This window comes from Anoplopoma fimbria, chromosome 14, assembly GCF_027596085.1.
Source record: "Anoplopoma fimbria isolate UVic2021 breed Golden Eagle Sablefish chromosome 14, Afim_UVic_2022, whole genome shotgun sequence".
Classification (NCBI taxonomy): domain Eukaryota; kingdom Metazoa; phylum Chordata; class Actinopteri; order Perciformes; family Anoplopomatidae; genus Anoplopoma; species Anoplopoma fimbria.
The window spans coordinates 16,821,690-16,965,868 of record NC_072462.1 but is presented as its reverse complement, the minus strand read 5'-3'; the positions used below and the strand labels follow the sequence as shown (position 1 = coordinate 16,965,868).

The window sequence follows — 144,179 nt, the reverse complement described above, 5'->3', positions numbered from 1 at the left end:
TTTCGTCACTTGTTTTCTGTGAGAATTCTATACAAATTAGACTATGGTCAAACCTAAACACAATCATAACCCTTTGTATCTCTTGCGTGTATTGATCTGCCGATGCAATGAAACAATGATTTCATTTGATTACCACCGGATAAAGAAGTCACTGTGTAAACCCATCAAGTGTAATCGAACGCCAGCTCTTCACCGCCGTGCTACTATGGCTTGGGTTGCACGGAGCAGAAGACGTCATGGGAATTCAGTTTCAGGCCATGCAACAGAATGCCTCTCTGTCTCTTTCTACCGTGTGTCATTTCATCTGTGGTGTGGCTCCCAGAGAGACACGCTGAAAGTTGGGTCTTTCAAAGTCAGCGAAAGAGAAGAAACGAGGGAGAGAATGAGATGAAGAAAAGGAGGGAGAGGGAGAAAACAGATGAAACAAGGGCTGCTCTCCCCACAGGGACTGAAGCAGAATAGAGAAACTGAAGGATTGTGTTTCCTGTTTCTGAATGGAGTGGAGAGGAGAGGTAGGTAGCAGGGAGGAGAGCTCTCATTGACTAACTGTGGTTCCTATTTCTAGAACAGAGTCTTGTCCATTGTTTTAAAAGGCTTTCAAGAAAAGTCAAAGCTGCAGGGTCACCAGTTTGAGGAGAAAAGTCTCTTTCACACATGTTTTACATTGATCAGCTGCAAAAATGAACATTCACGAGATTGCACACCTTGAACTAATGGATATCGTGGAGATCATAGTATAACAGTACCAAAACAGCTACTCACCGCTCCATATAGCTCTCCCTTTTTGCTGATTGCCAGGTAGTAGTTACTGCTGAGGCCCCTGATGGCCACGACTCCCACATCCACTGACTTGATCTCCAACATACCTGGTGCAGCGGGGATAGAGGGACAAACATTTTAAAACTTTGTTCCTAAGATATTGGTGCATTCGTGCACACTGCGGTTGTGTTTTTGTTCTGCTGATTGTATATTTAGCTTATACCAGATACAGAGCTACAAATGCCTATTTTATTATTAAAAGCACAATGCAAGAAAATCGAAATAAACAGTGGAGAAATTAGGGATCTGAAACACCACAAAAATAGGTATTTGACATCAGTTTAAAATGTTAAAAGGTGCATTTTGGAATACAAGGTTTCAGGTCAACATGCATCACTCTTAATTAGGTTTTAAAATTCTGCAAAATATCTTAAAAGTACTGCAGGAGAAACCTGAATCATCTCAATTTCTTTCGCACAAGTGAACCCCAGTCTCGTCTCCCCCTCTCTTTTTTCTTCACTATGTGACAGTCAGACCTCAGACCAGCCCCTCTTGCCCGCTGTTCATTTGCTGGTTAGCTTGTGGGCTGCATGCCCTGGGACCGAGGTGTAAGCCAGGAAAAAACATTTCTCCGTCCTATGTTTGTTTTTCTGACCAGGGGAGCTGAGGCAGGCGGGCACACGGACAGGACGGAGAGAGGCTTCTGGCTGCCAGACTGGCAAGAGGTCAAGGCGTCCATATCAGTTTTCAAGCCTGAACCAATTAGGGGTTTAAGCTGTGGTCGCCGGGCCTTTCTTCTCTCATCCTCAAGCCAGTTACACCAAGCCGTAAAACTATCAGGGGTTTGAGAGGATTAGCTAAAGGGGCCAGTAGGAAGTGGAGCCTAGTTGCAGGAATAGATGCAAGGATGACGTGAGAAACAGCGACAGTCTATCTATTATCTCTGTAGAGGTCTATTATCCTCAGTCTTGAGATTTTAGAATGATCGTATTAGACAGTTTCTTGTTTGAGGGATTGTGTTATGGACAAGCTTATGCCATGCTGGATTGCCAAAAATCAATTGAATCTGTCTATTGGTCTTATAAAGTGTGAATTGTCTGGAGATACAGTTCATGTATGATTTCTTTGCACATATTTGCACATTTTCTCCAGCTTTGCAGAGAGGCAGTTGAATGAATCCTTGAAGAATCAGTGACCAGAAGAAGCAAATAACAATAAATACAGTATGAGATGAAGGATTGAGATCAAATGAATGTCTCTCAAATATCATATAAACAAGGCTTCTTACAGGATGCCCCCTTCACTGCCCTCATTCCCCCTCTCAACATGCTGCAGCCATAGTGTGATTTAATGATGGACAGAACGATGAAGGGATGAAGGTTTAGGAGAAGTTGTAGTTTAAGATTGAGACATCTGAGAGCATCTTCCCTCAAACTGCTGTGTTTTACAGCTATAAATCCTAACCCACTGTTGCCTCCTATTGTCTTCATACTGCTTTGCAATAGCATTCAAAGACTGTTGGAAGACAGCTTTATATTTGGAAATGTAAAAAAATGGCTTAAAATTCACTTGATGTTCTGCATTACAAGCTATTTTCTCTTGTATGTACGTTGCGGTCTTTGATAATTGTTCTTGGCCTTGTTTCTTTTTGTTAAATGTAATACTTGGCATTAATCCATCCCCACGGTTCCTTTAATTGGTCAATAAAGGCTTGTTAAAACTCCAAACTTCAAGTAGGTTTTCGAAGCTCAAAGTGCATCATGTTGGCTTGTTATTTTAAGTCCAGTACTCACAGACGTGTTCCACAACACAGCACTTATCTATCGGTTTCAAAATGTTCCATCTCGACACACACACACACATTTCTGAGCTGTGAGCCGTCAGAATAAGATCTGTCTGTGCTGCGCTAAAGGCATCTCCACCTGTTCAAAACCTTTTTCCCTCCTCCGGTTTGATGTGGTTTGTCAAACAACCAAAGCACAGGGCTCTTTTATGGCCCCTTTACCAGAAGCAGCCCCGTCTGCCTGTGAGTTAAAAGGCCAGGCTGTAACAAAAGGCTTAGATTGCAACAACAGAGTTTATGGCGAGGAGATGGAGAAAAACAGTACCCGATCTTGTGTGCACAAACGCACGCACACACGCACGCACGCACACACACACACACACACACACACACACACACACACACACACACACACACACACACACACACACACACACACACACACACACACACACACACACACACACACACACAAATGCAGTCATGCAGATACACAAACACTGAATGTTTCGAGCTCTGGTGCTAGACCTCTCCCTTTTTGTAGCCACTGGAGACCAGCCCATCTTTTTATAACCATCATTGAAAGCACAAATATCGCAGGGTTCAGTTAATATAAAAGGCATGGACATTTTCCACTATCAACATTTTTTAAAGAAACTAAACACCTGTGTGTAACAGGGCAACTTGACAACTTTCATGATGCAAGCCAAAAGGGGTCTTTGCTGGCCAAACCTAAACACTTACGGAGCTACGGGTACAAATGAACACAACCTGGCCTTCTGACAGTGAAATCACTGTTCATTAACCATTTCATGTAGATCACAATGTTTAATGGGTGATGTTTAACTCCAGTGTGACCCTGTCAAAACCGTTAACATCAATGGAAATCTTCCTTTTAAAATGCAAATCAGACACACAAAATATGTTTTATGTCTTTTATTGCTCAAAGATAGTTTTAGCAGATTATGACTGTTTGGTATGCTAAATCAAAATTTTATGGAGGGTTGTTCTTAATATTTTCTCTGGTTCTCTCAGACTTTCTAACCTTCACCTTCTTTATTCCACTATTTTTGTCTTCCTTGCGTTACCGCTTCTTTAGTCCTCATCTCTTTACCAGTTAACCTAAAAAGTTTAAATGTACTGCTCCGAACAGCAACTCTTGGCGTACTCATACATAACATGGTCACGCATCCACATACACAAACAGGAACACACACACATACTGCAGAGCTCCTGTCGACCCCCGCCCGTCCCCCTTTTAAGAAACACTGTCAGTAAGACTCCAGCTGAACCTAAAGGTTAAGGGAGGTTATGAAAATGTTTCCACTGTTTATCCAGGGGCTTTTTTGAAGAGTATACTGCCGTTGTTCACAATTTGACCTCGACATGGTGACCAGCTGTGAGTGGGTCTACTGTGTTCCTTTAGTCCTGAGTGGTCTCACTCTGTATTGTGAAGAAGCGGACAAGTTTGTGTCCTGAACTCCCCTCAGCTAGAAGAATGTAAATGGCTTGGTTCTTTCATTTTGGGTCCAATACTCAGATATTTTGGAAGAACCCTTGACTTTCCTGTGTTTTATCCCACTATTTTTTAGATGTGAAATATAAAAGTGTCATCCAAGGTTCGACAATGAAGCAGCAGTCCCAGTGTTAAGATTTAATATCCGATTTGCATAATTTGAGGTCCAAACACTAAGATAATTTTTCTCTTGAAAACTTTTGCAACAGAGTGACTAATGATGTCTTTTATTCATTGTGACAGGATTTGACATATACGCAACCGCTAAACACTGAATAGAACAGAAAATCCATTACAATGCCAGTAAAAAAATGAAAGATACAGTAGAAGAATAAAACAATTTAGAAAGGGTAAATCAAAATGTACCACCAAATCAGATGTCAGTAACAAAGTAAATAGTAACACTATTCTACTGTATTTGGTTTCTAGATATTGAAAAACAAAGAGCAAAGGTATGCAACCGAATCTTCTTGGCCTCTGCTGTATTTCAGCAAACCCATGGTTTTTACAGGATTTCTTCTTCAACACTTCTCGGTTGTGCAGCTTGGTGAGTGCTGGTGATGAGATTGTGTTGGGAGGGGAAACTGCTGTATATTATGTGTTTTGAGGAGCGTTGAGGTATTGGTTTAGACTGGTGTGGTTGACAACAGTATCATCCTGTGCTAAGTGGCCACATCAAAGCCTGTTTGGCCGACGGTTATGGCCAAAGCTTAGAAAACAGAGGCCTGTTTCTGATTTTATCAGAATAAATATGGGCACAATTTTCTTACAAATATAATTTTTCCTAAATTTTACTTGTTTTCAAAATTAGTTTTGCTCATATTAATTTAGTTATAAATTAGATTAAACAGATATTGTGCACCCTTTTGTGCACAACGTTGACTGGGGTTCTAAGTATTTTTTCATTAGCAGGATTGTTTGATATGACCTGCACTCGCTGTGTTATTTAGCTTATTCTTGCCCCCATAATGGTTTTATTTCCTCTCCCGACAGGAACACTAACATCACTGTCTTTCTTGTTGGACAGAAATAGCCAAAACCACACACTGTTCTTCAAGCTGTATGTGATTTCAAAACTGGCCTGGGAACGAAGAGAAAAACAAACCCAGATTATTCAAAAATCAAGTGAACGGAATCACCTGAGCTTAAACCCTCAGTTTCAAATACCAGAGGCCTAGCCAACAGATAGCGTTAAGTTTCTCGTCTGTGCCGCTCATCATTCCAGCGGCGCATAATTTGAGATCACTTTACCAGGCGCACCGCGACCGCAGCAAGTTATGTCACACACGTTTAAGAGCAGCTGGGAGGAAACCAAGCGAAATTGGAAATACATAACCCCCTGAGATATTGTGAATCCTTTAACACAGTTGACTTTGTAACACGATAAAGTGCCAAAGCTGCCAGTTTCTGTCAAAACATTTCACAGGCCTGACACGGCAGGAGTTATGTTTTCAGGCAAAGTGCTGTGACGGTCGTCTGCATTTCACACATTTTACATTAACAGTTCAGCTGCCAGTGAGATGTTGCCAAACTGTTGTGGTTGGAGTTGATGGCGTTGGACTTTCAGCTTTAAAATCTTGGTATTTTACACCACAGATATAATACACGGACATGCACAAAGATGATTCAGTTTGTCACGTGTCTTTCTGTCCCTGTATTGTTTGTACTGTCCTCGTCTCTCCTCTCACATGCATATATGTTCATACGCATAAACAGCTCACGCACACGCACACACACACACACACACACACACACACACACACACACACACACACACACACACACACACACACACACACACACACACTAAATGCAAATAAAGGGTAATTAGCTGGCATTCCTGGCTGCTCTGTTCAAACGGCCAGGCTGTCCAGATGCCTCTCTGGACTCAGCATTACCTTTGATGACTCCATTAAGAGCCTCACTTTCACGCAGTGTGTGAGTGTGTGCGTTTATATGTGTGTAGCAAGGCTAGGGGTGAGTGAGTGAGAATGAAAGGACAGGAACATTAGGGGGTGTGTGTGTGTGTGTGTGTGTGTGTGTGTGTGTGTGTGTGTGTGTGTGTGTGTGTGTGTGTGTGTGTGTGTGTGTGTGTGTGTGTGTGTGTGTGTGTGTGTGTGTGTATTTGTGTATTTGGGGGGCTTTTCTTGAAGCATATGGTGTCTATATGGCAGCAGCCCTGGATGTTATCTGTCACAGGTGCTATTCTTCACCTCCCGCTGCTTTACTGGCCATGAATTGGGCCTGTTCACAGGCAGCAGGAAAACACCAAAATTACACTTTCAGTATTAGGCTTCCTGAGCATTTTTCAGCATAGTTGTTGGTAGAGAAAGTCCGATAAAAATTATTATAATGCAATTAAGGCTCATTGTTTTTGGTTTTCTAAAATGTTTGTAAAGGACTTGCAAATAATGATCATTTACTTGAATATTTGCCCAGTGTATAAAATGTCCATCACATTTTTTTAGAGCTCAGGGTGGCATTTTAAAATGTTGTTGTGTCCCACTGACCAAAACGCAAAGATATTCAATTGACAATTTATATAAAACAGCGAAATCCTAATTTTGGAGAAGGTGGAACCAAAGAAAGTTTGGTTCTAGAGCTTGAAAAATGTTTTAAAGATCACAAAATAGTTTTTGATTAATTTCTGTAGATGGCCCAATCTGCTGATGGTTTCAGATCTAAAAAGGACTAGATTACTTTAGATTCTTCTGGATATTAGATTTACAAGAGTCAGAGAGTTGTTCTGTTTCCTGCTACAAGAGGTCACTGTTCAGCCCAGTTCACAGTATTAAGGGTCATGAACCTAGGATTATGCTGAAGATGAAGTAATTAAACAATATGTTTCCACTGCAAACTGCATGTTTTTTCATTTTAAATTGATGATTACCTTTTTTACTTTTTCTTCACATGGAATCCTTTCAAGAACATAGTAGTACTGGCTTAAACTTTGCTGAGATTACACAAGGTTACAACATTAAGACATGGAGAAAAGAGTTGATGATGTGGCAAATACTGCAAATTCCAAATATTCACTGGAATGAAGCTAATGAAGTTGACATTGTTGTTTACTCCAAAGTGAATATTGCTGTGATTCTGCTTTGCAGTTTGTTGCCAAATGCAAATTACTATGTTTGGATTTGTTATTTGGACAACAATAAACTGTTGGATTGTTATTGGGACAGCAGAGAGAAGAGCCAGAAACTGAGCTGAATGGGCAATATGTTTGCATTTATACAGCAAATGCCTCTCCATACAGATTATATGGACCCAGTGGGCTCTATGTACAACTTAAAGGATATTACTCTGTACTCCCAGATGCATCCAACACTTCCACACAACTTATAGATAAGGGTATTTGTAAAGTACATGTTTGCTCATTTAGCACATTACAGCTACACGGAAGTGATGGTTCACACTAAATTCTGATAGATGTTTAAACGTCTAGTTTATTACTGAGAGAATGTTTTGTATCTCCCCCTGTTCTTCTCTCAAACATATTTATGTATTGTACTCTGCAAGGGTCCTCAACATAACAAACTGAAAAAGGCCGTCCATCAAAACAAAGAAGTCTTATTTAAGATTCTTTGTGGATAGTAATCGACTCTTGATGTGTGGAGCTATTTCCTCTTCAGAGTGCCGAAGTGCTCCAAAGCGGCAGAAGATCTTACAGAAACATGATTTGCTGCTGAAAGACTTTTGTTTAAGGTGGTGCCTGACTGGTGGGGTTTCTGGCCCTCGGCTTGGTCTGCCTACAGAAATCTGGCCCTTTTTCAGTCTCGTTGTAGTTGATACATTAATAGACATGGCAGCGAATTGATGGGAAAATATTTAGCGGCGATGATAGGAAATATGCAAACAGTGATGGAAAAATGAGATGGATTCTGTTATTGTCTTCAGCGACTCCAGAAAAAAACATGTGCTCTCATAGTATACCAAATGATCTTCAACAACCTAAGTATGTTAACCAACAGCTTGATCCGAAACTTTTATTTACTGTGAAGAGTTGTTCTGATCATTTTCTGCATGGTTCTTTCAAACACATCCAAAGCATGAACACACACATGCTCCATAAATTACCTTGTTCGGATGGTTAAGGGGTCAAAAGGCACCAGTAGATCTGGATCTCTGGACCTTCACATTCACCCCCGTGTGGGAGATGAAAAAAATAGTGCTGACTTAGTGGGGAGGGAGAGGTGATAAGTTGCATGATGTTAATTGTTTTTCTTATCTTGCCTTAGCCATTAATGGGAAAATACTTTTTTTTAAATAATTGTAGATTCACAAAAAATACTTATGATGAAAATATATTCATCAAATATACATTTGACCGAAACATTGCATTTTAGTCACTCAAGTCAAAGTGAGAAATGGGCACTGTATTTAGAAATTAAAGCTTTCTCCGACAACTTTCTGTCTGTCTTCCCCAAAGGCCGACAACAATGTTATCAATGCATTGGCTTCATTATAGTAAAAAAACAATGCTTTAATATAATATTTAATCAATATTATGTAATATTTCTGCAGGACTGACAGTGTGTGCTCCGTAGATTCCAGTAAAAGGAGTCAGGAGTCAGGAATCAGAACTGAAATGATTTAATCCAGACGCTCGCTGCATTCTGAATATTAACAAAACATCATCGTGAAGAGTGGCGTGTGAAAATGAATTGATGATTTGTTTTTCGCCCATACTAGCAGATTGCAGCTCATTCGATGTTATGAGGTGATTAAGTAAAAGAGCCTAATTTTTACTAGTTATCTTGAATGGTTTTCCATGATTTTTGTTTACAACCTATCAGTAGCGCTTCCTATTTGTTTCAGACATAAGCGTATGGATGTTGGAGTAGTGGAGGGAGGATCAGAGGGAGTATGCATGCAGTACATGTTTATTGTAAGTTTTCAGAGCACAGCTGAATGTAATTGTTGATGTTAAACACGGAGTACTCGATGATAGGTTCAGTGTTTCCTGAACAAGCTTGTGCAGCGATGTTTGGCACCATTGTTATTTACGGCTGTTGGAAAGAGGAGTCCATGAAGATGTCAAAGTTACTTTAAATGAAAAGCAATGCTGACACTTAACTCTGGTGCATCCAGGACCTCCTCATAACTCTCTTTTATGGGCCACACTGCTACCTTTTCCCATGAGAATCCTAAACATGCTCATCAAGCAGAGAGCAGGAAGAAACCGTGAGAGGCGTACAGAAACTAAATAAGGGGAAAAGGCTGGGACTCATTTCAAGATGGTCAGGAAGGGCAAGCACTTGATACATTTTTGTTTTTGCGTAAATCTTGCTGAGTCACTGGAGGTTTATGGATGCGGAGGAGAATATTAAGAAGTGCTTGTGGTTTAGAAGATAAGAGGACACAAATTTATATTCCACATGTTTTAAAAGAGAAAGAGACACACAGAATCATACAGTCTCTCGTTTTTTTTCTGACTCAGACCGTAACGGCAAAAATCTCAATCTCACGAAGGGATTTTTATTGACTCCCTAATAATCACATTTTAGTGGAAAAATCTGCCAATGTGGTGAAAATATTTTAACATTTCCAATACGAACTGACTTTTCTAGAATCAAGTGTAGTTTCATCCACTATTGTGGAGTGATCTGCACTTCTTAAAATATATTATATGAAGGAGACAAAACTTTTTCTCCTCAATCACAGACAAAATCGAAGAATATATTTCCTCCAGCACAATTTGGCTCTTAAGCTATACTTGGAAATACAAATGTATCATAGTCTTGCACACAGAATGTGGAATTTGCATCCCCCAGCTGAACCACAACTAACCGTGGCAGAGTGACAGAATGGCCAAAAGTGATGCACTATGCATAGCGTTGACCTTAGCATTAACAAAGCTTCCTGACTTGGGTCAATGGCTAGAGGTCAAACCAGTGGCGGCAGACCTGTGTAATTAGCCTGGACATGGCAAACCTTGACTAAATCAAAATAATGTTATGTGCATTAGACTCTCCATGAATCATGGTGCTTTCAATTCCTTTGTGTCAGTGGGTAATGTGTCTTCCATGTTTAATGTTAACAATAAGTACAGTATGTGTGGCAGCTTTTTACAATCCCGGTTGCTGCAGTGAGAATCAAAGCTACAACTTAAGTCCAGTTGGCACCATTCAGTACTAATTGAGCTCTGCACGACCACAAGTCTGTGGTCCAACTGCAAACACATGTCCAGTGGTTTCATTGCTTTATGTGTTGGTTTGTAAACAAGATGTGACAGTCTATGGACGACATAGAGAGAGGAAAACAAGGACAGATTTGTTGTTTATGGTCAGTGGCAGAATCAATGCTAATCACATGACGGCCGGACAGGATTTCCACATGTCGATAAACAGTGACATGAACCAGTAAGCACACATTCCCAATACAGGCCCTAAACCCTGAATGATGTACTGCCCTGAGCTTTGACAAGATGATTAGAAAGGCTCGGCCGTGGAAGAGAGCCTCGACCCCGGAGCTGGAGCTGAAACTTCTTCATCACCTCTGACACCATCTAATGACACTCATTTGCTATCTGACCTCCTGAACATTACCAGACTACTAGACCATGATAGCACCACTAACAACTGCCCCCTCGCCAACGCTCAATTTCGATGCTTTCCTAAGGGAGTAGTCCATTTTTGACGAATAAGATCTTCGGTCAATTTATTTGTGTTTGCTTTGAAACATTGGAGCAATTTTTCTACACTGTGTTACGTAGGTATATTATATGATATAGTATGTTATATATAGATTATTTTTGCATCATCTCAAACGAGCCATGTGGGTTTAATGAGCACATAAAGGCCAGAAAACTGCATCACATCGACTCTAAAACTCACTATAAAGGATAAACTAAACATTTGTAAATAATCTGTAGCATACACAAATGCGAAGGAAAGTGCATTGAAAGTTCTGAGCAGGAATGGTAATGCAAAAAACATCATGTATAGTACATCAATTAACCCATCCATGTTGGCAGTTATTGTAGGAGAATTTAATTATGTTCTGTTTGGTTTAGTTTGAAAGGTATAATTTCCCCTCTGCAGATTCTAGAGAACATGCAAAGTAGCAGGAGGTGGTGCATAATCATACAAACTGCTGTACTTATAAGCTTGTGCTTGGATGGAAATAAAATCCATGCTCAAGCACCTAAACTTAAAACCTACTGTGCAGACACATTTATTATTTAATCATTATTTCATTACAGCCAAATCTCAGTTTATCTCTAAATTTCCTCCCATCTTCTTCTTATCTGAAACTAATTGAACATCTGCACTTGCAACTTGGGGAAATACCCTCTAAATATACTACAAAGACCAAATGTGACCTGAAAGGTTCGGCCTCCATGGTTTAGAAAGTTCTTACCTACTTCCCACCACAATCAAGCGGCAAGAGCTGTTGAAAGTGATGAATGGTACTTCTAATGCCATGACCTGATGCCATTATAGTTAGTGACACGTTGCACCCTAATGGTTGAGCTCTTTATGTGCATGTGTGTGCACATGTGCATGCGTGTGTCAGAGAGGACTGCAGGCAAGGGGAGGGAGGAAGAGACGCTAATTGAAATTCCTTCAGCCATGTCTGGCAGAGCCTTGGTGTCTGAGTGGCACACACACACACACACACATGCACACACATATTCACACTGGCCCTGGCCCTAATAAAAGTGGGCTTTGCCATATGGAGGCCATGTGCAAGACTGGCCTCTCTGTGCTCAAGTGTGTGTGCTCTTAGCAGGAGAGGCTTGTACAGCACCACAGACCCACAGACAGATGCATACAAACCTATGACATGTGTATGAAGCTGTGCGAGTGATAAAGATCCATTTATAAAGATTACAGTCACACACACACACACACACACACACACACACACACACACACTTGACATGCTGTGACAGATCCAAACACATACAGTAGACGTAATGCAGCAAAAGCCTGTTGTATAATCTTAAATAAATTAACTTGTGTTTTGGAGGTCACCCATCTCATTCAGTGAGCTGGCAGGGAGACTTTGGGCAGGTAAATGTGGGAGTAATGTTCTGTTCTCCCTCAACAACTACTGTCAATGTGCCCCGAGGCCATGCAGCTATTCTGAGCTCTACTTAGACCAGAAGACTGTGGCAGTCCTGGAGAACTTCCAGATGTGTTTAACTAGAAGATGAAGTTGTGGACTACAAAATGATAACAGCTGATTTTCTGTTCTGGATCAGTCATAAATGATTTTGATGGCCCTTACAAGTCGTTAAAGGTATTTGTATTTGCTAGTGTACAGATTCAATGCTCTGTGGCTACCATATAGATATCATGGTTTTTACGTAACTGAAAACAAAGCAAAGCTTTTACCATAATTGTATGTTGTAATGCGATTCCTAACAATCATCTTCAGTCCTATTATCTTACAAGAGATTCCACAAAATCTAGCATTTTGCATTCATAATGCAATCATACTCTCAAAAACTAAAGTTAAGGTATCTCAAGGTGCTTTAAAGGTACCAGTGGAGTTTCTCAGTGACCCACAGTGGAGGACTAAGAGCTTGGAGTCTAACCAGTGTGAAAGAGAAAAACTTTAAACTGTGAATGTGAGACTGAGTGTTGCTGACAAAAGAGCATGTGTGCTCAGTGACCCTTCTCAGGATACATAAAGGTTAAAATCATATTTCACAGCCCTCAAAATGTACAACCATAAAAAGGAGCAGGAATTGCATGGTTAATACTTTACATCTGAGTCCATATAACCTCATACTTAGCATGTGCCCACCACTATTATAGTTGCAGCACAATGGCAGTGAGGAGTACTTGTCATTCTCCCCACGGGTTTGGTAATAGCTGTGTTTTAGATATTTCCTCAAAGAAGAAAAACTTTCTCTGGGCAGTTTCTAATTGGTTCCAGTGGATCATCTCTCTTTTTTATCTTCCTGGCTTACTCATTTTGTTTTTTTCCTTTCCCACTCTCATGCTCCCCCTTCCCTTACTTTTCTGGCCTGCCTTTTCATGGTAGGCTAAGAAGCACGCAGCTCTGTTATTTGTTCCTTTGCACAGTCACCTGTCTTAATCTGTGCGGTTGCCGAGGGTGGAAACCAGAAACATCTCCCTTCCCATAAAAAACACGCAAGATGCAGTGGGTGGGTCATTTGTCCTAGTGTTCTCTTTGACAGATAAGGGCCCACACATCCTAACGTGGTCTTCCCTTTGCACTCTTCTGTTGATTTTTAGTGCAACAAAAAAGTCTAAGAGGAAATGATATGGCTTAATATCAAGCTAAAGCTTTTAAAAAAAAATCAGATGGCCTACTAAGACTCACAAATTGCTAGTTCTATGCTTAAATATTGCTTTAAATGATAAGAACCAATAAAACATATTCAGAAATTTAACAAAGTTGACTTACTGTATGGATCATCCTCACTTTTGGTGCCATTAACTTTTCCTTTCTTGTCAATGCGAAGGAAGAATTTCTGGTAGGAGAACAGTTTCCTCCTGCGCACGTCCCCTTGCAGATGGTTGTAGCTGCTCCGCACGTGGCGCCCGACACCCGTCGCAGAGGACGACGACACGTTGGTCGCCCGTGGCAACCTCGCAGAGGATGCATGAAGCGGTGCGGGTGATGAGGGAGGTGGCGGCCGTGAGACGAGAATGTGAGGGGGAGTCCCTCGTGGTGCATTGTGGTTCTTTTCAGAGTCTGGCGACGAAGCGGACAGGGGTGAGGACGAGGAGGGTCCGATCAGGAGAAGCAGGAGGAGGAAGATGAGGGAGAGGATGAGTGAAGGAGGTCTGTAGCAGGGGCAGGTGGAGAACCAGGCGACCGGTGCACCTTGTGTCACTGTCCATCTACACATGGTAGTGGAGCTGGGAGAGCTGTGGAGGTGCTCAGGGGCTGGGGCATGCTGAGCTGGGTGCAGGGAGAGGGAGCGAGAGCGGGAGAAACTCCCCCTGACTGACCGACTGCACCTCCTCCGTCCGGGGGCCCGCAACCTCACTGGGACCGTAGGTGTTAGAATGGCTGGCTGCTGCAGACGTGATGAAGCGTTGTCAGTAATGATGATGGTGATGCAGCTACTTGTGGCGGTGAAGTCTGCAGTGTTGTGGCGGACTCTGCTGTAGTCCCTCTGTGCTGTTTATTCCTCAGCAGCGCCGCAGGAATGCGTCAACATCCGTAACTCAGATCACCTCGCAACAGGAACAACTGGGGGTTCTCCCCGAAGACCTCTCACCACCTCCTCCCTCTCCTCCCAAAGACTGCTGCTTTTTGCCCCTGGTTGCTCTCACACACACACAAACACACACCTACACAAACACACTCAAAATCCCTTTTTAAAGTTTGTATGTACTCACATCCACAGACAAAAAAAACTCTCAGTTCATTCATATACACTGCAACAATCTACGCCACACACATGTCCCAAACCACTTATCTTCTCCAGTCCAGGGAGGTGGATAACAGGAAGGCGGAGGAGGTCTGGATAAAAGATGCCAAACTGCTCAGGACAAATTGAGTAAAAGTACAAATAATTATAATAAAGGTCTAATGCTGCTTCTCATAAAATGTCCCAACTAATCCACGCAAGGCGGGCCACAACAAAAAGAGTCACAGAATCCAGACTTTGTTCTTTTCTTCTCTTCTTCTCTCTCTTTGTTGCTCTGAGTTTGTCGGAGCTGGTCTGAAGTTACTTGAGTGTGTAACTGATCCCGGGAGCTCTCGTCTTTCTCCCCTCTCTTGTTGTTGCGTCTCGTCAGTGAGCTGAGCTCCCTATCTCTGCTCTGTCCTCTGGAGTCTGAGCGTTGGAGCGGTGTGCGTCCTCTCTTCTTTCCCTCCTGTGTGTGTGGCTTTCTCTCCTTTGGCCCCCCCCTCTTTCCTTTGCCTCTCCCTCTCTCCTATCTCTATCAGTGGTGCTCTCTCTGCTTTATCTGGAGTTTCTCTGAGGTGACTGAATCTTGTCTTTCCTTTCACCTTATTCATCTGCTGCAGATCCCCAGATGTCATCTCTTAGTGTAATTGGATGTCTATGAAACCACTTGGCTTTGAAGAGCTGTGTGCATGCATGTTTGCGTGCATGTGTGTCTGCACATGTACATGTGTGTTTTTGTGTGTGTGCGTGGGGTGTGTGTGTGTGTGTCTGTCCCACCCCGTTTTCTCTTACCCTCCCTCTCCCTCTTTTTTCTGTCTCCTCCCCTTCTCAGACGAAACCCTACCAGTTTAGTAGAAAATTATATGAAGAATAATAGAAAATGATTCTTCATATCTCTCTCCTCTTGCAGTGCTCTAGGTTCATGTTTTTTAGTAGTTCTCTCGATTAGTGTTGCTAGTTTTGGTGTTATTTGAAAATGTTCAGTGCTAGTGTTGATAAGATATGAGTTTAGGTAGTTGTAATACCGAAATAGCTCTCACTAATTTGAAAAACACGTTTCTTTACAAAACACTTTTTTTCATTTAACATATGAAGCCACAGTTCTGAAATGTTAACTGTGTTAACTGTGTATCACAAGATTGTTGCCTAATTACAATAGGCATTGTCAAAAATGTCATTTAAAATCTGGAACTATCTGAGAAGATTCTGACTGTGAGGATCCATTCAGTGACACCTTGAGACCGTTGTTTTATTCTCTAGGCCAATTGAACTTCATTCTAAAGATACATATCATAGTCGACAGTACTGTGTGCTGTGTACATGTGTGACAATAAAGTTTATTTACATTTAAAAAAAAAGTTGATTTAATTTGCATGTAGTCTCCACTAGTTTTCAGATCATATTGATTCCTGGCGCATTACCTAAATAAATGAAAGTAGTTCAAAGTTCATCTATAAATAAGAGATGAAGCGTAGCTGTAGTTCAGGAATTAGCTGATGGCGTCAGCTGCTTCATTCATGCTTTTCAATCACTGACTCATTCACAGCTCTGCGGCTACCAGCTGGCTCGCACATTCAATCATATTCATGCAGGTGCACAGCCATTATTAACTTGACACCTCAAACTATTACTCCCCCCACCACTCCAACCTTCATTCAGCAGAATCCTTGTTGCTCCGTCAAAGGGAAAAGCCTTTTCTGCCAAATATGACTTTGTAGCTATTTGCTGAAAATGCTCAGAGTGTGACTGTCCTTATTATTATGTCTTATTCTCCAGTTAAAGGGATACTCATTAGTAAAATTACCTCCTGTGGTGTTTGTGACGATGTTAAAAAGACCTCCACCCTCCATGACACATTGCCTTTGCCTGATAATGGCCAAATATTTCCTCTCTGCGAAGAGGCACGGACCTTTTTTGAGCTGAGTCAAATCCCCCTCAGCTATTTTGACAGATACTGTCAAGTGATTTCTTTACTTGGATATCAATCTGAAGATAAACATCGCTCTGTGTTTGCATGAAAGAAGTTGAACCTTACGTGTGTTGCTGTGTTTTGCCTTTCAAGAATCTGGGTCTGCTGTCTGGTTTCAGCATTGTTAATTTCCTTTTCACATTGTCAGACAACAGCCATATTTCCACCTCCTGCTTTCTCTTTTCTTTTCTTCTCTTCTCATAAGTTTCTCAGTTATTACTGGAACATCTGACTCCTGTCAGAGGAATGCAGCAGATTGGGTTATTACGTTCTGCTGTATTTTTTCCTTCATTTAGACCTGCAGTCTCAATTTATTATGTATTAGTACTTTAGGATTTCAAGGAATTCCTTCTGGGTATGGGCCAAGCAATAAAAAAGAAAGAGTCATTCACATCAACCGATAACAAGCATTTACCAGCTTCTCAGCTGTAAGGATTTGTTTATTTTTTGTGTTAATAAACTAAATTGCTTTGAGTTTTAGACTGTTGAAAACAAAACAAGCTATGGTCACTTATAGGCTTTACTATTTTCTTACATTTTATAAAGCAATTATTAAAGGAGAAAATATGTGCTACACTTATTCAGGTACCAAAAAAACATGTTATATGTCAACACCTGCAGACAAAATTCAGCACCACGGATAGCACTTTATGATGTAGTTCTTCACCATGCCGAATGTAATTAAAGATCCTCGTTAATTTTTAAAAACATCTCCCAGCGATTTATCTTTCACATCAGATTAATCAATAATGGAAATACTCATTAGTTGCAGACCTTGAAATGGTAATTCTTTAGATTTCAGTCCTGGTTGATTTAGAATTTCTATTTGAGTAAAAACAATGGATATGTGCTAATAGTTTAGCAGTAAAAAAAGGTGCTTTCGTTGTTTTACAAGTTCAGTCTGGAGTCTTGTTCAAAAACAAGACTCCAGACTGAACTTGTAAAACAACTAAAGCACCTTTTTTTTCAGGAATGTTACAACAGACACCCAGTTCGTAATACTGCAAATGTATGCCTATTGCAATACTTTCATAAATGGGTCATAGGCTCAAACATCATTGTGTTACCTCCTTTGGCAATAGATAGTGCCTAAACAGACATTAATTTAGTCTTGAATATAATTGACCTGAACATGCTTTGGTTAAATTTGACAAGTAATAATGTATTTTTTGGTGGGTCGTGATGATAGTTTTGATCACAGAAGTGCATAACTGTCGTTATAAAGGCAGACATATTTATAAATTATTGGGAATTGTTGAAGCAATAAAAAAGGAAACTCCCAGGGAAAGAACAAAGGAGTGAGAAGAAGAGACAGAAAAATGCCAAGATACAAAGTGAAAGAGAGAAAAAATATTTAATTCGAACCAACCCACATGGACAAACACATAAACAAATACACATAAAAAAAGTACACACAGTATGTCTCTGAGCCTTCTTTTGTTGCGCTAAAATTTTCAAACTGTTTAATCTCCGTCGTGTTGTTATAGTAAGCACGAATCACTATTGAACTAATTATCAGCTGCCGATCAATTGCTGACTGATCTCTTCATTGCCTCGCACCGCAGTCTTGTTGTTCTGTGTAACAGTCCTAACAAGACTCATATGTTTGAAGTCAGTCATCTGTGAGGAAAATAAATGTTTCGTCACACTAGAAAACAATTTGTTGGATGCAGTGAAGCACTGCATATTCGTCTTTTTTCCCCCTGAACTTCTCAAAAATGGCTGTAGGGGCTTCCTTCTCTGGAAAAGATTGTAATTCAAATGTTGCTTGCTTTAAAATAAGTTACATACATCTAAAAAACTATTTATATGATTTTACAACATGATTTTCTTAAAATGTTAACAAATAAAAATAGGACTTACTATAATTTTGATGCTACTAATAGGCCTTAAGTCTTGTACATTTGGGTCACAACGCAAAAGCAGTACCTAAATCTTGATGAATATATAGGTTTGTTTGTTTTTAGATGTGGCCACAGTTCTTAAAATCTTTTTTCCACCATAGTAGGAAAGAAATGAGTCAGTCTCATTGTTTGGCGGTTTTGGCTTAAACTGCCATTGCAATCTGAGGCCAAACTTCAAAGTCAAGCGGAGTGGAAGTGCTGATCCGGGATCAGCAGCCAAAGCAAATGGCTACGATCTTATTTATTACCAAAGAGCTGTACGGATTTTAGATCAGTAAATGTGAGCGGCCTTGTGGATTCCATCCCAGATGAGCTGACACAGGGTCCCCTCTGGCTCCGCTGGTCATGCCTTGGAAAAGTCTTGATTGCTCATGTCTAGGAGGAGAACGCCATTAGGGACCAGCAGTTCGGCTCAGTGATTCTAATTGTTTCATTGCGGTTGAGCTGGTGGCTTTGAGTGCATTATGGTCCTCAAACCAGCTCTGCAGAAATGTCCCTGGCAGTTAACTTTAATTACAGTCACATTAAAGCACTTAAAGACTAAAAGGGGGTCTTGCGATAACGTACAGATACATTATAGTCACGGTCAAGGAGCTGAACAGATAATTCTCAGTGAATGCAAAACGTTAGCGACGATCTTAATAATGCAGAGCATTTCTTGGCTAAACTTTTCGATTCAATGTCAAGATTTTAAATGGATCGACACAGTCCTTTTAAAGCTCTGTGTTGCTGTCCCTACCACTTAGTGCATTATTTTTGTCATTCTATTGTAAGGAATTTCATGCATTGAAATGGAAACAAACACGGATCAGCGTGTTCACTGCAGCAATAAGAGAAACATGAGTAAACACCTCTCTCAGGCAGCCTCAGAAGGTATGCCAGACTCCTGGGCGAAGAGACACGACCTTCACATCGCATAAACAAAGATGTTCTGAGATGGTGTATTAAAACAATAAGACTGGTGCTTTGGTTTAAGGATATTTTATGATTTAGAAACACTGCAGTACTTCTGATAGAATCCTCATGCTGATTTAAAAAAAAAAAGGGCAAGGTAATAATCGCGAACATGTCCCTCCAAAGCTAAAAATGACACATAGAGGCAGCACTGTCTTCTTGTAATAACGTCATAATCCTCACGTATTAGAGACTTGATGATCTGTTTTCTGTCAATCACGGGAATGTTTGTATTGTTGGGAAATTATGCAACATCAAATGAGCCACATGTGAGTTTTTTTCTCTTCTTACAGGGCTGATCCAGATGACTTTTTGATTAAAGATATCACAACCAGATAATTCTTGAAATGGACTCTATCTGATGTACCTGTGTGGGTCAGTGGACTGAAGAGTCATTACCGATGGAAACAAACAACACATGTTGCCAGCTGTTCTTCATCAACAACCATATTTTAAATCAACAGTTAGAAGGAAGAGTTTCTTTCTTAGGGCCATGTTAAAAATTATGATTCAATATGAAGTCATAACGGATCTAATTACATTTGAATGAAAGTGCTGCCATATTTAGTTTTTTAGACACCAAACCTTGTGTCTGTGAAACAGACATAACCCCCTGACATCTGCCTTACAGATATATCCATACACCAACAGTACTGAGGTCATAATGAGCTATACAGTCAAACAATCAGTCAGAAACATGGACTTCACAGAGAACATAGGAAGTGTGTGCAGCAGGTGTTGATTTTATTAATGGCTGCCGACCTCCTCGATTGGAAGTGTTTGTTTCTTCTTTTGTGTGTTGGCTTGGTAAGCTCAGTATAAACTAACATCATCACTTATGCTGCATGTGGTTTGGGATAAAGAATTAGGCTCAGTCGTAACACAGCACCAACGAAGCAGTTATAAAGTTTAAATGGATGAAACTGGTCCTGTTTTTTTATGGCACAAGTGGAGATGCAGTCTGACGTCACAAAACCTCATCGGATCCGTCTGCAGCCAGTTTCATACTTAATTTGTCAACTACTGACTTGAATTACAAACTGAAATTCCCTGTATCAGATTGTGCCGTTTCTACCACTGAGTTTACATTTTGAAATGTAAACCTAAAGTTTTGAAATGTTGCCCGATGCTCGGCTGACACCTTTTTATATAGGTGCTTCTACACGCTGAGATAGCTTCCATATTTTAATAACTACATGGAAGTAATTACTGTGTTGCCAGAGACTTAAAAAGCTGAAATACTAAACACAACTGCCCCTGGAATGCTAATTCCCATGCTACATTTCCCATGATAACAAATTACATGTCACTAAGGCAATGATCATTTCCACCATTTGGCTCGCTGTTAACTTACTGGCAGCCACCTGAGTGTCGAAGAAATGAACTCACTCACCCGAAGAGCTCCTTTCAGATATGAATGATCCAAATATTATCAAGTTGTAGTCTTTCTCACTACATGTTGTTGGAAATGTCTTCTTTGAGACTTGCTTAAGAGATTAATGGGGAAATAAAATTCGTCATTTCAGCCGAAAGCTGCAGGAGATGTGATCTCATATCAACTTTCATTTAAACATTAAAAAAATGTAGTCATAAAGGCACACTATAATTTGTTATAAAGAATGTATTAATGCTTCTATACGGCTACTACTGAATGCTAAATAAGGAGACTCAAAGTGTTGCTGTCTTTAGCCGTAAAGAATAAATAAATACAAAAACCTACTGGTTTACACTGTTCATTTCGGAAAAAATCTCCTGTGGGCTATATTTTGTCCACCATGCACTGCACCAACATCCACATATATCTCACCATGCTGCCCAGTGGAGGTGCATTGTCTTCCCTGAAATATTGATGCAGGGATTGGGAGTGTTGGTTCCGAGTGAATAATGCAGCAGGTGGATTAGTTCTGGTTTCAGAGAAAGCGAGCGGATGGATAAATTAATGATTATAGCTCCTTCCATCTACCTCTCGGAGAGAATTAAAGGCGAAAAGAGGCAATGAGAAGAAAAGAAAATGGTTCACAAAATTTGCGTTCCCTTACTCAATTGAAAATCACAGAAATGACATAAACAGATACCTTTTAAATTCCAAATAACTCAAAATCAAGCTATACTTCAGTGTTGCAGGGTTAAATATGAGATATTCAAGGTCTTTTGATTTTGTTGCAGTTGGGGCCTTGCAATTATTTGAAGGTATATATAACTAACATGACTTGTCCATGGCACTTTTTTCATTGTAAATCTACACCTAAATCTATTGTAGTTCTAGGCCCAGCAATGATTTGCTACATTACATTTAGCAGACTTAAGTGAGCACCTTTTACATGACCTAAATGAAGTTTGACATTCAGCATAAACGGGCACATCCATCACATGCCAGACATCTAAATAGCTAAAGAGAGACTAAATTAAGATAATCAGCATGAGTCAGAAAGGGGTGACTGGGGGAAGGAGGAGAGGGAGAAATAAAGGGAATGAGCGGGAAAGAGAGACAATTGTCTTTGATGACTGATGTTGCTCGTGGCTTTCTTGTTTATTTCACCAGGCAGGAGGTTGAAAGCAGCGTGGGCCTGTGACCAATCAATGGCCGTCATTATAACCTGGGATAAATGCCAAAACCAATCAGATGTTGGTTCATTAGATGGCGGGACAAGTAAGAAGCAGACATGTTGTTGTATCTGAGAGGAGTTTAAGTCTGTACACTTTTTGAAAACGATTTAACTCTTAGCGTGTAGCTGTAAATTGTATTCTTCTTTCGACACACCATCTCTCTGCTAATGTCTGTAGTCAACGTTCATTAAATTCAACCTAAGTAACTGAATTCATTAACTCTCATAGCTAGAATGAATCACTAGACAGAATATGGAAGGTCTTCTTGTGCTAATATCAAGCTCAACTGTGATGAATGTATGTATACACTACATTTGCTCTCTCATTGCTTTCAAAAGGGCTGCGAATTACAATTATTTTTATAACTAATTAATCTGTACATTGTTTTCTTGATTAATCGCCTGGTCTAGAAAATGGTTAAATATAGCTGTTATAGTTCCTCACAGCCTGAGGTATTGTTTTCATGCTTCCTTTATTTGACCAAATGTCCAAACCCCCCAAAAATGTCAGTTTACTATTGAAAAATTACAAAAACAAATGATCGATTATCAAAACAGTTGCAGATTAATCACATAATTGTATTGGCATGATATTTGTCTCTTCAGGGCCACCATGCATCATAGTAACTTCTCTTGAGAAATCCTTTGTAGGGGATACATCTATGGAGCAGCTGCCATGACGTGCAGAATTGCATCAGGCAGGAGGTAAAATGGAGGCCAGGTGTGTGTGTGCGCGTGTAAACGGAGGCTCGAGGGTTTTTTGACCAAAATGCTCCCAGACCTTTTGAGCAGGGAGAGCATCCTGCTTGATTCATCAAAATGCTGCAGTCTGCTTATTTTTAAAGATGGCTCTCAGTGCTCTCTTGACCTTGAAGCTACCACAAATGCAAGCACCTCCAACATTACACACTTACTGACACACGGTCATGTACACACTAACATTTGCATAAAGGTCACATAAGGGTGAGGGGCCAGGGGAAAGATTGAGACACTGGAAGTTCCATCAGCTCTTTCCTCATGTTAACGAGGATTTTGTAACCTGCTACGCCAGGACACACCACACATACACACACAAAGACACACACCACCCCCCACCAACACTCACAGCCATTACTTTGGCCATAGTTGGAACCAGACACCTGTCCTGTTCCATGTCCTGAGGTTGAATTTCAGGTATCAGGTTAAAGTGGGCCAATAACCCCTTCCCTCCCCTTTGCTAACCTCTCTGCACACGCTCAGTTAGCAGGTGACCAGCGTGGCTTTATCCTCTGCATATAAGCACGGCAGGAAGAGAGACGTTCCAGCTCCCCCGCACGGCACATTAGTGCGGAGAAGAGAGGGCGAAGGGAGTTGAAAGGCAATTATGTCTGGTCTCCGATGAGAGAACAACTCAGGCAGACAAAGCCCTGTGATGTGGCGAAGCCATCCAACCATCCCCAGGTACACAGGTAGACAATAGACAGCCAACTCAAAGCCCCACAAAATGCATTCTGTCTAGACACGCGAGCAAACCAAAGCGAAAAAGAGTCCATACAGAGACGATGAAGACATTCGTTAGGAGGTGAGGCGACAACAAAAAAAGCTTTGAAAGTACTTTGAAGCACTTGAAATGCACTTGATTTAACCTGTTAAGCACTTGTCTCTGTAGTGGGTACTCCACTTTAAAGATTCATTTTACAGGGTTCTTTAATTTTTAAGCTGGTATCTGAAGCATGGGTTTTTTTTCCTAGGATACAAAGCAGACTCAAATCACTAAGTGGATTTTCAACATGTGTTCATTTTGAACAAAACTGCAACCCTGAGCCATTGACGTTACTTTAGTAAGCACCTTTTTACGTGACCATAATGAAGTTTGACATTCAGAATAAACTTGCACATCTGTCACAGTCCAGACATGTGATGTGTGTAGTCAAGGAAAGACAAAATAAGAGGTATACAACATGGGTGAGAAGAGGGGAGGTTTTGGGGTGACAGAGGAAGACGGAAAAAGAGAGAGGTAACTGTCTTGATTCTCATGGCTTTCTTTTTTTTTTCACCATGTAGGGAGTTCGAAGTAGAGTAGGCCTGTGACCAATCAGTGGTCGTCATTAAAAGGTGGGATGAGCGTCAGAACCAATCAGAAGCCAGTTCATTAGAAGACATGACAAGAGCGAGGCAACAATGTTGTCTGAAGGCAGGCAAACAGACGAGAGGTTTTCAAGTCTGAAAAACTCTTGTACTGTCCGTCTTTATACGTTACATTACCAGTGCCTTTACGTCACATGTTTTTGTGTACAGCACTATAAGCCTGATGTCATTTGCTAAAGGGATTCAAATTGAGAGTAATGCTCTTTTTTTTAAGAGCGCCCTGATCCACACAGCTACATATTCACAGCTGGAAGCTGTCCAGTACAACCAGTCTGCTGGTCACTGAGCAGCTCTACAGAGCAGTTGTGGTTAAGGTCCTTGCTCAAGGGCACCTGAGTGGTGATAATAAGGAAGTGGTTAGTGCTGCTTTTCATTTTCCGACCAAATTCCTGCCGTTCAGGGGGGTTGAAACCACTGTCACAAACTGCCCCACTGGTAAAGACGAGAATATGTTTGGAACCTATTCACACAGAGTGGGTCATTTTGTATGACCATTTTTTTTTCATGTGATTGGATTTTTAGCTGACTACAGCTGCCTCGCTCCTCAAAGGGGCAAGCTATCTTTTCTTTAAAGCCCCCTTCCAAGGTAACAAGCGACAAGAGTTTGAGATTTAAATGGAATATCTCTTTATTGCATTTGTAAATCATAATCCAAAACCTGTTTGCTCTTTCTCAAGTTCCACTGCACTAAATCCCACTGAGTACATCTAAATTTACCTCTACAGTCAAAATAACATTTCTGTCTTTTGTTGGGAAGCGCTGTGTTTTCATATTGACATTTCGTGTTTTGTGATGGATGATTGCTGATATAAGTCTTCATTTGTCTATATAACTGGGTTGCAAGCTTTTACAAGGCCAGCGATCACATGCTCTAACTCCCTTTGATTCCACGCTGGGGGCTCACAACAACAGCTTTACAGCGTGTACAGTCTTAAAAGAGGCACTGCTAGCAGAGATGGCGCACAGTTGCACAGACACACATAACACACACTCGTGAATCTGTGGTTTCCGAAACCACAACACTTACTCCAGGACTAATCCCATGTCTGTATGTAGTGTTTTCTCATGTTTACACTCTCCAGTAATGATAGGGCCATTAGACATGAGACCTGGTCTCATATAAAAGGAGTCATCACGCTTCATCATCACAGCAGTCTGTTGCCTGTAATGAGGACAGTGAGGCCGGGCTTCCCCTCGTCTAGCTTCTGATGTCTTGACTCATTGGTTCCCACAGGCGGTTGTCCCTCACATATCCTGACTTAATGTAAATCCCGCTATACCTTACCTCAGTGGTTCTCCACCTTGGGGTCAGGACTCCCACAAGGGACAACAGAACCAACCCGATAAAAAAAAACATATTTGTGCTACTCTAAAGTTTATTTTTCAGATATGCATATCATCTTTTCTTTTATATTGTGATCATAAAATCATTCCTCTAAAAAATACTTGGTTTGGTTAAAATATTCTTAGGTCCGTTTGCCCGAATAGTACGGTTCGTTTGGGCTGGTATGACAGTATGTCAATAGACCGAACAAACTAGCTGACTTTGGTGCTTTGCGTTTGTGGTGTGAAAGCAAACAAACCAACCGCAGGATGTAATGAAAGCAGCGATATGTGATTGTCGCATTATTTCAAAACCTTAATTACTATAAAATCCATCTGCGGATAATGAAATCTGTTCAAGAGGCAATATCATTGAGAGAGTTAATGTTTACTCCTCTGGCTTTGTCAGTAAAAAGTCAGCTTGAACCAGAACTAAAATGCAAGAATGTATAATTTTTTTACCCTTTGTATAACAGGTGGGAAAGCACACATAGTTCCTTTGTGGGATTTGTTGACAATAACCAAAATATTAACTAGTGACCATATTACGATGGGATCACACCACGCCTTTCTTTCTTCCTACCCACTACTTGTGGTTAATGCATGACCACTGCCATCCTAGAACATTGCCTCGACCATTCGTTTTGTTTTGTGAGTCGTGATGCTATCTCACTGACAAAATCTGTCCACAGAGAGACAAACATATAAACAACTGTCAAAGTCCTGAAAACCTTCTCTGTAGTTCATGGTAGTTCGTTACAGTAGGTGTCTTCAGGACCACATTTTGCCATGATGACACACACAAAAGGCTCAAATTCGTCACAGCTGGTAAATACCACCGGCCTCATCCTTTAAAGTCAGACTTCACGAATTCACTTGTCAACACTCTCCCCGTGGAGGCTTCAAAGACGGCTGTGAAACACTGTAGCTGGCTCTATCACAGAGCACAGCATCCTTCAGTTTGGGTTCACAACAGTGAACAATGTATTCAAATTCAGATCTGCTCATTCTCTTGCAGATATGACAGTGACATACAGTATTTAGAGCTCTTACGTTCTCTCTGAAATTCTTTGTGAATTTCAAAGGGTCTTTTTCATATGGTGGCCAGTGCAACTAGCATGTCGACTACTATGTCATCGCTATCAGTATGTGTCAACTCCAGCCAAGTTACTCATATGGAGGCAACAAAACAAACGATACTGTCCTCTCCCTGGGGTCGACTGCTTCTTTCACGCTCTCTTTTCTGGATTAAAAAACACACACACACACACACACACACACACACACACACACACACACACACACACACACACACACACACACACACACACAAACACACACACACACGCACACACACAAACTGACACTACGATACCCTTTTGTCAAAAAATAAAGTAAAAGAAGTGTCTGCTTTTGGCCAACTCCCTCATATGGAGGCAACAACACACTAGGATCTTTGATGTTTTGGATGCAGACCCAACTGAGTCCACATGTTTCCCACAGAGACGTTTAAAAGCTAATAGAACAGAAAAGGATTAACAAGCATTGCCGCAATACAGGTCATGAACTTTATTCACAACAAACAAACATGTCATGTCCCACTGGTTTGTACAGTGGTTTTGATTGTTTGTCTTGTCTGAAATGATGATGAGTGATGAAGCAACATGGGAACTACCAGTGAGAAAAAACACTGTTTGTACAGTAGAGCTCGCATATGTGTGTTACATCAGCAAAGTTAGGTTGCTCACATCACCGCTGAGCTATGTCCTACTTACTAAATCCAGTGATACATTACCTTACACCTGTAACTAATTTTAAGACAACAAAAGTACAAACAGTACAAAAAATCCTTGTTAGGCTACAGGGATTTTTAAACTAATCACTAATACCCTCACAATCCTTGTTCATCTTAACACATAATTCAGTTATTTTTCCTGCCCATCTCTTTTATTTTCACGCTAAAACTGCACTGCAGACACCCACTAGTGAAATTACATTAATTTATATGAAAATTTGATATATATTTTAATGCTTTTTTAATAAATTCAATTTCTAAGTACAATATTTGGCACTTGAAGCTAATTTGCTGTCAGACTGCATTAAAACAGACTTGAACTCTTTCATTAATTTCAATGGATCCAGTCCATCGACGTAGCCTGGATGCCAATGAAAAAGTTAAATCGGCCTCAACTGTTGCTGCAAGGCAAAGCTACGTCATTCGACAAAGCTCTACATTGCTCCAATCAAACACATGCAAGCACACAAAAGTAACATATCTTTTACTTCATAATCATCATGATGACAGGTTAAATAGTTGTAGCCCTGATAACTTTCCCGAAATCCTGTAGGAGTGTCATAATGCTTGACATCTGATAAGCCTTTGAATACATGGTATCCTTTAGACCTCACAAAAGCAGCCTCGGACACCTATAATGGAGAAATACCAAACTGTTGCCTCAGTCTTGACTACATCAGCTCAACACATTCTAGTAAGATGTGGCAGGATAATAATAAAACAACACAGATTGGAGCCAGTCAGCACTGTATCTTTGATGTGACATGTCAAGCATCTGGTGCAAGTAAGGCATATCATGGGCAGACTAACAAACTAGCGTTAGCTTAGCATATTTGTTTGCCATGTGGAATGACAGATTGATGCAGCATGGTACAAAATTAAACGTTGTCCTCACGTTAACCACCTGCTGCTGTCACAAGCAGGTCCTTTCTTCAACAACATGCTCTGCAGAAGTGGTTTCCTTCTCTTCGTAACTTTTGGTTCTGTAATTTTCCAGCAGCTCAGCTGAGTCAACAGAAACACTTGTAATCCCTCTGTCTGGAGACTTTGCATTTTCACACCTATAGTAGATCTCTAGTTAACGCAGTATTTCCTGCAATTGTGCAAGCAAGCTTTGTGAGGAATTTAACACTTTCAGAGGGCAGAACATTGTATTTACCTTCCTATCTGCATGAGGCTCTGTCTGCTGAACTTTTAAACTTTATTCTCATATCTTTTGTATTTTCTGTTTTGCCTTAACTATCTCTGAAGGAGAGGTATGTTGCAGAAAAATATATCTACAAATTCCTTTTCTTTCTTCTCTTAATTAATAAGGCCAATGACCTGAGTTCCTCTTACTAATGAATATATGTTTCATTCATCTAAAGAGACCACACAAGGCATACTTATACCTCATGGACACTTATTCTTTCAATTTTGGTTTCTCAAGACACACATCAACATTTTCTTCTAGAAGACAAATATGATAACTATATTCACTATTAACTGCTAGTATTTAAGATTGTCTTTTAGAAGCTGAGATTCATAATGAACCTTGACAGTTAGCCTGTCGAGAGGCAACTAACTAATCTGAGAAATAACATTATTGGAACCCTCAGGCATTTCCCGCTGAGCCTAAAACAAACACGTGATTCGATGACTACTCAACCTTTCATTGGTGGGGATTATGGTACTTTGTCCCAGTGATTTGCTGGTTTGAAACCTCATTATATCCTGTCTGATTATGGATTTAATCCTGAACCTGACTTGAACTGGTCCAGTGGACCCAGTCAAGACATCCGCTCACTCAACAGGAGGGACCTGGATCATGGTCCACTGGAGCTTCATTCTGCATTTCAGCCATCTGTCACCCATCATAGTGATAAACCGTCATGCTACTGACTTAATTTATTACCGAAACACATTATTACCAAGAACACATGAAATAATCACACTGTTTTACCACATTTAGGACAAACATACTCTAACTGTAAATTGAGCCCAAAGACTAATGCATAAAGTTTTTGCAGTGAACCCCAAGGGTAACATTGGTAAATCAGGCATTCATGAAGGGAGGTAAAGCAGAAACCTTGAGGCAGTGGCTGAGAAGAAATCTTTTCTGGACCACTGTTTATTACAGCTTGCCCCTTTTTATAGCCAAAATTACACACAAAATTCAATCATTGCAGAGGATATTGCATAAAATAAATCTTTATGCGTGTACATAATGTCTCACTGAACTCGACCATCATTTCTGTCTTAGTGTTGGCTTCGGGTGCAATGACTGCAGTGACACTCTCACAGCAGGGGGTAAAAGGTTCAATACTAAAACTAAAGTGCCAGTAATGAAAACACGTCTGGGACTTTCAGTTATTGAACATGGTTGAGTCCTTTCCTTTTTGTCACCTCTAGCAACCATTGGAATAAGGTTCTCTGCCTGGAGCCAATGGTGTGACATTACAGTGGTATTGAAAGGTGTTAAGTTTAGATTTTTGAACATCGGCAAATATGTCCTCCCTGATCTTAAAACTAGCACTTTCCAATCTTTGTAAATGCTGATCTGTAGTATATAGCTAGAGTTTCATAATGGAACAGTATTCATGTCCGATTTATCCAGCAGCACTTTTTTTTGTCTATGTTGTTGTTTTTGTGGGTATCATAAATCTAGCTTCCTCTTCTCTGTGAATTCTTTGTTGGCAAAATTCCACAGTGCTCCTTTCTTCTTAGTAGTAGTAGTAGTAAACAACAAACTAATAGTCAACTTTTTTAAGTAGCTGCTAAATTAATGTCTTTATATGTCTAATTGTACAGATTCACATATTTTTTTTAATTTAGATTTAATAATAGCATAACAGTTTATCTGGCCTGTGTGGAGCCTATTAAAGCCATCTAACAGTCGGCATGTTGGGACCTCCAGCAGTGGGTCATCCCAGCTTGTTGGATTTTTTGCCTACAGCATATCTGTGTCAGCCCAGATATATGGTTCTTTTCTCATTCCTGCACTAGCAAACACAAACGCACAAGCATACGCACATCCACATAATTGTTATATCTTTGTTAGGTTCCTGAAAAATTACAACAATCTAAATTTCATAAAATTGTTCTGTCAAATTATGAACTTAAATCCATCCACACCTCCACTTCCCAGCATGCTCCTCTGTTCCACTGATAACCCAGCAGATGCAGTGATCCTTGCACTGGTAAATCTGTCAGAATGTCTGACCTTATATACGTCTGTCCCTTACATCTAGCATATCCAGCCACTAGCGTGAAATCAAGAGGAGTCTTCTTGATGTTGGGAGGTTAAAAAAGGTTGCCAGGGATACAAAATACTCAGCGTGTGATGGAGTCAAACTTTGTGTTTTTTTGTGTGCCAGGGTAGCTTGAAAACCACAGAATGGAATGTATTGCTTTGCTGCACAAATTCTCTCATAAATTTCAAATGTTTCCATTTTTCCTACATCTATGAACTCAGATTAAAACTGCATTTCAAACAAAGGCCTGGGAAGTCAAATTTTTTAAACATTTTCAATGTTTGAATACTCTACTTGATAAAATGGGAAGAATAGTAAGAAAGTTGATGGCTAGTGATAAACCAAGCAAATGAGCTCAAGCTTTTAGGTATGTGTGTTGGGAGGGGGAGTATTGAGAAGAGTGGGTGGGCTGTGAAATATGTAACAAGCAATGATGTCACAAGAACAATTTGTCTAGGAGATAAAGAGTGGTGAAGTTGTTATCTGGGAACGATAGAGAGAGAAAGACAGAGAGAGGGGTCAAATGAAACAAAATATATTGCCAGTAAGATAAATTATAAAATAACTTGGATGCACTATTTGCACTAGTGTGGTTTAAGTTTACACAGAAAAACATAGTGCTTGTAATGCATCATAAAAACTAACAATTCTCTATATCTAACTATAGATAATTAATGAAAGATGCCATCCATTGTTGTTGCAGAGTTTGGGAGCTGACATTAAACAATGTCTTCAGCCTTTGATATATTATGTATCAGCTAATTTGTACTGGCCACGAAGTTTCTCAACTGTTGCAACATTGCGGTGCTCCAGCATTTCTTCCTTTGTCACTCCCTTGCGGAGCAGAGAGATCTTGTAAAAGTCCAGCTGTGTAGACGAATTCCAGAGCTTCCTTGAAAAATGCTATTAGACAGCATTAGCCCAAATAACGTTGTTGATTAATCATTTGCTAACAGACTCTGACGTCGCTTCATAAGAGAGACATCCAAAGGCTAAGGCATTTCACACACCGCCTGGTGTTTCTGGTCATACTCTGACACACACACACACACACACACACACACACACACACACACACACACACACACACACACACACACACACACACACACACACACACACACACACACACACGTACAGAAAGACATGCATACCTTCATGCACAAAAACACCACTTAGAGCTTGTACATGTGTGCATACTGCTCTCAGGCTCCTTTGGCCTGATACCTGACTGAACCTCGCAGGCCAAGTTTGGTTTGTAATTCAACCTCTCTCTCCTCTGAACCTATGACAAGCAAAACTTCAGCAGGTGACAGAGACAGAGAGCATGACATGGACGAAAAGCTGGTGTTTGCTTTGTGTTTTGTCTCAGTGACTTATTAACCTCCCCGAGATAAACGGTGATTAATTGAACTGATCAGAAACACATGGTTTACCTGCTGTAAGGCCCTGATGGGAAGTGACTCTAAGGGCCTGATACTCTAGATCTAATTCATTACTGTAAGTACATGTAGATTCATTGCCTCAGCCACAGCAATGGATCAAAGCAATATCAGGAGATTGGATTACTGACTTTATAGTCGATGATTGCTTTTTACAGTGAGGCCTGGAGAAAGAGGCAGGGGGAGATAAAAAAAAAAGAGAATTTGATATCTCTTTCTCAGTAATCCTTTGTGCAATGACAGCATTATTTTCATGCTGATGTCTCTCTCCCTCATTACAGTAAACCAGAACATATGTACGTGGTGTCGTTTGTTTGTGCTTGTAATTAAAGACCCGTCACTTAGAGACACTTAGGTCTCCCCAGGCCAAGACACACACAAAGAGGGATGTCTGTTCTGTAATAAAACTAAATGAATCATTGTAATTATTGTCAGACGTGTGCTTGGAGGGAATACCTCAGAGGCCAACATTATAGTGTCACGTAAGCACTGGCATCGCCTTAGTTTTAAAGCTATGTGTGTGTGTATGTGTTTAAGCACTTATACAGTATAAAAAAAAAAGCTATTCAATCAGGTAAGCTCCAGATGCAGGTGACAAGAAAATGGCAAATGCAGAATATTATGAACTCATCTGAACAGTAATTATCCTCATAATATACTTTTCTGCGCTCCAAGAAAGTCTCTTGATATTTGATGGCATACCTGCTAACATATTATTACACAAGACAAATGGTTTAAACAGCGCTGAAATACTTTTTCAAAGATGGAAAAGGACACATGAGCGCTGCAGGCCAAGTTGATTCAACTACAAATGATATTTTCATTTTCATTTTTTGGTGCTGTGGTTGAGTAAAATCCCTCAACGCCCCTGCTGCAAAACCATCTGTCCAAGAGGAGGGTAATCAGTGTCAGGTGAAATAACATGGATGGACCATGAATCACTGGAAAATGTTCTTATGTTGATTAAAAATCTTCATTGGAAATTTTAAGCAATGCTTTGCACAGCTTTTGTGGGAGCCTTGAAGTCGGCTCTTAGAAAGCGTTATGTTTTTCAGGATTTTAACAGTGCTGTTCTTACCTGCCACTGTGTGCCGTTTGCTATAGAGCGTAACCGTTTAAAGGCGTCTAACTCTTGGAGATTTTTGAGTCAATGTTTTCTCCCTCCCAGGGAGCACTAGGTGGTTAACATTAGCATAAAAATGTTTCATATTTAAATTCACAGTTTAAATTCTGTTACAAATATGCTGTCTTGAGCAAAGCAAACTTCCTCATTGGTTTACAGAAAGACTACATAAATAGTATACAGAGCTGGTCTTTTGTCCCAATATTCTCTTCAGACTCCAATGTAACTGATTTTCCTGTAATCCCTCTGTACAAAATGACAACAGGTGACTTTACACGGTAGTCCCTCACCTGATGTAGATGAGCTGCTAATTTATCTGGTAAGATTTCACATTTAATTGTTTTTTTATAAATAGCAGTAGTGAAATATGTATATGAAAGAAGCAATACCAAGTGTCCTGTTTCCAAAATACCTTGAATCAGCAGTTTTTCTTAAATGGAAGGAAGCCAAGAACTTCTAAAAAATTTAACAAATGCATATTTGGTAAAAGCAATCTATGTTGTAAAAAAATTGTCCTGTAGTTGTTTCTCACACTGCAGTGAGTCCTTCTGCTGCCGTGACTTGGGAAAAGGCATTATTATCAACTATGCTGTGTATAAAATCTTGTATATCATATTATCTTTAATGGGCTCTGTCCAAAAACCTGTGGGATAAACAGAAAAATACAGCATTCAGTCATCAGGCCAAAAACAAACTAAATTGTCTCGGTATTCGAGATGTGAGGTTTTTGACCCGACAGCAGTAATATCGGATAATGTGAATCCGTCTCCTCTGGCTCTAAAGTGTTTAGTCTGAGAGCTGCACACCAACATCTGCTTTACAGCTGCCTGTTAGAGGGGCTAATTGGAACAATGATAATGTCCAATCACTCTGCAACATTAGGCTTACATCTAACACAACCAATCAGGAGGTCAGGAAGCACATGAGAAGAACTTGCTTTGTCAAAGAATCAAATGAATCGTTGGTTAAGGTTTGCTACATTTTGGTTACTAATGTTGATGATCTTTATAACCAATAGCAACGTTTTGTTTGTAATTAAAGAGAGCAGGATTTGGAAATAATTATCAACGACCAGTAGATAAAGTTTATTTATGTGTGGGATGTGATCACATGACATGTTTGAGGCTGTTTAAATATCCAGCAGGTCAAATTAAGTCTAAACTAGCCCTGAGATAAGATGCTTATTCAGTTAGTTGATCCACACAGTTAAATTACTGACCGCCTGAAAGGTTATCCCTGTAGTTTACCAGGAACTATGTGTGAATGAGCCTTAAGTTATCACTCAATCACTAAAGTCACTAAAGTCATCACTAATCACTAAAGTCATGATGACGCATCATCTGGTAACCATGAATGTCTGTACAGTGACTGAATAAGTGAAAACTATAACCTGTGGGTGGTTTCAGATGAGAAATGAAGAATTGACAAAGGCGATAACACTCAACCTACAGTATGGGCTCCATGGATGTTTGTACCAAATATCATGGCAGTCCATGAAATGTTAGAGATATTTCAGTCTGACCAAACCTTACCTTTGACAAAAACATCTTCTCTCACTGGGTCTTTCTCCTTCTTTCTCTTCAGAGCATCTCAAAGTAATTTGTATAACCCCAACACTACCTTCCCCTGAGCTGATTAATGCTCCTTCCCAACTATTCCCATGAGCCCCCAACATCAGTATCTTTTCTTCCTCCTCCTCCTCCTCTTCCTCTTCATCCTCTCTCGCTCCCATGCCCCTCAGCCCTGACACCAGCCTCCCTTTGAAGTCCTCTTTTAAGAGCACAATTAACCCCCTCCTCCAGACACTGCACTCACTTCTCACCTTTTTAATAAGACACTTGTAGACAAGTGTCAGACCTTTTTTTTTTTCTTTCTTTCTCTCACACACACTCTGTCACACACTCACATGCACACTTAGATCTGCAGTTACTTACGACACGCCTGTAAATTCTTTGTCACTTGGCTGCGAACTCAGAGACCCCTTCCTGTGTAGATGCTGTGGCACTGTACACGTGTTTGTGTGTGTGTGTGTGTGTGTGTGTGTGTGTGTGTGTGAGGGAGAGAGACAGAGAGAGAGAGAGCGAGAAAGAGAAGCAAATGAAAGAGAGAGACAGAGGTGTTTTCTGGTGGTTTGACTCAGTGTTAATGTAGTTTCCGGTACTTTGATACAAAGTGAATCAGTGGTGACTGGGGGTGAAAAAAGCCATTAAAGCTGTAGACCACCTATTGCCACTCAGCGTGTGCTCTTATGTGCACAATACCTGTTCAGTTCAGTTCAGGAGGAATTAGTTGTCTGTTTATTGCACCAACATACCCAAAAATATATGGACTCCCAAGCCTTATTCCAAAACCGTAGTCTTTACCAGTTCGACTTGGCATCTTAAAAGGGAAGAGGTGAGTCCATTCCCCCATTTTCTCCCGCCCCCTTACCTCCACGATGCATGTAAATGCTCAGTGTTTCCTGAACTGGCGGGATACATGGCCTCAGGATCCTGGAGTAATTCGGTGCAGAGAAATTAGGCCTTTGTGACTCAGCCTGTAGTACAAGGATGTTTTCCTTGTAAGCCATGGTCAGGGGGCTCATAAATATTGCCTGGTAGCAGTCAACATAGTGAAATGATAATTAAATCACTTCTCTTCTTCTTCTTGTTTCTTATCTTGGTTTTGTCGATGGTTTGGTGTGCAAAAACAAGGCGGCAACCCTTCGATTCTGCAGAGTGAAGCCGATGCGGAATTGTCTTAAAACATGCATTATCTCTACTGACCAGCAGGATGCAAAAAAAGTCAGATTGTATGGACATCTATGAGAAAATGACCCTACTTCTCACTTGTTTCTCATTTATTACCTCAGTACACATTATAAACATGATTTTTTTCTCAATTGCTAGTTTCAAGTCTTTTTCAATACAGCATGGTGTTCATTTAGCAAATTATGAACCTGTTTAAAGTAAAACAGACCATAAGGGAATTATGCTTTAGGGCGGGCTTACTGTGATTGACATGCCGCTGCCGCAACCAGAGCAGTATCCGGCGTCATTACGTCACTCCTCCGCATTCCAAATATGGTAACTTCCGTTCATCGGTTGTGAAAAAAACAACATGGCCGTATTCCAAGATGGTGATGGCAAAATGCAGAACTCGAGGCTTCATAACTTCAGTCCACAAACCAATGGGTGACGTCATGATGGCCACGTCCAATGACATGATTGCCTTTAAAACTTATACCTATCAGCATTAAAGAAGTCTAAACCTTTTCTCCCATTCAGCCACAAGAGCATTAGTGAGGTTGAGTGCTGATGTTAGGTTAAGAGCTGCTTTCACAAAGATACATTTTGATTATTTAGTTCGATACTAGTTCTCAGGCCTTAGATAGACCTCTAAATTCATCTTTCGCACAAGGTTTATTGTTCTTGACTATCTTAAGTAGAACTGCAGTAACTTGCTATGCATTCTGGATAACTTAGGACTTAAATCAACTAAACATGGCTGACTAAGCAGCCGTATCAAAACACTGAACTCTGTTCACTCCAAGTCAGAAAATGCAGTGGATTACTACTTTCCAGAGACTCTTTTTTTTGGTAACAAATATGCATTTGTTACAAAAAAACAAATGCATACTTCGCCAAGCATCTCTGTGTCTGTTCTCGATATTAGGGCAGTTTGTTATTTTGCTGTTCTGGAAATTCAGAAAAACAAGTCATTTGTTTCTTGTCCATCTTGCAGTTCATCCAGTGGTCAACAGCGATTGACTGAACCCACAAAGGTCAGTGCTCTGCATGGAGAGGGCCTCCTCCAACCTGCAGACAAGCTAGCAGTACAATATTATTTCATAAATATCAATTGTAGCTGTAATTTTAAGATTTTCCTTAATCAGAGCGACGATAAACAGCCCCAGACCAAAAGTACACAAAAGGGATGCCCACATACTTTTGGGAATCTTTTCATGAGAGCGCTTAAGGGTCCAGAGTTCAGCGTCTTTAGGAGGAGTGACATGGGGCTAAGCCTGTTGAGTATTGAATTAGATTGAGAGGATATTCCATATGCAAACACAGACGTGCTGCCTAATAACTTCCTCAGAAGCGACGGAAGCTCAGTGTTGAGCTATTTAAGACCAGCAAGCCTTTGAGGAGGGAGGATTTTCCTTCCCCACTTCACTCTCTCCCTCCCTCCGTCGCTCTCTTTCTGTCATTAATAATATGACATTGTCCCATCTGTCGGGGGAGCCAGCGTGGACCACGTGTTTCCAGTTAGGCTCATCAGAACCTGATGTGGGGAGGCCGGAGTAAACGGGAGGGACTGAGACTGGGAAGCCTGGCCTAGAGTGGGAACAGCGGCACAGGGCAAGGTAATTAAATCTCAGGGTCTCCACTATTTCTACCGCGCAGGTATATACTTCAGTCATATATGAAAACTCACAAAGTCTGTTTGGAATAAGAGGGACTCTTGGGAAAGATAGTGTGTGCTGCAAACCGCTATTGTCCAGTTTGGACAATACATAGTCAAATAAAGATGTTTTTCCTGACTTCTCTCACATGATCTAACATTGTCACACTAAGCAAACCATTTTCCCTCCCAGATGCTTTAGTTTCATGGCTCCATGCCAAATGTTTACATGCACCTTTTCTTTTCACAATATACAAGTGATCATATAATTAGATTTTCTTATATGATTGGTTTACAAAGTGTGTGGGCCCTGGGACACAAGCACATTGACATCACTATTAACATATTTGTAAGATGCCATAATGTAGAACACAAACAAGAAAATAGTCTGATCAAAGACCTTGTCCTGCCCACTGCTATTACCCCAACTCCAGACAGTATTGCTACAATCATTCTGTGCTAAATCAGATGCAGAAATAAACATCTCTGGGGTTTGGATCTGTAGCCAAAACTCTTTCAGATCAGGGATCACATCCAACTATCCCACATCTAGACAGAGGAAAACACTTCTTATCTGGGATGCAGCACATGATAATGTACTATTGAATAGCATGAATACACATGTAACCATTGGAAGTGTGTAGACTCTGAAGAAAGAAGACAGCAGGTCGTAAAACTGTTGTACCAAATCATGTTTAAAAACAAGACGAATGATGTAAACACTTATATGATCATAACCATGGCTCTTACTACTATCCACAATACTCTACTTGCGGTGTTTGAGTGCAGGGCTTTCCTGGTGAAAACCTCTCTGTGGTTTGCTGTGTTGTGGTCTTCCACAGTGGTGAGTGTAACTTTATCGCAGTGACCTAGGTTACTGCTGCCAGCAGATCTGCTCAGTGATGTCAGGGAATGCACCAGCGTGCCCAGAGATGGTGTAGTGGTTTTAGGGGAATACCAACTCAATTTAAGAAATCAGCCTGTATATGCCATCATCACGTTGTAGCACCATCAACTCTCTTTTTTAAGGGAACCCAATAGCGAGAAACCGGAGAGACTAGGTTGTAATACGTGATGTCATCCTGGTGTGCCGCCCGGAGTGACAATCAAGATGAGATTGAATTTTATGATTTTTTTCGTGAACTTTTTCTGATCTTGAATTTCAGTCATAAAATGTAAGTTTTCACAGAGGAAATGTTCCAGTGTAATATTGCAGTCACCTTTTCCAACTTTTCCAATTGATTCACTACGGACATTTACACTGGTCACAGCATCTTTATGGTTTCTGACTGCATTAAATGTTCCCATAGTATATGGATCCAGAAATCTTAGAAATATTAAATTGTAATGGTGTAATTCAGAGAAGCTCCCTTTGTGGCTTCAGCTCCTCAGATATAAGATCATATCAGGTCAGAGCTTCAGTCCTGGCTCTCTACTTTCTGATCCCTCTCATAATTTCTATTCAGTATTGCTTCATGGATTCTAAAGAGCCAAATGTAGATTACTCAGAAAGCATCTTTGCATTAATATCATCTTTTATCCATTAGACTTTGGTTCAAAGATGGTCTTCAAATGCCTTAAGGAAATTTCAATCATTTCGATTTGGTTTGATTCCATTTGGTTTGCTTCAGAGAGAAAAACTTGTTCTCCATCAAAGAATAGCTTCGTAATATAATTAAAATCTTGTTTTTCACCAGCAAAACAAAAATAAAAAGTGTCTATGAAGTTTGGAACTCTGCCGAAGCAATAAATCCAACCATTTTGTAATTTAGTCAAACACTTAAAGCAATTTGTGTTTTCTTGAGTGCATATACTATGTGTACACATGTTTGATGGTGTGCAAGTTTTCATATGTGTATGCGCATGCTTTCATGTGCATGAATGTGTGCGAGTGTGTTTGTGGGCCACAGCAGGCTGCAGGCGAGGTTACATCTTGCAGCAATTAAGCTGCATGCGTCTCTTACGCCCCTCCATTCGTCTACTGCAGGGTCTTGTTTCAAGGCCAGTCCGCATTAGACAAACTGAGAACGTTTGACGGCTTGGTGGCTGGTGGCTTGATGGTTGAACACAGCAACAACATGTTGCACACATGTTAATTACTTGACAATAAAATGTGGTCGTATTAGATGGAACGTAAGCATGTTAACAATGTTGACAAACCATAGAGATGTGCAGCAGAAGGAAGAGATGTAAAGAAAGAGAGTAAGAGGAGGAGAAAGGAAAGCAAAAGAAACAGGGAAGGGGTGGAGAGATAGGAGAAGAGAGAGATAATGTTAAGGCTGTTATGTGATGACATTGAAAAATAGAAACCATGATTGAAAATGTGAATTTGGACATATGTCAAACTTGTTTTATTTCTCGGGTTCGTTCCTCCACTTTCACAGTGTCCTTTACTGTCAGACCTCTGATAAAATACATTATGTAAACACACAATGTTCTGCCAAGGAAAGAACTGCGGATCAGTGAGACTTAAAAGTTCCCTGATGACAACATGACTGCAACAACGCAAGTAGTTATCATGGAGGGGGTTACTGACGTACCAAAACCTCCACATGTTTATAGGAGCCTGAATGCCAAATGCCAATTGTCTCCGGCATTGCTAAGAGGCACTTAGCACAGCTGAATGTCACAATATAATTATTTTGTACTTTTAGTTTAACAGATTGTCAACAAACAAAATATCTCTGTTTTTGGGAACAATTAGTGTACAGAAAAGGCCTGTGCCACCTCTATGTGGCTATTTAGTGGAATTTAGTGTAGATAGATCCATGCTGCCCCATGAAGGTAGTGGAAAGAGATTATATTGTAATATATTCCCATTGTTTGTAAACTGCCAGTTTTTCATGACATTGAATCACATTTCATATTTGACATTCTTTGGTAAATTGACGTGAGTGGTTATTGATTAGCAGATTCTTTTCACTCATTGATGCATCATGAACTTTATTACATGGCCAAAAGTATGAGGACACTTGACGATTACACACTTATGTGATTGTTAAAACAGGTCCCCTGATTGTTTCATAGCCACACCAAAAAGCATCAGCAAGAAATAAATCTCATCAGTGCCTGAGCTCACAATCTTGCTGAAAGCCTTCCCAGAAATGTTGAGTGTGTTTAGCAGCATATTGTTTCACAAGCACCCAAATACCACTACAACACTTAAAAATTATAAAAATATCCAGCATTCGAATCGAACTTGTAGTTAGAACCCAAGTGCTGATGTTGCAAGTCCTGGGTCAAAGAGTAGAATAATGAGTCAATCTTGGAAAATGAATTAACAGTTTACTGTTCAAATACATCTTGCATACCATGTCGTGACCAACATAAACTCTCCTAGGGGATTCAAATGCAGGTTATTATAGCAATTGGGAGGCGCAATTGTACCGAGCAGGATATTCACCTATCTGCTTGGCTAGCAGTTTTAGATTTAATTCACCCTTAAGGTGTTTGATGGTGTCTGGGGGTCTGGGCTCCGTATAGTCCAGTCCAATGTATGTAGGTTTAAATGCCCGAGCATGCTATTTTTTGGGAACACATTATAAGACAGTCTGTTGACATTCTCCATGATGTAGCACATGTGTACAATGATATGCTGTGCACACTTACTCATATTGTTAGATTAATCCACTGTCCAACCACAGGAAAATGTTTTGAGTGCTGTACATTTTAGCAGTGTGGCACATGTTGGTTTGTGCACATGTATTTATGCACAGATGACTTTCCTCGGTGGGTGGAAAATGTAAACCACAGTGGAGTAATGCTCTTTAGCAAATTATTTGATCATGCTTTTTTTTTGTAGGGACAACTAACCACAGTTTAATCAGACATGTTTAGCAGAGGGAGATCAAAGTTCAGCTGCAGCCCACATATGTCGAAGGTTGCCACCAGGCACAGGAACCGCTTTAAAGGCTGCACATGTGGGGTCACAACAGCTGGTTACACATTAACTCTGTCTCACACATTGTAACAGCCTCATTAACAATGTGCGTTAATAACTATTTCTGTATCATAGTTAGCTGAATGATTCATGGTTCAGATGTCTGTAATAGCAGATAATTCATTATGGAAACAGCACATACTGATACAAGTACCAGCACTTCAGCAGATAACACAGGCCTGCTTACTGAGACCGAGCATTGGGCCTATGACGCACATTAGTAGGAAGACATTCAACTATATTTACTAAGCCCATAAACCTTGATTGGTAGGAAATACACTGTATAAACAGATTGTTAGCATAGACACGGATAGAATTTAAAAAAATGCTGTAAAAGTGGCAATTTGGCAGCTGAAACTGCATTACTTTATTGCTACCGTACTTAATCACTTGTGAGTCATGGTCGTCGAATTAGAAAACTCAACTCTTCATCAGCACTTCCTCTTCACCTCCTCAGCCTGTTCTTCTCATGCTTCTGGCATCTTATACAGATTTATACGCCACTTCAGAGGAGTCTCTTAGTGGCAGATTAGTCATCCTTCCCCTGAATCAATATATACACTTGTCCCTCTCTCCTGATCTACTGCTCTTGCTTCTCCATGTTATTTTTCTTGGCCACAACCTCTTCTCATTTCCCCCTGAATGGGCTCCTTCAGACAGAGTCTCCCTCTCCTAGGCTTTGACCTTTTGGGATGACTTCTTAACATTGTCTAAACTCTCCACTCTTCATTTCTGAATGTATTTTCTCCTCACAGAATTACCCTGAATCAATTAATTTACTTTTTTGCATTCATATATCATACGTTTTTTGAATATGTGGAGTGTGGATATGTGTCAGTCTCAAACCACCTTATCCGTGCTCTGGGGTTCATCGGGGTTCATCTTTGGGTACCCTAAGCATTCGCTTTCTTTGGCATTCTCGCTTTCTTTTGGCATTCATTCCCTTGAACTTCACTGCCTCATCATTACAAAGGCTCTTTTTTAAAATGTAGTAAAGAGAGTGTAGTAGAGGAGTAGTGCGTCCCAGATTAATATGGAAGAGCTTTTGTTTCAGTTAATCAATTATATTATCATTTTAATTGTAAAATGTTTTTAAAAGTTTTCTGATATTTTTTCTAGAGCCGACAATTACTTGCTTGTTTGACCAACCATGCAAAACCAAAATATCTTCTGTGTTTTTTTTGCATTTTTGGTTGGAAAATAAAAATGTAATTGATTATTAAAGCTTTTGACTATTCATTTTCTATTCATCATTAATTGGTTGATTGGCTAATTGTTTTAGTTCTACTTCTATTGGAACAAGATAGGTATAAAGAACAAATGTGTGATATATAAAGACAAAGTTTATAACTTCAAATTTAATATTTCAGTTTAGCTGAGCAGAGTTGATCCTGCCACTCACAGTCTGGGATGCTTGACAAATACTGGTCCTAGCTGGATTATGATCACAGCACTAGATCTTTCTCCACTAACCCACAAGGCCTGAGGGTGGAACGTGTGGGTAAGCAGGATTGACAGGAAGTTGTTGTGTAAAAGCAGAGGTGTGTGTGTGTGTGTGTGTGTGTGTGTGTGTGTGTGTGTGTGTGTGTGTGTGTGTGTGTGTGTGTGTGTGTGTGTGTGTGTGTGTGTTTGTGTGTTTGTTTGAATGTGTGTTGTTTCTTGTGTGCATATGCGTATGTGTGTGTTTGCCCAGCGGGGAGAACACAGGGCCAGGGCAGGAAACGAAGTGGTTGTGCCACCGGTTAGAGGAAACAGAACGGCAAATAAATTACCCAGAGTCAGGCTGGCAGGACTTCTGAGAGCAAAAGCTGAGTGGACATTAAGAGAGGATAGAGTGTTGACATGGAGGACGGAGTGCCTAACCCAACAGGAAGATAAAAAAATGCATCTGATTTTTTTTTTTTTAAATTCAACTAGTATTTGAAACTCAAAGTGTATATTTCTAACCCTGATTCTGGAGGAGGTTTGAGTAAATGCATGTGCTCAGAGAGCAAGAACAGAGTCTGCACATTAGATATTATTTGTATATATGTAAAGTATGTAGGCTATATATGGGTATGGAGTAACGTAAACAATTAAAAAAACAACATAACAAATTCAAATGCTTTCTTTGCATAAATCCTACATGTCTCTGTAATTGTACTGGAGGGATAAAACACCATTCTTATAAAAGATATTCCCTCATTTGGTATTCGATGATGGTGGCGGAGAGTCTGCCTAATGTGTCTGTCTCAAATATCTCAGAGGATTTCAATTGTGGTTGAGATTTGGTGAATATGAAGGCCCCTTTCACAGAAAGTCCTACCCATCAAATAATTAGATTTCCTGTCATTAATCAGCTTTTTCTCTACAATTTTTCACCCACCTGTATATTTGTATATAACTAAATATATGTTTATATATGAATACACCTCATTATCCTTCATTCCTGTTTAGATTCAGTGTATTCCTTTTGCAATTACTGTACACCTATCTACCCTAAATTTATTATATTTTATTTGATACTTTATCCTCATATTTCAATTTATTGGAATTGTTCTTAGACTATTAATGTCTTAGATACTCATATTTTTTCACTTGATATTTTTGAGCATGACACTAAATAAGCGATAAGCAATCCAATTTTGGCAAAGGCTGCCATCTAGTGGTCATATAACACCTGTTCAGTCTTAAAGTGTCCTTGCACTTAGCAAAACTACTATCCACATAAATGTTCAGATGAATCTGATTTGACTATATTGAATAAGGAAACACTGCGGCTCATTTCGTGCTAATTGAGTAACAGCTTCTGTCTTTGCTAGCAAAGGTTTAATGAAACCAAACATGAAATGGGCCCAACAACTCCATCTGACGTAAAGCACTGAATCATTTGTTGTATCTCTTTATCTAGAAGCCAAAGGTCTTAATAGTTGCCTAGATGAGAACTAGTATTGGGCCTGTGGTCATTGAATGTGGCATATTAAAAAAATATTCAGGAACAAATAGGTTGTGTGAGCTGTGTGTCCTATTTTCTTTTGTGCTAGACATACATACATTTATAATATAAGAGTCCTTAGTAGTTGCTTAGTTTGGTTGTGTTTCAATTAGTCAACGTTTTCTCGAAAGTTTGGATAAGATAAGTGTGCGTTATTGGAAAATGTATACAAAAGTATTTGTCCCCTTCCTGAATTCTTCTATTTTTGCATACACAACAAACCGTTTCAGAATTTTAAACAGATTTAATATCATACAAAGACAACCTTAATAAACGCAAAATACAGTTTCTAAATGATAACTTCAGTCATTGAGGGAAAAATGTAATCCAACACCTCCTGGAAAAAAGTAATTGCCCTCTTAGTTACTCAATAGAACCTATCCAGCATCGGGAAATAAGCTAAAAGGTCTAAGCGTGCAGTACACTATGACAGGATCAAAAGAAATATATCGGTCTGGAAAGGGTTACAAAGCCCTTTCTATGGCTCTGGAACCACAATGAAAGCCATTATCTGCAAATTGAGAAAAATTAGAACAGTGGTGAATCTTCCCAGGAGTGGCCGGCCACAAAAATCCTCCATTGACGACAGGAAATCTCAAAAGAACCCAGGCAAACATCTAAGGAACTGCAGGCTTTGCTCGGCCCACTTTAATGTCAGCGTTCATGATTCTACCATAAGAAAAAGACTGGGCAAAAATGGTATCAATGGAAGAGTTGCCCTGCAAAAAAAAAAACAACACTTCTAACTTCTAACCCGGGCTTTTTGGGATGTCTTGTCAAACTGATCAGTCAAAAGTGGAACTTTTTAGAGGACATGAGTCCCGTTACATCTTGCTAACAACAAAGCTAACGTTGCATTCCACAATAAGAACATCATACTTACAGTCAGTCAAACATGGTGGTAGAAGTGTGATGGTGTGGGGATGCTTTGCTGCTTCAGGACCTGGTCAACAGAAGCACAAGCGCAAGTCCACCTCTGCATGGCAGATGCATGGCATCAAAGAAAATGAAGGTTGGAGTGGCCTTACCGAAACTTGAAACCAGCTGAGATGCTGTGGCAGGACCTTAAACAGGCACTTCATGCATGAAAACCATCCGATGGGGCTGAATTAAAGCAATTCTGCGTGAAAGTGGAAAAGCATAATAGGGCCACTTTAAAAACAATATCCTGTGTCTACTCAGGTTGTCTGTGTCTTGTATTCAATGTTTGAAAATCAGTTTATGCAAAGATGTGTGGGGCATTCTGAATCTGATTTGTTAATCTGTGGCGGCTTGTTAACGCATTTGGGCTGAGCACACTGTAGTTGTATGCATGACAAAATGACAAAAAGTTTTCATTTCAACCAGGGTATGATGAAATACTAAAGTAAATTAAGTAGTTAGCTTTCTTGTGAGGTACTTTTCACACATTTTGATATTAAAGAGATGTGAAACATAAAACAGACACACACTGTTACAGGTTCTTGAAAATGTATTAATGTGGGCAACAAAGCAGTTGGCAAATTCTTTTCACTGTCACTTCTAAAACAACCATCAAAGAATTGTTAATTTCTTTTCCCTTTCTTGTTAAAAAATATTTCAGTCAAGGCCTTGAGAGAAAGAGCTAAGTTGTTTGTGATATTCTACAGCCGATGAAGTGAAGCAAAAGCTGTACTCAGCGTCTAAGAAGTCTCAGTCAGGTGTAAATCATGTCGAGTAAAAAAAGTTCCTGAGTGAGATACAGGGAGTTTCATATAAAAAAATGAATTTAATCGGACTTAAGTTTAACAGCGTTAGTGTTGGGTGTGTTCTTAATAATCTCAAACACTGTTCAGAGGAAGGATCGATAGTAGTACAGTACTAAGGCAAAGGAGTGTGTTGTGAAAACAGTTCAGAAGCCTCTAGAAGACACGTTCAAAGAAATCCATTTTAAATGTATTCTGTACAGTGTATATCGGTACCTACAAAGAACACTGATAGAGATGGGAGTATCACAACTAGAAAGACAAAAAACATTCTCGGTAAATGCTAATAAATTAATAAGGAAGCCTGGTGAAATTGGCATCTACGACAATTGAAATTACTGATATTTAAGGTAATTTTCAGATGAAATAACTGCAGAGCCAGAAAAATACTGTCTGATTCCAGGCACGTGACAGCAGACTCAACAATTCTTTCGCTTTCAGCCAACACATTTTGCATGCTTTTCAAGTAAGGAGTAGCTAAACAAAAGAACGAAGTGTAAGATTAGACAAGAGCGGAATTCTCCTCTAAGTCAAAAAGACATAAATATTGAGCCCATACTGTTGGGCATTTGTTACAACTGAAATGTTTTCTTATTACAGTAGACAATCATATTCAACTCTTTATAGTAAAATATGAATTATAACAGGAAAATAGACTAATTCAGGTGTCACTAGACAAGAGTGCGTCGTTATACTCGAGGAAAATTAATTTCCTTCACATAAAACAGACACAAAACAAGGCCATCAAAAATACAGCTATCAAACCTCTTCAATAAAGTACAGTACTTTAGAAAACATGGCATGTAATACAATTTAGTAAAGTACATTTTTTATAAATGTTGTGCTAATACGAAAATAGCAATACAAACAGTATCATGCTTTTTTTCTTCAAAGAACAAAAAACATTTCTTTGTGATTTTGATGTTGGCGTTGAGCAAAGTCACATGCATTGTAAAGAGGGCACAAATAATTTAGACTATTAGGAAAATGTTGACAACCATGAAACCTTTAGACAACAAGTAAAATAATACTAACACTGTTGTATCATAAAACGGATACTACTACAGCAGTGCCAAGTGAGTCTTTTATACCTCTAAGCGCACATTGTAACAGAAACCAACCACATGAAACTTACTGTTTTCTGTGGACTGATTAGTACGCACTTACACGGTTCGTGTATGTTTATGTCAAAGTACACTCTTTGTAATATCGCAATGTCCAACTGCATGTGATTTAAGGTTAGTGCACATTGAGATTGTAGTGTTAACATGCACATACTGAGATTATACATTTGGCTTGAACTACTTGGTTCTCTCATTCATTTGAATGGTCAATTGGCTGATGTACAGTATCTTTATGCTGGGCTGGGGTTTCCCAAAAGCATTTTTCATCATAAGATTGATGATCTTAGTCGTTCAAAATTACATTAGCAAAGGCAATGACCATGGTTGTAAACCTATTCCTCAGTAACAAATACTGAAGGTTCCTCCAGAGGCACCATGTGTTGGCCTGGCTTGCAATCAGCACAAGCAACGTGTACATTCGGACTGGAGTAACTGTGGTGACGGCAGCAGTTCACTTCACTTTCGTCCACAACATGCTTTTGGGAAACCAGGCCCAGTGTGTCTTAGAAGGCCTCCTTGGCTTGGCTTGGCATCTTGCACATCATCAGGATTTGCTTCAAGGCTTTCTGGACATCCTCGTCCATCTGACCCTGAAAGCACACAGCACCAGTTCAGTTAAGTCACTAAAACAATACAACATTAGTAAAACCCAAATTACTAAGGGATTTAAAGTTTGCCTAAATACAAAAAAAGTTATATTTTTTCTCACAAAATGTCTCACATCCCACACTGTTGTGTTGATTTGTCCAGCTTTTAAGATGTCTGCTGCACTGCCACCCCAATAGAACGGTGGACCTCACTATGAACAGGTTTCAGTGGAACTTCCTATCACATTTGTAAAATGTTTTAAAACTAATTTCTCTGTCTTGTGAGTGCAGCTATCATATTAGGAAACCTTGGCTAATAAAACCAAAACTATGTCCATGGCTAGATACCAGTGAGAAATAATATATTTCTTCATACTGAGGTGAACCATTTGGTTGTTGCCTATGATGCAATGCAATGTGATACAAGAGGATGGAAAATATGTGTTGAAAACTTCACCTGCATGCTTTCTGTAAAAACTAATGAATGGATTTACCTGGACAGCATAGAGGAGGTGCATCCTGTAGACTGACACTATCTCATGGTGCTGCTTTTTTGACTCCTACAAAGAAAACATCAGGTAAATTACAAAAAAATTCACCTTTACATTTAAGAATTCAAACTACAGTGCATTCTTTCAAAATGGTTGTTATTGTGTGTCCTATCTAAACAATATGTGGACCAAATCTTACAGCTAGCTGGTACTGTAGTTGTTTGATCTGTTGCTGCAACGTCTCAAGCTGCTGGCTTAGCTGCTGGTTTTGCTGCTGTCTTTTGGAGGGAGAACCAGCACTGTAGGAGAGCTGTGATAGGCTGTTTAAGGCATCCTTCAGCTTCCCCACCTCCCGTGACAGGTCATCTATCTGATAGGGAAAAACATAAAACATGCAATTAATGAAACAATGAACTTTGCAGGGTGAGGTCACAGAATAAAAAAAAGGTCCTGATAAGACAAGTTTAGGCTGACTCATGCAAAAAAAAAGAAAAAAAACCACGACCAATAAATCATGTTATTAAGTAGAGTGTTGGACAGACATCACTGAAATGTCAAGTACTGCAATAGTGATGCTACTTCTGCAAAACAGATTATCACTTACCCTCTTGTTTTTTTCTCTCTCTGAGGCAACGTGGTTCTCCACCAGCTGTTTGAGCTGACACACAGCATCCTGGGACTCCGCCAGCTTGGTGGTCAGCGTCTGGTTCTCCTTCTCCCTCGACATCATCAGCTCCTGCAGGGCCTCCCGCTCTGCACCATTCTCCCGTGCCTGATGGATGAATACGTGTGGATAGGTATGTTTAAGAAATACATGGTATGGAAAGATAAACCGTCAACGCTTAAACGTTTTTGTTTTTTTATCCCCTTCTTTTCTTCTCACCTTCTGCCACGCATCAGTGGCCTCCAGAGCCATCTCATCCTGCTTTCTGAGGGCCCCCTGGAGGAGCTGCGTCAGACGGTTCACCTCGCCCTCCAGCTGCTGTTGAGAAGTGTCGTGCTCGGTGCGGGAGACAGAATCATCTGGGGTAACATCTTTCTCTGCAGTCAGCCTATTGTGAAATAGACACAAGAAAGTCATGGCCTGTTCACTACAGTAGGAGAAACATCTTCGCCTTTTAGACCCCACACACTGTATTATAAACTAGTTATGGAGTAAAAAGTACAATATTTTCCTCTGAAATGTAGCAGAGGAATTGACTGTAGCATTAATGCCAAATACTTCAGAAGTATGCTAAAATTGTACAGTGTTAAAGTAAATGTATTTAGTTACATTCCTCCACTGCTTTTCTGATTGATTATATACCATTCAATAAGCCCCACTTCCACCTCAGCATCAGGCTGAAGTCTCCAGTATAAGCAGAAAAAGATGGACTATAGACCAGGTATGACGTTAGTTTTCTAGTTTCCTCACCTGTTCTGAAGAGCCTCCACCTGCAAGATTTTCTGGTGTAGCTGCTCTTTCAACGTCTCTGACTGGCTTTCCAACTCTTTGATAGCATTTCCCAGAGATGACATCACCTGTGTGTGGTCGGCGAGGGTCACAGAGTTTTGTGCCTGAGCCTCTGCTTCCTGCTTCAGCAGTGAAATCTCCTCTAGAGCAGCCGAGTGCTTCTTCTCCGTCTCACCTAGCAACGTCTGCAGCTCCTCCACCTTTATGTTCAGCACCTCGACCTGCTTTTCTTCTGAGGAGGGAGATGAGTCTGCTCTGCTCTCGGCCAGCTGTTTCTGTGCAGCACTTAGCTGACTTTTGGTTTCACTGAAGGAGTGTGAGAGTTCCAGCAAGCGGCGCTGCAGCCCAGCGATTACCTCATTTAGCCCAGCTTTCATTTCTTCAAAGTCTTTGGCTGCTGCTTCAACTGGCACTGTGCCCCTCAGAGCCTCCTAAACAACAAGACAGGAGAAATTAAAAGAGGACATTTTTTATTGATTTCAAGAAGTAACTGATGTACAGCAGGTAGAATACATTAAATATAATAAATAGAGAATTAATGTTGAAGCAATATAGTCGTAGTATAGTCGTACAGAAGTTCAGAGAGAAAAAGCGGCCCATATTTACCTGGAGCATCCTTATCTCCTCTTGTGCCTCCTTGTACAGCCCCTCAATCTGTGCAGTCCTCTGTTCTTTCTCCTTTAAACTCCGTCTTTCCTCCTCCACCCTCCTCAGGGCCTCCTCCAGCTGTCTGATGCGTAGAGCTGCGTTCTCCTGCTCAGATCCCGATTGGACGAGCAGGGCCCTCAGCTGTTTTACTTCATGTTCAAGTGTGGATGATGTTCGTCTCTGAACCTCCTGTTTCTCCATTAGCTCACCTCCTCCCCTTTCCATCTGCAGCCTCAAATCCTCCACCTCCTCCACAGCTTGGTGGTATCTCTCTTGAGTGTCTGTCAGCTTTGACTGAAGCTCTGCGAGACTCTCCATCAACTCTTCCTCTCTTCCTTTCTCCCTCACGCTGTCATCCTCTTCTCTTTCTCTGCCTCGCTCAGGTTCCAGCTGGGCATGAAGCGAGCGGTTCTCCTTCCTGGTTTCTAGCAGTTTTACTTGAACGCTCTCTAGCGCCTGCCTCAACAGTCTGATCTCCTCTTTGCTCCCTCCTCTCCCTCCTTCACTCTCTTCTTCCTCTCGTCTGACAGAAACACCACCTGAACCGTCTTCCCTCTCCACTTGTGGCAGTGACTCAAACTCATCCTTGGTGGAGTGGAAGGAGGAGTTGGAAGCCATGCTGTTTGGACGACTGGTGTCATTCAGGTCTTCGCTTGCTTGGAGGGATGGATGTTTCTGTGAGGTGAGGGATTGAAAAAAAAAAACATCACTAATAAAGCACAGTATGAGGTAAAGGTATGTGCCTGTCTTTACGCAGAGGGGAACAAAGACCAAGAAAAACAGCAAATTCTCCCATTCACTTTGGCATTTTTTGCTCAAGTAAATGATTCAAATTATTAATTCAGACAAATTTTCAACTAATCAAATAATCAACTAATCATTGCAGCCCTAATAAGGGATCATTTCTTGCATAGAAAAAACTGAAATTAGAAAAGGACAGGGAATAATTCTTTGAGAATTATTGGATTGATAATTTCTGATATCTTTATGATTGGTTGGAGCTAATTTGTAAATTACGAAAGTAAATTAATAAAAATAATAGGCTTGAAGTGTAAAAAAACACAGGGGGCTTCATGAGACGTCTATTTCGTGAGGCAGACAGACATCAAAAATGCTTTCTAATTGAGGACATTAAATTTGCCTCTATACACCCAAGTTTCTGATTGTATTTCTATTTTAATATTTAATATTTTTAAATTAATAGATTAATTGTTTTGACAGAAAATTTGTCTGCAACTATTTTCATTTTTCAACAGAATGTATATTTGTTGTATATGGTAGTAAACAGAATAACTTTGGGTTTTTCACTGACAAGCAATCTGAATAGGTAACTTTGGGTTGGGGAAAACTTTCCCTGCTATGTTCAGAGATTTTAAAGAGGATTAATAAAGAGTTAGTTTTGTACGGAGGAGGATACCTTATCATTTTGGCTAACTCAGACTACTGAAGCCTCACTATCTTAAGTTTAACATTTAAACTTTTATTATATATTTTTCTCTTGAAAGAGGACTGTTGATTTCCTCCCCATCACTTTCACTGGAATAGCATTAGAAGAAGATCTCTTCAAGCCAGTGTGGACATGAGGGATGACCGATACATCTTTAAATGTACATATGAACATGTGAGTATTGTTTTAAGTGAAACAGATTTGTAAATATGTGAACCTATTTATCTTGTGCTTGTATTTTTTTCTTAAAAAGTGACTTTTATGGATTCATTTAATTTGCTAATTCTATTATTATTATTATTATTATTATATTACTACATTATTTTTCATTGCCTTGTAATATCCAAATTAAAACAGAACTTAAAAAGGTCTTGTATAAATTGTTTTCTATAGCTTAGGTTCTAACATACAGTGTAATGCCCTCACCTTGAGTATGTTCATTCATTGGTTTATGGATAACTCATGAGCGTGACTGAATGAGTTACATACCTTATGTTTGCTTGCAAGTTGCTGATTCTCCAAAGTTAGAGCAGTAATCTTGGCTTGCAGAGCAGAAACCAGAGCTGCAGATGCTGTAAAACTGTGCTCGACCTATCAACACATACATACACATACATTCACATGCAGAGGCACACAGAGACAGAAAAGCAACGTTGAGGACCACTAGCTGCCTACTGAAAAACAAAAAACGAGTTTTGACACGTCTGAAGCTTAGGCTAGACCTCCTACAAGAATGCCCAAGGTGAAAAGGTTCAGCAGTACACAGCTGTCTGTTGTCAGAGTAAAGTATTACACTCACAAAAGCAATGTTGATTTAAGATTTTAACGACCAGAAAGACTTTTAGTTCTACTTTTAGAAAAAAAAAAAGCTAAGAATGTATCAACATAGCCACCATGTTAAATATCTGTTTATCTAGCTCAAAAGTTTTGTTAATTCTCCCAATCAAAATCAAAACTTTAGTTGGACTGGGTAGAAGAGTCATCTGCAATATGTTTATACACCAATAATTATATTCAACGCATGTGCTCTACTTTTCAAACTGAAAGTCTGACGTAATTTACTTGTAGTCTGTACAAGTCACAACATCTGTTTTCAAATCTGCTCATCTGTCATATTTATATAGTCACCTTTGTTTCCATTTCGGGCCCAGTCAGCCTCTGCTCCACCGACTGCTTCAGGTCTTCGATTGTCTCCAGCAACATGTTTCTCTCTTCATGGAGCTTTTCAACCTCCTCTCTCAGTGTCGTACCTTTAACCTCATCCTCCTTTGAAATGAGGAAAAAGGAGGAGTGGCGGGAAAGAAGAGTGGGAGGAGAGAAGAGAAAGGGATGGTCGAGAGAAGAGAGTAAAGGTGAGAGGAGGACGAGGGGAAAAGGGTTTGAATGTTGAAGGCAAGAATTTAGCTTATTGGCACATGGGATTCAACTGTATCATAAACCACAATACTACTATCTACAAAATGTCTCCCTCTGGAGTTAAGCATATTTGTCATTCCTGAACACATCTTTTCATGTTTTCAATCAACATTCACACCTGAAGACTAATTTGCACAAACCTTTATTGATAAATACAATGAAGTTGCTGGTGCAACGTTTAACAATATTGAGATTTAACAACCTTATAAATGTATTATACCTATTTGTGTATTCAAGCCTTCTTAATTTTTTTTTTTTTTACCTTTTCATATAAATTGAAGTTACTAAATACTATTCTGTATTCATTCTATGGATCCTGTGAGTCTCCTTATTGCTATTATATTACCACTGGTACAGGGTCAGTGCCCTTTTCTTGAAGTTTGGGGCTTATAGAATATTTAAAAGTTATATAAATAAATTTAACATTAATATAACTTTTTATTTTATAAAAGCTCTACAGAAAGAATGTTGTTGTTGAAACATCAGCTTATGGAATTTTTCTTGAGGTTATTATATAAGACTGTATTTTTATATGCTTTATTTTACCTTGTAGTTGAATCTTTTGGGAGTGTCACTATAGTTGGATCCAGGGGTCCCAGTGGAGATCAGGACTGAAGGAGAAGAGGGTCCCGAGCTCTGAAGAAGGGTGAAGTTAATTAGTTTTGGGATTTGGGACTTTTCATGATTTGGTCATGGATTAAAAAGTCAAGATTTGTTCTTGAGCAGCTTTAAGAACAAATGAGTGCAATGTGTTTGTGATCTGTTGGAACAGAAACTTAAGGAATAAGATTCATAATTTAAGTGTCCCGTTAAAACAGTTAAGTGCCCTAGATGTTATGAAGAACAGTTTTAAATCCTAAACTCTCGAAAACAAAAAGCAGATTAGTATATAAATTCATTGAACATACATCCAGATAATACGATAGACGAGTAGGCCTGTCATGATAAATTGTTTTGTTGGATGATATATATTGTCCCAGAAAAAATTGCAGTAAAAGATATTATAGTAATTTTAAGATAAATTTATGCTACTGATATAATAATTATATTAAAGCTAAATAATGCGAGTACAAAATATTAAATATCCTTAATAAGTAAAACATTGAAAACAAGAACACAACCAAAACCATAAAGAAAAACATGCAATGTCTGCGTAATGCCCAAATCTTGTAATTGAAGGGAAATGCTTAATATTCTGGCATCATGTTTGTGAAAACTGTCAGACATTCTTTTGTAAAAAAAAAAAATCACCCATGCAAACACGACCATTAATATCGTACTATAAGCCAATGAAGTTATTATTGTGATGGGTCGACAGACCAAACACATACAGGTCTGACTACTCATTTTATGAATATACTGCAGACGTGCATTAATATAAAGAGTGGCATACTGATACAAGCAGACAGATAAAAAGAAAGACATGCGTTTACCTGCAGTGGGCTAATAGGAGGTGGAGGTGCTTTTCGTTTTTTGGGAGTTGTGATCCGTTCATCACTTAGTTTAGCTACTTGATCATGCTGAGGAGCCAGCAAAGAGACAAGAGAAGAAAGGCAAAGAAAAGAGAGAAAAGGTAGGGATTCAGTGCTGGTTAGTAAGAGGAGGATCAATCGATCAGAGCTACAGTAAAACTTCTGTTTTGTTTTCCCAAAATAGCAAGTAAGAGATTTTCTACAAGCTGAGATATTTGCTATTGACACACAAGAAAAAGCTGATACTAAACTACAGTCCATGAGTTGTAGCTACACAACAGAAATTAGAGGAAATTGGCTTCAGCTCTTCTTCACTATGAATCACAATATTGTACAAAATAAAATTTAGACTACTAATAATCGATGGTTGTTTTATGATCAGAGGTTTTAGTAACTGTGATGGCCTATTTGTGAGGACCTCTAAAGAAAAGTTTTGAAAAGAAGAAGAGTGCTGTGTTACCTGAGGACTTCTAGGAGACTTTATATCTGTTAAAAAAAGACAAGAGGAACATCACAAATTGACGGAATCAAATAGAAGTGATAATTAAAGATTCCTTTTTGGATACTTTACAATTTCTAGTACATGTGACATTGCTTTCATAGAGAGAAGCTTACACCAAACATTTAAAGAAAAAGAAAAACAACACCGAGAGAACACCTCCAGGTGGCAGCACAAATCTCTACCACACAGAGGTGATACATTTGTGTGCATGTGTGTGTAATGGGGGCAAACAGCTGGTCAGCAACCATTAAATAATAAGCTCAGTAAGTCTCCAGGGAAATTATGTAAGTCAATGCAACGTCCTTAAAAGGTTCTCTGAACGATCTTGGGGGCAATAATATAGCATCAAAAAACAATTCGCTATCTAAAATTGTAGTTGAGTAATGTCTACCTGATCAGAGAAGTCCCTCTCCCTCTGTGTGTTGTAATCCAAGCTTCACTGTGCTTTGTTTACATAGCAGGCCAACTGTATGTGCCTTTTATTGAATGTAAGTGCATGTGAGCATGTCCAACTGGCTAGATTACAGCTCATTAGCAGCTGTCCAGACCAACGGCATTGTCCTAGAAGTGTTACGTCCCAACTTCCGGTTCCCCCTCAGGTAAACACTGTTCTGTCAGCACTGTCGCCTTAGTTTGCACTGTTAGCGCTGTAAGTACCTTTAGCTGTGAGCCACAGGCACGCTGTCATGTTGAGAGCCTTGTGGCGGCAATAAATATGCTCTGAATGTCAAATTTAGCACCTTGGTAAGATACAAAACAAGTTTGTGTGTTTGTGTGTGTGTGTGTGTGTGTGTGTGTGTGTGTGTGTGTGTGTGTGTGTGTGTGTGTGTGTGTGTGTGTGTGTGTGTGTGTGTGTGTGTATAAGGCCCAAAAATTGTCACAACAATGTAAATACACATCAACATTTGCCTTCTGCTGCCTCAAAGCTCACACAGTGAGTGTGTGACTCTTACCAGGAGCCTGTTGTCTGTTTAAGGCAGCAGTGAGGGCAGTTTTGACCTCAGAGTTGCCCAGCAGCTTGGTGTAGTGTACGACATCATGGCCTTGTGAGTCTACTGCCGACAGATCTGCTCCTCGCTGAACCAAGACTTCAACAACAGAAACGGCATTTGACTCGCTAGCCAGCATCAAGGCTGTCCTGCAACACAGAATAGAAAAATATATTGATTACCAATGCAACATATATAGCCAACATCCTAAACGTGTCTTTAAAGTGCTTAATTTGAAATTCAGAGCATGTCTATGATTTGGGGAATGGCTTTCACACGGCTCTCAATATTAGGCTGCCATTATCGGCGGTAACCATCGTATGAGCTCAGTTCAGAGCTGCTTCAATTAGCTAGCCAGTGGGGCGCACAAAATGGGACTCAAATAGACTACCATGTACGAGCAGCTGGACCGGCTACTTAAACAAAGCACAGAGCAGCTTGGATTACAACACACACAGAGGAAGAGTGAGTTCATTCTCTGCCCAGGTAGACATCACTCCAGTATATCTTTACATTGCAAGAAGCTTTTCGCCGTTATATTAATGCTCTGATTGTCGAATTTAGCATCTTTAATTAGTCATCACTGCTGTTACACATCATTTCTGAAGTTTCAGTGTGTCTTGACTTTGTTTGTACCTGCCACAGTTGTCAGAAGTGTTGATTTCAGCGCCGCAGTCCAGCAAAGTGCTGCACACCTCAGCATGAGCGTGTTTGGCTGACAACAGCAAAGGGGTGAGCCCATCCTTTGGAACAAACACATTATACACATTAGTATCGCTAAAATCATCCTAGGGAGGGACCACAAACCAACATAACCCACACCTACATAACTTATCTCTTGTGACATCAGGACGTGGGCCTGGACATGAAGTATGACAAGTGTTTGTGGGGTGAGAGAAATCTCAGATCCATGTGAAAAATAAGTGGATGGCTCCTAAATTAATTTCCCAGCAGATAAACAGAAAGCCATAGTTGTTTCACTTTCTGGAGAGGCCTAGACTGTTGGGAAAATCCCGAAAATTATATATTTACAGTTCTAAATGTAGGGGCTGACTCAGTGGAGTTTATTACCCTGTGTTGGGTAACTGAGGCAGTATTTTATGCAACGTAATCCCATAATTTTCACCAGGATTGACAGATCCTAACCCCAAGGATGACATTTAACCTAACCTTACCATCTATGACCTAAATCTAACCGAAACATTTGATTGGCTGGGCTTGTGGAGGGCGGTGTACAGCCTGGAAGGAGCTGCTGCCACATCATCTTCACTTAGATGACATTAGAACTGAAAATGAAACTGTATAAATAGACATTCCCACAGTTCATTTATATTAAACAAAGGGGGGAAAAAAGTCATTTCCAACTGAAAAAAAGCAAAAGACTGTTAAGAAACAGTAAAGTGTGTCAGCATAGCTTTGTGTTTTATATAACAAGGCTGCTGCTTCAACACACCACAGAGAACAAAACTATGTTGTGGGTTCCTCTGAGCTCTGCTAAAGACTTTAACAGCCCCGTGTCTGCTCTGCTCTGCTCTGCTCAGTCTGTGTTTCTACTGAACAGTTTCTTCTCTGGAATCTAAAACACAGAAATATGTTTTTCACCTCATGGTAAACGATTCAATGTCTGTGTGGATGAATGTGAGAACACAGGTGTATACATGTTTGTCTACACTGGAGTTATGTTTACAGCTTGCTGCCATCTTGTCAGTTTAAAGCCAGAATACCAAATATGGGCAACGAGGTAAAGACTTGGTAGAGCTGACGTCGAGCTGCAACCATGGCTAAGTGTGATAATTTGAGAGGCCTGTCAATCAAAGAAAAGGCACACAAACATGCCCCTGTTTAAAACTTAATACACGCCTTCATAATAAAAGCAACTCTCTGTGGTGAATGCTACAAATACTGCACATACACTAGAACATGTCTGTGTGTGTCACAGCCTTGTGACTGAATATTTAATAAGTAGAACATGACAGACTACTTTAAAAAGGGCATTTTTTTCATACCAACTCTGACTCATGAGAATTGACATATGAGTGGAAGAGGTCGTTGTGCTTGCTCTATCACTGTATGTGCTGCTGAATGAGGGGTAGGCTGAGGGGTACTATAAACCCAACTATTTTGGCATGTGAACCTGTAAAAAGAAGCTATGTCTATTTGTGACCGCTCCTCATGTTGCTCATGTCTGTGAGCTGTGAACTGTCGAAACAAAAAGTGATCAGATTAATTTCAATAATTACAGAGGCCTGAAGAGATGATACTATCCATAAAAAAATGAAAAAACAGTCAAATGTTGTGTGACAGAATGTTTTTTTTTTCTTTCCTATCTTGTCTTAGGTTGGGAATCATTGCTAAAAGCTCAATCCGAAAACCATAAACTTCTATTTCAGTATTCGGGAAAGTAATGAATCACTCACCAAAATACTTCCTGGTATGTGGATGTCCACATACAACCTATACTATACATGTATACTGTCATCTTGTCATTGAGAAGTCTTAAGGCTATGATTTACAATCTCCCTGCAGCACATTGCAAACTGTTATTAACATAAACAATGAAATCAACTCCATGAACTGCTGCGCTAACGTGACAGCTAACATTTTGATTAGTGTTTTCAGTGTGTACTACGAATTCGCATGATATACCTGATCACAGTTTAGATGGTTAGACTTCTTCAATTCAGTCATATGTATTCAACATTCTTTAGTAGAGTTAGACAGATATTGTCCAGCCCAATAAATTGGCCAATATTAGCTATTTGCAGATATGAACATGCTTTTGTTGTGTTTATACATTTAACAGAAATTACCATTGGTAGACATATGTTCATGGGATTTTGTAAACTCCCAAATATTGATGTCAGTATCAGCCTCAAACATCAAGTATTGTTAGACTATACTCGGTATATTATCAGCTACATAACTCATGTTCCTTTTGTAGTCTTCCAAGTTCCTTTGACCCACTCAAACCAAACGCATTGATGCCAAACAATTACCAGGCCACGTCTGTGAATTGTGTCAATGCCGACTTTCTTTTAAGTAATAGAGAAATATATTTATTTCCAACTGAAAACATAAGGAAGCATTTACACTACATAGTACAACTGTCTCCGAGCAGAATTTATGTTTACATTTACTTGATTTTCTATAAACATTCCTTGTCCAACATATGTGAGACCTGGCAGATGTTCCTCTGTTTCTTTCTATATCTCGCTGTGTTTTAATTTAAGTCAAATATAGATCAGGTAAAGGCATTCGTTACAGCCATGACTTATGCCTGAAGCTAACAAGCTGGCATGTTCTGCTCAGAACAGAAACAGCAATACGTTCCAGACGACTTTGTGGTTCTCAGTCCTTTTGTGCACTAACAGCAAACAGAGCTGCTCACATCTCACACACATAGCTGCATATGTTTATGGCTGGAGAAGTGAATGATCACATTTTGTCTTCCTGTCAACGGAAAACTGCACTAGAGCACTGTCTCTCCACTACAAAACACGGTTTGTCGATTGCTCGAGAACACATAAATATATGCTTTGTTGACATATTTTTAGTGAAATGCGTAATTTGAACATGCAGGTTTGGTTTTTCTAATGGTACAGACAATGCATCATTTTGCTCTACAAGTTTTGGATTGATGAATAGGAAATGTTTAAAATCCTTTTTAAAACCCCAAAAGTGGGTGCATGAACAATGTTCAAAAAGCCATAAAATACAACTCATCATAGACTTAAACAAGCATGAGGAGGAAAAACATGGGTGTTTTAATTAGAAATAAACATAACATCTTTACATGTCAGCTAAGAGACCACTCTGTGTGTGTTTATCTCCAACAGGCCAGCTGTGGCATGATGATAAAAAAGGGAAATAAATGGACAACACATTCTCTTATCCATTTCTTTGCTCTCTTTTTCTATTACACACACACACACACACACACACACACACACACACACACAAAACATATCACACTCACACACCCCAGTTGGGTAAAAACCACAGGCATGGAGCTTCACTGCAATGGAGACCACATGTCTGCGGCTTGAGAGATGAGTTCCCACAGTACACTGACCCCCTACCTCACACACATTCACACATACATACACATGCACACAATTACATTAATCAATCATTAAACGGAGAAGGACAAACCAGAGGAAATGTCAGATAATGAGGATCCTTCATAATATAGATGTACTGCTGTGAGAGAGAGCTGAAGCAAATTCAAAACAATATTGTTTTACCTCTGCTAAAAAGCACATAAAGGGATGAGGACCAAACTATAATTAGGGAGATAAGTTATTGGACATGAATAAATAGCATGCTGTTGCAAACACAAGGCCAATAGAGAAGTAAATATTAAAGAAAATCCAAACAGTGATAGACCTTCCTAGAACAAATTCCTCTCTGGAAATTACACAGTAGAAAATTATATGAATGAGACTGAATGGAGCATTTCTGTGGTTTTTATACTGTTTCAGATCCCCCTTACTACCCTGCCAGGAAAATAAAGTTTGAGAAAGAAAGAAAGTGGTAGTAATAATCTAGTTACATACCGCATCTTTCAGGTTGATGGGACTTTTTAGTTCACACAGCAGTTGGACGGTCTGGATGTTTCCACTGGCAGCTGAGAATTCAAAAAAAAATAAAACAGTGAGAAAGTCAGTCATGAAGAAGCACTTACATTTTTAAATATCTTTTAAAGGTTTCTTAATTTATTTTGCAAAGCAAGGGTGATACGTATAGTTTGTGTTCTAAACAGTTTGTATGTTCAAGAATCCTTGTCTATGGTACCTCGTGTACATGATTTTTATGTGACAAAATGTTGATCACAAAAAAGCACAAAGGTGTTCAGAGATAACAGTGTGGTTTAGACAAGTTAGTTCTAGTGTTTAATTTGGGGAGAAATGTATCTCATCTGCTCCCCTCTCTGATTTCCAAAAGACCAAACATGATTGGACTTCATCTACTCTTCTTTTTCAATAAAAAAAAAAAAAACATAGGCGCTACTTATGGAAGTTGGACTGTTGCAACACTCGGCTGACACTCGTAGGCCATTGCCTTTACTTTTAAAGTGCAACATTGACAGACAAAAAAAGAAATCCAATAATTTATCTAAACAGCTGCCAACTTACATCACCATTGTGATACGAATTTAAGAGAAGCTCAAAAGAGATCTGTCATAGTAATCTTTTTGGAGACAGAAGGTGGCAGCTCATGAAAAATGTATGAGGTCTGTGAGAATCTTCCCATCACTAACACATTGTTTGGTTTGAATAAAAACCTGATAGAGTATTATGGGAACTTTTGATTGAACAAACTAGGATGGAATCACATTTAATCACTTAATTTCAAATATGGTAGCGGATTTCATCCAAATAAAATCAGAGCTTTAACTTAATCTCAGATATTTTCCCACGTCCTTGTCTAAGCAGACTAATCTTCAATAAAAGCCCTTCTGTTTGATTAACCCTCGGAGCACTGAGACACTTACCAGCGTGATGCAGAGCAGCCTTTCCTGAGCCGTCTACAGCATCGATAGGACATTTACTCTGGAGGGGAAACAAAACCATATTGTTAGATTTGAATGTATGCCAGTACATACATTCAAAACTGTGAAAGAAAAGTTCCTTTGTTAAATGCTCTTAAACACATTTTTTTTGTGTCAGTAGTCTGTGACATGCAATATATTTTGAACTTGCTGTGTCTATCGGCTTATTTAGTGAATTCTTACATTTCCCAGAATGACTTTCTAAACGTTAAATCTGTCCAAATAATTCCCAAAACTCAAAATGTCACCTGGCTGTATTTTATAATGCATTTACATGTTTTTGTTCTTCTCTCTCCATAGATGACCAGCTACAAGTTTTAGGAATAATATCATTATTTGTGGCAACAAACTGGCATTATTTGGTACAACTGAAAATTGTGTCAGAATGTTAAAGTAAAAGCAGTTTGGGGCACACATGCAAATGGTGTTTAGAGCTTTAAAATTGTTGCTATGTAGACCAGCAGACTCAGATGGATGTTTGTTGCTGAGATGCTGCAGACTGTCATGGGATAGTTAGGTCAGCAGATCACAGCAGGAAGAAGTGTGTGTGTGTGTGTGTGTGTGTATGTGAAAGTGTGTATGTGTCTCCTCCTGTGAAGATCTGCTGGGATACAATCAGCAGGCTAAAGAAACGAAGCTGTGAAACTGTCTGATTTAAAACACATTAACGGAATAGTGAGACTTTTCAGAGAGTAGGTTTCATATGGTTTATGCTCCCGCTTTCACACATTCCTTATTGGCTACACAAAGTAATGCGTCCAAGAATAAGGCCTGCAAGTTGATAAGCTACTCTGACATTAAAAATTCTTAGTTCCATATTTCTGACACTTTTTTTTGTTCAATAAATCTTGAAAACATTTCTCTGAACCCAAAACACCGTAGAAAACACATGTAGTATGTTATCACTTTGGAACCATAGTGTCTGTAAAATGGCATGTGTTGAATTATTTTCATGGCATTCAATATATCATGGCAATTCTAATCTTTGTTCACCTTACCTGAATGAGCTTTTTGCAGCACTCGGTGTGATTGTTTTTGGCAGCCAGGTGCAACGGATTTAAACCTGAACAGAAATCAAGAAAGACCATAGTTTAGAACTTCATTAGGCCAAAGACTTTTGTGACAAATTGGATAAAATGAAAAAGATGACAACCTCATGAAAGCATTTATAGGTGGCGCTAGTATGTGGACACAACATTACACTTTTTTTGATTGCATTTGTGCAGAAATCCCAATTCTAACAATCCCCTATATTTTCTATCAATACTGTAGTACATACCTGCAGCATCAGTGATTGACAGGTCAGCTCCATGGGCCAGGATGACAGAGAGGCAGTCTGTCTGTCCTCGGGCAGCTGCCACATGAAGACTGGACACAAACACCAAGCAAAGAACAACTTGGAAACGCAATAACTATCAGTCATAATATCACAACAGCAGAGATGTTTGTACGACAGCCATTTTACATATTTGCTAGCTTTCGGAGTAACATTAAATCTCTCATGACGTGGGAACTTCAACTTACTTGAAAACCGCTTCTTTGCAAAATAGTGGCATCTACAATGCTCATACAGCAGACTGTAAAACAACGACTCTTAACTCTTACACCTTATTGTCCGTTTGTGCTTTTGTGTGTAGTGGGCAATCAATACAACCCCTTTCCAGCTCAGCGAGCAGAATGAAAAAAGCACTACGCATGCCCAGCATTCCCTTGGTGTTTGTGTGTACTTGATACACACCCACACTCTTACACACTCGCACAGCTATACCCACATGCCTTTCAATCAGGTTGTATCACCATAGAGATACTGTAGACTACTCCTTTGTGCGTCCTGAAAAGATTTGAGCGCTGAGATCCCAAACTACCACATTCATCGTGATTTTCAAAGGCTGTGAGTGTGCATCTTTATGTGTGTTTCTGGGGTATAGTCACACACACAGAGAAAAGGCCAAGGATGTGAACTACTGATGGAACAAGCCAAACCTGTGTATTTGTTTGAGCATGTGAAAATCTGCACATTCGTTTCTCCTTGCATTTTTTCTTGTTTTTTGGTGTTCCTGGCTCTGCGTGAGCCGCTCAACACATTTAGGTCAGCGGGTGTTGTGTTTCAAAAAAGAGAAAGGAGGTCAAATATTAACACTGAGCCGCTCTGTTATCAACAATCTCTACTGGTGAGGCAACAAGCTTCACCGCCTCTGCAGAAATTAACCAGCTCTCAAAACACTGAATGTCAGGGAGGCTGAGTGAATGGATGAAAATGTCAACCTTTGAGGAACTAAGAAAACCGGCTGTATTTTTAGATTGGTCATTCATTTTTTAACATAGTGCTGTGGAGCGTGAAAGTAGTTACATAAGCCCACGACTTGAGATTTTGAGCACTGGCTGCAGCCATATGTAATCCTAAAACTTAAAAGGAAATCTTAAAATCATCAAGACTGGATAATGTTTCTCTAAAATGTAATACGCCCATTTTCATTTCACCACAATCACAGTAGCTCTTATCACACAATTGTTATTAAAGCATGAGCTAAGTGCCAGATTGCGCCTGACAACCTGCAGATGTATTTACTTGTCGGATATTTCTAAACCAGGCTAAACTATATCAGTGTAGCAGTGCCTTTCTTTTTTTATTGAAGTTGTTTTCCCCAGCTCATACAGTCCGCGTCCGCCATTGCAGAATTGTCTCCGTCCTAAAAAATGTCCTTGATTGCTACATCTGCACCACATTTTCCTCTATTCTTTGGTAGATAATGGTAAGAATGCTTACGCTGATTTGCCCTCGCCATCCAGCTTTACAGCGCTGGCCCCTTTCTTGGCAAGAAGTGATGCCACCTTCTCCACCTCGCCATGCTCCACCGCAGCAAGCAGGCGCTCGTCGTTCTTGTTCCACTCATTGACCTAAAAGGGATGATTTGAAAAAAGGAGGGAAAGACACAACCATGCATCATTATCATAAATACATTATTGTTATGTATGTATCCATGGTTTTAAGTCTGGTTTTAAGACTGTAATATCAGTCATTTATGTTACAACTAATAATACTGTATGCCTTCCCAAAAGTGATGGGCATCGTTAGACATTAACACATTTTACTCTGCAGCCAAAATGGCAGAGATGCCCTTAATGTGAGTAATGTTTCTCAGAGGCTGAGAATGTTTTTTTGGCTCTGCTATGGTCCACACAAAAGAGAACATTTGTCTTCATATGTGAGAACACACACACACACACACACACACACACACACACACACACACACACACACACACACACACACACACACACACACACACACACACACACACACACACACACACACACACACACACACACACACACACACACACACACACACACACACACACACACACACACACACACACAGCATCCAGTGAAGACACACTCACTGACAGAAACATACACAAACCAAAAGGCCCCACATTTGTATCACTGACAGGCTGTTCAGATAGAGAGATATCAGCTAATGGAAAGCTTCAAGCATTATCCCCATACAGAGAAAGTTCACACAAAACATGGCACAAAATACATCACAGTAAGCTTTGAGAGCTGTCCACAACAGCATTTACCTCTGGAGAATAAACAAACGTACATAATTAAAACACATTTACAATGACCATGTAAAAAGGATGATGGATGCAAATTATAATCAACGATATAGGGAGTATCAAATTATGGGATTAAGTAGCTACTCGTTTGAAATAAATTGTGTTTAAATGGTTGGTAAAGGAGCATGTTGTTAATTAATTTAGTTTCCTTAACTTGATAACAGAGTTAAAAGGCCAAACATTTTGGCAGCACAAGTTAATAAGTCAGCTCTGTCTGCAACCATCTGTGCATATTAGGATGCAGCACAGTATTAGATTTGACCCGATAGCCTAATGACCTACACATGATAAGGGCGCTGAACTCTCTGACTCCAGAAATACTCGTGGTGGCAAACTGTACCTCTATTTTCAGAGAGCAATAAGCCGACATAGCAATACATGGTGTAAATAGCCTCTGTGGCAAACACCCAAATGCAATCGCTGCAATACATTTTGCACAGCTGGTGGAAAATTGCTGGGCTATAAAAATCCCTTCTGTCACTGAAACAGCTAGGATGACCAGTGAGCTCTGCAGCCTTAGCCGCCGAGTCATTGATGTGGACCAAAGAAAAAATTAAAAATACTAAAGCATGCTAAAGTTTTTTAAACTAAAAGTGAAATCGAAAATGACTGAGAGCAGAAAAATGTTTTTGCTTTTTTGGCCACAAGCTCTGGAAAATTGTTGTAAACCTACACACATTCTTTGTGATCCAAAGCTTCAAAGCACTAAAGCAGGAACTGATACTATTTAGGAGGTGGTGTAAGACGAGAAAGTTCTCTGACAGACTGGAAATAACAGATTGGTTATAAAAACACTCGGAGCACTGACAGACATGTGAAAAAGATATATGAATCTACCAGGTGCCTCTCCATGTCTGTGGTGAGCATACTTCACCAAGTAAACCAAGTCAAATGTGCGGTCAGACATGTTTGAAAACAAAACACTAATTTGACCATGCATTAATAGGGTTCATTACATTGGCAATTGTGCACTGACTTCCTGGGTGAGTTTTACATTTGGGGGCCACCTCACCTGGAATGTTGAACAGCTCTGCCAACATTAAAAAAACAAAACAGTTTTATAAAAAAAAATACCCTAACCTTCAGGAAAAATAGAGCAGAGGAGCTAGTTCACGTAGCAAATAATACATTTTTATGATTGAAGTAAATGTTTAGACTGTCATCTACTTAGTGAATTGATCATTAGATGAACTGAATGAAGACCTGGGTGGCTTTTTCCTCTGCTAACCTATTAATAAGGAAGGAAACCTTGTGGTGCAGAGCAAATCATTCACAAAGTATTTAGTGACGTGCATTTTTCTGTGATTGATGTGAAGTGTAACATGACACAGCAGGAGATAACTAAAGCTATAAAAGGACATATCCCATATTGTGAAGTGTTTGGGATTCCTCCTTTTCACAGAGAAGAGCTGGATATTTCTTCCAGTATGCCGGTTTGAAAAGTCTTGTGATTTTTCTACAGCCAGTCATGTGTTGTTCAAGCAGCATGCAGGGCACTGAAGCAAGCAAATACTAAAAACAGGTATACTTTAGAGATGGCAGAACTAAAAAGAAAAAGATGAACATACAAAACTGAGGCGTAACTGAAAAAAATGTAAAGGAATATGTATGTATATACAAATATATACCCTTTCTGTTGTCCGTTTTAACAAAATCTTAAAAGAAATCGTAAAAGAAACTTGGAGAGTTGTTTGTTTATATTATTCAACAAGTTACCCAGTAGCACCCTTCTTATCATGTTCTGTGGACACCAGGAAGGGTGGAACTTGCTGCTGTTAATGAGTGCCTTTATGATCCGGAAACAGCAGCAAAACAAACCCACTCCTATAGATGACAGATTGAATCACAGGAGCAGTCACATCTTGCAGATGGTGAGGTGTTACTTGATGGGACTTGATTCAGGCTGTTAAAGTTAAACTTAGGCCTAAATTGTATACGCTACACTTGAGTTATCCAGTAGCTTTCATAACAAAAAGATGTTACATCTGCTTTTTTTAGTGGGTATTGAAACTCTTGCTTATTTGCAAGAAATGCCTGCCAACTGAGCTGATTAAAAAAGATGGATATGAATTTTCTTAATTCTTGTATCTAATCCTGAGAGAAAACTATACATAACTTGTATATGTGAAGCCCTGTGACTGACTGGCCAACAGTTAATTTGCTTTTTTGCCCCCAGTTCATGTTTGGGTTGGTTCCAGCTTCCCTGTGATCCCCGTCTGATCAAACCCAACTCTGTACCTTATTTTAAAATGTAATTATACATTTGTATGTATTGTAACTTAGCCTATTCCAGGCTGTATTGTGCGGTTTGTACGAATAACTGAAAATACTGATCTCTGGGAATTTTTCCAACCACAGGAATTGGTACTTCCCCCATGTTATTTGACATCACGTCTTTTTCCACTTAACTAGCAAATATTTAACTCCGAGTATGAAATGATTTTTAGAGTTGCCTAATCAGAGTGGCATGTTACACATAACAAAGAATGATATTGAAAAGACAAAATACTTGTGCAACGCCTCAGTTGAAGTGTATTCATTTTAAATACAGAAGTATGGTGGGAAAATGTCTTACAGAGCAAAGATGGGGCTTTTAAATGCACCGTGCCATGAAACTTCTACCAGTGTTTATCCTTAAGATGTACCCACCCCTAGTTTAGAGAAAAAACCCAGAGGAGCCAGAGCAGAGTTAACATGAAAGATGGTCAACCACACAAACCTGTCCAACCGAAGAGGGCAGTAAGAGGAGAAACCTGGCAATTAGTAAGTTAGCGTGGTTTCACAGAGAAAACCCCCCAGAAAAAAAGGTATTAGCTAATGCAGCGTTTTTTAAACTTAAGTTTAGGGATCTTAACTGTATATTCTCTTGCTTGAGGGCTTTTCTGCTGTCTTCAAAAACACTTCCAGTAGCACCAGACAGCCAGTTCTCTGTATATTCGCTTCAGTAAAGATTTGTTCATGCTGTGGTTGGTTGTCAGTTGCTTTGAATCAAGAAACTGCAGCCCACTACAACCTCTGTGTCTTCTAATGACTACCTTGTAGGCAAAACGTTCTCAGCAGTTGGAATGCTTCAAGCATTTTCTCATGCAGACACAGTCTTCACAAAAAAGTCTTATGACACAAAATACAGAACAGTAAGTTTTAAGAGCTCTCCGGAGCAGCATTTACCTCTGGCAAAAACAGTTTCTCTGAAAGTATGCAACTCTACAAAAGCTTTTCCCCGTGTTGTTACCTCGTGAACATGAACCTCCACTATGTCTGCAGAGTAGAGTCAACAGAAATATGCACAGTTACTAATATTACCACCATGCCATTTATTACTACTTAAAATGATTTATATGACAGAGAAACCAGTTTTACAACATTTGCACAACTTTGTCTACTTTAAATGCTTCACACATTTGTGTCTCAGAAGTGCACTTTCTCCAGTGGTTATGATTCATTTCAGTCGTTTCATATTGAGCAGGACTTCCTCTTTGTACACTGAAGCATCTCGCTGGTCACGCTCCAACTAACTTTCTGTGATCAACTTATTGGTTCGTTGAAGCTTTACAAATATTAATTCTGTAATAGCTGTAAAGGGTTAGCGGGTTGCGCTTATTTTGATTCTTAATCACTATATTACTGTAAAAGAAACATATCTAGCAAAGCACAGTACACAGCTGATATTTGCACTGAATGCTCCTATCGTGGTCTCATTAACAAGAACTGCATGTGGGAGGAAAAACTGGAATGGTCTTTGACCCCCTACCAAGCAGCACCAAGAGAAAGAATTAAAGGAGAAACACTGATGTACTGTATCACATGATCCTGCCTAATGGCTTCTGTGATTTTAAAAGGCTGAACAAAAAATGAAGGGCCGCCACGACAGAGCAGCATGACATTGATAGTTTTAGACGACAGGACATTGTAATGGACAGGTTTAAGTGGAGCGGAATGCACTGCTCCAGTTCGGTCCCATACACAAATCGTGTCATCGCAGGGAGGCTGATGAAATAATCATGTGCTGGCAGAAAGGGTGCAAAATCAGCACGGAACTTGGCTCCAACAAAAAGTGATTGAACAAAGGGGTATTTAAGCATTTTTCTTAACCGAAAAGGGGCATAGTGCAGGAATAATTGCCTGTTCTGAGAGAGCAAACGTGTACCTTATACTTGCAGTGCATCATTAGAAGAAAAAATATGTCCATGTCCTTAAGTTTGCTGCAACAATTTTAACAATCTGTTAATCATTATTTCTTCAAGCAAAAAAAGAAATAACAATCACTACCTAGTTCTCAGTTCTCAGTTTTGAGAATATGCTGCCTTTCCTTTGTGTTATTTGATTGTTAATTGAATATCTGTGGGTTTTGGATTGTTAGCAACACTAGCATGCATTCAGAGTTGTGTTTCTGATCACAAGATGTTGGTCCAATGTTTCCTCTCTATCAGCTCTGTTTTTGGTCTCTACTTACTCTTGAGGGAAATATCTGTTGTTTTAGCTGCCAAACTCTCCACTATGTTTACTGGCTACTATCCAACTGTGTCCATCTGTTTTTTGCTACTGAGCAGGTAGTGTTTTTTTGCTAAAAAGCTAAATGATGACCTGAAACTCACTATAAACTCTGTAAAGCAGAGAGCAATTGAAGATGCAGATGATAATTCTCTGTAAGTTCATCACTAGGAGCGACCCCTTTCACATATACGATACAGTGTTAAAATATTGATTACAGCCGCTTTAATGAAAACAATGGTTAGTTGCAGTCCAACCCCTCATGATGTTAAATCTGGACACAACACAGCAAAGCACATGTCAAATACTGTACAAACACATCTAAAAACATCTAAACCAGTGTACAACACATGAACTCCAAGTGACTTTGTTTGGACATTAACTGCTTGTATTGACTGCTGTTGGCTTAGCCTACATTGGGTTGCACTGGACAGCATGGGTTTAGCCCACATTGGTTTGCACCAGCAATAAGTCATTGGTCACTAATCCTGTGATTATAAACCAGTAAGACCACCGTTGTTCTGTGTACCATCAGGAAGTGAAAAGGATCTCACTTCCCCCCTTGCTTTCAGTTCTGTCCTCCCTGGCCCTGTATGTCCGTCTCTCTATAAAGTTTTTCCCTCTCTTTCCGTTTCTTGCGCTGTGATAAGTGTGTTTACAGTGGGATCAGGGTGCGGGCGGTAGTGTCTGTTGTCTCTCGGTCTTTAGCCCGACAGTCATTTAGACACACAAAGAGTCGGCTGATAACACTAAGTGTTTCCTGTTTGTGCAGGCGTGAGGCTGGCTGCAAAGGACACAGACAAGAGAACGAGGAGAGAGAGAGAGATGAAGGGTGAGGAAAAGAGAAAGCAATTAATGAATTGGTAGAGACGCGCTGAGAGGCAAAAGGAAACAGAAACATCGGACTGGTATAAATCATCATTGGTGTTTATGTTCGGCATGTTGCTTTGCAGTTATATTCTAATGAGTCATTGTCCTTGTGTCCCCTCCTCACCACACATGTCTCACGTGTGTTTATTTCTCTCCATTTGAGAAGTCTTGAAAACAGATTATTGAATCACAACTTCAAACATCCCGTCTTTCCTTGAGTTTTAGAATTAATTGCAAAGAAAGCCGATGCCCATCAAATGTGTGCGACTGTTTGTTAACCTAATGGTTTTTGCATAAACATGCTCAGAGTGTTTTTTCGGCTTCTCTGAACTTCCTCGGTTCTCTGAAGGAAAAACAAACTAAGATCGGGAAACAGTTATTCCTACAGCACATTCTGTATGTTTGTACAGTTCAGCCACTAAGAGCAAGTAGAGTTTAACTGAAAAACGTTTACTTAAGAAAACCTCTAGTATTTCCTTCCAAAACAGACAAAAGAACAAGTTTGTTGATCTACAGATAATAAGGTGTTTGATCCTCTTTGATTTTCTCAGTAGTCCCTTTTGCCTTCACTAAGTGGAGAATACAGGTTATTCCAATTCAGCCGCTTTACATCCACATATAAAGTGGTACAAACTTATAAAACTAATTTAAAGCTAAGTTAAGCTTGACCCTATAACCAAAGAGCAAAGTAGGCCCTTTATTATTATTTGCCAATGAACTGCATCCATGCACTACTGTATGTGAAGGTGACACTGAAAAAGAAAACAGAGCAAATCCTTTCCCAGGAAATCTAAAGATTAGACAAATTTGAAAAAGGCAAAACCAGGACTAGTGATGTTGTTTAAGAGTAATTTGATCCGATGGTGGCACCAACAACACTGGTACTGAGGAGATGAAAAATAACTGTGACAATTTTCATTGTGATCTGGGCACTAATTGTCAGGAAATCTTGCTCTGGACTGAAATGTGGGACAGACCAACTAGGCTTGGCAAGAAAAACAAAAAAAATTGTTGTTTTAAACTTTACTTTACTGGCATAAAGAGAGAAGATAAGAGAAGCAGATGCGACACAGTGAGGAAGTATTCTTTTTAAAGAAAAAACACAAAGACTCATTTACTAAAATTCTAAAGCATGGAGAGGAAATATGGAAAGTGGAAAAGGAAAAACAAAAAGAGCAGCACAAGATTATTGGGATAAAAATACAAAGAAACTGTACTGCAGTCCTTTCTTCTCATGGGTTCTCAAAGAGGTGATTGAACACCATCCACTGTTCCAATTCACACACTTAACAATATTTGTCTTTCAAGTTGTCTGTAGGATTACATGCAAAGATGATAGATAAAGCTAAATAAATGCAGAGACAAAAGAGGGTTAGCCGGGAGGTAAGATGAACAAGCAACATACTGACCCAACTCTGGATGGGAATAACATGTGTACAAGTTGAAAGAATATTCTTTGTTTGAGAGACAGAGGAGGGCAGTACAGACAGGAAGTAGAGGAGCGTGAACAATGTGCAAAACTAAAAGGAAAAGAAACAGTGAAGGAAAGATTGACACATATACAATATCTCTGCCCTTTGATCAGCCGTGGCTGTTAACTTCAAACCCCTTATCTGCAACAAAGCAGATGCTCAAATGTCCTCAAACAATACATCCTTTATTTCGGGCCGCAGCTGAAATTGCTTACTGTCCTCTGTAGCGCACACACACACACACACACACACACCACAATAGTTTACTAGACATTGAAACCTAGACCCAGAATAAGAGAGTTAGTAGACAGAACTGTTAAACAAAGACCAGATGGTTGCTCTCATGATGAAAGGTTCTGCCGTGTATTTCACAATACTGCCCAACCTGGACCACACGTAATGAAATAAATTTACATCAGGAGGATTTTCTCATTTAGCAACTTTGTTTTAGATTAACTGCAATAGATATTTTTATTATTATTTATTTTGACTTCTTCCCGACATAAGAAGCCGTCTTCTTCCAGGCATCTACTTAGTAGCGGCTAATGAAGCCTTTATAGGACATTTTTCACATGATGTTGTACTCTCCAAGATCTGTAAACAGACTTCTAAAAATCAGTAGAATTTCCCTTTACAAACGCTATTTACAGCCAAGTTGAATATCACCCCTGTTAACACTCAAAGTCTGCCAAAAGTGATTCTTTGCACTAATTTTTCCAACATCAGAGACTGCCAAGGAGAAAATATGTGCACTTTAGTTTGCAAATAACATGAAAAATTAGGATAGTCCTTTCCTCCATTAAGTAAATGCTTAATGCAGTGTAGTTGAGCCTCTCAGATGCAAGAACCATGAAACCAAATACGCACTGGGTTTCTGCTTCACAGTATTTAAGGATGAGACTGTTCTGTCCTAAAGTGGCAAAACTGCATCGGGATACCAGTGTGTATATATTTGAACTGATAAACCAACTTAACAGAAAGGAAAACAAAACTCTCAGCATGTCATCCATCAGCCCCCCCCCCCACCGACCCTCTTCAATTCACTTTAGTGTCAGAGCTTGAAAAACTCCCATTAGTGGACATTTACCTTCGACCTTTCTAATTACTTCTTATTTGACTGTTTTTACTTGTGCTCCTCTCATAAACAACTGGTGTAGTTACAGGAATACCATGAGGCCACCGTGACTCCAGGAAAAGTACATTTGCTTAGTGCATTATAGGCTGCGACTAAATAACAAGCTCTACTACATGTACATCATCTTACTGCTACAACTCTTTAGATACAAGTTTTGACACAACTCTTTTCATGGAATTGAATTGATGCAGAAGTCCGGCATAAGACAGTTATGGGTGCAAACCGACCTCCAGTAAAAAAATAGCCCTCATGCAACACTTCCTCCTGACACAAATAGCCTTTCCTGCCCTATAAATAAACACTGCTTGACTTGGAAAGCAACCAGCCTCATTACGCTGTAAGTATGCTCATAAAGTCAGTGGAGTAGGGCGAAAATATATTGTAACGCTCACTGCAGTCAGGAATCAGGAAAGGGTAGTTCATGCACGTGTCAGTGTACAAAGAGTCACAGTAGAATCGAATAAATAAATAATATATATTAGTTACACAGTCTCACTAATCATTCTGTTGAGCTCCAGGGACAAACTTTTGTGAAACAGGAAAGCAGTGTCTGTTTGGCTACTCTACTTTAAAGTAGTATCCATAAAACTGTGTGTCACCATTCCATGACTTAAATCATTAGACAGAACTCAAAAACACACAAACGTTTGTGAGCAGAAACAGCTTTTGGAAGTACAAATCAAGAAGTGCAATGTTCTCGCATGAGGGAAAGTTCTCATAGTTTTTCTTTTTTTCTTTTTCCAGGTGAACTGAATCTAACCCTCCCTCCATCCATCTCCTAGCATGAATATTGTTCCAGTTGTTCGGTGCAGGCCAAACTAAACAACCCGCCTGAACCCGACTGGGGGCGGGGAGTCGGACTGACCTTCACGCTCATATAGGGTTTCTCTCCAGCTCACTTTCTTCTCCAAATCTCTGCTCATTTATCCGGTTCTTGTTCCTCATTATTCCTTCATCTTTGTCTCTCTTTTGTTATTATTCTTCCCTCTTTTCAACTGATAACCCCTCATCCACCTTATCTGCTTTTGTCTTTCTCTCTGGTGCCATCGTCATTATCAGTGATTAGTTATGTCTCACGCCATTACTTCATCTACATGTAATTCTAAACCAAGTCAACAGACAGTCTTGTGAGTTACTGTACACTGGATGTACAGACGCAGTTTTTCTTAAGAACTTAAAACTCACACTGATAAATATATCTTCTCAAACAAATCCTCATTAACATATACACAGACATTATACCTAAAGCAGCAGACAAGCACCTTGCATCATGTCCTCACACCCACACGAGACAACAAAACAAGTCCATGCACAAACACACACCCACACACAAATGAGCATGCAAACACATGCACAGAGACCAGATCAGACCCGTCTGCTTTACCATGCTCAGTGCTTCATGTGTATGCTGACGAGCAGGTTTCCTGACTGTCCTTCTGCGGTTCATGTTACACAGACGATAAGGAATAAATCGTTCCCATGGTCAGTCCCTGCTTTAATTGGATCCGTGTTTAAACTGGCTCAAAGCCATTTTCTGCAGCCTTTCCTAGGATTAATTTAAACTACTTTAAGTGTGTACATTTTTTTAACAATAATTCACAAGCCCTTGGGATCAAATCAATAGTGAAACTTTAGTAAAACGACCACAGAGGCTGATCCAATTACGGTGGCGAGCATACCAGTATGTTGACTGGTCATATTCACACTACATACATACGCTACATACAGTAAGCTACTGTAAGAAACACTAGAATAATCATAGAGGTCGGACTCTTCAGTGAGAAACTATCCATGTTATGAGAAGGAGTCAAAAATAACATTTGGCAAGATGACATTTACTTTCTGCTTATGTCAAGATTGACATATTGCACTCACAACAGCGACTGCTCTAATACCTTTGAATGTGCCAAGAAGTAGAGAAACTTAAGAATTAGGAATGTAACTAGTAAGCATGTAACATCACATAGTGCTGGGATGTTTAATAGATTTCAACTTTTTGTTCTACTATATGAAATATGTCAGTAGATACACCGTTTGAAGTTCTGAAGTGGCTAAATGACACTACAAAATGTCATCACGCCAACTAGTCCGCTAGTCCGTTGTGTTTGTTATCGCGGTCATGCGATTGTGGTGTAGTTTGATTACGGCCTTCATTAGCTATTTACCTCTGCCGATGGCATCCATGCTTCAAAAATCATAATAGTCTTCATTTTGTTGAAGATTATCTTGCCAAACAAAACGTGTAAGTATAATAAACGAGTGTTTGCGACAGATCTTGTTTTCTGCAATAATCCCATGGAAAGATGAGATAAGATATGACAGTAAGTGTGAACAGGGTCATAGTTATCCCTTGGACTGTACAACAGACACAGACACACACCCTTCCTCCACCTCCTCCCCCAGATTAATGCTGGGCTGCCCCTGGGGTTTTAATGACACTACCAGCGCTAATACCGTTTCACTACACCCAACCATTCCATGCCAAACCAAGTCAGACTGGGCCAAATCAAACAGAGCCAAGTGGTTGGGCTACAGTTAAAAGAAACCGTCTACCGTTCCTGTCCTGAAATGTTGGTTCAACCATGTAAGGCGCTTTGTAACTCTGCTTTGAAAAGGGCTTTTTAAATAGTGTATTATTATAATTCTATATAGGCTACTGCATTATTGTGCTACTATAGAATGCTTTTCATTTTGTGACAGAATGGTTTCACCTCTCATGGAAAAAGTAGGGTGTAACATTTTTTGTGTTAAGAAGGAAGGGAAATATGGTTTAATGTTTTCAACCACACACGTGCACATTTTTTGGAAATGCCTTCAGATGATCAGCATGTGATTTTCTTTGCAGTGCTGCTCGAGTTAACACAGCAGACACATTTAAAAGCTCCTCATAATAAGAACTCCATTCCTACAGTATTTACCTAGCTACATTTAGATTCTATTCATTTTTAATAAGTGCCAAAAATATTATTATAAAAACTAAGTTTAGTCTCCAGTCTCGGGTAGATCATTTGAATTGAGGCCATGAAACAGCTGTGTTAAATGAGGAGACAGTATAATCCACACTTCAATTAGACACAAAGAGACTGGATGGGAAGGGAAGGGTGTGTGTGTGTCTGCGCATATGCTGTGGATACCGGTCTATGCACATGGATGTGAAAGTGTGTGTGTGTGTGTGTGTGTGTGTGTGTGTGTGTGTGTGTGTGTGTGTATGTGTGAAAGCCTTGAGTAATCCTGCTTAGTCTAGCGGCTGGGGGAGCAGGTTTAAGTAGTATGTGACAGTATGAGGGGCTGGGTGAGGGTTTAATACTAGAACCACTGCGAACAATAAAATACACACATACTAACAAACACAAATTGTGTATGTGTGTGCACAACAGCACAGCCAGTAGGCAATGTGCTTGGGGGATGGTAGTAAGAGGCTGAGAGTAAGATAACAGTGTAAACAAATTAACTAATTTAGAGCAGCTCTGCTCAAACAGCAGGGACGGAGTCATTAATGTGGTCTCACAGGGTCGACGCACATTACGAGATTTAATTAGGACTCCTCACACTAATTACACATGACTGCTTTTACTACGGTGAAGGTTGTTTCAAGAATAACTATTGTGTTGGTAGAGTAATTTTCTACATCAAAGATTGGGCCTTGCTTTGTTTTACAGTACCTTATGTTAAGTATTACAGAGAGTACTATTTATGGCTGGCTATCAAACCACAAAAAAGTTTTCCTCTTCTTCTTTGGTTCTCAACCAAAATGTGTCCGTAGCATTAAGTATTGAAAATGACTAAAAGCTAGAACTGAATGTTCAGATTTGTAGTCATTTGACAACTTGATGTTTTACAAAGTAAATATTACAAAGGAGTTAAGCATTTTTATTTCAATACCAAAACTCTCTAACAACCAAACCACACTCAACGCGCTGAATCTTTGTCTTCTTGTGTTCCAACCAAACACTAAACACATGAGGCCTAGTTTGAATGCTAAAGACTTCTCATTAACATTATCGGTGCAGGACAAAGCAAAACCATATCTGACAGCTGATTGTTCAGACATGGCAAAATGCCTGTAAGTCTCTCTGTGGCTGATCGCCAACCACATTCCCAGAAACCAGATTACAGCGTCTGCTTGTCTTAAACACTGCTCTTTCAAACACACACACGCACACACACACACACACACACACACACACACACACACACACACACACACACACACACACACACACACACACACACACACACACACACACACACACACACACACACACACACACACACACACACACACACACACATTATACTGACTGTTGGGCCAAATAGGCTTAACTGAAATGATCCACAAAAGAATCCCAAAATGTCAGTGATGTATTCCAAATACATATTCAGGAAGACACAGACAAACAGAAACAATACTCAAACGCAGACACAGAGTCTAGCAGACAGACATGCAAACATTTCATAACACACACAATTATAAGAATTCCTCTGATTAACTTTGACGTTGCATATTTACAAACCTGCTGATAAAGCAACAATGGTGTTATGTTAGGTACTGGCATGCACAGAAATTTGACAAATTGAATGTGGAAAAAGTCACATAACAACACAGCAATGATGATCCTCATGCAGAAAAAAATAAATAGTGATTACAATTGCTGTATAATCTGTGAGAAAATCGATGATTCAGTTCTCAGTTAATCTTTTTTGTGCAGCAATAAAGCTGTTTAATGTCAAGGTTTGAAATGCATGCGCACCTTAAGCGTGGGCGAGGTTCTCACACTACTTATCTTTACATTGCAGCATTTGAGAGATTCTGCTGAGTCTGCCTGGCTGTACAGTTTAATGCCAGTTTACATGGTATTTCTACTGCCAAACATAGATTTGTATAACAATCAAATATACTGGAAGGTCAAAAAATAATTACAGGTAAGATCTTAAAAAGGTCTTCTTGTGTGTTTATCAGAGGTTCAGTTGTTCATGATCTAGTTATAATATGACAGTCTGGTGTTGCAAATACACTTGCTTTATCGTTTCTTAGTAACTATCATCCTGACTATATGTTTAGGTTCAATATTCAAACCCCAAGATATCATTTATGGCTCTATCACTGCATCAAATCAAAACTTCTAGATGTTTCTGCATAATCAGTTAAGCATTTTCTTGAAGCTCAGTGTTCAAATTCAGATTTGACACTTAAGCACAGATTCCATTACACATTATTTGGAAATGTCTTTACTTCATAGTAAAGCTTGACGAAGGCCTTAAGTTTCTGTTATTTTGTAAAAAAAAAAAAAAAAATGAAGGGCCTGTTTTGGGTTTTAAGGGGGAGCATTCCTGAGAAATCGGTCTCTGAAACACACAGCCTAAAATAGAACCACAGAAATATTTGCTTTCTATTATGGTTGTTCAGGGTTCCTATAAAAAGCAATGGAATGACTATTGGCTCAGAGGATGAACATGCTGGCCTGTGAAACACTTTTCTGCATATTTTAATCATGACCATTCATTTTAATTATCATGTGTGCACTACAGTACTGGCATGGTTTAACCCAGGTTTCCTCTGCATCCAAAATGAATGTGAACTTCACTGATTGTTATTTGTTTTTAAAAGTATGTCTATGGATCTTTTTTTTATTATTAAAAAACAATTACCTTTTGAAAATGGTGCAAACTTAGAATATAATTGGTATTTATGCTTTTAAATCTAAATATACATGCCTTTGCAGTCCAAAGTTATTAACTTATTCATTATATATTTCTCTACAATAATGCTTTATTACTGTCATTTTATTATATGATGTGTGTGTAGCTTGAATTGCAAGAGTACATTGTACATTGTACAATTAAAACAGTTCTAGGTGTTTGCATACGACTGGTACAGTTCAACAGCTCAATTGTTTCCTTTCCCCAAACAGTATCATAACAATGCACAAATACAAAAACAGGGATTTATTCAAATTCATAGATGAGCCAAAATATAATTAGACATTAAAGATATAAAAATGCGACAATGTGTGTGGGTGGGAGGTCTTCAAAGACATGCATGACTGCAAATGGCTTCAGTCGTGTTTCTAAGCAACATGCACATCCACTGCTCTTCCCTTTCTCCTCTCATGCCGCCTACGACCGGCTATTTCAGTGACGACAAGCATTCCACTCCAAAAGCATCTATCTCAAACTGTTTACAACTCTTACTGTAACAACACTGGTTTGTACTGGTAAACACCCAGTAAAGGTGAGACAGCCACCCTCCGTGTTACGCACTAAGGAGAAACTAATGTGACCTTGCTGCCAAATTCTGCACTCAACATTTTCTACAACAATGGACACTATTGTACTCCCCCACATAGCTGAGTGAATTTGCAATAATTGACTAATATTTGGCTGTAGATCCATGTAAAATAGCAGGCTGTTAAAGAACAAATCAGACACTTTGGATAAATTGTTGTTTTTCCTTCTTTTCTATTGATACATATTCGCGTCTGTATTCCTTTTAAAGTGTTTTAAATCAAAATTTGAATGTTAATCATGATGATTTATTCAAAAGCAGAGGTATTGCTCTCCACACATCCACTCACTAGTTATGCCTTGCAGTATATTGTGGCTATAATTGAGTAAAAGCAGGGATGTACTCCACCTAATTCTTCCTCTGTGGGTCAGAATCTCTCTCGACAGAACACGACATTTAACCAGAGCTTGTCATCCTGCCCTGCAACACAGCCTTAATCTCATGGAAACTGTCCACATCAACCAAGTACCTCATTTAGTAGGCATTCTTGTCTCCATTCGCTAGCTTCTCTACTTCTGACACTCCCTCATCCCATAAAACTTTATCCCATTCATCCAAACCCTCCAGCTTTTTCCTGTCTGGCGTTTGGCTCTGTGTCATTACGGTCACTGTGACAACAGATGAGTCAGACGCTGTGGAGACGCCTCACTTCCTGTGAGTGTAGAGTATCTTAGACTGTGACCGAATGAATGACTGAACCAACACTGAAAAAACATTCCTCCCTAAAGACTGATTCATAGTCAGCAGGATTAAATCCTCATCTGGAGCAGTGCAGAGTTAAAGTATCTAGGGATATTTGTGGTCCTTGTGGGAAAAGTTGCATCACATGTGGGTTAACTTCCAAAGTGACTCTACATAAAGGTCTGTGTCATATCGCTAACAGAATTGATCAAGGTTTCTCAAGCTCATTTTCCCGTTTTTAGGTCCCAACATTTTCATGACAACCGCAATTAGAGCTGACAAGTTGTCATTTATAAATTCAGCATGTCATAATTTTTCTGTTTACAAGATCATGGAGGAAGCCCTAAATGGATAACAGAGACACTGTGATTAAAATCTATTCATTTTATTTTTCCAGCCTATTGTTTATTTTTCTTAAATAGCAAAATATCAACAAGCAGTGGAGTTCCTGCTGACCCAAGTTTGAGGAAATCTACCATAAATCATGTGCAACTGCTCAAGGCATACATACACAGACACTGACTCAGCCATGCAGACATACACATGTGCACACTTGGTTGTATGAACAATGTGTTACAGTACTTACATCAGTTTTTCTAAACTTCGCTTTAAGGCTCTTCATGTTCAGTCCGGTCCATGCAGTCACGCTCTCAATCACTCAGTCAAGGCTGTGAAGAAAAAAGACAGATGTTTAAAGTCCACCTCAGGGATGCTTGCCTCCATTTAACATGTGATTTTGTATTTCTCGAAGATTAAACTACATGATTTATGTGACACCTTATCCACACAAGCTACAGTTAATATGAGGTCTAAGTGTGCAGTGCAGCAGCATGGATTTACTGTGGCACTCATCTACAGCCTTAATAAATCAACAGTTTGACACTGTCAAAAGCAAATGTGAACAAAGATTTCATAATCAGTTTGATGATCACTGCCATATATATATTCGATCTGTCACAAATCGGAAGCACTTTAACATTCAACGATTCATTTTTCAATCAATGTGTAGTTTGGGGAATGGACTTTGCATAACACATGCAATTATAATTTAAACCTGTTGTTGGAAATGGTATCCGGCTCTGTATTGTTTCCTATAAGGATGTTTTAAATCACCACAAACCCCGGGGGGAGGTCTGTTGACTGTGTTTTTTTTTCTAGCAATCTCCAATGTTTCATGCCTGAAAAGACCTTGGCAGTGCTTTACTCCCAAAATATCTAAATAGCATTCCAGTCAAGATTATTCTACTCACTCACTTCATTATTATTATTATTTCCAGGTTTCCTCTGTGTCTGCTTGTATTTCAAACCATGAGCACTATGTAAGCTACTTGAGCCTCTTTGAAATGATAACTGGCAGTTAGGTCCTGAAGGAATAACATTCAAATTAGGAATGCACTCATAAAAGATTTTGCAGACACAAAGCACAAGTTGGAAAGAGATTACGGATGCCAAAGAGTTTACATGGGCAAATACTGATTTCTTCATTTGTTTTTACTGTAGGTGGGTGCATCAAGGCTCATTTGGCAGCATTCAAGCCACAGACATTAACATACATTTGCCTACCACATGCAAATCTTCATGTTCTGTAAAATACCAGCGGCCCTTCAATGGCAAATAGGCGGAAAACAGCAATTAAGAAGTGGTGATGGATCGCGATCATATCGGAGGCTTATTCCCAAAAAAGTAAAACAAGTCAAGATGTAAAACAAGTATGTTGTCTCGCTGTTAGAAAGCAAACTTAACTACAGGAATCAATTGTCAAACTTTCTACTGAACCACGAATGAAGCCAACTTGCATACGAGCATACCATCCAGATCAAAGTTGATCAAATCTACCTGTGCATATTTGCATTCTAGCCTTCAAACAATGGAAGTTATGAGCGTGTGCATGAACAAACACGGGCACGGCTGCAACTCAGTTCAGCACAAAAAGTATCAAATGCGCGCGTCGTGCATCATTGTGCACAAAACAATCGGACCGGAGCTCTTTGTGAGAGGAGCTTCTGCGCGTTTACAAACAGTTAGTAACGACGCTTAGAAATGTTACTTACGGGATCTGAACTGACTGGACACACTCACCCCGGTATGAGTCGCAGGAGGGCTGGACGCGTAAAACAAAAGCTGACACACAACCGCTTTCTGTGCCAAAAAACTGAAAAGCTACGGAACCGGTGAGAAAACAAGCGAGCCGTGGTTTGTCGAGCAGTAGGATGCATAGAAAACAGTGCGCTCCGACACACTGGCCCGGCTCGGCTCGGCCCGCATACATTAACAGTTGTTCCCTGACTCCCTGCTGCCCGTCTCTCGCTCGGGGACTCGACTCAAAGGCTGCTGCCCGGTTTCGGAAAGTGACGTCACTCCCCCTGTGCTCTCGTGACCGCGAGGAGCGAGCACTCTTCTTTTTTCTCCATTGTGCCCCATTCATGTTCTTGTTGAAGGGGTAGGTATTTCCACACACAAAAAAAAATAAATAAATAAATTAAATAAAACACAGCTTGAATGCAGGGAATTAGAATATAATAATAAAAAAAAGACGTGTTACTCTTTTTCTGACGTAACTTTTTGTCAATTAGCAGCAGTGATTTTTTCCAGATTTTTGACCAGACCCCTGAACTCCCATGACCCATTAACTTCAAACTTCCAGACTCCGTAAAGTTGGATTATACAGTACCAGTGGACACACCTTCTCATTCAACTACTTTGAAGAATGTAAAATATAAAACATATTCTGGTTTGTTGAGCATTTGTTTGTTTACCACATCATTCCATATGTGTTCCTTCATAGTTTGGATGTCTTCAATATTAATCTACAATGTAGAAAAAGGTGTGTCCAAACTTTTGACTGGTACTGTACATAAGAAAATAAAGTTGTATAAGAAGACTTTTTTTCCAGATTTTTGACCAGACCCCTGAACTCCCATGACCCATTAACTTCAAACTTCCAGACTCCGTAAAGTTGGATTATACAGTACCAGTGGACACACCTTCTCATTCAACTACTTTGAATAATCTAAAATATAAAACATATTCTGGTTTGTTGAGCATTTGTTTGTTTACCACATCATTCCATATGTGTTCCTTCATAGTTTGGATGTCTTCAATATTAATCTACAATGTAGAAAAAAATAGAAACCATTGAATGAGAAGGTGTGTCCAAACTTTTGACTGGTACTGTATGTTATCAATAATGCAGCTCAGACTTGACAACGATCCTTAGAGGACCCTGCTCAGCTTTTCTTTTCTTTTTTTAGCACATCATGATGTGTGAACTGCTCTTTACGTGTAAAATCTGTGTGCATCATCTCTAAGGTTGAGAAACTGGCAGTCAAACAAGTTGTGTTGATGATATGTCGCAACAGCACTGCAATGCAACTTATCAGAGCAGGTAAGAACGTGTCTGAGCTGTATGGTTGTGCTGTTGAGGCTTGGGATAATGGTACCTGGTCTACCTCACTGTCTGTGTGTCTGGTATAATAAACAACAACAAAAAAATAAAAACATTCAAAGAAAGTATTCAAATGTTTTGATTTACAGCCAATGTCTGTTTCAGTATATATATATAATTCATTGACAGTCTGTGGTGGTCTATTCAGGTTGTCCTGGCATATGTGAATATATTTCCTAAATGAGTATGAACAGTATCTTTGAAATTGTGTAATTTTGGAATTTCGGTCTAAATAATCAGAGAAAGGAAAATGAGACAAAAAAAAAATAATAGCTCTAAGGTTAGTCTGCTTAACCAAGATGTGCCCTCCTTCATTGAACAGTTTGACTCAACAGGCATGACTCCAATTTATAGACCAACAAATGATGTTTGCAGTGGCATTACGTCTTAGTAAATGTCAAGACAGTGACATCTAGTGGAGAAGCCATTTACTACACTGGTGCTCCGTATTGTGAATGATATAACCTGTTTAAATAAAGTGAACAAATAATAAAGTAAAAATGTTGTAAAACAAGCCACACGAAAAAAGGCTATTTGCATATTTGCATAGGCCTTTAAGAAGAAATAAATATATATATACATTTAAATATGTATCAAAATGACCTATAACATACTGGGATTTAATGAATGACGTCGTTGTCATGCGATTAAAAACAAAGAGTATTTATCTACAAGACAGATATTTTTTCTACATTTGGCCGTTTAGCAACCAGTTAACGTGGGGAAAGAACAATTGCGTCCGCCGTCTTATGGGTGTTAATGCACTGTAACATTTGAACATTTTCAAAGATAACTTGCGTTGAATGGGCCTTTCTAGCAATCACCTGAGTGTAATCGTCATGGTCTCTTGCTCCAGGAAGCCGCCGACTTTCGAAGAAAGCGGAAGTGGTAATAGGGAATTATTTCAATCCGGATGTGTGTCTTTGATCCACCGAGAAAGTTCCCTGGGCCGTCAAAACAAAAACAGCAGCCACACACAGGCGGTAGCTAATGTCAGTGAGAGATACTGCCGTAAGATATCATTGTGCTGTGTCACCATGCTACTGAAATCATGTTGTATTTACAGCACCGGGGTTTTTTCCATCCTTGTTTTGATCTCGGGAATTGTTTTGGCCTTGTCTAACGTGTTCCCGCATTTCCTACAGTCGGTGGTTGAAAAGGTAAACAATCTTATTCTGGATACGTTTTTTTTTTTATAACAACCTTTGAAAAAAACTCAAAATTGAGTCACGTTAGACTCTTTTTGGTGACAGGTAATGTTTAGTGAGCTTGATTTGACCAAACAGCAAACAAAGGCTGCAAGGTTTCGATTTCGTCACTGAGTTTCATTTAAAAAAATCTTGTTGGAGAGCTTTAACAACAGGTCTTTAGCTGACTTATATAATTGATTGTTTCACTAATGTTTTACATTTAGAAATTCAATTTCAATAGACATTACATTACATTACATTACAGTCATTTAGCAGACATTTTGCTTTTGCCAATACTGCAGTAGATGATGAACAAGGGCGAGGCCAACGTCTTGTCTATGGCTTTTGGGGTGGGGCTGTATTATTATATCAGTTTGGTTTTAAATGAAGTATCTAATGATACATCATTACCATAAACGTATTATGTTTCACATTTTAAAATCTGTAACGTAAACACTTGTTTATATGCCACAGTTATTATAGTCTATTCCTGCTTGGTGATATCATCACGTCTTTGGCCTATTTTAATGGGAATCAAATGATTAATCAATACCCCTAATCCAAATGGTGGTTTTACCACATGCAGCAGCGTTTGTCATATGATGTGAAGACAGCTTAGTCAGCAGCCAACTGTTTGTCTGAAGTTGCACATTTTTCTGACGGTAAATGTAACCCACTGCTTTGTTCCTCATAGGAAGTAGTTTTGAAGAATGGCACCGAGGCTTTTGAGGCCTGGGAGAATCCACCGGCCCCTATTTACATGCAGTTTTACTTCTTCAATCTGACCAACCCTCTGGAAGTGCTGGATGGAGACAGGCCTGCTGTGGTGGAGATTGGTCCATATACTTACAGGTGAGTAAAGGAAACGAGAAAGATTTTACTCCCGTTTCTCTATTCATCTATTCAATAAAACAGAAGTACAGTTGGCACAGTAAAAATCAGCACAGAGATCTGAAACGGGGATTCAATCACTGTTGCAATCAATATTCCTCCTTCTGAATGAATAGAATTAAACTGCAGAAGCCAAAGTTAAAACCCTTCAAAACCAACTTACCAACTGATTACAGATCATACAATGGAAACAAAAGTCTGTCATCTTTCAAGTGAGAAAGGAGCCAAATAGCTGATGATAAGATTAACTGGAACACAAAAGAAAGGACCCAAAGATACAAAGGGCAGTGTTGAACATGACAGCAGGAACCTGCATTAGCAATAAACTATACACTATAATACAAAATGTAAGTATATAAGTCTACAAAGCAAAGCATCAACTTTCTATCAAGAATTATTCAAATAGATTGATGTTGAATGGTATTCTTGACTTGAATAAAAAATGGCCACACCCTGAAGGTGTTGAAAGAATTACAGCAACAGGTTTTGTGACATACATTAACATAAATGGTGTGACTGACTTAAGTGCATCATTTGTGAAAACCTCTCTTTCACTCCTACGGTTTGTGGTGTCAGTAAGGCAAAGTCCGTATTGTAAATAGTGTAACTTCGGTCACTGTTAAATTACTTTCATTTCAGAAATGCCGATGACAGCTTGCATAGGCGGAAGCAGAAAGATAATTGTGCAGCCTGGTCTCTGGTTAGCTTGAGGCAGCTTGTTTGCCATTCAGAACAGACAGACACAGTAGCTTTGTACAGATGCCAGTTTGACTAGCGGAGAATTAAGAATTGCATCACCGAGATATTTTTAGTTTTCTTTCCAAAAAGCATTTTACTCTGCCAAAAGGCAGTTCTTTCACATATTGGTACCTCAACAGTTTTATTTGCCCATCCATTACCTAAAATAACCCAGATCTTTTTGCCCACTTGTAGAATGTTAAAAAAGACCAGATTTGGCAGATATCTTAGTAAATATTTACTTACCTCCCTGCCTAAACATTCATAAATAGTTGCTTAGAACTGTTGAGATTCACCTTCTGTGCATCACAGTAGCTCTTCAGCATGGCTCAACAACTACAAATATATGTTATCCTTTTTTTTTAAATCACATTAAAATGCGTTAAGAAAGGAAATTACTTTTAATGAAAGACATTCTTCCTGCATTATGCTGCAGTTAAGCCAAAAAATGTGATATTTAATACAGAACTTTTTTATTATTTAACAATAGTCATTTATCTGCAATCTGAGATGCAGATACTGCATGTATAGTAAATGTGAGAATATTGGCCAACTATTCAAGGTTTTTATTTATATTTGTTAAAATATTTGACTATAGCAATGTAACAAGTGATTCTTTACAGTTAACTTATTTCAACATTAACCCAGTTGTTATATTTTCCTGCGCAGAGAGTACCGGCCCATGGAGCAAGTGGACTTCCATGATAATGGAACCAAAGTTGCATCTGTCAACACTAAGACCTACATATTTCAACGTAACATGTCCCGAGGTCCAGAGAGTGAACTCATCAGGACGGTCAACATCCCCGCAATGGTGAGCCACAGAAATCTATGAACTACTAGAGTTGTTTGATAATACAGTTATTAGAGAGTTAGAGAGTCACTTTAGTATTATTTTCCAGTTTTATTTATTTATTTTATTGAGCAGGAACTTACATACAAAGAAGTTGTGTTATATTAATATTGAATTAGTTTTTTAGTTTTCAGTTATATTTTAAGGCAAGATATCGAAGGTCAATAGATAATGTCTTCCGTGTTACTAAAAGGAGTAACATTATTTTTGAAACAAATAATGAATACTTCATGCAACCACAGGTTACAGCTATTTATTTGCATAATATACAATAAATCATTGACTCTCCTGCTCAAAATGTTATGGGATTATTTTGGCAGCCGCAAAAGAGTAAAAGTATTGTTTAAAACTGTTATTATGTTAAGATTGTTTTCCAGCTTCTACTGATTATTAAACTTTTTGATTTTCCTTTTAAGGTTACAAGAATATCGTGAATGATTTATTGTAGTGCTGAGATTGATAATATGCTATGTGGTGCTACAGTAATGTGACATCTCATGGATATTTAAAAAAAAAGAATGTTATTTGAGTAATTTATTCATTCCATTACATAGTCATCTTCATGGAACTTATGCAATATAGTCCTTCACACAACAGGTTGTCCTCCCTTCTTTTTCCTGGTAGACGGTGATGGAACAATTCAAGGACAACCTAATTATGGCCAATCTGATCTCCTCCTACATGAAGGGCACCGGTGAAGGCTTGTTCACCACCCACACAGTGGGAGAGCTGCTGTGGGGATATGAAGACGGCCTGCTCAAAGCCCTCAAAACTCTAAAACCTGACCTGGATGATGTTTTCGGACTCTTCTATAAGGTCTTATTTATGCATATGAACAAACTATTATACATCTTGTTCAAACTGGAGTGTTTATTCATAAAGACTGTTAACAAAACGTACTAATATATAAGATAATTGCACATACATTTTATTAGAATCACAGAAAATCAAGTTGCATGAGAGCTGTGAGTTGAAAATGTTTTTTTTTTTTGTTGCTCGTACAGAACAATGCTTCCAACGATGGTGAATATGTCTTCTTCACTGGCCAGCAAAACTACAAGGACTTTGCCAGAGTGGATACGTGGAACAGTGAAAGGTAATTGTCTCCACTCACCTCTAGAAAAAAACAAAGGACAGTGAATCTAATCAGTGAGAAACATTGACTACATGCAGTTTAAATGGATGAGAGCTGGATTACACCAGTGATTGTATCAGTACCACAAAGACATATGATCAATGCTTGTTTCACCCTTTTTGATAACATTAAGACATTTTCCTGCCATTGTCATATCTAACTGGATGTGTGCCTTTCATCAGAGCCATTCATGTCACAAAGCTACAGCAATGTTAATCCTCTCTATTGCACTTTGAGATTTTCTTTAATCTTTGTCTCTCTTTTAAAACCTAATTGTTTAAGACTCTTTTGTTGTGTCTGTCAGTCAGGTATGACAATGATCTTCCGTACTGGACTTGCTAGCCAGTTAGCTTTAATTGTAGTTAGATGTTTTGGGAAAATTCACTTTCTTGCAAAAAATTTGAATAGAAGATCAATGCCTGTCAGTTGAATACAAAGCTTTTATCATACTTTTCTATTTAAAACATTTAAAAAACAATTTTTGCCTAACACATTGGTTAGCAATCCTTCAATCAAAGTGACAAATGAAAGGCAGTGAAATGGTTGAGTGCTGGGCATAACTATAAATGCCTGAAACCCCTGGGTTTTAAATTATTTTCTTTCAAAATGATACAAAACAAAAATATGACCAATGTTATTTTTTGTTTGTATGTGTGCAGCACGCTGAGTTGGTGGACATCTGATGAGTGCAATATGATCAATGGAACCAACGGAGCATCTTTCCATCCGGTCATCACCAAGAATGAGACTCTCTACATGTTCTCCTCTGACCTGTGCAGGTTAGTAGACTGGCTGAAGACCATGCTGATAGAAGACTAAAGATCTCTGCAAAATGCATCAAATAATTTAATATATATTTATGTTTATATGCTCAGAGGAAGCTGAAGCTAAAGTTCTTATTCAGTAGATTTCCCAAATGTCTTGGGCTTTTTAAAGCATGAAACATTGAGTCAGATGAGCCCCAGTCACATTTGACCCTGAATTCATTTGAGGTTTCGGTCTTTCTTTCCTTTCTTCAGCAGCTTAAATTCCATTAAAGCAAATGTAGGTTTTGTTTTCATTTTCTCCAAAAACCTCAAAGATTTGAATTAAGCATAAGGGGAAATTTTGAAAAACAGTTTTGGGCACTACAATGTATTTTGTCATTCATTTTGTTTGGTTACCTCTCGAGCACAGCTGACCTTTTCAGCTTTAGATCATTTACAAAGGATTTCAATTAGGTATACTTTTCTGCCTACTCTTTTTCTGGTCTTATCTGCCTGACTTGAGTTGGCTAGTGAAATAGCTCTCCCCTCAGTCATGATAAGAATTTCTTCCTAAGCCTTTCCTTCAGCATTATTCCTGTCTGGATATGGGATTAAGAGTACCTATTTAACCAGGCTGGTGTTGGGTTCTTTAATGAGGTCACTGTTAGCTTACTATCTATTTAGTGCTGCTTAAAACAACTAATATCAGCTCTCTAACCAGAACTGGGAGTTCAACATATGCAGGTCAATTTACTGACAGACAGCCAAGGATTATAAGGTCGTAACATGTAAGACCAGCGCAACCTTTTAAGTTCTTTGGTAATACCCGTTTGTGCTGTGCAGGTTTTCAGTAAATCAGCTTACCACATAGCTCATGTACAAGATTTTGGACAAAATCCCTCTCCTTTGGTCCACTTCCAGCTTTACAGAACTTATTTGTGCCTGCAAAGATTAACCAGCATCTCACTCTGTTTGCAAGGTCTCTGTACGCTCTGTATGAGGAGGATGTGACGGTAAAGGGGATCCCTGGGTACCGCTTCAGTCCCCCTAGCGAGGTTTTTGCCAATAAGACCCTGAACCCAGCAAACGCAGGCTTCTGTGTCCCCGCTGATAACTGCCTGGGCTCTGGCGTGCTGAATGTCAGCCCATGTAAACAAGGTAGGAAGTGCATTAAGCAGCTGTTCTGTCTAAAAAGCCAGAATAATGTTTCAATGTGTCACTTAGAAAGTGTTCTTTATAAAGCTGTTTCATCAAGTTGTTTTTCTGAATCTGTTCTGCTCAGTATCTTTCATAATGTTATCATAACTGAATCTTTTGTGTGTTTAGGAGCTCCCATCATAATGTCTTCACCACACTTCTACCAGGCTGATGAGAAATATGTTCAGGATGTATTTGGCATGAAGCCTCAGAAAGAGCAGCATCAGACTACGATTGATATCCATCCGGTAGGACTTTCAACTTTCATTCTTAAAAATCCTTCCAAAACATCGGTTGGATTAATAATTTGTTTCTGGTATTTTTTCCCTCAAAAAAATAGAAATGAACAAATATCAATGATATCAAGTCATCTAATTACACTCATTTTCCCTCACTGAAAAATCCCAAATCTGTGAGTATTGAAATGTTTTTATAATTTTTTTTAATTCTGTGTGCTCTGGGGATTTCAAGTTTCCACTTCACACTTTCAAACTTTCCCTCTTTCACAAATTCATCTGAAAACAGCCTTCTAGTGTCACATTCTGCACAGTGAAGGTCAAACATCCAATTGAAGTAACAAATAAGCAAAAACATTTTTGAGCAGAGGGGGACTTTAAAGATGTTATTTGTTCACACCTTGTTTTGAGCCATTCTTTACTTTATTTCGTGGAGAATCGGATATGGAAGCATCCAGTATAAAACTTTCAAAGACAGCAACATTCATGTTTCCCACTAGATGGTGAACTATCTCAGCTGTGGGGCTGCTAGCACACGGTGACCCGAGAAGCAGTGGTAAACAGTAGTTAAAGATTAAAGCAGACATGGAACGGAGCTGTCACCAAAGATAAGCTCTAACAGCTCTTATCATGTTTATTACTGTAATAATTTGATGCAGCGTGTGGTAAATACATAATAAAGAGAAGCAGACTGAAACAAACACTTCCAGGAACACAGTGTGTAGCTGGACATCTGTTCACCCTCATACACAGAATTAATGCATTTTAATGCTTTGAATACACAGGAGTGAGGTTACTATTTGGAGAGCAACCCTGCAGGTATAAACTACCATCGTCATGTAGTAAATTCGAGTTATGAAATACAGAGCCATATTCTGTGATGCATCTCACAACTTAGTGCAATATCTATATGTTGTCTTACAGTGTTTTGTGACAGTGGTGGTATTTTGAAACACCTACATTACAACAACAATTTTGACAAATACAATCCACAATAAAAACAATGAAAATCGTACAGTTAATGAGTATACAGTCAAACAATGTGTTTATTCTAACCGTTGTAAAACTAGGAGCTAGTATTGGTCATAGGGATTAACTCTTGCTATAACAACCTGTTTTTGTTCCTCAATATGACACCAGTTGGACTCCTGCAGGAAAGCCAATAAACTACTAAGACATAAATAAGTCACATATATAAGTTAAAGTCTAATAATTAGATAGAGTTCTGTTAGAGCCTTTATTTGGTAGCAATGCAGTGCTTGCTTTGCATGGATACTTTATTGAACTCCTTTTTTCTTTTTGCTGTGTATTTTTTAAAGGTCTGCAATGATACAATTTGGAATGTATTATCTAGTAAATTAGTTTGAAAAGCAAAATAAAAAGTGGATTTTGATGCACGATTATGAATTCTGATAAAATATTCAAGTAAAAAGTTGACGGAAATATGTGGAGAAGAACAGTTAGTCGATTTGCTTTATCCAGCATGCAATTGCAACACACTTTCATTTTCCTATTCATAACACTTTATTAACAAACACTTATTTAAGTTATGATGGTGGCATCATAACTTAAATAAGTCTTTGAACCCAGTAAACAAGCTACTGTTTTGACTGATGATCTTCTTTTACTGTAATCTGCACTCTGCCACTGCGTGAGACAGGTCAAAGTCAGTTGGCATCTGTCAGAAATACTTGGTTAGGGTACCTACAACCTCATCGGGAGAGCAAACCACCTCCACCGGTAGCGTCAGGGCTGTGATTTCAATTTGAGCCACCTACAATTAAGATGTATGCAGATACATCTCTGTTAAAGTAACTACACTCACAAACTACACTTACTGCAAACTGTTTGCAGGCCGAAGACCTTTAACATAGCACACTGTCTTGGCAACATGTGGTATTGGTGCAAAATATTATTACTATAATGAGGCATAAATGTTCATACATCAGGAGTGGCAGGTGTGTGTATAAATCTGCACCCAGATCAGTGCTGTTATGTTTCTCTCAAACAAAGTTTAATTCTGTTTTGCAGCTCACAGGAATCATCCTACAAGCCGCAAAGCGGCTCCAGGTCAACGTGTTTGTTGAGCAAATTCCCACCTTCAGGTAATTAGTCTCTTGTTACTGCACCTTTTGTCATAAACACCTCTGTCACCATGTTGGCTTAAATTAAACTGGTTTAGTCCAGAAAGAGTTGCCAATACGATAGCTGTAAAGCAATCATGCCTTCATCATCAACATGAGTGGACTTTTGGACAGTCGTGGCTCACTCGCTGTTCATCTACTTGGCATCCGAAGGAACAACCAATCTTGATATAATCTTGAGTTCAGACTGGATTAACATGTTATCAAACTTTAATGTAGACAAATTAAATGTCAAGAAATGTCATTGTCCCAATGTCTCTTTGCAATTTATACATTAAATCATAGGTGTTTTTTTCTTTTTAGATTACTAATAACGATAATGCATGCAAATTTATCATAGTGTGTAAATCATTGTGAATAATCTCATTTTTCTTTCAGTCAAACAGGAAATGCGAGGACAGTGATCCTCCCTGTGGTTTATCTCAATGAGGTACAAAAACGCACAAACACACACACCAATTTGTCATTCAGTCATAAGTTACATATATGAAATGACAGAATATCAAAGTACTCTATGTTTTTCCATCACTGGCACTTTTCTTAGTTCAGTGTTTGATGTTGTGTCACTCTCGTATTATTTTAGAGCGTCGTCATTGATGACACGTCTGCCAGGAAGCTGCAGAAGATCATTGTCGAGCAGAACGTCGTGGTGAACATTCCGTTCATGCTGATCGGTCTAGGCATCATTCTGGGAGGAGTCTTCATGTTCCTGATGTGTCGACAGAAGGTCCCCGGGGTGAGCATTTGAGATAGACATTGATTGGGTGTGTGAGGTCATTAGTTCTGCAACTAACAATTATTTTTATTATCAATCAATCTGTTGGTTATGTTTTTCTTTAACAGATTCATTTTTTTTGTCCATGGAATTTCATAATAAATTGTTTTGTTTGACTATCAGTCCAAAACGTAAAGCTCATGTGGTCATGTAGAAAAAAAAACATCCATTCCATCCATTTTCCGTAACCTGCTTATCCAGTTAAGGGTCGCAGGGGTGCTGGAGCCGATCTCAGCTGTCAAAAAAAACCATACAAAACTTAAAACATTTCTTTAAATTAAAATTAGATAATGTTATAGTGGCAATGGTTAATGTTAAATATGTATTATTGTACATTAAGTATGTTGGATATCTTTGTATGTACAGTTTGTCAATTGATAGACATTTTTTTCAACACTCTGTGAAGTTAACTTTTTTTTGTCTGGTTTTATTTTCCAGAGCACTGAAGCTGAACGACAGCCCCTGATCTCGTCATAACACCAAACAGTATGTAAAGAGAAAGAGGATCGCCATATTTGCAGTAGAATTTCACATTTCATGGGTTCAACGGATCTGCCATTTTTTGCCATTAACACCAAAGTAATAGTTTCCATTATGCACAACAATTCCACATTTTAATCAGTTTTTTTAATCCAACGGTTTTAGGAAACAAAGTGAAAAGGTTTGTTACAGGGATGTTGTTAATGTCTTCCTTACAAGTCAGTTGTAATGAAACCAAATATATACCCCCTTTTTTAAAGTAAATCTTAAGTATTTTTATTTTTTAATTTATGGGATTTTGGATTGAAACAACATTGATTTAATAGATTAAATCAACTACAAAATGTAATCTGAATTCTCTTGAGGGTCAGCTCTGAACCAATCAAACCTACAGGAATTTAAGTGAAAGTGATTAACCATAGCCCATATTTATGAGTGAAACTGCTGCTTTTATATATATATGTGTGTGTGTGTGTGTGTGTGTGTGTGTGTGTGTGTGTGTGTGTGTGTGTGTGTGTGTGTGTGTGTGTGTGTGTGTGTGTGTGTGTGTGTGTGTGTGTGTGTGTGTGTGTGTACGTGACCATAAAATGAATGATGAAGGAATTACTTTCAGCTTGTTTTGTTTTTTGAAATGGGCCAGTTATCAGTTTTTAGGTCTGGTGAGACTGTTGGTGCATCAACAAGAAGAAAGTTTATACAGCTGTTTTATGCAAGTGACATTTTCTTCTTTCACATCAACATTTCACTTTTTTTGTATTGTCACAAAAAAATAAGCAGTGCAAGCTCTGCAAAACAACTGCATAATGTTTTATTACTGATGTCATGAATCTGTACAGAACTCAGCCTCCTTTTAAAACCATGTACTGTCCTGTTACCCTCAGTGGAAATCAAGTTATCCACAATATATAAATACTATAATGTGGAATTCACATCCAAAAGTATTAAACATTATCAGTATAAAGGGAAAGATTTTTGTCTGGTGTGCAGTACGATATCTTCTTTGCCCTGATTCAAATACTTTGCCATATATGTGATATTTTGAATTTTCTACTGATATCCTAAAATCCATGTATGAACAGCTTTATGTTAGTGACACTACTGATGAATATGTTGACAAATAGAAAATTGTGTTATTCCTTCTAACCACTAGGAATTGTCCATGATGTTTATGGGTTCGATTTTGCACTTCTAAACAGACTTCTATCAGATTATTCTAACTTTATTTAAGTTTTTTTGTTTTTATCATTGGGCTACATCTGATCAAATTAAAATGAAATTGATTTTCTGTCCAGAACTACATAGAATGTGACTGCAATGTGTAATTTGCTATTTGAATAGCCACTGTTTCACACACATCACTGACAGGTCGCCTTGTGTTCATTTTGTTTAAGTCTTTGTCAATGTACAACAGAGATTATTGTTTACACTACTACTCCTACATAGTAAAATAAATATGTAATAACTGTTTACGTACTCTCAATAGGTCACATATCTAACAATTTGCAAAGTGTCTTGCCATTTGCTAAAACCTCATTAAACCTGGTGTGCTTCACATTCTCTGAAGGCGTGTTTGTCTTTCCTCCTTCACAAATTGCAAAATGTTTTGATAAAGGGTTGAATGGTTTGTATAAAGGCCAGCAGTAAAGCATGAATCGCCTTATGATTAACTTCACGGGCTGGTCTGATAAAATGACACACACACACACACACACACACCCCTCTTGATTTCAACAGATGAATCATTAGAACTAATAATTGTACAGCGCAATACCTATTAACCTTCCATTTTTGTAAATAATTACTTCTTGTTAACACACAAAGTGTTTTAAACTCAACCCTAAAATGTTCCTCTGTGAAATTATAACTATCAACAATTTAGCATTACACTCTTATCATTTTGCTTTTTCATTCCATGCATTCCCCTTCCATGTCAACACCTGGCGCTTACGTTACGCACAATGCAAATCCACCGCCTAATGGTTGGTAATGTTCATTTTTGTATGAATGAGTTGTGTTACGCTAATAGCTACAAGCCTGAAGCTTTGGTTTGTCTTAAGTGGCTTCCTCAAGTTACGTTAGAATATTCTTTCATTCATTTTCCGTAACCTGCTTATCCAGTTAAGGGTCGCAGGGGTGCTGGAGCCGATCCCAGCTGTAAATGGGCGAAGGCAGGGTATTCAGAACATTTTACACAACTTGTATTGCAAAACTCATCAACTTCATCGGCCAAAATGTCTCAGTCATTATCAGGTAACTAGCTGAGGACTGTCAGCCTTCAAGAGATTGTATCTACAGTAAGGTTGCGAAGTGGTAAGCAGTCACATTATGTGGAATCCTCACGTTCTCTCTGTGTTCCCTAAGATTTCCTTCATTTTCCTCCCACAACCCAACCCTATGCAGCTCAGATGAAATGGAGACTGCAGGTATGGTGTAAATGGGTGGATGGATACACTTCTACAGTCCATGACACATTATAAGGTTTCAGTTCGATACCTCTGACGTGGAATTGTCCTCAATTACAGGGTTAAAGTGTACTTTGACTCTCTGAAGATAAACTTTGACTTTGGCTGCCTTTATACAACTGATAAGTACCACAGATCAAAGAGGTTTGCATCTGACTTGAGATCAGCTTCTCTGCCAAACCTCAACCTCAGTCATTAAAGTAGCAAATTGGAATATTAATCATTCAAATCTGTCAAAAGCTAACTCCTCCCCTACCCAATTAAAGCCTTTAATACAAGTGCTATGGGACAACACACCAGCCCCACTGCAGCACTGCTTCTCTCTTGAACTTGATCTGCAGTCATGAAGAAAATTGTTGTTCTCTCAATTTTTCTGACTCTGATCTGTGCCATTCAGGTAGGTTAATAACTTTTCTGTTACTCTAACTTTTGCTTTATATTGTGTGTGCTAACAGAGAACACAATGTCTTTTGATTGTGGATGGAATTTGATTGTATCACCATAAATCATGATGTTGATCACAGTTCTTGAATTATATTGTATTCTCCTCAACAGGTCGATTCACTGCCAGTTCCTGAAAACTGGAAGGGTTTGATCCAGCGGACCAAACGGTCACTCCTGTGGCGTTGGAACAGCATGAAGCCTGTGGGTGCCAGCTGCAGGGATCACTTAGAGTGTGCCACAAAATACTGCAGGTACAGCTGAGCTTCTCAGACATGTTGAAACCGTATTCTGACATTTCACTCATTTAGGACACATTTCAAGCTTACATTTACAGATAAAAGAAGAATGTGTTTCTCATAAATTAAATGTATTACTTTAAGGGCTTTTTATATTAATTTCTGTATTTTTCAAATGTTTGTCATTAATGTGGAACAAGATATATTCCTTTTCAAATGGCACCCCATGATATTAAATAGACATAATATTCCTCTGCGTGGTTTTCACAGACTCTATGAAATGATATCTCTGTACTGTATTTGTGTAGTGTGTGAATTTTTATCCACGTGCATTTTGCATGGCGTGGACAAAGTCACAAAGTAATAACACTGCAATAAAGTTTCTCCTTATCTTTACAGGAAAAATGTCTGTTCCTTCTGGAGGTTCACCTGAAGAGGATACACAAACAAAATGCCATCATTAATTAATCTGCTTTATGGACCAAAGCAACCGAAGAAGATTCTGGCTTGAATTTAAGATTGGACTCTGTGCATTCAGTTAAAGTAATTTGTTTTTGCACTGCACTGCAGAAAAACAAAGCTGTAAATGATGCATTTACATGAACAAACAAATGCTTCAACTAGAGCAATGTTGATTGTTTTAATTTTAATATACCTTGCACCAGACAGACTGTATTTAATGTTTTAATACAAAATTATAAATATTCATGCAAAGTTTGTGGGACGCTCTGAGTTTATTGGTTCATGTTATTATCATATATTTATTTGTACATATTGTAAACAATGTAGATATTCAAATATACTTGACTTTTTTTCCCACAAAGTTGTATTGCCCACATTTTTTTTGTCAACAAGCTCAGAACAAATTAAAATATTCCTCACACTTCCTTCTACTCTGTTAATGCAATGGAAGAAGATAAAAACTTTGATGTTGGTTGGTTAAAAAAAAAAAAAAAAAAAAGGGATTTTTCTTTTTTTTTTTTTTTAAATGAAAAATTAAATATATTTGGATTCTTGGATTTGGTTCCAATTTGCAGTAATAGTGCCCTGACATCTGTCCTACACCTCAAAGCAATATGATAAGCAAAGGCTGTCATTGGCGGAAATTTCAAACGGATATCTTTTTGAAAGAAAATTACTTTTACTTAGATAATATATGATGTTATGTTGGCACAGCTCAGGCCATCACATTTATTAGAAACTTTGTGCAAAAACATAAAGGTGCAGTAAGGCAAAAGATAGAAAGTGAAGAGTAAACGTATTTTGTATGTAAACATAAATTGTTTTTATTGCTTTTATACTTTTGGATATATATCAAAAATAACTCCATTTAACCCTTGCAGCTCAAGATTTCAAAATGTATATGTTTAAACTAGACACTCCAAGCTCCACTATAAAGGATACTGTTAGAACTTTTCATTTCAAACACATTTTTAAAATTCTTTTTAGTTTTTAAGTTATTCTCAATTCCATACTCTTTCATTTTTTGTCTAATTCTACAAGTTATCAGATAAAAAATATAATAAATAAATACAATAAAAAAAGACATACAAACACCATTCCAACTTCCAGAAGAATCTTTATCACATTTTTTACAAACTGAGCTGTCAGAATATGCACGCTACAGTGATGTCACGTCAATCTGTTATGAACAAAAATACAAAACAAAAACAAAAACGTAAATTAAATGTCATATTTATCCAAATTACAAATAACACAACAGTGAACAAGACTTTTTATATGATGAGTTTTATTACACTCATAATATTCTTCTCATTATTCCAGTTGCTGCCCAAATAGCACAGACCAACATGTTACTAGGATTGGGTGTATGTTATGTTATTACCTTGTGCTTGGCCTCTGAAATCAGCAGCGTTATGCACACATGCCCAGTCAGCCTCTGATTGGTTGACAGACTTGACCAAATTCATCATGGGATATCCTTTAATATTGTCACCTACTTGATAGCAGTACTCAGTCAAAAGTGATGTCCATCCTCTTCTTCCATGTGATTTAAATATGTTGGATCCAAAATTATGCAACCAAACAATTCTTAAAATAAAAAATAAAAACAACGCGAGTGCCCTCAGTAGGCTCTAGCTTATGGTATTGTATAATATGGCATAAAAATGTCATGTACAATATCATGGTATAGCATGCCATAAATAGTCAAAATATAATGTGCCACAAAAGGTGTCATAAAAATACGATTAAAAGTCAAAGTATATTATGCTATAACGGTGACACAAGTATCGAGTATCATTAAAAATGTCTTAGTTTAGTATTCCAAAGAAATGTATAATGTAGTATGCCATAAAAAATGTCAAACGTATAGTAAAAAATAAATATTGTAGTATGCGTGAAAAAGTCATAAAAAGTAAAAAGAAAAGTTTAAAAAATCTCAGAATATAGTACACTTTTCCAGTACGGACCTCAGTCATTAACTGGCTGCCCAAATTGTCACTCAGTCACCAAAGCTTTCGGCATCACCGTTTCGGTTGCTGTAGTGTTAGTTATTGTCGTAGTTGTTATTGTAGAAGCTGCTGTAGTAGTTGTTTTTGACGTTGTAGCCGTTGTTGTAAAAATCTTTGTTGTAGTAGAAGACACAAAAGTATGTGAATGTGAAGCAAATTCCTATGTCTTCCTTTTCTTCTTTTCTCCCCAGCAGAGTGCAAAGTTCCAGACCAAAACTGAGGACGACAGAGTTTCTTCAAGTTGTCCACAATCTTCTTCACATTAATGACAACAGATACAATGAAAGATTGAGGAGTGGAAGGAAATAATTTGATCTCTCAGTTTAACACCAATGTCATGTTCTAGGACTGAGCCAGTGACTTTCTCTCTAACCTTTCAGTCGTTGGTTCCCCACACCCACCATTAAGGTAAAACTGACAATAAACTCCCTCTCAATCACAATGTTAGTGTTTGGGCTAGTGCAAAGGTCTAGTTTGTTGCTGCCACTGACTAAAACAAAACTATGAAAACATGTAACTTATCCACTTAATAACAATTTGCATTTTTTCTTTATTAATGGACCTCTATATCCTTCCTACCTGTAGTCAAAATAATTGACAAATAAACGCTGTATTGAGAAACTGAATTATTTTTGTATGAGGAGTGCGCAGGTTCGTTTCATTACATGCTGTAACACTCTTGTTGTGATCCACTATTTGTTAAATAAAAGTTATAAAACTCATTAGTTTGCCTGTGTTTTTGTAGCTTCCTTTGTAGGATTTGTATGAATGATTTGTTTGTAGAGAAATTCAGGGCAATACAATACTTAAAATATGTAATAAACCTTTTTTTATACAGCACTTTTCTTAACAAGGTTACAAAGTGCATTTCTGAAGTCAAATATGTTACGAAATAGCAATTGAGTGTGTCAGCTCAGAAAGCTCAGGGTGATAGTAAGCTACTCCAAAGGCTTTAGGCTTTTTGTGAGCTCAATCCTTTTGTGAAGGAGACTTTTTTCTGACTTTTTTCAGCATACTGTACCGTGACCTCATTTGATATGATATACTGTGACTTTTTGTGACTCTTTTCAACATACTTTTTTCAGAATGCAATCATTTGACTTTTTAAAAAAAACATACTATTACTTCTTTTTTTGACACAGTTTGACATTTTTTAATAGCATACTGTACCGTGACTTCATTTGGCATACTATACTGTGACTTCATTACTTTTTTCAACACACTATACTATGACTTTTTTATTACTTTTTTCAACATACTATTTTATGACTTTTGTTGACACACAATACTATAACTTTTTTCAAAATACTATACTATGACTTTTTTATGACTTTTTACGACATAGTATACTATGACTTTCATCATTACCATTTTAGACATACTATATTTTGACTTCTTTCTGACTCTTTTTGACAACTTTTTAACATACAATAAAAATGACTTTCAACATACTGTACTATGATTTTTTTTAACATAGTATACTTTTTTATGACTTTCGCTGGAACGTTAGACACAAAGCACTAAGACACACTGGCACAGAGACAAGGGAACACGGGGATTAAATACAATGGGGAGGTTGTCAGAGACAAGAGGAGTGGTAAATTACACAAATTTAAACAGTAAATTCTGTCAATGCCAAAATAAAGGAAACATAACTAAAGGGGCAGATCGAAAGATGAAAATCACAGGTGTTGCACAGAAAAAAGAAGGAAAGACAACAAAGACAGAAAGTCAAACAAACAGGGGGCACAAAAGGCAAGGAACTTCAAAATAAAGCAGGAAACAAACTAAACCAAAACCAAGATCATGACATTGTAAAGAATTGCTTTAATGCCGTTTTTCAACATACTATCTTATGATGTTTTTTTGACAAACTTTATTATGCATATTTTAAGATTTGTTTTGCTATAATATTACTTTTTTTTAACATATTATACAATGACCTTTTTATGATTTTTTCAACATACTAAACTATGACTTTTTCATGACCCTTTTCAACACACTATATAATGGTTTTTCATGACTTTTTCCACAGAGTATATTCTGTCTTTATCAAATACTATACGATGACGTTTACACCATTACACAACATACTATACTTTTTTTACATATTATACTATGACTTTTTATGCCTTTTTTCGACATACTATATCATGACTTTGAAAAGCCTTTTTTGGCATACTATAGTGCGACTTTTCAACATTCTATAAAACTACTCTTTTTTTGTCATACTAAAATATGACTTTTTATGATTTTTTACAACAGACTATAATATGACTTTTTGTGACATTATACCATGATTTTTTCAACATACTAGACTATAATTTTTTTGACATACTATACAGTGACTTTTTTCAACATACAATAATTTAACATTCAATTGTTTTGACACATGAAACTTTTTTAAAAACTATACACATTAAAAAGGCTGTATACTTCTTCCGTGTGGATCCTCAGGAAGAGCAACTTGCTCTTATTTAGTTTTCAACATATTCACAAAAACACTGTTCAAAGCGTGTCTTAGTTAAACAAGACTCCAAAGACAAATCAGATATGTTTCGTCATTTTAATGAAAAATTAACCAAAGAGGCATCCAGGAGGACAGCAAAGTGTTTTTTTCCTGTTTCAACAGCTGTCATACCTACATTCAGCTGAGAGTTACCAGTGATTCAAAAAACTGAAACACAGGGTCTCGAACAACATTTGAAAGAGAGAAAAAGATCGTGGCAGGAGGACAACAGTTGATAATAAACATAACACACAGTGTTAGATTATAGAGGTTAAGAAACATATTTACTTGAATAACAAAGCTGTTGCAGTTAAATGTCTTAAGTGTGTTGCTAATGGTTGTACTTGTTACTCTTATTGTGTGATGTTTGTTACCATACCGTCTACACATTTTCTCTTGCTTAAATAGGGTTTCAAAAAGGGTCATTGTATAAAATGTTAAAAAAGTCATACTATTTTATGTTAAAAAAGTCATACTATTTTATGTTAAAAAAGTCATACTATTTTATGTTTAAAAAGTCATACTATTTTAGGTTTAAAAAAGTCATACTATTTTATGTTTAAAAAGTCATACTATTTTAGGTTTAAAAAAGTCATTAAAAAATCATAGTATGGTATGTCGAAAGATGTCATAAAAAGACAGTAAAAAAAAAAGAAAAAGGAAAACATATGGGAATATAATTCATGTCATTGTGGGAAAAGAAATCAAAGTCAGAAGACTATTCCAGTGCGCCACTATCGCCACAGTGGACTTGGCATAAAACAACACATACAGCCAGCCATCTCCTAAAAAACAGGAGACGGCCAGATCAACTTGTGACCACACTAGGTGTACTTAAGGGCATTTTGACCTCTCTGTGTTCTTGGCTGGGTTGTGAGAAGTGATGGAAACAAGTAAGATACCAAAATGGTCTTAACTAGGCCTTCATGGACAGTATGGTCACTGTGGATCTGGCTGCCTCCTGTCTGTATGCTGCTGTAAGTGTTGTTTTTTGCTACGTCCAGTTTAATGATCACTTTATACTCTTCTATCTGCCTCACTTTCACTGTTAAACTTTGCTTGATATCGGTTTCCTAAAACCTTAAGTGTCCTAAAACCTTAAGTGTTTCCCCTTTAACAATTATTTGAATGTTAATTTACTTTATTTCCCGCCACCAACTTCAACTCCCATCTCACTTCCTAATGCGTCACTTCCTTCTGCCGTTTCCTGTTCATTGACAGTTGTCTCCGCCCCCTGTGCTCCACCCACCGTCGGGCGCTGTTTCCGCGTGGTCCTAGTGCTAGAACCATTTTTTATATTTTTTTGTATAACTTTAGTTTTCGGTCTATAAAAAGTCTATGGGTTCAATATGTTCTTCTTGAATAGTGGTTTAGGGGTATGTCTCTACTGTAAATTACGCCCTTTCCAATACCTACAGTATATAATACAGGTTACCTTGAAATAGGTTGCATCAATATCTGAACTCTTGCTTCTAATTTTCTCCACTAGAGGGCAGGCTGAGGCAGGTTGGTTTCATTAAATGACTATGCCACCCTTGCACATTTGTCATTTTACCGTTATATTTGACCATTAAACTGTAGTATTTTATAAGAAAGTTCTTTGAAATTATCTAATTGCTTTGTTAGGGGTTACACTATAACTTTCTGCCTTATAGCTCCATTGTTAATGCATTCCTACAATTACACCGAATAGTTCTAAAAGCATGCAAAAAATGATTTGTTACTGATGAGGAGATTAATTATTCGTGCTACTTTATTTTTTCGATGAAGATGGTTAAAATAACTTCATTTTAGATAATACAATTATGAAAAGGTAGGAATGAGATATCTTATACAATGGGAATAATGTTAGTTTGGTATGATTAAATGTAAGTGTGTTTGTTTTTTTGTCATAGGGTATATGTCTAATACATTATATAGTATCTCATAGTTGTGACTGATCATTATAAACCTTCAAAAAATGTCCAGGCTCTGTACTATCACTAGTTATATGTATGATGTATATAAATGTATTTGAACAAAATGAAAGGCTTTAATAATGAACTCTTTCTCTAACCGGTGTCTTGGATACTTTGAGTGGCAGACACTTCTCCCTGTTCATTGGTTAAGGCCTCCGTGACGGAATGTCTCCGTCAGGATGAGCGCTGCTGAAGCATCGACGTGGGGACCGCTGTCTCCGTTCAGACCTCGATGTCAGTCGGGTTTCATATTACGCTATAATATAGTTATACATTCCCGGTGTACGCCATTGATTTTTTTTTATTTTATATATCACGGATATCAGTTAATAGAGCTTAAAATATTAGCTTTATTATGCATCTTTGACGTCAGAGGCGCGTTGAGCACTCGCGTTGTTTTTTTAAAATTATTTTAAGAATTGTTTGGTTGCATCATTTTGGATCCAACATATTTAAATCACATGGAAGAAGAGGATGGACATCACTTTTGACTGAGTACTGCTATCAAGTAGGTGACAATATTAAAGGATATCTGGAGATAATCTGTCTTCATGCATACTTTGCCTTGAAGTCAGTTATTCTCCTGTAATGATTCTAATCCTTTGTCTACTTTATTAAGAAGTTCGGTCTGTCTTTGTGTGATAGCGTGTGTGGAAGAGAGAAAGAGGGAGATGCTTCTTCTTTCATGGGCGGTTCTTTTGGCATGCACCTCTTGTTGTCTAACATGTTTTCCTACTTAAGCCACTTTGATGTTTCATTTTCATCATAAAAACCAACACATACATACAAACAGGCATATTGTCATGTAGTTCAGTCCGACATCTGTGACCTTCCTCTTCTCTCTGTCCATATACTGTATGTCTTTGCTCTGTAGATGCAGCTGGAACATCCCATCTGATCATATTTAACTGCATGTAATTGAGTTCATATTGAAGATTTCCCTCACATGAATACAGATTAATATGAGCTGTAATGATGTCAAATTATCAGAGACATCACTGATATCAAGCAGCCTCACGATCCGATTCTATTTCCAAGCACAACAACAACATCAGTTGACCTTAGACTCTTTGCTTCCATAGAACCACGCACTCCCATCCCTCAAGTGAGATGGCTGACTTGACCTGACAGACATTTACAGTGAGATAGTTCAGTTAATCACAACCATCCCAGCGTGCTCCAGTGCCCAGAGGACAGAGCTGCTTGTTAGGGGACCTCCAGCCCTGTGTTAGCCTATGCAAGAGTCATATCCGCTTTGCAGTGAAATTGTTAGTCCTCTGCAGACGACCAGTCAGTCATACTGGCCTACTTTTATGGTATTGAACTATTGAACTGTTGAAAATAGGCGTTGACAGGATAAATCAAGATTCAATTCATTGCGGCCCCCTCAAGTATTACATTGCTCTTAATAATCAAACTACAGCATATTGATTTCAAATGATTTTGTCAAAAGTGTTCAGCAGGACTCCCTTCACAAAAATGCTTGTCATGTTGTGTTTAATGTCTTTCTGTATGAAAGTTATGGATAACCACATTTAAATATAAATAATGCGATGTAATTAAATCATATATAGACTGCTAGACTAGAAATAGTATATATTAAATATATGCGTTTGCCCAAATAAAAGCCTGGCTCTGGTGTTGTAACAGGATTACAGTATGTATTATATAAAACTCTCCTTTTTTTACTTTTTGATTAAAAAAAGGTTCACCAAGTCCCACAGCTCAGCCACCTCCCCTTTTTATATTGATCAGACTGTCAATATATTCTCCTTTTTTAAAATGTTTAGCTGAATAAAGGTTCACCAAGTCCCACAGCTAAGTGATCAGACTGATATTTCTGCCTATGAGCATAATCTGATGTGTTTACTTTATTTTGCCCTGACATGGATGTTGTTTATTGTAGAAACGTGATGATAAAGAGGATTAGCTCATCTGCAACAGATGTTGTTTGTTTACACATGTTACGCCCAGACGGTAGCACAGCAATGTGATGTCTATGAACTGATGGCTGCTTGATTTGTGACATAAAGCCTCTAACAATGTCATAAGACAGTAGATGTTGAAGCTAAAATATTGAATTTCTGAATATGATTTTAAGCCTAGCTTAAATTCACAACATACCACCAGGACTATGTAACACTTGTGACGGCAGATATCAGCAAATGGTGTGGGTGTATCTTAGCAACATTAATTATTACTGATAACTTAAAAGGATAATTTCACGACTGAATTTCGTCAGTGTTTAAATGTTTTATGTGCTATGTAATTACATTTTTTCTTTACTTAACAATAGTCCTTTTAGTTGTGTTTTATGAAGGGATGATGATCATTATGCTGCCTGTGTATGTCTGTAAAATCAGGAGCAATGTGTATGAAGTAGAGCACAATTAATTAACTAAACTGATGTGAAAGTGTATTTAATCTTAGCATTGCCAGTGGAGCATCTCTGCAGTGCAGCTGCCCTAGTTACAGAGCAGCTGAGTAACTGTGAGAGACAGTGGTTGGCCCAGGCAGAGAGAGGAGGAGTTTGTTAATGGTTGACTGAATTATGGAGGGTAGGCTGAGCTGAAGGCCAGAAGCAGACAACACAGTAGGACTTTGACTGGAGGACCAGTGGTGTGAAGTGAGGGAGCAGACTCCAACAGCTCTAGCCTGCAGTTTTGCCTCATGTTTTTTTTTTCTTTTTCTATTCTGTTGGGTTGCTTTTACTCCAGATCCCTCGGTCCCAGAGGCTTTAAGCCTGTCACAGCATTACAGCTAGCAGGGTCATTGAGTCCAATAATCAAAAAACAGATCCTGAGGGAGATTAACATGAACACTTTATATGTAGACACCACCAACAAACATTGCAATATATTATGAACAGATTTACTTGCAACATTAAAACATGTCTCCATGATCCAACTGTGCAAAACTGAAAATATTTTCTCTCAAATTCAGATGGTGCATAATGGTATCTCTGGTCTTAGTGCCAGGCCAAGACGTTTACCTCTATAGATAAACGTCTTGTAAACAAGCTTTGTAAAAGTGTTTGATTTCAATTCAAACCAGATTTCTTTTTCAGTTTAGGGGGTATGATTTAAATTTTGTTTCATATTTATTCTCATTATTATCTACCCAAGATCTTCCTTGTTGCCAGTGTTTTGGTACTTTTTGTAAAAAGAAAAAAAAAATGTTTAATGAAATCTTAAGTAAAGAGGTAAAAAATGAAACACCAAAGTATGGTTTACATTTTGTACTACCTTGTCATTTGCAAGTGCCTTCATCATTTCAAGTGTTGATTGTAGAAAGAAATGTTATGTCCTAAGACTTCTCATAAATAATTGCTTATAATGATAATTAATATTTGTGCACGGATGCAACAAAAGAGGCTCAACATAAAGTCTAATACTTCTATTTATGATTCCATGAAGAGTTTTCAACGCTCATATTTTCTAAAAAGCAAATGTGTTGCTGGGCCAAATACTTGTGATTTATGTTATGCATTTTTTTATTCTCATTAGTATAATCTCATGATCAATGCATTTTTCATCCCCCTTGAAAACCAAACTGTGTACACAGTAGCAGTGGTAGTAATTGATCGTCTCATGTATTTTGTTTTCACACATCCATTGTCGTCTTGTACGCTTCCCCTTGCATAGTTGTGAATATGTTTCTGCACCACTGATAACACTTAAAAAGCAGATTCATCCTACTTATAAGATATTCTATTCTATTTTTTTTATTTCAGGATTCAATTTAAGAAACATGGAGAGAGTTTCCATGGTTCAGCCTGATCCAGCAGTATGATTGCAGCATCCAGTCTCTCCGGGGACACCCTGATAGCGTGCCACTTCCCTGTGGTTCAGCTTCCCACTTGGCAACTTAATGTCCAAGCCCTGTGCAGCTCGGCCAAGAGACCCGGCCGGCTGTGCTCAGTAGGCCTCACCCGAGCCGTGTCCCTCCCAGAACAGGACTCGCTGAACCAAGAGAGTTCCTTCGCCGGTGGCCGCAGACATTTTTCCAGCAGCTACGGTAGTCTCATTGAGGACCGAGCGGAAGAGGAGGGAGGCAGTGACAGCAGCGGGAGGTACGACTCCAACTCATCACCGGAAGAGACGAGTTCCCATCTGAAGAAGGAAAGCTCTGGAGCTAGAGACAGTCTGCGGTCACACAACTCATTCCTTGCTAATAAAGAGCTAGACGAGGATGAGGAAGAGGAAGATAGTGATGGAGATAATCTACACAGATATCACGAGGACTCATCTTTTGTCTTGCATGGGAATTCCAACTGGCCTCGAAGTAATGGTGCCACAAATCATACAATGTCCCATGGAGACATGGACAGTGAGTGGGGCAATGAAGGGACCATGTTGGGTACTAAGAGTGACCAAGATTGGCTCTCTAACCAGCCTCACCTGCTGGATTCTCTGCAAACGGAATGCCAATGCTTTCATTTGAGCAGATCTGGCATCACAGTGACGGCTTATGGAGAGCAGGACTCAGACAGACTGAAGGATAAAGTGTCCTGCTGCATCCACAGCCAACACAAATGTTCCCCAGAGCTGTTTTCCAACATTCACACAGAGTATGTCAGCGACTCTTCCTGTAACAGCTCTGATGGCGTCTTGGTAAACTTCTGCACTATTTATAACAGGAGCAACAACCCTGCCACGCCCAATGACCTTAGCAGTCCTGCAGTTCACCCCTATCAATCATCTGAGGGATCTGTGTTCCTCAACCTCCAACCCGTTCCTCAGACTCCAGCTGAGAACCTCCAACATGACGACATGACAGTTAACTCTCCCTCTAAAGAGGAGGTTGACATGACGCCTCCTGCTTCCTGCTGGTCACCACAGGGCCTGGACTCTAACTGCAATCTTTATTCCCTGGAGCCGCTGCCCCCGGGTCTCTCCTCGCTGGAGGTATCAGACCTGGCCGCCTGTCTCCAAAGTCAGGCCACACTGGCCATGGAGACCAACCAGAAGTACTACAAGCTTGTGACCTGTGACCTCTCCTCCCAGTCGCCCAGTCCAGCCTGGTCCAGCCTCACCAGCTGCCCCGAGGGTCAGAGCAGAAGTAGCCCCTTCCCTCCCTCTGAGCACCTCTTTGTCGATCATAAGAACGAGGGACAAGACAAAGGAGTCAAAAAGGTAATGTCACAATAAAACAGCTCTTCTCCTAGATGAAATGGGTATGCTAACTATTTAAATAATAAAGTTGCCACTGTTCAATGACAGCCTTGTATCTCCAAATGTGGTGATATTGAGTTTTTTTAATGTAAACTTTAAATTAAATTGAGCGATTATCTAAAAAGCTGTAAATAGGCGGTGTTTTGTAGATACAGGTAACAATTTGCTAACAGAAGAAAGAGAAAATAACACAATTGAATAAAATATTGTATTCTGATTCTAATCTTATCTTATTTTGTGTAAAAACACATTTGTGATTTGGTTGATTAAACATAAGCAGTTATTTTTCCTCTGTATTACCATCAGGAGAAAGAGGATCAGCAAAAAGAAAAGAGGTTCTCCTCCGCACAATACAGTGCTGGGTTTGACTGCTCTCAGTTTCAGACCTATGATTATCAAGTTGCCACCACCTCCACTGAGAGAACCCTCTGCAAGAAGAAACATATGGACAGCATCAAAACCCTCTCCCCCTCACCCTGTTTGCTGTGCCCCAGCCAGTGTAGCCCACATAGCGGTAAAAGCCAAGGCACGAGCACTGCGTCCACACAGCCATCTGTGAATAATCAGCACCAGGAGCACTGTCATACCGATGCTACTGAGAAGGGTGAGTGTTTTGTTTCTTAGTTTCTTGCTTTTATAAGTGAGCGAGCAAAATATGCAAGGATGGAATACCAGGATAAAAATCATAATTTTGGTTAAGTATTAGGTGAATCTAACATCTGTTTCAACATTTTTTTTCATCTTCTACCTCCATCTCAGGAGCATGTTCTCTGGAAAATGCAGGGGTGCGCTACACTAAGGCCCAGAGACCAACCTCACTGCCCATCCAGCCCTTTGTTCTGGCCCCCACAGGCAAACCACAGACCCAGCACTTGGGCTGTCTTCTGGAGCAATACATAAATCAGAAGAGCAGCAAGTCTGGTAGTTCCCAACCAGGCCTGAAGTTCAAGGTCAAAAGCAGTCAATGCTTTTCTGATCTTGAGCCATCCCAAATGGCCAACCACTGCCCCATCTTCCTGGAGGCTCCTTCGAGCTCTGACACCTGCTCCACCTGCACGCCGAGTCCAGAGTGTTCAGCCAGCCGCAGACGCACATGGAGCCAGTCCAGCAGAGGCCAAGGACGCCCAAGTCCATCTGTATCAAAAAACAACCTGGATAATACTCACATCGGTCCAAAGCCAAGACTTTTTCAAGATATAACAAGCCCATACTCAGGCAAAACTCAGAATACTTTTTCTAATCTGTTTTCAGCCCCAAATCAGACCAACCTTGTTAAAATTCCCACCTACCAAGACCTTATTAACCTGACTCCTGAGGAGAGCCAAGCTAACACTGAGCCCGAAAGTCCCTATCAGTCCCAGACCCACACCTCCTATGATCCAATATTCTCTCATACCCATACACCACCTACTTTACTCCTAACCACTGACGCCTATCACCCAAACCTGCAGGTGTCCCTGTCTCCTCCCACAACCGTACAACCAGAAAAAAAGTTCCCTCAGTACCGGGCTGCACCTGCAGCTGACTCTGGCTTTTTTCACGGTAGTTTCACAGCTGCCTTCTCTTCAGTAGCTCCTCTCTCCTCTTTGGGTTGCCTGCTTTCCCTGGCTACTTCTGGGCTGCAAATCCAGGACTCTGCTGGGCTCAATGGGAAGCCGAGTCAGAGTCAACACAGTGAATCTCTGATCCTGAGTGACAGGCCGCCCACAGAGTTCTGCCTCTCACCCGATACATCTTATGAGTCCATGTCTATCAGCCATCTTCAGAGGAGAGGTGAGGACAATTAACGACGACATCAGTTTGTTTAAAACATGTTAATACAGTATATGCCCTACATTGAAATCTGAATGGAGTAAAATAGTGACCTAGTAACAGCATTGACTGGATTCCTCCTTGATTGGATTGTGGATCTAGTCATGAGCTGGAGAGAGCAGCAATAAAAACTCACTGTGCTGTAGCAGTGCCTTCAATACCCTGAAGGGGCTTCCTCTCAAACATGACCTATTTTTAACTCTCCCTGCACAGGATTGGCTGAGCCTCCTGCTCTGTAGCCTATGTGTGTGCGACTGCAAGCTCCAAGAGAGGACAGGAGAAGGAGAATGATGCAGTAGAAACAGTGCTTAAGATTTAGGAACGCACCTAATCAATTTGTTTTACCACATGGGTGCACATTTTATTCTATAAATGTGAGCCTTTTGTGATGATTAATCAACGATGCAGACATTGTGGTGAACAGTCAGTGTGGTGCAGCACTGCAGGCAGCGTCAACATGCATAAAGAATTTACCGTGGCATTTGCAGAGGCTAGTCAGTATGAGAAGAAGAAAGGCAGGCAGGGGAGAGCAGGTCAATGAGGACTGCTGCTAAAAATGGACTCTTTCATCTTCAGTTCACTTTCACATTTGCATTTATGCAATATGATAATGAACCCTGAAAGTAATCTCTCATGTTTCTATGCACTTACTCAGTTAGGAAGGTGAAAATCCTATCTAGCAAGTTTTGTTCACTATTGAATCTTATTTTCTTAAAAAGAGTGAAACATCTGACAGTGCAGAAAAATCGTTTCAACCTGTCTCCAATACAAATCACACTAGAAATTACAAGACAGACAGAAAAAGGGAAATTATTGCACTAGAGTTGAAAATCCAAGAAATGACTTGATTTGTACTGGAAACAGGTTAGTTAGATTCCCTTAATTGATGAAAATAACACACTGAAATGTCATAAGATGGGGATTTACAATGTAACGTTTTTTATATAGTGATATATCAATGTTTTGTGTCTGCCCAAACAATGTACTTCAGCTTGTCAAACCTCTTACCTCGTCCAATGTCTCTAGGTTTGCTGAGGTCAGTGAGCAGGGCGGTGGATTTGATCATGGCTCATTTTGGCAGCAGCAGAAACCCTGAAGAAAAGGTATGAATTTGGGAGAGCTAAAGCAGCTTGAAGGATGTATTACAATGGAAAGCACCTTACTGATATTACTGACAGTTTAGGACTGGAGTCATATTACTTGTGTCAGCAGGAAATGTATCACTGTATCATATTTCTTTCTGCCACAGATGCGTCTGGGTAACAGCTCTCGCAGTCCCACGATAGCCGGTCTAGTTCTGGAACATTTGTGTCCAGCGATCCAGAATATTTTAGAGGACGGTCTCAGGGATCACAAACTGGACCTCGTCATCGGGCAGCGACGCAACAACTCTTGGAGTGTGGTGGAGGTCTCTACTAGGATCGGTAAATGCAACTAGATTGATCGTGTTTCAAAGGAAGTGTCGTGAATGTCCTGGCTTGCTGTACTGGTGGAGCAGCATTGTTTGTGATACACTGTTTGTTGTGTGCTCAAGTATTTTTGGTCTCCGTCTGCAACAGGTCCATCCACCAGGGTCCTTCACAGCCTGGTCTGCAAAATTAGGCAATGTCCCCAGCTCACCAGCCACTGCATGAGACTGAGAGCCTTCATTATGGGTCTGCTTAAGTAAGTACCGAAATTACCATTGATCACACTAATTATGTTAATGAGGTTAATGAAATTACTGCACATACAAGCATTAATCTTTGGTTGTTTATTTTTTCTCTTTCAGCTTGAGAGCTTTGGAATTCTGGCTCAGTCACCTTCAGGGTCTAAAAGGTGAGTGCACATTGAATTTACTATAATATCAGCATTGCAAAATGCCAAATGGTCCAAATATCTCAACAACTATTGAAAGGACTGTCATGAAATGATATACCAATATTCATGTTCCCCATAGAATCAATTGAGATAACGATGGTGATCTCCTGACTTTTCAGTTAGCTACTTTATCGGGTCAAATTCACATTTGTCAAATACGTTTGCTGATGAACTTTGTGTTAAGTGCTAATTAGCAAATGTTAGAATGAGATGATGAACGTGGATAACAAAAACAGCTTAAAACGAGCATGTTTATTTGACAAAGGACCTTGAGAGCATTAACGTGTTAGCATTGCCGATGTTATTGCTGAGCTCAATAACAGATTATTATTGCATGCCGATGTTAGTCATTAGCTCAATAACATATTATTATTTCCTATTCTTACATCTTTGTGTGTTCACATTTGTTACTCTCTCCACAGATGTGGTGACAACATACTACCATTCTTGGGGGTTCCTGTCCATGTCACTGGGTCAGTGTCAGCCATTGTTTCAAGAGCTGCTACTTCTTCTGCAGCCCCTCGCTGTGCTGCCCTTTGACCTCAACTTGCTCTTGGAGCCCCGACTGTTACGTAACAGACAGCTGTGTTCTGAGGAGCAGGGAATTTCTCCTCCTCCGCCGTGCTCAGCCCTCCTAGTGACCAGCTGGCCGCTACTGCAAGCTGACAAAAAGGTAGACAGCAGCGACCGCAGTCAGCGAACTAAGATTTCTCATCAGACAGGTCTGCTTCACCAAGAGTCTCTACGTTCTCAGAATTGCGTCCGGCCGGATTGTGGAGGGAAGCAGGCCAACAGGAGTCCATTGTTAGCTCCTATTCCAGAGTGGTGGCCGAAAGAGCCTTACCTTATGGATGGTGTGGTTGAAGGGGAGGACTGTAGACAGAATTATGCAGATACTTGGTCTCAAATAAGTATGGACAGCAAGCAAGAAGGGAGGAGGGGAGAGAAATACTATGAGACACCGATTGCATCCACTTGTGTCCAGGCCCAGAGTCCATGTCAGGGTGGGCTGCGCTGGGCCAAACTGTTTGGAGCAGCTGATACTTCCAGCAGGACAGTTTCTCCGAGTGGAGCACAAACCAGAAGGTAAGAACCAGCAGCAGATCAATGAAACAAGTAGCCTACTGGTTTTCTGGATGAATTTCTTACTACTTGAATCTATCATTTGGTTGATTTACGATCTACCTCTATGTCATTGCTTTCATTTCAGGTACAGGAGACCATCACATTGGCTGAATTTTGACAGATCACAGCTCGGACTGTTGGCTCAATCCATCAGGTCAATGAAGCTAGGAGGAGCTCAGACTTACAAGGACTGCTGAAAACAAAACCTCCAAAACCGTGGAGGACAAAGTGGAACCTATTTACTGTTGTAACAAAAAGTCTTACTGTAGCTGCATGATAATACATACACAGCGCTGAACTGATCAGAAAACACATAGCATAACAAGCTTTGGCAATGGCCCTTATTCATCAAGCTTTGCGTTGCACCAGCTTTTCAAGTATGCGTGCCCTTTCTAAGATCTTATTATCAGCTAGTTATCAGCTGTAACCGTGTGTGGCTGGTATTGTTTTCACCGTGTCATTCTGTGTGTGTGTTTGAGCAAGACAACAAGTGGTCCAGGAGACACTTACTGTAGCTAACTACCACAGACAAGGTTTTTAGTACTTTGCCAGGTGTTTATATATCTGTCTCTTTGTGGACTGATTTTGTCACCACAGTAGCATCACAACCGTGCAAGATGCAGTCACGAAACGGTACTGCTGTGTAGTTGAGATCAAAATGAAGGTCAAGTTTGAAGATGGCTGTGGTCTGAGCAAGGGGGCCAAAGGGGTCATTGACAACCCGTCTTTACGCCCCTGGCCCGATTTGGCATTGTGGTTGGTTTGATCCCATCACAAGATGGTCTATAGGAACAAAATAAATCAGGTTGCAGCACCATTTAAATTAAAGGAATGTCTTCATTTATATAAAACTTTTACAAATTGTAAGGAAACATCTATAATCCTGTCCAACCAACTATTTAAACAAGTCTTTGTAGCAAACGCAGTAGCAAACTGAACACAAGTGCCAAAAATAATCATTTAAATCTATATATCTAATATCCATCCATTCCATTTTCCGTAACCTGCTTATCCAGTTAAGGGTCGCAGGGGTGCTGGAGCCGATCTCAGCTGTCAATGGGCGAAGGCAGGGTACACCCTGGACAGGTCGCCAGTCTGTCGCAGGGCTATATCTAATATATCTAATCCATTGTCAATGTTGGTATTACTTTGTTTGATTATTTGAACGGAGAAATATGTGTTAATGCTATTTAGCTAGTCATTTAGATTGACTAGGAAGGATAACTATCTAATTTTAGGTTTTCTGTTACGTTTATGAAAGGCACTTTAAAATCTTTCCAGTTTACGTAATTATTAAACAGCAATCAGATATGTCGACCCTATTTCATACTATCTCTTACTTTTCAAACTAAACTGGACATATATCAGCAAGCTACAGTTAGTTTTCTCAGTCGGTTAGCAAACTACTAAAGCTACAGTTACACCTGGAAGTTACTGACTTATTGCATTTAATCTAGTGATACATAAATCTCCATTTAGTAAACACCTGCATTATTACTGGGTTTAACTTTCAAACAGCTGTTGTGACTCACTTCTAATCTTAAAATGTCCCTTGGTTGTTTATTTATAGGTGTCGTTATGTAATTTGTGCTCTTATTAGTTGTGAGATAAAACTAGGATTGTGTTCAGAAGAGGGTGGATCATTTCCTCAGTAGATCCTGATCTGTTTTCCACAAAACTGCTTGATGAATGAGGGCCAATTGCACCATTTGGCTTAAATCTCCTTTATATTTCCTGTAGGCAGAAATCAATCATAAAATGTGAATATTTACCTGCTTAAGACTGTTTGACATTCCTGTGGTCATTCTCTGCATAGCTGTACCTTTCATCTATAGGCGAAAGCAATACATTCTTACTAGTGCCAAATATGCTAGACACCAGCCTGGTGGATATTCAGTGATGTTTTGTTTCAAGTAACTTGCTTTCTTGAGCAAATCCCTGCATGGATTTACTTTAGGTGCATGAGTTAACAAACATTCAGTAGGTACTTCTTACATCTCTTAACCTCCTTGTAATGTTTCAGTTAGGTTGTTTTTTAAATGTGTGTGATTGTTTGGTATATACAGTAGAATATCTTCCAGTGAAATCAATGGAGTTGCACAATTGAATGCCATCTTGTGGCTGCTTCAGGTATTAAAGTGTGTGTCTGGTATATTTTGATAGACTGATGGTTAGATAAGAGGATGGAAAAAACAGAAAATGTGTTCATACTGAATTTTTAATGTACTGTTATAATGTGAATCCTGTGACATAACTTCCCCCAGCATCATTTCTTCTCAACCTCTGAATGCTTCCTTTAATGCCAAGTGACAATCAAAGTCTGTCAATAAAGACTTCTTCTTGTATGCCAAAAGTGAACAGTAAAAATCTTTATTTATGCGTTTCATGTTAATGTGAGGCATTCTTGATACATTCTCAGATTTGACTCATCTCACAATGTTCATTTTTATTGACATGTATGCTGGTTGTTTTCTATGCCTGAATCATCCTCTTGATGCCGCTCTTTTCCAGTGCATTCTTGGAAAGTTGGCCAAAGGTTTGTCCGTACATAAACTGGTACCCTGCAGGATGGTGTAGAGTAAGACATGCTTGAACTTGATGTTAACTGATTCATTTCACTTCAGTTACTTTTATGAAATGACTTGCAAGGCAAATGTTTTGCTAACACTGACACAGACCTGGGATGTGTCCGGTGAATGAAGGCACCACGGCCCTGTTTGATGGATAGATGGTGGGCATGGGAGTTATTGTGCTATCCTTCCTCCCTGGGATGCTTTGTGCCGTGGGGTCAGTCCGCTGCTGCTTCCCAAACTGGATCAGTGCCTGGTTGGTAGTGATGGGGAAACCTTTGCCAATTAGGCAGCGAGATTTTGGCACATGCCCTGTAAAACCTGTAAAAAAACACAATTCAGTGAACTGCTGGAGTATTGTAGGAATTCTTCAGCATGCTTTGCAAGGGAAATAAAACTATAAGCTTTTATAGTTTTATTTCCCTTGCAAAGCATGCTGAAGAATTCCAGTATAGATATTGTATAATTTTACTGTCCGCATGGTTGTATTTCCAGACAAAGCAAGCAGCAGTTTCAACAAAAATGCTGTTAAACCTACACTGACTGCTCGGCACCAAATAGCCGACAGACAAAGTTCACAATACCTGCAGAGTAAAGTCTAATATGCAGTTGATTAAGACCAGTATTTTTTTTCAGGAGGCAGGTGAATATACTGTAGTTTGCCTTATCAACAAAGAAGTTGATATGTTGTGTTTAAATTTCATTTAATGGAAACAACTGGTAAAGTTCTCTGATGTACCTGAGATAAAAAACTTTTGCGGGTTATCATCATCCATGAAGTATGGTTTTCCAGCTGGGGTGAAGGACTTTGAGGGCCTGCAGGTTATCACTTTGTTGGAGATTGCTTTCAAGGGGGGTCTTGGTCTCTGGGACAAAAGATAACAGAGAACCATTAGAACAAGACTCAGAGATCATTTAGATATCATTTGAATTGATTAAACTGCTGATTATTCCTTTTAGTTATCTAAAAAAGTTAGTTTATGTGAATCTCAGAGACATAATTGATGAATCTGTGGTCGATCTCCTGGAAAGCTGACCCGTTCTGCCTCTCAGTTTCCTATTGGGTGGATCACATTACACTGAACTGACAATGAACTACAGTGAGTTTCCACTATGGATAATTAAACAAGTGTGAACCTATTCAGAGGTGCCATGTCAATACGTTTGTGTGTGTGTGTGTGTGTGTGTGTGTGTGTGTGTGTGTGTGTGTGTGTGTGTGTGTGTGTGTGTGTGTGTGTGTGTGTGTGTGTGTGTGTGTGTGTGTGTGTGCAATAGAGTGAGAGAGAGAGTGGTAGAGCCAGAACAAGTGTGTAATGGAGAGAGTTACTTCAAACTGTTGGTTGTTGTAGTTGACAACAGCTGGCAGGTCTGCTGTTTGCCGTTGGATCTTCACACGCCCCTGGTAAAACTCAGACAGCGCTTTACGACATGTTTCAGAGTAGTTGCAGGCAAAGTAGTTCTGACTTTTTGGAATGAAGCCTAAAACAGCAACAAATGATCCGTTCAGCCAAATTTCAAGTGGTGTCTATTCATGAAGATAGTTTTGGTTTTATTGACTCGTTAAACTTGACTGAGTAAATAAAACCAAAGCTATCTGACTGGCTTTTTTTGTAGTTTGGGTGAACTGACCCTTTAAAATGCTCTACAATAATGTGTGAACGTGTTAACAAGCAATGTAAACACAAGGGAAAAGGGACTTTAACTTTGAAATCACCGTTTCAAACATTGCTACAAATATGGCTGTTTGGTGTATGTTATTTTGATTTTCCACACTGTTCCACTTAACTGGTCGTTGATACTTAATAATTTAGCAGTTGGACACAGATTATTCTAATCTTCTCAAGGTCTCATGTTGTTGTGCTGTGAAAACTATATTTAAAAGCACATTGCAGGATTTGACTTATAAGTGACACATACTACTGATCTTTTTTTTTTTTTTTTAAATCATAAGGTCGTTTAAAGCTCGTCTATTTTAATGTTAGCAAATTTTGTCCAAAATGTGAAATCATTTTCCATGAGGTGTACGGTTACTTTGTTGACCCAGTGTGTCAGCGTGGGAAACCAACCTGTGTATCCTGGTATCATCTTCTTCAAGTTACATTCAGGAATGCTTCTCAGTGTCAAGCCAGTGTTGGAGTCTGTGGAGGGGAGGTGACCCGTGTGGAGGACCAGACAATTGGAGTGTTGCACATCAGGACTGGTGAGCAGCTCAGATGTGAGTTTGCCATAAGACTTCCCCACATTGTACTTGAGCTGTGGGCAATACCCTGTGTACCTGAACACAATGGGGAGTCTGGGGTAAACACAAACTCCAGGATATATATATATATATATATATATATACAGTAGTGCCTCAGTAGCTGCTTTTTAGAAACAATACGATAGAATTTAGTTACATTGATAGTATGAATTTAGCATATTTAAAATTCTGAGAAAAACTGTTAGATGTTGAGTGGACAAATTAAGAGGAACACCTTACTCAATAATGCAGTATAGCAATAACACCAGCAAATAAGGCTGCATAGATTTAACTCTACTCTGACAACATTTTATTCAAACAGATAAATAACATAACTTTATTATAATTTCATAATAAAAAACCTTTTATTTGACATGTTCTGCTTCTATGAATTTAAATGATTTAACTGTTATAACACTGCTGCCTATATTACTTTGTATCTTCAGTATACAGAGGTATGGTCATTTCTGACCGAATCTCGTGACAGGACACATGGACTTACCCCGGTACATAATGCGGATCAGGTGTCAGCAGAACTTTGCTGAATTTAGGGGCATATTTCTCCATATCGGTTCCGTTTAGGGCTGAAGCAGGTCGCCCTCCTGAGCGCTGTGTTTGCTGGTTGCTACAGAGAATCAAGATACAAACACACTGATGGAGCTCAATGTCATTCAACCGACTCTCTTTTTGTAAAGGACAAAATACTATTGTTTTTATAATAGGCCAACTAATAGATGGATAGAAATGTATGGTGATTATGAGAACATAGCAGTAACACTTCTGCTGTCATATCTTCCGCCAATTGTTAGTCCGATTTTATGTGTCAATTATTGCAGGTAGCTATTATGACCATTCGGACTTCTAGTTTTGTTGATGTGTTATTCTGCAGCGTCGAAGAGGTTCTGAGTATTGTCTGACAGACTGACTAATCACTAAACAACATAAGTGTACTGCACTTTGGTATTTTTCTGATGTGATGATAGTGTAAAACAGGGAGTGGGGTTGTTATTGTATTAGGTGTCTTCTAAATAAAGCTGCAGAACTGTTCTTGAGAAATGCTCAATGGTTCCCCCTAGCAACTTCCTGAGGGATATTTTCTAATAATATGAGGAGGAGGAATGTTTACAGCCAATGTACATAAGGGGATTTGAAATAAAGATTGTAAAAAAAGTAAATATAAAAAAGAATATGAGTAAAATAAATGAATACAAAACAAACATATTTCTCATTATTCATCAAATGGTTCGAGTACATTTTTCTTTATTTTTGATGTCCTTACATGAAGGGATATACTGTTTCACAGACTTCTTCACCCTGCTTGGAATACATTTCTGTGTGAAAATACTCAGCACGTTATTTATCTATTTATGGGCTTAAGAGTTGTAAGATTCAATCTAAAAAGTCCATAAATGATCAACTCTATATGAGTTATTTATTTTAACTGTAGTAACTAAATTTCCTAAATTGTAGCATTAATATAAACATGTGTGTAACACACTTGAAAACATCTGAACCCATCTTATCTTTGTTTATCTAACATGTTAATAAAAACCACAGCAAACATGAGGATTAGTTATTGAGCGGGGTAAGGAGTCTAAAAATATATATATATCTGTTTTATTTATTTAACACAGACACAAAAAATACCTTGGGATAAGATATTGTGTGCACTGTACATGTATGAAATATAGGATATGATAAAGTATGTATCACAAGTTTTATGTATCATGGCTGAAAAATCATTTTATATTGGTGAGTATTTGTTTTAACATAAATGAATATGTCTGTTTATGGGAAAAAACAAAACAAAAAAAAATTAGATCACAAGTAAGTAGGTCAATAAATAAAATGGAGGAATAATTCAACCACTTTTAACTATGATCAGGAAAACAATAGTTTGACAGTGTTTTAGCACTGACTGAAACATAACTCTTGTGTTTTGTGTTTCCAGGATTGTGAACAATGCCTTGTGTCCGATCAGATGCTGCCACTGTTCACCTGGGGAATGTAGATCATATCTGCAGACAGGAGTGTCCACTCTACACATTCCTGCACTTGCAGATAAATCTGGGTTTGTTGAAATGACGTTACAGCGTTTAATGTTTCAGCTTCACACACATACCATAATGCTGTTTATCCACCAGAGGAATTTTAACATATTATCTTACACTCATATACTCACCATTATGAATGAATGGGTTTGGTATGTTATGGCATGTAGGTTATAGAAGTGAGTTTTGTTTCCATCTCAGGTTGTTGGAATTATTTTAATGGCAGTTGTGATCATTATTCCTTTATTTTTACTCACTTTGCAGCATCCCTGTTTCTGAAAAGCACTACAAACTTCAGTTTATATCTTAATTTATTCTAAGTACTGTCTCTAAATACACAGGTAAGAATCTATGCGTTCATGTCATGGCTTGTCTTGGATTTCTTACAGCTGTGGGGACATTGAAACATTTCAAATAACAGTACAGGTGAGTCACTTTTTCCAGAATTTAGTGACAGGAAGGAGCAGGTATGAACATGCAGCTCAGCACTGAAACACAACAGATGATGTAAAGAGGCGTGGTGAAGGAGCAGAGGCGGATCAGAAGGGATATTTTGAATTCTACTTCCCCAGTTCACCTCAGCTAACGACTGTGTGGGCTGTGTAGACTGGTGTCTTGTTCATTCTTCAGTTTGGAAGCAAATGTGTGAGGGTAAGAGGGAAGATGAATCTATACAAGAGCTTTGGAAACCTTATGGAGGCTTGGGTAATTGTAGAAGAACAGTGTTCGGACTCAGCATGGTTTGGAAATAATGATGAAGACCCTCCTACGCCTTCCTCCGACGTGGGGACAAATCTGCGCACAGAATCTGTGGACTCTGGAGTGGAGACAGCCAGCTCTGTCATGTCCTTCCCTGCTACACCCTCCTCTGTGTCAACAGGTAACGCAGAAATAGACACATTTATACAAGAAAGAGAAGGTGACGGACTCACTCCAGCCTCAAGATCACAGTCTCCTGTCCTCTCTTCTCCTGTGCCTTCCTCTTCTTCTTCTCCGCATATCCGTCTCAGCAGAGCTCAGGTGGGCTCTGCAGACTTCCCCCTGAAAGTGGAGCAAAGATTAGAGAAGACTGACTCGATGCGTCAAAAGAACAACCGAGAGCCCCTTTCAGTGGAGGAGATGCTCAGGCGACGTCCTGGACTTAAACGACATGCATTGGAGTCAGTGACAGGTCAAAGGTCAGCGAGTTTAGTCCTAAAGAGGACAGTCAACTCATCGGTCCCAATTAGGCAGATGTCAGAAATTTGGAGACGGCCAATGTCTATGAATTGTGACAAGCAGCCAGCTCAGACAGGATCAGAGGTGAGATACTGTTCATGTCATAAACCAAACTGTGCTCCGTAAAACAGAAGATTAGTTTCATGATTACACAAGTTTCACCGTAACATGTATCATCTTGAACAGCACCGGTATTTCAATATAATAGAAAAACCTGAAAGGAAGTTGCAGAAGTATAACACGGTGTTTTATTTTATCTTAGTTAAAGGGTTGCAACACAAATTCACCAAGCTGCTCTCAAATTTAAAGTAGGACAGTCATGTCATTACTCACACAGACTCTCTTTCATGCTCGCAACCTGTCACATGTCCGTCTGCGGCGCAAGGATCATAAACCAGTCTGCCCAGGTGTCTTTACGCCCACAGGCACGAGAGGAATTGAAGGAGGCGAGCAGGGGAAACTGAGCAGTCTATGGGGTTTTTTGTTAAACGTGACAGAGAACATTAGATATGTTCCTTTTGACATTTGCTATGAGTTAGTGAGCTGAGAGGTGTTGAAACGACAGGATTAGTTGTACCGTTTGTATCTTATTAGGTCCTCAGTGTTATTTTAGTCTCTGGGTGTGTGTGTATTCTGTTTGTTTCCTTGAATGAGGGCCAAAGCTATAAAGCTTTGATGACACAGAGAAGATGTGTAATCAAGACATAATTACACAATTATATTTGTAATTTAATGTAATTATACTTGCATTATTCTGTTTGAAAGTTCATGCAGTTTGTATGAAAGTGCATTAATACAAAATGAGAAGCAATCAGTGAGTCAGACAAAGATGGATGTTCTGACTGAACTGGCCGGGGATTTCCATTGTTTGTCTTAAATTCATAACCTGATATTAAATACTAAACTCTCATACAATATCTATTGTTGGTATATATTTATTTATTTATATCAAATATATATATATATATAAACATTTTAAAATGATAGTGCTTATATTAATTGGTTATAATTATAAATTTAGTACTGTTGAGGTCTGGACTATTGGTCTGACAAACATTGAGTTTAAAAACTTGGACACTGATTTATATTTTTTCACAATTGTTGACATTTTTAGAGAGAACAATTAATTGAAAATATAATTAACAGATTAATTAAGTTGCAGATCTAATCATGTTCATTAATCAAAACAAAGAGTCTACAGTCTATAGGTGCTTTTAGCTAAATGTCATCTTCAGCATGCTGACATGATCACAGTGTTTACCATGTTGACTTTACCCTATGCTGCTGTAATCCTGCAAATTTCTCCGCTGCGGGACTAATAAAGGATTATCTTATGTTATCTTATCTTATCTCTGATCACGCTATGCTAACATTGAATGTTTGTATCACATATCACGTCAATCCAGCCAACAGTTTTGTGAAATTTCACTCAAAACCACAAATGTTGACCAGCTGATGGTGCTAGAGGAAAAGTTAGGGGATCAGCTAATTCATAAGAATTCATCATCTGGGCACCATGAATGTATGTACAGAAGTTCATGACAATCTATCTGGTAGATAGTTCAGTCTGGAAAACCTTCCAAGTTGACTAAACTTGTAAATATTGCAATGTTATTGTATCCTACAAGGTAAAGCTTTTCTTGTTTAATGATCTGTGCAGGACCTCGGTGCGGAGAAGGGGACACGACTGAGTCCTGGGCTCTGCTACTTGGAGCAGGTGTGCCAAATGTTAGAAGAAATTGCCAGACAACAATTGCACAGCCAAGCGTTACAGATGAAGACAGATGCCCTGCGGGAGAATCAAAACATGGAGGTGAACAAGGTAAAGACATTCATGTAGCACATCTTTGCAAGGCAATTACGGAGTTGTCACAGTTTCCACATTTCATAAACCTGACATGTGCTTGTCAAACTGGTGATGACAAGATGTCCTCCTGCAGCCTGAGGGCCCTTATGAATTAAACCACAATAACAATGTTTTCCCCATCACTTGACTCTCTTTCAGGCTCTCAACACTTGTCAGAGTGACTCTAAAGCTGCTGAGGAGGATCTTTCTTATTGTCCGAGTCTTGAAAATACAGAAAACGCAGAGCACAGTGAACCCCAGACGCAGAGAGATTATCCTAACAGACATTTTCGGCGGAGATCTGTTTCTGACACAAGTCTTTCAACACTGCATAGAAGTGAGTCAAAGTCCACCTACTGTTTTCCATTTTCATCTTTTGTGATTTTGTAGATTGACTATATTGTTATATGGAAATATTTTGCCAGTCTTGTGTGTACTACAGTTATGTAATTGTGTGTGTATGTGTGTTTGTGATTGGTGCAGGACAGTTAATTTCAGACTGCAGAGGGCAGCATCTGAGTACAACTGACCTGCTGGAGAAGGATGAGGAAGACCATGAAAAGGAGGTAAAATACACTTAAATACAAGAAATATCTTCTTTTTTTCCTCATAATATTCTCTTATTTTGGTCCACAAATATTTTTTGTGTATTTCCAGGGTTCTGAAAAAGAAGAGACGAATAAAAAAAGGAACTGGAAAAAGAAATTTGGGCCTTTGACAAGAGCAGACTCTGCAGTGAGCCATACAAATAGGTGAGACATTGCATTTACAACTGTGACCTCAAAGGGGGCAGTATAATTAATCTCACATGACGTATGATGCTCTGAGGAAATGTTTGTGCTGCTCCAACATGGCAGCCGGCCACACTGACGCAGTGGTCTAGAGCCAATGCACAGTCGATGCAGAGGCTTTTGTTTGGAGTTCATTTTCAGTCTGTGCTTATGTTCCCCCTGAACATTTTGTCCCTTTTTCATGAAACTTAGCCTACATGCTGGCTTGCCTCAGCTCTGTTTAATACATATTTTATCTGCGCAGCCAACAGATGCAGTCATCTGAGAGAAACTCGGCCCGACGACGGCTGAGCCAGATATTCAGGAGGAAGAAAACTCTGCCTGCATAAATGGACCACCGTGTGTCTGTCATGATGTTTGAAGCTTTTGGTTTCAGTTCTGAAGAAGAGGAAGCTTTTCTTTAAAGGTCTGAGCACTGTAACTGCTTTCAAGCTGACTTCCTATTTAGCCAATGAGATGTAGCAATCTGCCATGTTTATTTATTATCTGCTGTATACTTGCCTAATGTTTTAAATAATGGGATTTTTCTATAAACTGTGAGTTGGAATAAAATTTCTCTGCCACATTATGTCAAAGCTTTCTTTTTACAAACATCAAAATTGTATCTGTAATAAGCTGCAAATTGGTGAAGAATATCTGTATGCACTGTAAATTATATTACACTATGAATTTAATATAATGTGAATATTTCTCTTTAATTTCTTATGCATTTAGTTGAGTTTGTACTTCCGCAACTTAAAAGAAACGTGCTTCATATCCATCAAATGCTGTGTGTCTTCATACAGGACATTATGAAAGAACAATCGGATATGACTGCACTTTCTATGAACAGCTTATTAATTATTTAGTCTAGGAAATGTAAAAACAAAAAAAGCCTGAAAGATGCCTGTCACCAGTTTCTAGAGCCCACAGTGAAGTCTGCAATTAGCTTGTTTTGTCTGACCAACAGTTAAAAACACAAATATAATAACTTTACAGCTTGTAAATCTTTGTTTGTAGTGTATTTTTGCTTGATAAATTGCTTAAACATCTTATAACTATTTAAATCCTGATGATACATTTTAAGTCAATCGACTAATCAATTAAACAACAAATTGTGTACATTTGGAGTTAATGTTTAAATTCATGGGTTATATTGTTGGATTTTTTATGTATTTTTTTTTTGTTGAGTTTTGTTAGGGGTAAAATACCAAATATCATGAAAAAAAACCTGACTTTTTAACTGAAAATAGCCTCAATTTCTTCAGTAACAAAGCCATTTCAGATTTCTTATATTAATTGCAAAAAGTAGGATGTAAATTAAGGGATGGCCTTCATGTTTTAAAGTACAAGTAAAACTTTTTAAATCCCCTTCCATTAACAATGGTCGTAGTGCAATAGTATAAATGAGAAAAAGGAAAGCCTCAATTCTGCTGTCGAATCTTTCTGTACCTGGACAGATCACAAGTGCAGGCCACACAGAGTTACTTTTATCATTTATTTTATCTTTATTCACCTAGGTTGGGGGGATAGACCTCCCCTGGCATTCCCATGTAAAGAGATGTCAATGACAAACACGTCCAACCAAACGAGAGAGGGTGAATAGGATTCCAGTCCATACATAAAATACATTTATTTACTATTTATGATCCATCAGCATCCATTAGTCCCACATAGCATCCATCTGTGCTATTAAATATATAGAGATAACATCTGTGGAGGGATTTATTTACTGAATGTGTGTGTGAGAGAGGGGAGTTGGCAGAAAGGGTAGAGCTTATAGACGAAAAGAGTGGTGGTGGGGGGGGTCGGGTGCAGCGTCAAGTCGTGCCTCCATTGTCCCCCCTTGTCTACATGATGCCACAGGAGGACAAGGGGTTGGCGATCTGGCAGGTGCAGGCTGACTGGCAGTATTGGCGCACAGTCTGGTAGCAGCTGCGGTCGGCCTCCCCGCCCCACTGCACCGGCCCGTTAGGGTCAGAGGGCAAGCGGCTCAGGATGCTGGTGTTGATGGCCAGAGCAGCCAGGCCATAGTCAGTGAACAGCACTGTTTCGCGCCTGCACGTGGGACAGGAGATGAACTTGTACTTGGGACAGGACTCATAGAGGATCTGCAGGCACTCCTCACACACCGAGTGCAGGCAGGAGAGGATGCGCGGACGCTTGCCTGCGAAGTTGTAGGTGTGACCGCAGGTGGGGCAGTCCAGGGGCTCGCAGGGCATGACGGGTCCCGTGGAGGACGAGGAGGAAGTGGACGAGGAGGTGGACGAGGAGCGCAGCACGTACTGGTTGACTATGACGTCTTCCATCTTGTAGTGGAACTGGTGGTAGCAGATTTCGTTGGCACTGGTTTTGCGCTGCGCCAGGAAGCTCTGCTCCCTGCGCGTCACGGGGGCCGAGGGGGACACCATCTGCCGTGGAGACCCTGTGATGTCCAGGGTCAGGTCGCTGCAGGCCTGGTTGACGATAATTTCGCCCTCACCTCCGCCGTCCCACGCCACTCTTGGGGGTGGGGCATAGCGAGGCTGGGTGACGGGAACAGGGCACTCTCGGGGGAACTTCTCCGACTGGATGATCTTGACGGTGTCCATGGGGATGGTGACAGGCTGACGCCTGAGGCAGGACATTCGCACGCTTTTGGAGGAGGAAGAGGGAGGGGTCGTGGCTCTTATTAGCGCTGGACACCCCTGCCTAGTTCTGGGCAAGGGAAAAAAGATTAGGCTCTGTCTCTGGAGTCAGCCATTTGAGGGGACATGTGGACGGATGGTTTCCTCCATGTTTCCCTCAGAGATCCCCCCTGGTGTGCGCTACTGTCAGCCTGTATCTTTATGAAGGGAAGACAGATAAAAGAGCTCAGCCAGAGCACCGCAATCTGCAGCTCTTATTCTGTTCCCGTTGATATGTAAAGATGATTTAACAGTCCAGTTTACAGCATCTGACCAGTGTTGACTACTTAAAGGTAGTTTTTTGTTGTTGCTGATGTTCCTGTGCTGTCTCTGATGGCTATTTGCAGAAACGTATATTCACATACAAGGACGGTGAGAACTTTAGCACAAAGATATGTTCTGACTCAGTGATGACACCAATAAATAATCTCATATGCACACGGATGCTCACATATATACATACAGTACAGGTTGGTGGATTTCTGCATTCACAGCATGGGGGGGGGGGGTTGAGTTCAGGCAGTCCAGAAAGGTCCAAGAGGTATTGTCTTAAACTATATCCTGTGGCCTGCCAAGGAAACTCTTGTCTTCTCAAACTAGCCTTTACACATGGTTCTCGCTTAGCTTAACTTCCTGTTTTTGGCTGCAAGAGTGTTACACATTGACTTGAGTGCTTAAGAAAGAAACAATAACCTCCAGTCTTTATCTCTGATCTTGGTTCAGTTTGGTTGGGTGACCCTGTGTGACCCTCTCAGTGGCTTATTGATAAGAAACAGCGTTGTCCCATAATGCTTTAGAAAGCTGTTGGAATGACTCCTTCAAGCTCCAAGGCTCCTGAATTCCTCAGAGGTGGGAGTGGAGGGTTTAACTTTCAGACAGTCCTCCCAACTGAGCAGAAGAAGTGATAACAGTCTGAAGGACGCCTCTGTGCTTATCTCCGCTTTTTTAGTGAGTCCAACTCATAACGTGTCCTCAGGTTTCCTTTGGTCCATCTACCTGTGAAAACAGAAGAGATTTATAAAATACATTATTTTCTTTTTAATGACATTTAACATGGAAAATTAAAGACATACAAGTAGTTGGGAATAGGTCAGTTTTATTATACTTAGAAAGGTATGTAGGTGTACGCTATTTTCATTGTTTGATATAAATAATATAGCTGCGAGACCTTTCTGTGTGTGATTGGAATTTTTTTAAAATTGGAAAGAATCCACTGTATCTGTATGAAGATCAGTTTCTCTGTGTTAATTTGATGACAGAGGCTGTCAACTTTGCATCTTGGCCTCGGATCAGGTCTGTTTCTTAAGAATGAGATAATTATCGTGTTGCCACATGCTCTGGGGCAAAGCACAGACTACACCTCCCTTTTAATCAACACAATCGGTGCAAAGTCGGAAGATTATGTTGATACGAGTGAGTAGGCACGCAGCACACCTACTGTGCATCGAGACAACAGTTTTTGAAATTCTTCACCATCATTTTAAGTCCCCTAAAAATGTTTGCCACTTTCAGGCTCAGATTGTTATTATAAGTTATTATAAGGACATGTTGTACACAAGTTAATGAATCAAGCAGTATTATGGAAATACTGAGCCCATGAGTACAAGTGACCTTTTTCCATCCCACTACCACAATGCAGATTATTTCATGTGACAAGCTGTGAGTGGTGAGAAAAGCTAACAGCTAAATAGTCACATTTAAAACATGTAAAAACGTGTTAATATCAGTATTAGCAAGTAAACAATGATGTAGACACGGTACAGTTAAAACAGTAAATGCAACTGACAGTTAATTAAAAGCCAAAGCCTGCCACGCTGTCTGGTCAGAGCAGGTGATTGTGACACATGTTGCGGTTTTGCTCTTGTCATGCTTCCTGCTTCCTGTCAGCACTGTGACATCTTGTGAGTTGCGTCAGTTGGACTGACGTGGGAACAGGTTATACTCTGCATGGGTGTTTTGTGTCATACTGTGTGTGGGTTTATGAAAAAGAACAAGTGTATGGATGAAGCTTTTTAGCTTGACCAAAACAATAGCTGCCAACCAGCAGAGGAGGGAGGATGACACATCGTTCATTCTTTTCACTGGGTGCAACAGTGATGATTCATTAGAGAGAATAAAAAAGCTTTGCAGAGGAGGTGACCTACATGGCGAAGAAGAGAGAGAGAGAGAGAGAGAAAAAAAAGAGAGAAAAAAAAGGGAGGAGAGGGAGCTCAGTGCTGGTCCAGGTTTCTATTTATGGGTTGTTTATCTAAGCACTTCTCAGTGGTTTCCTGCCCTCAACCCCTGCTGAAGATTCACACCGAATGACAGAGATGTACCTAACAGGCGGAAGTGCTTCAGACCATTACTTCTATGTGATGCAGCGAGCCATATTGGGCAAGCAGTCAGACATTTGGTTCTCGCCTTTGTACTCTCTCAATGAATCTGTTGACATATTTGTCCACCCCACAACTCAAACACACAGAGCTTTTAGAGAGAATAACTCACAATCTTACCAAATGTGCTTCAACACTTCTCCCAAAATGGCCTCTGTTTGTCTTTCATCCTCTTTCACATGCAGTATGCATTCAGGCATGTTTGATAAAATTTGTGATATATTTCGGGGGCAATGTTTGGTGGTTTTATAAGATATTTATGCAAGAAATTTCTTAGAAACAATCATAATGAATGTGTATTTGATGGCCTTAAAAAATGCATGTATTTATTATAAATAAGATTAGATTTTTCTAACATTTTGAAGAAAATTTGTTAAAAAAAGGGTAATAACGAATATAAAATTTAATGAAAAGACATTACAATAATATGATAAGTGTTTATGATTATTTATATAAAATGACTATATGGCAACTGTACGTGATACAGTGTTTACAAACTAACATCTACAGAAGTTGACATTGGTTCCTGATCATATTCTTAGTCATGTTTACTAATTCTACTTGATTAAATATTTTTTTTGCCACGTTTCGATTGTTTTATTTGGGCAAAGTTCTGCTTTTCCTTAGACAACATTTAACATGACATTTTCTACTTTTGTTTAATAAAAACAATTTTATGTAGAAAAACATTTCTCTTGTTTACATATCAAAAATTTTACATTTTTGTTTTAGTACCTAAACAAATAATATAATATAAGCATCAAACTATTTTAAGAGATTCCCTGAATGATACTAAACTATATTACATGGATGTTTCGCAGCTCTAAAGATGGTTATATAAATGCAATAGTGTGAATTTAGGCCTGGATTGAATTACAGCTTTACCTATAAATCTGCCAGGATGATATATCTGCTGATATTAGTACATTAGTATATGGGCCATAAATAACAATAAAAAATGCAGTGTAGAAATGCCAAAAAAAGTTAAGGGATATAAAATGATGTTCATTTTATGTTTAGAAACCCATATAAAATCAGCCAATACTGGCCTCCAAAATCAGTAAGGCTATTGTTTTTAAATTCAACTAATCCTCAAACACAAATACTACACGTCTAGACATGCTGTGTGGATATAAACAGCTTGTGAGAGTATTTGTCTGACCCTTAGTGGGCAGGGGTCGAGTTGATAAAGCATCCAGGCTGCACTGGGAGCCTTTGAGCCTGGGGGAGATGAAGCAGCTAAAATTACCCTCTAATTTGGTGACAGTGCTACGAGAAGGGCTGATAACTGAAGCAGCCCGCCTGCTGATGGGCCGGCTTTGGCGCAGCCTCTTCCTAATCGACGGAGCCCTCACCGGTTATGTAAGGAGCTCATCTCCTACCCAGTCACCATATCAACACAGTGCTTCAGCTCTCCCACAGTCTTGACATTGAGTGTTTGTGTGTGTGTGTGTGTGTGTGTGTGTGTGTGTGTGTGTGTGTGTGTGTGTGTGTGTGTGTGTGTGTGTGTGTGTGTGTGTGTGTGTGTGTGTGTGTATACATAGCTCTGGATCCTCTCCCTGCAGAGGAATTATTACACTAATGAAATCATGGCAGGCATTTGACCCCGTCATCACAAGCAAGAGGAGGTAGAGGAGAGCTGACCACAGAGATGTCAGAGAAGTTCGTCTCAGCAGCAAATTCCTCATAGCATTAAACACACACAGAGCTGCATAGACAGTATAAAGTCACACACACACACACACACACACACACACACAAAAATTCAACCTGGGACGACTCCCCACCATCGTACTCGGCACCACCCTTATACATTCCACTGGACACACAAACAAACCGATAAAAGCCTCTAAAAGGAATATTTTTAAAAGTGTCTACTATCAGTCATGCTACTGATTAAACTGACACAAACACCTGATGAGGGAGAAAAACACACATAGTGCCACATGCCAAAAAAAAATTCCTATCCTCTCCCACTCCCACTGTGTTGCTTGGTCTCCCACACACACACACACACACACACACACACACACACACACACACACACACACACACACACACACACACACACACACACACACACACACACACACACACACACATTTACGCTGAGGTCCTAATGATCACACTGGATAAATTCTTCCTGTGCAGATGGGAGAACGCCAGAAGGGCACCATGTTCTGGATGAGTCATAGAGACCCTGCCCATCAGTCTGTCTCCCCGCCTGTCTCTCTCTCTTTTCTCTCAATGAAAAATCTGTCTCTATCTATCCATCTGTATACAGCCGATTATCCATCTCTCCCATCCATCCATTCCTCTATCTTTCTATGTGTGCAGTCTGTTGGCCTGGACAGAACAGACGGTCTGGGTCTTTGTGCCCCTGCACCACATACCAGCAGTACGTCAGGTATGCCAGCTATGTTGAGATGTGCGTCCACACTCATGCCTCGGCTGGTAAACAACATCGCTACATATCCCCACTCTGACCTGCGTTGGATATTATGTTTGTTGTTTTTTGATTACATAATGTGTAATGACCTTCTGAGGACAAATCCCCAGATTTACTTTATGTTTGGTGGCTGCAGATTCTCTCTGGAAATCATGGCACGAACAGGGATTGTTCGTGCCATGCTTGAAAAGTATATTGTTTATACAAGTATTTGAGAGTTGTACTGCAGACAACATATGCATCTCAGTGTCTTGCTTGGTTTTATGGTCCTGTTTTTTTGTTTGTTTCATAAAAATATATCTTGTTTTTTAATTTCAAGCTTTTCTCAACAGGCTTTTTCTTACAATCATTTCCTGAATAAAGCAATCACATTTGTTCACATACAACTTACAGTAGTAAAATTCAAATGCGAATATTAAAAAAAAAGTAGATATCTTTTCACAGGATTCAGATCAGGACATGATGTTTGGCTCTTTTCATTATGTTTACGGTCAATCCATCGAGCTGCGATTACATGCATAGGTTACTGTATGATGTGTGGCATAAAGTGCTTAGTGTGTGAGTGGGGAGGTGTTGTTTTTAATAATTCAGCTGGCTGTCATTCACAGCAGACGTCGGCCATTTTGCCTCGCAATTCATTACAGCCAAGTGCTCTTTGTTCAGTTCTATGTTTCTCCCACAGCAACATGGCAAAGCTGCACACAGGCAGAAAACTAAAAGGCAATAACCCTCATCGCTCTGCCCGACCCAGACCTCATAGAAGATTTATGAGGGGGAAAAAGGTTCAGCAAATGTCCAGCTCTTCAATAACAACACCGGCTTGATTGATTAAGGCGAATTGATTTTTCTTTTAAGGAGGCTGTCTCAGCACGAGGTTAAGGTGGACATTGACATTGTTGATGCCGTGTGAGCTGAGACTCGGGAGGGACTGTGCGATGGTGGCCAAAATATTTGGACCGTGCGAGATGGAGCGGCTTTAGCATGTGGGAGGGGTGCGTTCGGGAGCAGCAGTTATGCAATCGCAGCATGGTGTACCCAGCACTCTCACTGCAGCGCCAATGTTTGGCCAATATGGAGATGCCTCAGTGCTGCTGACAGCTACAGAACAGGCAGTTCCTGCCCCGTCCCTATCACCCCCACCCCCTCCCCTTCCTCCGGCCCCTACTGTCTGTGCAGAGGTGTGTCAAATGTCATAACTAGCTGGAGACATGACCCTGAAGATACCATCTACACCCAAACACACGCATCATCACGGTCTATTCAGTTTGTGATCAATGCAGATAAGTCGGCGTGCAGGTGTGTGTCTGTGGGCATATCTGTGCGTCTCCATTCATGCAGCCATGTGTGTGTGTCTGCAGAATGATGCAACAACCATGCAAAAGCCAGCTTAACGTGACAAGAGGCAAATACCGTGCACCTCTATCTTGCACAAAGACAGCTAGAAAGAAAAGAGCATTAGTATGGAGCCACACCTCTATGAGCGCCAAACACAGAGAAAAACCTCTGTGTCTTCTCTGTGAAACAGATGCAAAGCCATTTCTCATCCTCACCTGTCTGCCTACGCACTTGTCTTGTTCCAGTCCTTTCTCTTACTCCTGGATCCTGTTCCAGTTTGTTTCTGTCGACATTGCTGATGTTGAATCGAGAAGATAAACCGCTCGGTCTCTTTGTTCAGGGGGATGTCTCACCAGTGGGAGGATGCTCTCTCCTGTCCATTCGATTCTAGCACGATGAACGACAAGCGGCAGAGGAGGGAGGCAAACATGGAGGAGATGTAAGATGGATGAAGCCCTAACAAGGTGGATGCGTCATGTTTTGGGGTGCTATCGTTGAGCTCCGCATCCCTCGTTCCTCTCCTCCTCTCCTCCCTGGTACCTTTGTCTTTCACTCTCCCACCCCTGATTCTCTTCCGCCGAGCTGTGGCTGAGCGTCTCCCTCTGGTCTCTCTTTCTCCATCCCTCTTCCTGAGCCCAAATTATTCAGCTTATTCTGTGCAGTGACCTGAGCTTCTGCGCTGCGTTTCTCTCTGCATGTACAGTACGTCCCCCCTTCTCTTCCTTCCTGTCTCTCTGGCCGTCTCTTTCTTCTGGTCTTCAGGTAAACATCTCGTCTCGTTCTTTCCGCTCTCCCCTGTGCTGTTATCTCTCCTCTCGTCTCAGCTGCCGTTCATTACTCCCTTTTCTCCTCCTCCGTTTGCTCCAGCCTGTGCGCCTCAAAGTCACACATGCGCAGTGTTTTCACACATACATGCACACTCACACACACTCCCTCTCTGTGCCTCTGGCTCCCTCCTTATGCATGTGGCTTTTTTTGCCTGCCCACCCCCACCTCTCTCTCTCTCTCTCTTTTTCTCTCTCTTTTTCTCTCTTCACACACACACTCCCTCTATTTCTCTCTCGTTGCTCTCCCTCGCTGCAGCACACACTGCAGTGCCTCTGCAGCCAGGATCACGTTTTCTAGTTGCTAGAGAAAATATTTCAGCCAATGAGAAATGTTAAAGACGCTAACCCCCTCCCCCACCCCCCACAACGTCGAAACAGACATATGCATACACACACAAGAACACACATGCTCATTAATACATAAACACGCAAACGTCCGTCTGAGATACGAGCATGTTTGTGCACAATGTCTGTGTATAAATGTGAAGGATTTGCACCATAGTGATGAATCATACTTAATATGCAATTTTAATACACACACATATGATTGAGTACACCAGCCCGGCACACAGGAAATACAGGACGATGGTGCAAATAGATCAAATCGAAAGGAGTGCGGCACATCTGACAAGGCAAAAACAAAAAGCATAAATTCACCAACAAATTAATTTTCTATCAGGCTGCTGACTGGGGGCTTTATGGGAAAAACAGATCCATCATATTCAACACTGAGCTCATGTATCTTATTCATGGTTGCAGAAATAGAATTACACAAATAGAGCCTGAAAGCAGAAATGTTTACAGCAAAACAGATTGGTGTCATGTGTACTCATTCTTCCTTGACATTTAAGAAACAAAACAAAGATTTGACTGCTAAATGTTACACAGCAGAGTTTCTATAAATTCCCCCAGAAACTTAAAAGCGGCATCATATAAGCTCCCATCACAGATCTGCTCATTCATTGATGTTGCATAATAAGGATTTTATATTTTAAGTTTTGTATCTGCTCGAGCCTTCATGCTGACCAATAAATAATCCTCAGATCAAAGTGGAAAAAACATGATGTGATTTTCAATCAATGTAAGAGGGTTATGCTTATATAACATGGGGCATCTGATGCATAATGAAACGAGAGATCATCTGAACACCAAATAGCTGGTGTTTGTAGGGCTTTTTGCAGTACTGTATAAACTCGCTCTTCTGTTAGAAGTTCCAGGAAGATTCACAGTATTTGCTCAACAAGTCATTGCTGCAATATAAGTTCCTCAAAAAATTGGTAAGCAGTTTTCTTATACTCTAGCTCTACTTTCTGTTATCCAGCAGCCTTTTTTAGGCAACTGGATGTGTGGGCTCAAAATGATGTTGTTAAAATTCATAAAAACATTTGCATCAAATATTCATGAGCAGTGTTGGGCAGTTATTGATATTTTTTCAGTAAGAATTTTAGAAAAACACTTTTGTGTCCACCTTAATTATCATTTATCAGCTGTGTATAAACGTTTAAAACGGTTCATTAAAAGACAATGATGTAGTTGTGAGCAGATATAAAAGTTAATTTATGAATTTATGTGTTTGTCAGCAACTGTGTTTTACTATCTAAAAATGTTGATAGTAAAACACAGTTATAACAATAGTAACAATATAACATGTCTTCATATGAGACGTTATAAATGATCTGCTGACAAATACTAAACAACAATAAGTACTTTAAAATTACCTTAAAACGTCGACATGTTGGTGTTATATTCAGCTGTGCCTTCTTACCAGGATGATGGAGGCTGATGGAGTCTTTGAGGACTTAGCTTTGAGCCAGAGGTTGAAGGTGAAGTTGTCTTAATTACGCGGTGTAAAACACCAGGTTTTACTCAGAGTTGGAGGGAGTTTGAACCGGTGTGACCCTGCGGCTTCATGTCGAGGAAGACAGGACTGATGGTCAGGATTAACCTCCTACTGTACCACGAGGCTTGCTGCTTGTTAAACCACAACACCTCGTTCTCCACGCGCGTACGAAGTAATGAGTAATACTACTTTGCTGTTGAGTAATTAGTAAATAATTAATTGGTCCTACTTTTTCAGTTTTAAGAGTAATTGATTACATTTCTAATTAATAGTGTAATTAATAAATAAAGCATCAAGGTGAAGCTAGCATGATAAAATGATAAAGACAGCTTATCTGCTTCTTTAGAACCATGTGGTTTGATCTGATTTGATCTACAGACTGTAAATCAAATGCCAGGCAAACAACTCCTTAACTGTAATACTGCTTGGAGCTATATTTGTAACATCACAAATCCCACCAACCAAATAAAGAAAATCTCCCATGTGAAGGAAAAAATAAATAGAAGAAAGCATTTGTGTACCACTTAAATTAATGTGATGCCTCACAGATGTTTTTCACAGGGTAAGAGATATGAAAAGGACTTGCCACAGGGAAAATTGTTTGTTTGTGTAAGAATTTACATTTTGTAAATGTCAGTGGACCAAAACATTACAAAAATGTGTGTGTGGGGGACTTGGCCAATTGGCCATGAGCTAAGGTTTAACGAGTTCCTTTGGAGTGTGATTTTTTTCACCTGAAGAATTTTCCCATTGCTGTCTTAAGAGGGGACATGCAGTTCAGAGGGAGCAATATGTAACTGAAGACAGAGCTGCAAGGACAATGAGACCTGTCACATGTGCTTGTAGTAGGCTAGTAGAGTCAGTTCATTTTTGCTGTGATCCAATTGCTGTGATTCAGGTGCTGATTGCAAGCAGCAGCGAATCCTCTCTCTTTCTCTGTGTGTTTCTCTGTATACAGGTGTGTTGGGCATTTGAGATTCAAGTAAATATCTGAATATTGTCCCTCCTTCTGTGTTTCTCTAAGTGCAGGCCAGAGTCCACTCCAGCTGTGGTCTGAAGGCGGAGTTGTACTTCCTTGAGGCTGTTAAAGTATGTTGCCAGCTAGTCCTTGGTATGGCTCAGAGGACTGCCATCAAGTTACATTTGCAAGTTAGTGAACTTAGGAAGCAGCCTGTTTTCAGCTTGACTTCAGTGTTTTTATGAGATATTACATGGGGGGTACATCTAGAATCTGCTGCCAGCTGCTACAATTATTGTAGTTGGTTTGTTATACCAACATGCCCCGGGGCAAACCTCTTTCAACAAGGCCTGATTTCTACTTTACCTGTGAGCCAGTTGTCAGCTGAGGAAAATAAATCACTTTCTGTCATTAAAGAACCTGGTTAGGTAAGTCTGGTATTTAGTTAAGCCGGAATCTTTTTTTGACCTGTAAACAAATACAAAAATACCCAATATCATAGCTGCATTCATTTAAACTCTACATTTTATATATTGGTGTTAGTATACAGTATATATTAATATCACGTGTTACACAGTTACATACCTGCCTGTCATTCTGTATGTTTTGTTCTTTGCAAATATAACTACATGCACATTTACTTCTGTTTGCGCTTTCTGGTTGGATGCTAAACTGCATTTACTTGCTCTGGTATATAATGTGTGCAGTGAAAAAGTTAAATATGTGGACATTTATTTCCAAATTCATAAATGATATACTGTGTGTGCAAAACAATACTGCATTTAATTTTTAGGAGCATGACGTTAATATATAATAGAATATTAACTAGAATATTATTTATTGTTTTAGGGTTATTAAAACGTCATGCCTGCTGATACTCAGTGACCAGCATAGAGTTATGCAGTAAATTGTCCTTTGTAATGAGGCTCTTGTTCCACTAGGAGGCCACTTTGTTTTAGCTATCTTATCTTGCTCTGAGTACAGTGTCCTCTTGTAGTACTTTTTTAAGAGGTTCAAATGTTGCATGTGTCCATGATTGTGATTATTTCTTTAAAGTGTTTGTATTTAGATAGAACAATTCGCAATGTCACACACATTAACTCTCTGCTCACAGTTAACATCATCGTTAATATCATACTCTTTTTACATGGTAAATATTAACTTTGCAAAGCTAATTGTTTTTTTCATATTTGTTACAGACCCTGTTTGGTAGTAGTTTGGAATACACATAGTTTGTGGAGTCATCTTTATAATTATTGGGATATTAATATGGCTGTCATGTTTTTTTTCTCTCTTTTTTCTCCCCCTCTGTGTTTCCCTTTTACCTGCAGTGTGTATGTGCGACATGAGGCAGGCCTGGTTTTCCTCCGCAGCGGTAACGAGGCACACCTGGTGTCAATGACCCTTAATCACCTTCTCCACATGAACCCGGTCATGACTTCACTCCTGTGCCAGATAATTCTGTCTTGTTCGGTAGTGGTTCATTGAATGTCGCTCTGTAGGAAATTATTTAACTTTTTCTCTCGTTCCATGGCTTTTGTTAATTCTCACAATGCTGCAAGTTTTTGTTCTTTGTAACTTTTGTGCCTCTTTCCCTACCTGAGTTTCTGCACCCTGATTTCTCACTGCTCTCAATACGCCTTTTCATCCGTCGTGCCAGACTACTTCCTGCCGTCGCCACTTGTGCCTTTTGGTTTTTTCCCCCTTTGTCGCTCGTCTTTATTAGACTTGTACTAATTAAATATTTCAGAGAAACCCCCCTGAGTCTGTCTCCGCCTTTGTTGGTCCAGAACACTAACCCAAACTATAACAATGGCACTTTGATATGAAAGATTTAACTCAGGGCAGTATAGAACAACAAATATCTAGAATATCAATGCTTTACAATAATAAAGGTGGATTTTCTGAAATGCTTTTGGTGCCAAAAGACAGCCTAACCTCTCTCTCAGACTGACACATGGGGAGAGACATGAAAAGGCATAAAAAATAATTGTTTATTTTTTGAAAAAAGTATGAAAAGACATATCAATACTTTTATTTTATTCAGGCTCTTCTGCTGTCTATTATAATCGACTCAATCTTTGTTTACAGTTTTTAAGGAATTCAAAACATGTCTTGTCTCTTCATTACTCATCACTGTGAATAATGACGGCCGACAGATGGGGTTTGGGTTCTTGTACTAAAACAGAATGTTGAGAGCCAGACAATCCTCCATGTTGACCTTTTACTGGTTTGTTGCACTTAGTCACCACACTGGCCAGCAGAATCACTGGCAGACGTGTGATTCAAACACACATAAAGTCATACGTGACTTCTGGAGAATCGGGCAACGGTAAAAGAGATTAAACTGCTGAGAACGAAGCATGCTAGTCCAAGGCAGATATCATAAATCATTCAGCAGAGGTGCACATATTAAAGGCCCATATTAATGCACATTAACCATGGGGTTAGTGATAAGAGCAAGATCAGTGTGTCACAATAAGAATGTCTAACAGCACATTCATAGTGGTTGTGTCTGGTTTCAGCATTTATTTACCAAGTACATAAAAGACAAAGATTACCCCAGTAAGAGTCTATGTTTTTATTCATTAACACCTAAAACAACACGCAGTAAGATGCTTATTATTTAAGAAGGGACAGCACTTGTGGACTTTGAGCACATATAATGAGGGGAAAGAGGCTTATGTAGACTGAGGTAGCTAAAACAGTAATTACTGGGAATTTTAACATCCTCAGTCTTGTCCAAAACCGCATCTGTTATGTATTACAGGTTAGAGAGGCATTTTTGTTAATCATGTAATCTCAAAAACACATACAAATTATCTTGGGTCAATTCACTCTCTTGTCACTAACATGTAAACTAGAAAGTCCAGGAAACAATAAAAAGCATTTATATTCCCATTTTTGGATAAGAGTAAATACTAATTAAGTTGCCATTATTATCACATTTTAAACACATTATTGCTTCAGCTGAAAGCAATCTGATTATTGTATCAAGTTCATGTGAACAAGGGCTGTTATCAGACAACAAATGATAAATGTATACTGCTACTAGCAATGTGAATAGACTCCAGGTGAAGACAAGCGTGAGTCACCCTGCAGCTCCATTCATGAGCTGTTCTGATTTACATAGCCAACTTTGCCCTCTGTCCTTGTGTTTAAAATCACCAAAAGCAAAAGCAAAGACAAGGAAGCAAAATCAAAGTTAACACTGGAAGAACTAAGTGTGAGTGTGAATTTTCATCCACAATATTAACGTGTTTCAAGTTTAATATATATTACAGTACGGTTTACTGTTTACTTTCAGCTGAAATATTTACACCAGACTTGTGTACAGTAGTGAAATATTTTTAAGTTTTAGACAGGGATATACTTTAAAAAACAGATGATGCGGTTATAAATTATATTCGTAAAAATATAATATATAATATAAATTATCAAAGAGCATTTGGGGCCAGTCCAGTTCTTTTAACCGTAATAACCATGGAAGAAAACAGCCACACACAGGAGGATGAGGGCGTTTGCGTTGACAACGTTCCTCCATAGAGGCTTCTCTGTGGTGTCTGTGAGCTTCTTCTGCAACTCTGCCTGCTCCTCTGGACTCAACGCGGGGGCGTTTTGCTGCTCCAGGCCACAGAAGGACAGCGCCATCTTCTTGCACAAGCTTGGTTGCTCCTGGGGTTCTGTAATGGAAAAGACAAAGGCGATGAAGAAAAGCTGTTTGGGTTTGTGTTCATATGTTAATACTATCTGTCTGCTGATTACCTTCTATGTCCATATTGTTGGACTCTTGGTTATCAATCCAATCATCCTTTTCAAGGTCATCCCTCTCCTCCGTACAGTTCCTCAGCGTCCAGCACAGTCGATACAACTAGACAGGCAACAGTACACATCGAAATAAATGATTTATAAAGTCGGCTATTTCCGTGTCCTCCAGTAATGTATTCGGGAGATTAATTATTTATCCAGCCTTATCTCACAGCTGTCACGTACATGCTTGTCGTCGATGGGTTTGGTCATGAGAGAGACTCCCAGGATGATGATACAGGAGATAACAAACAGGATGATGGAGAAGTACAGGTAGTGGACTCCACATATGATGGTGGGACAGTTACTGGGGTTAACGCAGCTGCCTGTCCCAAAAGCAAACTCAGCAATCATCCTGGACAGGCCGATAAACAGGCCAATGATGAGGCCATAAAATGCACCCTGAGGAAAGAAGAAAGTAGGAAAAGCAAACAAACGAATAGTTGTTGAGATATTTCAGTCTGGAATTAAGTAAGGGACCAACCAACCCAACTAAATAGACCCAAATAGCATGTGACACATTCTGTTGGGCTACAGATCCACCATGGGACTACATGGCGCAACATCCAGCAGACACATATAACTGATGTAAAATATACATAATGCAGATTGCATGTCAAGTAATGGAAATTATGAACAAGAAACCAGGGCAGGAGGAAGCTGGAGAAATGACCCAAGACAGTAATGGCAGCATCATGATTAAGAGTGAGTTGGTCAGGTTATGGAATACTCCTCCCTGGCTTCTGTGACCGGTGATTGTGGTAATCGGTTAATGACTGACAGATCAGTTGATGGCGTGAATGACAGCAGTGTCTTTCCTAAACTAGTATGACGATCATCAGATTAAAAAACATATCAACAGGGGGTCGGTCTTCACGCCTGACCTTTGGACAGTAACTACTTAAGAACTTTATAATGGACTGACCTTTAACACACACTGAAGCCTTTTTATCCGCGTTAGAGGCATGGCTCTTGGGATGGCAACATCAGTCGCCTGTTAGCCTGTTAGTCAGTCCACCACTTTGGTCAAGACTGAAACATTTCAATAACTGCTGGATGGTGTGCCATGACATTTGGTACAGAAATGCATGTTGCCCAGAGCATGAAGCCAATTGATTTTAGTAATTCATCCAATACTTTGTTTTCCATCATTCTCAGCTGTACTCTGTGTTTTGTGCTAATTAGCATGCTAACACGCCAAACTAAGTAGTTAACATAGCAGACATTGTACCTGCTTAACATCAGCATGTTAGCATTGTCACTGCTCAAAGCACCTCAGAGGTGCTAACATTGCTGTAGACTATATTTAGAACATACAATAGAGTGCCCTGTAAAGAAATATTGAAATAAAGCAAATCAAAAATGTGTTAATAAAGAGATGATTGAAGTGGGAAAACTCACAGCCTCATTGACACGCTTGCAGAAGATGGCAAGCATGAAGACAGCTGCAACAGGTGGTGTGAGGTAGCTGGTGATGGACTGGATGTAGTCAAAGAGCTGACCACTCTGGGCCGATTGCACAACAGGGATCCATGCTATGCTCACACCAATCAGGGCCAAGATAAACAGTCTATACAGCGACAGAGATAGTGACAGTAAGGCATTTTTTGAATTCTCTCACCTTCAGAGAACCTAATAAACTAAACCCCATTGTGTTTTACCTGCCGGCAATCATGAGTTCCCTTTCACTGGCTGTGCTGCGAATCTTAGTGTAGATGTCCATTGTGAAGAGAGTGCTGGCACTGTTGAAGATGGAGGTAAGTGAGCTCATCAGAGAGGCCATCATCACCGACAGCATGAGGCCGCGCAGACCTGAAACAGATAGAATTACAGATTAAAATGGGAACAAAAAAAAGGCTGCGATTCGTATTCTGAGCTCACAAGAAAAATTGTCTTTCGCCACAAACCATTGGGCATGAGATCCACCACCAGTTTGGGATAAGCGATGTTGGTGCAGCCCACACTGGCACCGCAGTATTTTTGACATTCTTCCGGCTCCACACATGCCACCTCATCTTGAATGAAATGAATAAGATCAGCAGGATGTTAAGGAAGGTATAAATCCCCCATCGTGGTAGGATGTGCATGAGCTACAGTAGTTACAGCCAGTGAGCTTGCATCAGCCAACAACAGTCACATTATAAACCCACTCACCTGCATAAAGGATCCTGCTGATCATCCCGGGGAAAACCATGAGGAACATGGGCAGCAGCTTCAGGTAGCCACACAAGATACAGCCTGCCTTAACGTGAGATAAATTCTTAGCTGAGAGACATCGCTGGACAATCACCTACAGGAAATGTCAGAGACGGGGAAAGATCAGTAGTGCCATGATGCAATAGGTAAACAGCAAAAAAAGGTTATAATGGACTGTAAACTATCCTCTCTATTTATGATTTAAAAATATTTGCAGAGTGAACACATCACTTAAACCAAAGAAGCCAATTGGATATGCTTGCTGAGAAGGGATAAAGGCGGATGATAATGTGTTTATCTGTGTGCTGGATGTCAACATTTCAATTTGCATCTACTCCTTCGCTGAGATCCAGCAATGGTCTGCCTGTTAATCTTATCTCTGGCTCTGAGAGTGCATTTAGGTCTAACTAAAAGCATGTCACTCCTCATCCTGAAGGCCACCTCAGACCGCTTGAGTGAGTATGGAAAAAACAGGTAAGATTAGGGCACATAATGTCTGAACAATTGTATGGGAATCAATTTATTTTTTATTTGTGAGTGTGTGTGTGTGTGTGTGTGTGTGTGTGTGTGTGTGTGTGTGTGTGTGTGTGTGTGTGTGTGTGTGTGTGTGTGTGTGTGTGTGTGTGTGTGTGTGTGTTTGTATGTGTGTTTATGACCATGGATTGTGGCAATGGAAAGGCACAACAATACTGCACATGTCTTGGACTGACCTGATCAGTGCACCAGTACCAGGTGGCCTGAATGGTGAGTCCAAACACAAGGCCAGGCCACGGCAGGTCTCCTGTAATCGCGTTCCTAAAAATGTGGAAGGAGTCGGCCCGAGGCTCGTAGCAGCTCTCACTGATGTTGGCCGTCATAGAGGGGACGGCCTCCATGTAGCGCGTCTGGAAGCTCTCATAGCCTCCCACCTCATTGAAAGCTGCACATTTATGTAAGTTAGACTAAACATAACTTTGACTTACTGTCAAAAACAGGATTTGTCTTGTCACAATAAATAATACAAACAAGTA

The 144,179-nt window shown here is 39.4% G+C and overlaps 8 protein-coding genes across 10 annotated transcripts in view; 3 read left to right on the top strand and 5 right to left on the bottom strand.

Moving 5' to 3' along the window:
• LOC129102816 (fibroblast growth factor 9-like) overlaps positions 1 to 16,253 on the bottom strand; it is an 18,783-nt gene extending 2,530 nt beyond the window's left edge. The window contains exons 1-3 of the mRNA XM_054613085.1: positions 16,208 to 16,253; positions 13,446 to 14,168; positions 763 to 866 (exon numbers count right to left, since the gene is read on the bottom strand). Of these exons, the coding sequence (XP_054469060.1) occupies positions 763 to 866; positions 13,446 to 14,168; positions 16,208 to 16,253 (873 nt within the window). The remainder of the gene's footprint in view (positions 1 to 762; positions 867 to 13,445; positions 14,169 to 16,207) is intronic.
• A 29,387-nt stretch (positions 16,254 to 45,640) lies between these two features.
• Positions 45,641 to 82,443, bottom strand: rai14 (retinoic acid induced 14). Of its 2 annotated transcripts, XM_054612190.1 has the most exons (21): positions 82,218 to 82,443; positions 80,725 to 80,806; positions 64,348 to 64,478; positions 62,860 to 62,948; positions 62,579 to 62,643; positions 61,524 to 61,581; positions 60,586 to 60,656; positions 56,666 to 56,772; positions 55,994 to 56,178; positions 54,999 to 55,024; positions 54,500 to 54,586; positions 53,613 to 53,702; positions 52,779 to 52,916; positions 52,140 to 52,241; positions 50,162 to 50,878; positions 49,517 to 49,986; positions 48,986 to 49,154; positions 48,707 to 48,874; positions 48,302 to 48,472; positions 48,106 to 48,171; positions 45,641 to 47,614 (listed from the first exon to the last, which is right to left on the bottom strand). In XM_054612190.1, the coding sequence occupies exons 2-21, from the start codon at positions 80,758 to 80,760 to the stop codon at positions 47,528 to 47,530; spliced, it is 3,033 nt and encodes a 1,010-aa protein (XP_054468165.1). In that variant the 5' UTR covers positions 80,761 to 80,806; positions 82,218 to 82,443; the 3' UTR covers positions 45,641 to 47,527. The 2 variants fall into 2 exon arrangements, with proteins under 2 accessions (XP_054468165.1, XP_054468166.1); XM_054612191.1 differs by lacking the exon at positions 54,500 to 54,586.
• A 2,080-nt stretch (positions 82,444 to 84,523) lies between these two features.
• Positions 84,524 to 95,531, top strand: scarb2c (scavenger receptor class B, member 2c). Its single transcript, XM_054612049.1, has 12 exons — positions 84,524 to 84,743; positions 85,468 to 85,625; positions 87,072 to 87,216; positions 87,880 to 88,071; positions 88,260 to 88,351; positions 89,050 to 89,169; positions 90,116 to 90,294; positions 90,463 to 90,581; positions 92,601 to 92,674; positions 93,092 to 93,143; positions 93,297 to 93,449; positions 93,927 to 95,531. The coding sequence occupies exons 1-12, from the start codon at positions 84,621 to 84,623 to the stop codon at positions 93,963 to 93,965; spliced, it is 1,446 nt and encodes a 481-aa protein (XP_054468024.1). The 5' UTR covers positions 84,524 to 84,620; the 3' UTR covers positions 93,966 to 95,531.
• A 1,242-nt stretch (positions 95,532 to 96,773) lies between these two features.
• On the top strand, positions 96,774 to 97,576 carry LOC129102859 (liver-expressed antimicrobial peptide 2). The gene is made up of 3 exons (XM_054613137.1): positions 96,774 to 96,827; positions 96,986 to 97,125; positions 97,510 to 97,576. Exons 1-3 carry the CDS (start codon positions 96,774 to 96,776, stop codon positions 97,541 to 97,543), a joined length of 228 nt encoding a protein of 75 aa, XP_054469112.1. The 3' UTR covers positions 97,544 to 97,576.
• A 10,263-nt stretch (positions 97,577 to 107,839) lies between these two features.
• Positions 107,840 to 114,219, top strand: LOC129102874 (AP-4 complex accessory subunit RUSC2). Its single transcript, XM_054613152.1, has 9 exons — positions 107,840 to 109,186; positions 109,541 to 109,829; positions 109,985 to 110,998; positions 112,064 to 112,140; positions 112,287 to 112,461; positions 112,597 to 112,702; positions 112,809 to 112,855; positions 113,320 to 113,983; positions 114,108 to 114,219. The coding sequence occupies exons 1-9, from the start codon at positions 107,840 to 107,842 to the stop codon at positions 114,217 to 114,219; spliced, it is 3,831 nt and encodes a 1,276-aa protein (XP_054469127.1).
• Positions 114,220 to 116,494: 2,275 nt separating this feature from the next.
• On the bottom strand, positions 116,495 to 119,398 carry fam166b (family with sequence similarity 166 member B). The gene is made up of 6 exons (XM_054613084.1): positions 119,334 to 119,398; positions 118,659 to 118,867; positions 117,920 to 118,071; positions 117,332 to 117,458; positions 116,701 to 116,913; positions 116,495 to 116,583 (listed from the first exon to the last, which is right to left on the bottom strand). Exons 1-6 carry the CDS (start codon positions 119,396 to 119,398, stop codon positions 116,495 to 116,497), a joined length of 855 nt encoding a protein of 284 aa, XP_054469059.1.
• Positions 119,399 to 126,232: 6,834 nt separating this feature from the next.
• Positions 126,233 to 134,611, bottom strand: rnf208 (ring finger protein 208). Of its 2 annotated transcripts, none has more exons than XM_054612740.1 (2): positions 133,757 to 134,611; positions 126,233 to 128,378 (listed from the first exon to the last, which is right to left on the bottom strand). In XM_054612740.1, exon 2 carries the CDS (start codon positions 127,341 to 127,343, stop codon positions 126,567 to 126,569), a length of 777 nt encoding a protein of 258 aa, XP_054468715.1. In that variant the 5' UTR covers positions 127,344 to 128,378; positions 133,757 to 134,611; the 3' UTR covers positions 126,233 to 126,566. The 2 variants fall into 2 exon arrangements, with proteins under 2 accessions (XP_054468715.1, XP_054468716.1); XM_054612741.1 differs by having other exon boundaries at positions 133,773 to 134,611.
• Positions 134,612 to 139,590: 4,979 nt separating this feature from the next.
• Positions 139,591 to 144,179, bottom strand: part of slc5a1 (solute carrier family 5 member 1) — a 7,546-nt gene continuing 2,957 nt past the window's right edge. The window contains exons 8-15 of the mRNA XM_054611890.1: positions 143,880 to 144,088; positions 143,128 to 143,263; positions 142,881 to 142,988; positions 142,635 to 142,785; positions 142,375 to 142,543; positions 141,160 to 141,375; positions 140,932 to 141,037; positions 139,591 to 140,849 (exon numbers count right to left, since the gene is read on the bottom strand). Of these exons, the coding sequence (XP_054467865.1) occupies positions 140,635 to 140,849; positions 140,932 to 141,037; positions 141,160 to 141,375; positions 142,375 to 142,543; positions 142,635 to 142,785; positions 142,881 to 142,988; positions 143,128 to 143,263; positions 143,880 to 144,088 (1,310 nt within the window). The 3' untranslated portion in view covers positions 139,591 to 140,634. The remainder of the gene's footprint in view (positions 140,850 to 140,931; positions 141,038 to 141,159; positions 141,376 to 142,374; positions 142,544 to 142,634; positions 142,786 to 142,880; positions 142,989 to 143,127; positions 143,264 to 143,879; positions 144,089 to 144,179) is intronic.

What these genes read in the sequence shown, in the direction of transcription:
- fam166b (XM_054613084.1), bottom strand. Translation starts at nt 119,398, where the DNA reads ATGGAGAAATATGCCCCTAAATTCAGCAAAGTTCTGCTGACACCTGAT. An exon ending in GATCCGCATTATGTACCGGG is followed by an intron (nt 118,868 to 119,333) that starts GTAAGTCCATGT and finishes CATTGTGTTCAG; the next exon opens with GTACACAGGGTATTGCCCAC. An exon ending in GCAAAAGTTTTTTATCTCAG is followed by an intron (nt 116,914 to 117,331) that starts GTACATCAGAGA and finishes GTTTTTTTACAG; the next exon opens with GTTTTACAGGGCATGTGCCA.
- LOC129102874 (XM_054613152.1), top strand. Translation starts at nt 107,840, where the DNA reads ATGATTGCAGCATCCAGTCTCTCCGGGGACACCCTGATAGCGTGCCAC. An exon ending in GGAGGTCTCTACTAGGATCG is followed by an intron (nt 112,462 to 112,596) that starts GTAAATGCAACT and finishes CGTCTGCAACAG; the next exon opens with GTCCATCCACCAGGGTCCTT. An exon ending in AGTGGAGCACAAACCAGAAG is followed by an intron (nt 113,984 to 114,107) that starts GTAAGAACCAGC and finishes CTTTCATTTCAG; the next exon opens with GTACAGGAGACCATCACATT.
- rai14 (XM_054612190.1), bottom strand. Translation starts at nt 80,760, where the DNA reads ATGAAGAGCCTTAAAGCGAAGTTTAGAAAAACTGAT. An exon ending in GTCAATCACTGATGCTGCAG is followed by an intron (nt 62,644 to 62,859) that starts GTATGTACTACA and finishes ATTTCTGTTCAG; the next exon opens with GTTTAAATCCGTTGCACCTG. An exon ending in AACTACAGTACCAGCTAGCT is followed by an intron (nt 48,172 to 48,301) that starts GTAAGATTTGGT and finishes TTTTCTTTGTAG; the next exon opens with GAGTCAAAAAAGCAGCACCA.
- scarb2c (XM_054612049.1), top strand. Translation starts at nt 84,621, where the DNA reads ATGCTACTGAAATCATGTTGTATTTACAGCACCGGGGTTTTTTCCATC. An exon ending in ATTGGTCCATATACTTACAG is followed by an intron (nt 85,626 to 87,071) that starts GTGAGTAAAGGA and finishes TTTCCTGCGCAG; the next exon opens with AGAGTACCGGCCCATGGAGC. An exon ending in GATACGTGGAACAGTGAAAG is followed by an intron (nt 88,352 to 89,049) that starts GTAATTGTCTCC and finishes GTATGTGTGCAG; the next exon opens with CACGCTGAGTTGGTGGACAT.
- LOC129102859 (XM_054613137.1), top strand. Translation starts at nt 96,774, where the DNA reads ATGAAGAAAATTGTTGTTCTCTCAATTTTTCTGACTCTGATCTGTGCC. An exon ending in CTCTGATCTGTGCCATTCAG is followed by an intron (nt 96,828 to 96,985) that starts GTAGGTTAATAA and finishes TCTCCTCAACAG; the next exon opens with GTCGATTCACTGCCAGTTCC. An exon ending in TGTGCCACAAAATACTGCAG is followed by an intron (nt 97,126 to 97,509) that starts GTACAGCTGAGC and finishes TTATCTTTACAG; the next exon opens with GAAAAATGTCTGTTCCTTCT.
- rnf208 (XM_054612740.1), bottom strand. Translation starts at nt 127,343, where the DNA reads ATGTCCTGCCTCAGGCGTCAGCCTGTCACCATCCCCATGGACACCGTC.